Genomic DNA, 118,777 nt, shown 5'->3' on the forward strand with positions numbered 1-118,777 from the left:
GCCTGGGGCCAGGCAGTCCCTTTCGCTTATGGAGCCACTGTGAGAGGGAAGGTGTCCTTAGAGGAGCCACAGAGCACCTCCTTGGCCCCAGTGAGATCAGACACGGAGGCAGGCAAGTGTTTTCTGGAATGCTGAAGGCTTCCTTGGTTTGTGTCAGGCCCAAGGCAGGTCGGTTGTGGTTGTAAGCTCTGCCCCAAAGAAAGTCTATAATGGAAAGTTTAAATTTAGAGGATCCAGTTGGCTCTATACATGGGAGGCCCATGAACACAAGTCCCATACTGGTATACTCCTGTTGCAGACACTCCTGATGTTCAGGGAGAAGAGCTAAGCCTCAAACTTTGTCTTCATCACAAAATTAGAGGTTGTTTAGAGGAGAAGGAAAGGTAAAACCCACAAACATGAAGCCAGCATGAGTTTGAACCACCCAAACTCATGAGACTAAGCACAACAAATTATCTTGTGCCAGAGGAAACATTTTTATTTGAGCAGCTGTAATGCACAGGACAGCTATATTTTCTCACTACATTTGGAAAGCACAGGCCTGAGGAAAGGCTTATTGTGCATGGCTAATTTACCTGCTTAATGAAAAACACAGCCTAATGAAAAATGTTCAAGGAAAGATGATCCAACAGAAACCCTAGGCTGGAAGAAGGGTGTTGGCAGAGAGCTGCAGAGTGATTTAGCCTGAATGGTTCCTCTGCAGATTTCCATTCTGAGCACCCAAGATGCACTGTGAGAAGGATTAAATTATTCATGGTCTCTTGGTTATGAAATCTGTCAAGCTACAGTGTCTGTAGTAAAACACGTGCCTCTGTGAAAAGCATTTCTGCCAACTGCTATTGAACAGCTTGGAAATGGTGTCTCCTCCAAAGCAGGGAAAATTCATAAACCGGGAGGGCTGTATCCTGGACAGTGTTTGCACCAAGCATCCCTATGGAGCAGTGCAGCATGCTAGAAATCCAGAGAACCTCTCCTGCCTGGGCCAAGCAGCCACCCATGGCAGGCATGGGAAGATGCTAGAAGGGGAGGGACTGTGCCTTTTCCAAGGCTTAATGGCAGGGAAATGTGACTGTAAGACAGCTATCAAACTGACAGAGCCATCTCCACAATTAAGAAACTTTAGTGCTTTGTTGATGCATCTGTCACAACTTATCAAAAGCTACAAATCTCTGCCATCACCTAAAAGCAAGTATTGCCCTTGATGCATGGCATCCGTACATTCATTACCAGAGCAGTGTTTCACACCTGCTGGGCACAGGGAAAGAGTTGGCTGCAAGGTCCTCTAGGCTGCCTTGCAAAGGCCACAAGTTCTGTTGGGAACAGAGCAGGCATGAGTGACAGAGCAGAGCGATCAGAGAAGCCAATTCTGCAGTAAGGGTGGATGGCACAAGATGAACACAAATGGTAATGGGGGTGGAAGGGTCAGATACAGAATCCTGTAAGTGTAGGGCTGGAAAGAGAAGGAGAGAGATGTGACAGAAAGGTTAGTTGAAGGGCAAAGGGGTGGAAGACGAAGGAAGGGGAAGAGGCAAGAGTGGTGGAACAGAGAAGTACTGCCTTAATCCAATAACCACCAATTAAATTACAACAGAAAAAGCCAGTGTCAAATTAGGCTAAGAAACACGATCACACAAAGTAGACTAAAAACCCAAGAGATCAATGAATTTATCTGCAAGCAAACAAGATATCAGAAAGCAACAGCAAGAGAAACCAGCATCAGCACTAAGCACAGCTTGGCGCCAGCCTGCCTTGTGTTTCTGTTCTTGGCTTCACCACTAAGCACAGAGCAGTGTTTCTCCACAAACAGTCAGGTCCTTTTGGTGTCAGCTCGTGCCTGTTTATGTGGCTGTCTTGCCATACACAGATCCAGGCAGAAATACTCTCTCTAGATAGTTTATAATACCAAGAAGGTGGAACTAAGTGGTTCAGGTAAAGAGCAGAAATAGCCATCGGTGACACTAAACTGGGAGGGTGGGAGGGGTGGCTGCCATCACAAATAGCAGAAGTTCTTCCCAGAGGGGCCTCAGTCAACTTGAGAAGTAGCACCAGTGACATTCAAGGAGATGAGCAGAGCTGTGTGCATGGGGTGACACAGACCTGAGCATTCAGCCAGGCTAGGAGATTTAAGCTGGACAGCAGCCCTGCTGGGAAGAGCTTTGTGTTACAGCAGAGAATGGGCTGACCATTAGCCAGAAGCACATTCCTGCTTCAGGTAAGACAAATGGGCTACACTGGAAGCCACATGGCTAGCAGAGCCAGAAGAGCAATTTTTGCCCCTCTGTTCACATGGGGCAAACAGTTATGAACAGCAGTAAGTTTCAGTCTCTTGAAATAAAAAAAATAGTCTTAAGAGTAAAGTCTCTTACCTTATGCAGGCAAAGCATCTTGTCAGAATCAAGAAAAAAATAACACACCAAAATAAAGAAAGAAAGAAAACAACAAACCCCAAACAAAACAAATCTCAGAAACACTACTAATCGTATCTCTGCACTAATCACAGCAGTGGAACAGAATGCATGAGTCCACTCCAGCTTGCCAAGTTGCAAATGCTTGTCCAAAATAACATTTGAAAGTAATCTGCAGTCATTAGAGACTCTCTCTCATTAGAATATTTTACAATAAAAGCATCTGAAACACTAGTAGACATCTTCCATCTCTCCTAAAAGCCAAAGAGAAAAGAAGTGCCTTAGGACAGCCAAAGAAAGTGGGGTGAACTAACAAATGGCACAGGCTTCATTTGCATCAGCAGAGTTCCACCAGATCGCTGCCATGCTGCTTTTCAAGTGTAATCAGGATGCAAGTTCACTTTGGCATGGTGCAAGAAAGCTACCAGTTCCCAGCAGCAGAGGTCTTCCTGTACTTGTATATGAAAGCATCTGTCTTTCCAAGGCTAACCCCATAGACACCGTCTGGCACCAGAGACCCAAAACGTGTCTGTCGGCTTCTGAGAAGGGATCCTTCAACACCATTCCCCAAGGAGGAATTCCTATCAACATTCAGAGCTTTTGCAGTGGTGGTATAACATGCACCTTCAGAAATGGCACTAGAAGAGTCCTTTTAAGCACACCTGGTAATGCCATCCATGCACTTACGGAGATCTTGACTCAGCAGCAACACAGCAGTGCCTCCAACACTGAGTACTCTGCAGCAAAAAGAAAGGTTAAGTGTTCAGCCTGCCTGGCATTCATTCATCTGTGCAGCACTCAACACTGCTGGCATTTCAGATGTCAGCTGCTTTCAATAAACCACCTAAGCATGTTCAGGGTCATGGCTCAACTCAGTAAGCTATGTCTGTCTCCAAAGGGAATTCAAATTCCCTGCTGTCATAACTCTTCCTAAATGAGAGAACCACAAACCCTGTTTTCGGGTCACAAGCCTCCACCAGTCTGCAAAGCAACACCTTCCCAGGTCAGCAAGAGCTTCTCAGGGAGGTTAGGCAATTCCAAAGCTGGCCTTTCCCTTTGGAAGGTTTAAAAGCTCTGTCCTTTCCGTGTTCCACTGATTCTTAATGGCTTTCAGACTCAGGAAACAGAGGAAAATTAACCACTGTTTGCAATCCACTTTCCTTAGCACATGAGCAAACACTACACGGGGCTTTGAGAGAGCGGAAGAAAAAGACTATCCTGGCTCTGTTCACAGCAGGTGGATTCAGGAGTCTTATTTGTGGGGTTCTCATGGTAATGGTCCCGTCCTTACCTCCACCTCTAAAGGAAATCTTTTGCTTAGGATGGCCCAACAGAGCAGACTAGACCAGAAGACAAGCACAGCCAGTGCAAGCTGACGCAAGATAGCCCTGCCATTCTGCGGAGCTGCCTCACCTTCCTCACCATCTTCCTGCCACACTCCTGCAGTGGGTGAGCGAGGGCAATCACCCATGAAAGACCAGCCCTACAGAAAGAGCTTGTTTTCAGCCAAGAAAGGAAATAAAGGGGCAGATGGTTTGATGGTTTGCCATCATAGAAACGTGGTGGGACAACTCACATGACTGGACCGGTGCAACCGATGGCTACAAGCCCTTCAGAAGGGATAGGCAAGGAAGGAGAGGCAACGGGGTGGCCCTGTGTGTTAGGGAGTGTTGTGAATCCCTAGGACTAAATGGTAGTGACAACAGGGGTGAGTGTCTATGGGTAAGAATCAAAGGAAAGGCCAATAAAGCAGACATCTTGGTGGAAGTCTGTTGTAGACCACCCAACCAGGATAAACAGACAGATTAAATATTCTATACGTGTCAAAGAGAAAACTCTGAATTGCTGCCCTAGTTCTTGTCAGAGAGTTCAAGTTGCTGGATGTCAGCTGGAAACATACTGCAGAAGAGAGGGAACATTCCCGCCAGTTCCTAGATTGTGTGGAGGGTAACTTCCTGACGCAGCCTTCCTGCTGGACCTGCTGTTTGTCAGAGATGGACTTGCAGAGGGTGTGATGGTTGGAGGCCATCTTGGGCATAGCAATCATGAAATGACAGAGTTGTCTATTCTTGGAGAAGGAGGACAATATGCAGAGCTGTCTCCTTGGGCTTCCAGCAGGCAGGCTTTGACCTGTTTCAGAGACTGGTGGACAGAGTCCTTTGGAGCCTGAAGGGCAAAGTAGCCCAGGAAGCCTGGACACTCGTCAAGAAGGAAGTCTTCAAGGTGCAGGAGCAGGCCATCCCCCTGTGCTGAAAGATGAGCCAGCAGGGGAGAAGACTGTGCTGCAACTCAGGGGAAAAAAGGAGCATTTATGGCCTTTGGAAGAAGGGACGGGCCGCTCAGGATGGCTACAAAGATTTTGTGAGTCTGTGCAGGGAGAGAATGAGAAGGGCCAAAGCCCAACTTGAAACCGACCTGGCTGCCGCTGTCCAAGATAACAAGAAATGTTTCTACAAAGATATTAGCAGCAAAAGGACAACTCCAGAGAATCTGTATCCTTTATTGGATGCAGGGGAAAACAGAGTGACCAAGGATGAGGGAAAGGCTGAAGTACTTAATGCTCCTTTGCCTCAGTCTTTAGTAGTAGGACCAGTAGGTACCCAGTCTCCTGAGCAGGAAGTCATGGATGGGGAGCAGTTTGAAGCCCCCACAATCCCCGAGGAGATGGTTAGCAACCTGCTGCACCACTCAAGACATTCACAAGTCTATGGGGCCAGGTGGAATACAGCCAAGGGAGTTAAGGGAGCTGGCAGAAGTGCTCAGTAAGCTACTTTCCATCATTTACCAGCAGTCCTGGCTACTTGAGACTAACAACCAGGTGATCAGGCCACATCAGCATGGATTCATCAAAGACAGGTCCTACTTGACAAACCTAATCTCCTTCTATTACAAAGTGACCTGTTATTGGATGAGGGAAAGGCTGTGGATGTTGTCTATCTAGATTCTAGTAAAGCTTTGAGATGTTTCCCACATCATTCTCCTGAAGAAACTGGCTACATGTGGCTTAAACCGCTGTGCTCTTTGCTGGGTAAAAACTGGATGGCTGGGCCCAGAGACTTGTGGTGAATGGAGTTCAATCCAGCTGGTAGGCAGACATCATAATGGGAGACGTCATAAAGGAAGACCTTGTAGTGTGTCAGGTCATAAAGAGAGACATCATAAAAGAAGTTGTCATAATGGGTGATGTCATAAAGGGAAACATCATAAGAGGAGATACCCTAAAGGGTGATGTTGTACATCATAATGGGAGATGTCGTTAAGAATGACATCATAAAGGGAGACCTCCTAATGTGTGAAGTCATAATGGCAGACGTCAAAAGCGAGACGTCATAAAGGGAGACATGATAAAGGGACACGTCATAAGGGGTGATGTCATAAATGGAGACTTCAGAAAGGTAGTTGTCATAAAAGGAGATGTCTAAAACGGAAAGGTCATAAAGGGAAATGTCACAATGGTCAATGACATAAAGGGAGATGTCAGAAAAGAAGGCGTCATAAAGGGAGACCTCCTAATGTGTGAAGTCATAACGGTCGACATCATAAAGGCAGACATCATAATGGGAGACCTCTTAAAGGCAGAGGGCAGAAAGCAAGATGTCATAAAGGGTGACATCATAATGGGAGATGTCAAAAGTGAGATGTGATAAAGGGATGTGTCATAAAGGGAGACTTCAGAAAGGTAGTTCTCATAAAAGGAGATGTCTAAAAAGCAAGGGTCATAAAGGGAGACATCATCATGGTCAATGACATAAAGGGAGATGTCAGAAGAGAAGACATCACTAAGGGAGATGTCAAAAAAGGAGACATTATAAAGAGAGATGTCTTAAAAGCAGAAGAGATGAAGGGAGGTGTCATAATGAGAGATGTTATAAAGGAAGATAACTTAAAGACAGACACTATCTCCCGCGCCTTGCTGTGAGCTTCTCATCTACTACCACCCCCAAGTCCTTCTCCTCAGGGCTGCTCTCTATCCATTCTCCCATTAGCCTGTATTTTTGCCTGGGGTTGTGCCGACCCAAGTGCAGGACCTCACTCTTGGCCTTGTTGAACTTCATGAGGTTGGCATTGGCCCACCTCTCCAGCCTGTCAGGGTCCCTCTGGATGGCCTTCCTTCCTTCTGGGATGTCATCCACACCACACAGCTTGGTATTATCAAGAAACTGGCTGAGGATATATGCTCAGTCCCACTGTCCATGTCTCTAACAAAGATGTTGAACACCGCCGGTCACTTGCCTCCACTTGGACACTGAACCAGTGACCACAACTCTCGGGGTGTGGCCATCCAGACAGTTACTTATCCACTGAGTGGTCCATCTGTCAAATCCATGTCTTGTCTGTTTGGAGACCCGGATGTTGTGTGGGACAGTGTCAAAGCCCATACACAAATCCAGGTAGGTTACATCAGTTGCTCTGCCATCTCTGTAGCCTTGTCAATGAAGGCCACCAAGGCCTTCTCTGTGACCAGCAGGACTAGGGAAGTGGTTTCCCCACTGTACTTGGCACCAGTGAGGTTGCACCTGGAATACTGTGTTCAGTTTTGGACCCCTCACTAGAAGAAAGATATTGAGGAGCTCGAGTGAGTCCAGAGATGAGCAAGGAGGCTGGTGAAGAGTCCGCAGGACAGGTGCTGTGAGGAGCATCTGAGGAAACTGGGGCTGTTCAGTCTGAAGAAAGGGAGGCTGAGGGGAGAGCTTACTGCTCTCTACAACTACTTGATAAGGGGGCTGTAGCCAGGTGGGTGTTGGTCTCTCCTCCCTAGTAACAAGTGATACAATAAGAGGGCAAGTTGTCGCAGGGCCGGTTTATATTAGATATTAGAAGAAACTTCTTCACTGAAAGGGTCATCAGGCACTGGAACAGGCTTCCCAGGGAGATGTTTAAAAGAGATGTAGGTGTGGTGCTTAGGGATACGGTTTTGCACCAGACTTGCAGAGTTAGGTTAATGGTTGGACTTGATAATACAAGAAGTCTTTTCCAACCAGAACAATTCTGTGATATAGGTGGAACGTGGTAGTTCTCCCTGTTTGTAATGGGAAGATGCCAGGTTGAGTTACTCGTGTGTACTAGACGTAAGTAACTTTAGCTGAAATTTTCCACAATGGCTGTCTGCTGTAGCCAAAAGCTTTTCAGTGATGTAGGCCAAGTGCTTTTGGACTGGGGGTGGGAAGATGTGTGTGGTATTTTCAAGTGAAAAGTTTTGGTACCTGAAAGATTTTCAAAAAGTGTTGCCATCTTTCAAGCAGGAATGTCTGACAGACTTTGACTCTTGTATTTGGAGTGCATCTTTTCCTTCTAAAAATCCTTTAAAATTTGACCATGTTATCTGCTGAAATACAGCATTTTTTTAAACTTTTATTCTAGATCCGTTAGAGCTTGAGAAATCCCAGTTACTGTTGCTTTTCTAGCCACTAGTGTCTGATACGGTGCATGTTTGCATTGCTGCAGATGATCTAACTCATTCTCCCTGGTTTGTTTGGACATTCTTGAGCATTCCTTGGTTTGTTCTGGGGTAAACTGCAACAGGATGCTGAAAGGGCAGGTGCAGGGGTTTCATTGAGAATGACGTCATAAAGGGAGACCTCCTAATGTGTGAAGTCATAATGGTCGATATCATAAGGCAGACATCATAATGGTAGATGTCAAAAGTGAGGCTTCATAAATTGAGACATGATAAAGAGACACATCATAAGGGGTGATGTCATAAATGGAGACTTCAGAAATGTGGTTGTCATAAAAGGAGATGTCTAAAAAGGAAAGGTCATAAAGGGAGACATCACAATGGTCAATGACATAAAGGGAGACATCAGAAAAGAAGACGTCATAATGGGAGACGTCAGAAAAGAAGACATCTTAAAGACAGACATCATAATGGTAGATGTCATTAAGTTACATGTTATAATGGGAGATGTCTTAAAGGCAGAGGGCAGAAAGCAAGACATCACAATGGGAGTCATCATAATGGGAGACATCATAATGGGAGACATCATAAAGGGAGATGTCAGTGGCAGACATAATGGCAGATGTCATAAAGCAACACATCATAACAGGAGATGTCTTAAAGGCAGAGGTCATAAAGGGAGACACCATAATGGGAGAAGTAATAATGGTAGACATCATAAAGTGACGTCAAAAAGGGGGATGCCATAATGGGAGAGATCATAAGGAGAGTCGTCATAATGGGAGGTATCATGAAAGGAAGATGTCTTTTAGGCAGACATCGTAAGGGAGATGACATAATGTGAGACATCATAAAGGGAGACATTATAATAGAAGATGTCATAAAGGGAGATATAACTGGTAACATCATAATGGGAGACTTCATAAAGGGAGATGTGATAATGGTAGAGGTTATGATGGAAGACATCATAATGGAGGACGTCATATATGGAGACGCTATCATGGGAAACGTCATAAAGGAAGATGTTCTAAAGGCAGAGGTCATAAAGTTAGATGTCATAATGGGTGACATCATATATGGAGATGTCATAATGGGCGACATCAAAAAGGGAGATGTCATAAAGGCAGAGATCAAAATGGGAAACGTCATAATGGAAGAAATGATAATGAGAGATATCTTAAAGACAGAGGTCATAAACTGCAATGTCATAATGGATCACGTCATAAAGGGAGACGTCAGAATGGGAGATGGCACTTAGGGAGAGGTCATAATGGGAGAGGTCATAAGTGGAGATGTCATAATGGAAGACGCAATAAAGGAAGTCATCATAATGGAGACATGATAATAGGAGATGTCATAATAAGAAAATTCATGAAGTGAGACTATCTAAAGTGAGATATCATAATGTGAGACATCATTATGGGAGACATCATAATGGTAGACGTGATAAAGCAAAACATCATAAAGGGATACATTATAATGGTAGACGTCAGAAGGGCAGAACATCATAAGATATCTTAAAGGCAAAGCACATAAAAGGGGACCTCATAAACAGAGATGTCATAAATGGAGACCTCATAATATAGACATCATAAAGGGAGCGGTCATAAAGGGAGACGTCATAAACAGAAATTTCATAATGGGATACGTCATAGTCGTGAAGGTCATAGAGCAATGAAGGGTCATGAAGCGGAAACATCATGAAGGCAGAGATCATAGAGGGAGACGTCATAACGGGAAATGTGTTATATGCAGAGGTCATAAAGGGGAATGTCATAAAGGGAGTTACCATAATGGGAGACTTCTTAAAGGCAGAGGTCAGAAAGGGAGATGTCATAATGCACCACATCATAACGGCAGACGTCATAAATGGAGACGTCACTTAGGAGAGGTCATAATGGGAGAGGACGTCATAAATGGGAGACGTGATAAAGGAAATCCTCATAATTGGAGATGTCAGAATGGAAGGCATCATACAGGAAGATGCCGTAAAGAAAGACGTCAAAATAGGAGATGTCATAATGCAATATGTCATAAAGGGAGATGCCATCATGGTAGACGTCACAATGGGTGGCATAATAAAAGGAGACATCATAAATGGAGACTTCATAATGGGAGACATCAGCTTGGGCAACATCATAGAGGGAGACATCATAATGGGACATGTTATAAAGAAAAATATCATAAACAGAGATGTGAAAATGGGACACTTCATAAAGGCAGATGACATAATAGGAGACATCATAATTGCAAATGTCATAGTTGAGGACATCATAATGGGAGACGTCATTATGGGAGAAGTCATAAAGTGCAACGTCATAAAGGGAGACATCATAATTGTTAATGTCAAAATGGAAAATGTTAAAAAGGGAGATGTCATAAATAGATAATTTATTATGGGAGACATCATAAAGGGAGACATCATCATGGAAGACGTCACAGTTGGCGATGTCACAACTAGATATGTCATAATGGGAGAAAAACATTGGAGTTTGGGAACATAAAAAAAAAAAGTCCCAGAGCTCATTCTCAGTGCTCCCTACTCACTCCCACAATATTTCCTCAACTATGTAAATATTTGTGTGTGTTACTTCTGAGATTCAGCATGTTTCAAGAATCTCCATTTATGACATCACCCATTATGATGTCTCCCTTTATCCTGTCTCCATTTATGACGTCTCCCTTGGTGACGAATCCCTTTATTTCATCTTTCATTGTGGAGTCATACATCTTGATGTCTCCCTTTATTAGGTTTTCCATTATGACTTCTCCCATTCTGACATCTCCCTTTATCACGTCGCCCATTATGTCGTCTCCTTTTATGATATATTACTCTGTGATGTCACTGATTATGACATCTCCTTTTGTGATATCACCCATCATGACGTATTTCATTATGATGTCACCCATTATCATGTCTGCCTTTATGCTGTCGCCCATTTTTATGTCACCCAATATGATGGCCCCCTTTTAAATATCGCCCATTATGACGCCTCACATTATGAAGTCTCTGTTTATTACATTTCCCTGTATGACGTTGCCCATTATGATGTCTCCCATTAAGAAGTCTCCCTTTATGATGTCACCAATAATGACATCTCCCTTTATGACGTTGGCCATTATGATGTCTTCCTTTATGATCTCTCCCTTTATAGAATCATAGAATTATCATCAAGGTTGGATAAGACCTTCAAGATCTTCAAGTCCAACTGTCAGCCCTACAACCTCTAACCACTAAACCATTTCCTGAAACACCATGTCTACCCATTTTTTTAACACCTCCAGGGATGGTACTTCCACCACCTCCCTGTTCCAGTGCCTCACCACTCTTCCTGTGAAGCAATTTTTCCTAATATCCAACCTGAACCTCCCCTGGCACGCCTTGACCCATTTCCTCTTGTCCTGTCACTAGTCACTAGAGAAAAGAGGCCCACACCCACCTCACTACAACCTCCTCTCGGGTAGTTGTAGAGAGCAATGAGGTCTCCCCTCAGCCCCCTCTTCTCCAGGCTGAACAGCCCCAGCTCCCTCAGCCTCTCCTCTTAAGACCTGTTCTCCAGACCACCCCTAATCAGCCCAGTTGCCCTTCTCTGCACCCTCTCCAGCACTTCAATGTCCTTCCTATACTGCAGTGACCAAATCTGCACATAGGGGCAGGATCACCTCCCTGGTCCTGCTAGTCACACTGTTCTGATGCAGGCCAGGATGCCATTGGCCTTCTAGGCCACCTGGGCACACTGCTGGCTCATGTTCATCCAGCTGTCAATCAGCACCCCCAGGTCCCTCTCTGCTGGGCAGCTCTCCAGCCACTCCTCCCCAAGCCTGTAGCACTGCAGGGGGTTGTTGTGGCCAAAGTGCAGGACCCAACATTTGGCCTTATTGAAACTCATACCAACTGACTTCCTCACATTGCCCATTATGATGTCTCCCTTGATGGCGTATCCCTTTATTTTGTCTTCCATTGTGACGTCACCCATTTTGATGTCTCCCTTTATTTCATCTTCTATTATGACTTCTCCTATTCTGATGTCTCCTATTATGATGTCTTTCATTACGAGGAAAAAAGCCTCAGTGAGATGAGGTCATCTGAGGCACTGTCTGCAGATGTTGTGTATAGAGCATGTGTAGGCATGTGTGTATCTATATGCTTGAAAGCCACATATTTAGATGTAGGTCTGTATGTCCATCCTCACATATTCTGTTTACACTTTCTGTGTGTATCCTGTGTATATTCTATATGTATAAAGATACCTAGATTGTGTCATAGCTGTGTATATGTATGTCACCCTGAACACAAGTTGTCTCGCCCAGGTAATGCAGGACTTGTTCTGTCTGTAGAATATACATAAGCTATCAAGAATGTAAATGAAATTTGAAAAAGCTTCAGTTAGGCAAAGTGAGGCTCTTGTTTCTATGTAAAGTACATACTTTCTTGTTTATGCCCCATTCACAGATGAAAAAAAACCCTCAGCAAGACTTCTGCATGTGGGCAGTAAATCCCTTGTTGAGCTCCATTCAACCTATACATGGAAAGCAGGGACATAGTCCAAACACTTTTGTCCATCCATTAAGTCTCTGCTGCCTAAATATCTCCTAGCCTGGGGAGCTTGTCTGGGTCTTCTGCATTGACACAGATGTGGACTTTGTGCTATTTGGTTTTTTGTGAAGTCTCAATCCTGGGGCTTTTTTGGAGCCCTCAGTCTCCTGGGTTTTCTGGAACTCTCTGCAGAAGAGGGGTGTCAACAGCTTAGAGCCCTGGCCATTTTGCTATGGTAGCCCTGGTCAGTGCCAGCCTGTTTTGGAGCTGGGTTCCAGTGACGTTGAAGTTCAGGTGGCAGAACAAAGGCAAAGTGTTAGTGTTGCTGGGCTGTGAAGGGCCTGCCAAGAAAAACTGAGAGTGACAACAGCCTTCAGTCCTGTACCTTTAGAGTGGGATCCCTCTCTGGAGGTTGTCTGTTTTGAACCAGGGCCCTGGCTAAGTTGATAGAGTAGGTAAAGCAGAGTGTTAGGTGATAGAGCAAGTGCAGAGAACTAGTGTTGGTGGGGCTGTGAAGGGGCTGCTGAGGGAAAGTTAGGGCTGCCTAAAGCTATCAGTTCTGGCCACTTTTGTGGGAGCCCTTGCTGGAGGCTCTTCTATTTTGGACCTGGGTCTGGTGAGATCAATACAAGTCTGAGCACACAATGCATCAGAGCCTAATTCTGGTCCTCAAGGATTACTTAGTGATATGGTTGTAGTATATGGGTAATCATCTTAACACTGATGCACTTTGTTTTACATTCAGTTATGGCTTGCACAGACTCTTACGCTGCTATTTAAGTGAATGCTCACAGGACATAATTTCTTACATTCACAATTCCTCTAAAAGCTTAAACACCACCAGTATCTTTCAAGCAAATATTCAGTGTTGTTAACACACATTTTTACACTTTTTTCATATGTCATCAGCACTGGAGTTGCATTAATATTTAAATACAGATTTTGTACACAAATGTACACAATGTACCACAACTCAAAGAAACTGCCCTGCATGCACACAAACAACAGCCAACCAATAAACAACCAACCACAACAACAAAAACAACAAAGAAGAAAAAAACATTATTGAAGTAACAAGAAAACAGAAAAAAGCCAACAAGAAACAAACAAGAAACTGAAGTGAACTGAAGTGCTACAAATAAGTAGCCTGAAGTGTCCGTGATACTAAAGCTGCCAAGTTGGCCGCCACACACTCCCACCAAGAAAAGACATGGTCCTAACTCCACCATGAATCCTTCCTAGACATACATGCAAGTATCTGCAGCACAGTGTAAATGCCCTTGATCACCATATTAAGGAAAAGGAGTGGGCAGCAGGCACAGCCAAGTTGTAACCCGAGACACCTTGCTTAGCTACACCCCCATGGATACTCAGCAATAATGAACATTTAGCAGTAAGTGTAAACTTGGCTTATAGCAGCACCTAGGTTTGACAAATCTTGTGCCAGCCACTGCAGTCACACAAGAGACCCAAATAAACTGTAATATGGTGTAAACAGTGGTAACGTTATCAAGGCAACTAAGATCAAAATGTAACTGATCAGTCACAAGGCTGAAATGCACCTAAAGCCACCCTAAAGACTATCTTAGCAGCCACAATTAATTAAACCCCACAAAAGCTAAGACATAAACTGGGATTACATACCCCGCTATGCCTACCTGTAAATCTTTATACCTTACCCAAGTACCTCCCTGAGAACTCTTAAAACTCTAAGGACTCGGCAGTGCCGCAAACCCAGAGAGGAGCTTGTTCTAGACTTGCTAATCCACAGTCCACCAGCCACCCCTCACCAAGACAGACTACATACCACCATCACCAGTTCACATCCCCTTAGAGCACAATGGTGAAAATAATAGCCTCAACCCCACTAACAGATCACCCACCACCCTCCTCACAAACTATAAACCACTATTGCTAATGTGCCCATCAGCTGAAGATAAAAGTAAGCTACAATGGAAGCATACTGGAAGGTGCACTTAGCATACCAAGACATAGCTATAACCTGAAAGCCTTCAGGTTACACCTGAAAGGTACTTCTTACCAACCAGATCCTCTGAAGCCCAACTCTAGCCCAGTCAAACCACAGCTAGAAATGATCACCAAATTAAAACGGTCTTTCTGCTTAGTATAGGCAATAGAAAAGACCCTTGCCACAACAGAGGTTTGTATCGTATGGGAAAAGTGAAATAGTAATGAAAAACCCAAGCAATAAATAGCAAAGATAAACACTTGTTCCTCTCACATCATGATCTAGCAAGAACAATGAAGCAAAATTAATTTAAGAGTGCCATACCAAAACCCAAGTGAGCTACTTACAAGCATCTATTACTGACCAAATGTGTTTCTGCTGCAAAACATTGGGAGGACTTGTTAGTAGTAGGGTGATGGCTGGTTGCCTGTGAAATTTGGCTAAGTTCCCTCTTTTCCTCCACTGACATTCAATCTAGGCCCTATGTAGTAAACCACAAGCAATTGAAAGGGGATACACCTCCTTTAAAAATGAACACAATCTCCCCTAGCAGATATCTACTTAATTCTTATTCCCCACACCGTAGACCTTTAAGCAGTCACCATCAAAGAGTGCTTCAAAGCACCCCACCTAAAACTCTGAAAGTAATGCAACATCCTTATCACCAACAGGCCAACCTATTATAAATAATAGAATCAACACTAAACTGAATAACTAGGGGCCTCCTCCTCTCAAGCACAAGCTTACATCATCACATTATTAACAGATTACCTAAAACTGATAGAACTTTCTCTTCCTTTCCTCCTGGAGCAATCCACAACTTTCTAGATTAATTCTCAATACCTTCTCGATAAAGTATCAGCAGCGTTGTTAGTGTAGCTGGCAATTTGGTGCGGTCAATGTGCAGTTCCATACCTTTCCCAAGGACTGAGGGGAGTGGAAGAAAAGTGGGTGGAAGAAAGGGAGGGTAAAGGAAAAACTTGGAAATAATGGGGAAGAACAGAGAGGGGAAATGGAAGGCAGGCAGAAAAGTGGGCAGGAAGGCAAGAAGGGTTGTAATGATATAGGGAAGTAAATGCTCATCAGGAGTAATGAAGGTAGAAGGGCTAGTATGTAGGGAATAAAAGGGAACTTGGTAATAACACTGCATAACCTTCCCTGCTGACAAAGTCAAGGACAGGACACCTTCCGTAGCCTGGAAAGGACTGTGTAATTTATGTGATCAGTAAATAACCAAATGCGTCATCATCCAATTAGTGATGTGCATGAATGGGTGAATGAGATTCCTGCTCTTCAGTGAAGCCACAACCAAGAGAGCAGGCTTGGCAGAATCTGCAGGGAAAGAAGATCCTTTTGAGCATGACTCTAGCTGGGTGCTGCAGAGATATCAGAGGTGCAGAATGAATGGGAGGCCTCACAGTTGTGCAACTCAGGCCCCGAACCAGTTGCCAGTGATCATTTTTTCTACTTATCCAGTGATGTGTGTGTGGGGCTGAGCCCCAAGATGGCTCTCACTTCTGATGCCAAGTGCGTGGCATAATCTGCTCTGGGGACACGGTTAGCTGAGGAGTTGATGAGTATACCTGTGTCAAACCTTAACACGGGTGTCCAAAGGTGAGCTGAGGGAGAACAGAAAGCAGGACAGAAAATCTTGGTTTTCAGTACAAATATCTTCCAGAAAAGTAGGGCCTCATGATCCTTCTGACTTCTTGGGTTTTAAGCAGGCATCCAGGAGACAGTGGATGAGGAACTCCAGGCATGCATTTCCACATGAGGAACTCGGGCATCTAGGATATTCTGCTCTGTCCCCCAACAACCTGGGGAATTCGTGCTGTTCCTGCAAGGACTGGTCACACTGGGGAAATGAGGCTGTCTGGGCATCCCCACCACATCTCTCCCTCAGGAGCCCTTAGGGCCCACAGAGGTGTTCTGGGGCGAGGAACCCATTTTCCACACAGAGTGAGCAGAGCTAGGACTTCCACTCTGATAGACAATGGGGTTCAGCCAGGAGGACTAGGATCAAGGGACTTGGGGGAAGTTGTGAGAGACCAGCCCTCAAGACCTATACTTGCTCAAATTGGTGTGGAAACCCCATTGTAACGCCTAAACAAAGTCTCCTTTGCATCCCAAAAGGCCTGCCTTGAGAGGATGGAGACTGTACTGATGGTCTGCATACGGCCTGAGGCTGCATGTGCAGTGACTGAGACAAGGATGGAGGGGTGGAGGTCCACTCTAGCTGCTCAGGCTTATGACTCAAACACGCTTGCTCATCTTCGCAAAACAAGGAAACTAGGCCTATAAAACAAGGGCCTACAATGGTGGGCTTGGGGAGCCTCACTGACACCAACTCTCCCCCGTTGGCTGGCCCAACGCCAGATCCAGGACTGGTGACTTTCTATTATCTATCCCTCTGAACTTTTCTTCTCCTACACTATCTCTACCTTCCTAACATCATTAACTCAAGGCCTAACCACGATTTTTTCTCAGATTGTGCAGCTTAAACATATATGTATTGTACTCTTGTGATCTAATTGTCAGCCTTTATGATCGAGCAGCCTAAGATAATAATTGAAGTATCCATATTCCTTCTATAGCTTTAAGTAAACCTAATATTCAAATACAGACCTTGAGTGTCGTTTCACCTTAATCTGATCAAGGGGTATCAGGCAGTCCAGCATTTCCTCAAACTGTGACATTTTAATCACTCCCCCTGGAAGGGCCAGGTCTGAGACCAAGGTTGAATCCAGCTGCACCTGGGCTCCTCTCTGAGAAGAGTTTAGAAAGCAAGGGGGTCTGATCTGAATCTCCCTGGGTTGCCCTACTTGGGTCTTGACAGAAGTGAAAGAAGCATTCTTCTTTCCCTGGTCTGCCCCTGGCAGTGGTCGTCTGCCCAGCATCCCCTTGCGACCCCACATTGCTGCCAGATGATACCCAAGGCCTGAGAAGGGCCTTGTATCTCCAAAGCAAGCCCACAAACCTTCAAATCACCCTTCAAGCCTTGATAGCAGATCCACATCTGCCCTCTGCTGGGCACCAGATATTACCAGTTTGATCAACATGCAGGCATTCTGTCTTGCACCTGCTCCCAGAAACATCAGCCCCATCACCCTGTCTGGTCTGGTCCCCTGCCCTCCTTCCCATCCCTCCTCATACCTCTTACTGTTCCTTGAGCTGTCCAGGAAGGAAAAGCCACTTTGCAGGGCAGACTGTATGGCCTGGGGGAGGATCCCAAACCCACACCAATTTCACAAATAACTCCTGGGATGAGCACATCCCAGGGTCACTTGAGAATGTCCAGCTGTCCCTTCACAACCCTGTTCCACATAGACAACAAGAAGACTTGTGCTAGAAGAAAACTGTTTCTTTTTTAAACAAAACTTTTTTTTAACCCTTCTTCCTCAGGGTTTTCTTTTTTGCAAAATATTACCTGAACAACCTCTACATATATATATATATTTGTGTGTGTGTGCATACATTTAAACCCTTTAAAACAGTCCTGCAAATTTGTGCCACTCATAGCAGCCCATCCCAAGACAACTCCAAGCCAATAGCAAAAAAGCTGTCCCCTTCAGCTAGAGAAATGCACTGAACCACATCCACCTGTAGCTCTGGAATGGAATCCCTCCAGCTCCAGCTGGGAGGCATTGACTTGAGCATAAACACATTGTTTTACAGTATTTCTAGACACTGGCTAGATTGGACAATGCCATGCTAGGACATATGATGTACATATCACCTGTGCCCAGTGCTTGGGAAGAGCACACTCAAGGACACTGACCAGTCCTTTATTGGGCGGCAAGCAGTCTTCACTTTGCAGCTGGACTGTGACTTTCTAACTCAATTAGGTATCTATGGGAAGAAATAGAGACAAGGCAGAAAGGCAAAGAGACATCTTTCTGAGGGAGGTGGCCACAGTAATGCAGCCCATCTGTCCAGAGCATAGTTTCTGCATATTAAAAGACAAAGACTAAGCAAGCAGCCCCCAGAGGAAGTGTCTCTTCATTCTTCCTGAGAGCACCTCGCTGTCTTTGAGGAAAGTTACTAACGCCAACTGGTCAAGACAGAGTAGAGGCAGAGGCCCAGGCTGGCAGGCTTGGTTACAGTCCAATTCTAGCCAAAGACATAATCATCATCATAGGAGGAGGAGTCACAATCGACGTTATCAGACTCATCATCGAACAGAAAGTTGTCTTCATCAAGGTCATCATCATTATCATAGTTTTCCTGCCACTGCGGTTCATAGTCCTCATCTTCAACCTCTTTGTGACCTTCATCTGTGCTGGGGGAGCCACAGAAGATATGTTTTGACCTATTGAGAAGGAAAGCATCAGAGCAGAGCCCCAGCTGTGAAGAGCAACCACAAACCAGCCCCACATCACCCTCATCCTCACCACTACCATCACCTCAGCATACTGAACCAAAGCCATGCCTCAGGCACACAGCAGCTGTGCAGGTGCACCCAGGAGCAGGTGATTAACTGGCCTTATCCATGCATGCAGTACAGGGCTGTGTCAGAGAGCCACCTGTGACTGGGCTAAGAAGCTGCAGTCTGCCACCAGCTCTGGTGTCTCAGCTTCATTCCAATGAAACCATAACCCCTGCTCTGAAACAGTGTCTCTTGACTCAGCTGTCATTCTTTTCTTGCAACACTTAGCACCCTTTTCAGCTTCTGGAAACCCAGCAGCCTTCAGAGGGGACTGGTCCTACTAGGACAGCAGATGCCAGTTGTGTTTCTTGGTTTACACAGAAGTGGACTTTGTTTTGAACTCATCACCTTCCAATCATACTTAACACCTGTCAGTTCAGTACTCTAGGGCAGGAAAACAAGAATCCGTCCATTTTACCTCTCAACACACTATTTTAGAGCTGTCTCACCTCTTCCCCATTCCTTTCTTAAAATAAATGTCAAGCCCTTCCATCTCCCCCCATGTTTGTGCTTGCCTCTCTCATCTAGACACCTCCTAGATCTCTGATACACCTCTGTAGAAAGACTGTGACTCTCCACAGAAACTCAAGAGCATCCAGGGAGAGCAACTTCTGTAACTGGGTCTTATCAGTGATGGAACTTTCTTGACCATAGCTGCATACCAAGCAGAGGTTTTGCTGGTTTCCCTATACCACTATGTCACTAACATTGTTATCTCTAGCCACAACACAGGATGCAAGTAGCCAGTATCTGTTACTAATTCCTTTGTATGTCAGAAAGCACAGAAGAAAATTCTGGTTACCTTCTTTTTGTCTGGACTTACCCACCTTTCCTTGTTACCCTGCTAAGGAAACTTACCCCATACAGGCAGCAGCTGAAGCAGGCACATTTGAGAGTTTCACCTTTCTCTGATCAGGATTTACTGAAGTCTGGAGCCCAATGTGGAAATCCTGCTAGCATGGAAGAACAACCAGGAGAGAGAGACAATATGTGATTTGGGGTGTATTTTGTGCTGCAAACTCCTTCCCTACATACACACAGAATGGACAGTCTATCCTCTCAGTTGACCAAGCCCCTTTCTCCGTTTGAGCAAGGTGAAACTAGATCAGAGTGAGACAAGCCACTAACAGACACATGGACTTCACCTGTGTGGAGTGCCAGAGAATTGCAAAGAGACGCTCCTTGATCCGGTGTACCAACTCCAAACCAGCACGAAAATGCTCTGCTTTCAGCAGCTGAAGAGAACAGGCCAGGTCCTGATACTGTAGCAGTGTTTCCTCTGCAATTCAAAGCCAACAAAGTCATGACGCTTTCCATGCTCTTAAGCAGAGACCAAGTTCCTTGGCTTTGATTATGAAGCCAGTCACAGCCACTTACATCTCCTGTGCCCATAAATTCCTCTTTTAGAAGGGAACATGTTGCTCCTTACTTTATCAGTCTCCACTAGCAGCCAAACTGCTTCAGTGGACTTTCCAGAAATTACACCCAAGGTAGAAATGAGCTGGGAGAAGTCAGAGAGACCAGCCGGGTGCTGGTGTGTATGCTATAGCCCCCCACTACAGAGCTGCTACCCTTTGAACCAGACAGCTAGGAATCCTAGTCTCTACTTTGGAGAGGCTGCAGGACTCACCCAGAAGGATCTGCAGAGCATTAGTGTGCAGCTCCAGGCTCTCAGTCTGCTGTTCCATAATTTCCATGCTCTGAGAGTCCTGGTTATAGTAGCTGTACACACAGGAGTAAGCTAGCACCTGGAACAGTAAAGATCATGCTGTAAGCATCCTCCTTCAGCTTCAGAGTGGGTAAGGAGACAGTAGCATCAAACCCTTGCAGACTTCATTACATATCAGTGGCTGGCAGTGCTTCTGGTCTGCAGCCACAGCCTAGTGAACCATTACACCAAGTGACAGCAGTGCCAGGCTACCCAGAGTTACTTGCAGGATTGAAAATGAATGTGTAATTATTTTGTGCTGAAGTCTAAAATAATTGTTCCCAGCTGCAAACCACCACAAGAACACGGAATTCAAATGCAGAACAAGTGTGAGTGACCAGAAGGCAGAGTATCAAAACAACAAGCACACAGAATCTACACATTGCTGGGCAGCCCAGGTTGAACTCAAAACTGGCAATAAACAGAGAGAAGTGAGCCCAAAAGACAGTCAGATACCCTTGTTCCATATTCATCTCTCAAAATCAAGTCTGCTTTTACAAGCAAGGTATATATTGCAAAGGCAGTACTGCAAGAGCAATTCCAGCCTCCTTCCTATGTTTCAGAGGACAGAAGACCTTGCAGGCCTGTGCTGCTGCAGGCTTACTGCACACATCCAGTGGCTGCAATGCAAAGCTGTCATAATGTTGCTATCAGAGCACACAGTAAGTGCTTCCAAAACACATACAGCTCATGAAATGAAGAAAGGAAAACCATAACATGAGGGACTTCCTAGCTGTAACACAGCATCAGGAGAGCTTTACAAAGATAGTACCAACACTGAGGCATTTCAAAGTGGAATGGACTAGACCCAGCATATGAAAACCCTAAATATAGATCTTTGTGCTGATTCCATGGTGTCAGCCTGAGATAAACTCCAAATCCTGTCACCTCACTGTGAGGAACACTGCAAAAAGCCCAACTTGGAGTGAAAGCAGGGGAAGGCAGATATGAGCTCTTCACCTGTCCTAATGCTGTTCTTCCCCTAAAGTTTTTTTTTCCTGTCTTCTCTTGTTTGGAGTAAAATGAGGTTGGATCTCCTTGCTTTAAGAAAGGTGTGAAACACACCAGTGGAATTAGGCCTAAACCTCAAGAAGCCTGTTACACATCCTTACCTTCCGTGCCTGTTCTAGCACTTTACAGGCATGAAGAACAAAGGTCAAATTCCTAATCTTTGGCATTTCACTGATGGAAGAAACTCTGTTCCTCAGACTCATGGCAAATTCCTGCAATAACCACAGGAGTGAAAAAAACTTTCAATGTCAAGCTCCACAAGATCAAAAAAATAGCCCCTTCCACACAGGTAATTCCTAAGCTTCCTGAAGTGCCATCCCAGAAGATGCAGGTAGCAGAAGAGCATTTACTGCACCCTATTATGACACCTCCACTGTGTTGTTCCTTCAAACTTTTTACAGCCTTAAGTTGCCGTTGCTTCCAAGTTCTGTACCAGTTTGAGCCTACTTCTCAGCTTCAGGTGAAACATATTGAGACATAACAGAAACTGTCCTGCTTCCCTGGGCTAAGGCAACAGTCAACATCTGCAAAGGGAGGAAGAGGCCTTACCCTTGCATGATGATGAAAAGTGCATCTCTCATTGTAATCCTGAAAACGCTTCTCCTGCCAAGCTGCTTTACTCACCTGAAAGGAAAGGTAGAAGTAACCTGTAGCAATTTCCCTCAAGTACCATGGCTGTCTTGGGAATACTACCACACATAGAGATTTTGACAACGCTATCGATATTACTGGCAAGTGCACAAAGTGCAGAGTAAAGGGCACAAGTGGAGATCCTCATCCTCTCTCTGAGAGGCCAGGTGCATCTGAACACAAGCACGAGCCAGTGGGATATAGCAAACCACTCACCATCGCAGAGCAGTTGTAATAATCCTTATGAGTTGGTCTCCAGGGCTTGAGGCAACGCCAACAGAAGCCGTGATTACACTTTGCACACGTCATACTGCATAGCAGGAGAAGAACAATGAGAATCACTCAGTCCTAACAGCCACCTGCAGACAGCTCCTCCCAGTGCTCCCTTACATCACAGGGCCAGAGTATGCGACCGAGTCACTCCCATTCACTCTGTACTATGCATTTCCCTGTGTGTATTTTTTTAAAGCCTTTGCTGGAAGCAGATGATGCTTAAAAACAGTCATTGTGTCTCCAAAAACGAACTGGGTGAACTGGCAGCACAACTTCCCAGTATCAACTTACCAAGAACTCGATGGCCGAACTAAGCATTCCACAGTTTGAAGCAAGACCCACATGAGCACCTCACCTCTTCCCTCAGTAATGCAGCACTCCACAGTAAAAAAAGGGACTGCACAGCCCTAGGGCCACACATATGTGGGAATGAACCACAGCAGGGCACCAAGGACTGTGCCAGGGCAAGAAAGAAACAAATGGCAACTCCTAAGCCCTGGCTTCGAAGCAGGAAGTAACTCCCCTGTCATGTAAAAAACTGTCAGAGATCCAAGCCAATTAAAGAGAGGCAGTTAAAAGAAACCTGTTACAGGTTACAGGAATAGGTGATTATGAAAGAAAAAGGTGCTGAGCTATCCACTCCCCTATTCTGCACCTCTGTATGTCTACAGTGGATTCTGAGAGCAGACAAGAGTGCACTGTAAAAAAATACTGCAAAATGAGATTTTGTTCTACCACAGAGCTACCAATAGATCTAATTCTGAATGCTGGGGAACATTTTGCTAGGAATTAAAAACACTCATTCCTCTAAAACTAGAAAACAGACCTGCAAAAACTCTTATTTCACAGCCAAAAAAAAAAAAAAAAAAGCACAGTGGACCCAACTCCATGTCTTTGCTGTCTCTAGTCTCCAGTAGCAAACAGAAATGGATACTCACTGCAGGCACCCCTCATTTTTCTCTATCTGAGCCTGGCAGCTTGGGCAATGCTTTGAAATGAGCTTAGCCAGATGTTTACTTTGGGCTTCACTTGTCATTCCCTCATAGTACCCGTCATCGTCCACCCACTGAGACATGTGGCTGCAGCTAGCAGGATAATGGGCCTGAAAAAGAGAGCCAGTCAACCCCAAAAAAGCAGTATGGAACGTGCAAAACCTGAGACAGCATTGCCCATGATTCAGCTCAGCCTCACCTCTGGGAAGTTGCAGTTGAAGCAGGACACCCAGGAGCACTTTGAACAGGCTGCCCCATAGCCAAGTCCATCCTTAAGGAGAATCTGATCACAGCCCTGAGGGTTGGTGCACCATGTCAAGTTGGAGCAACACTCAACATAGCCTCTGAGGAGGGCTTTTTCATACTGTAATAAGAAGCCAGGAAGAAGAGTTAAGGCAGAGAAGCTGTATGGTCAGGCCTTACAACTAGGGTCTGGTGCCTGTGGGCTCTGCATCTGACTGAACAACAAAACAGCACTAAGTTTGTTTACTCTTTCATTCCCTTTGTGTAAATTCCCCACCCCTCGAGTCATATCTAGAGGCTGTTTCATATAATCACAGAATAGCTGAGGTTGGAAGGCATTTTTGGAGATAAAAAATAATCCAACCCCTCCAGCTCAAAGCAGCACTGCTCAGGACCATATGCAGTTGGGTTTTGAGCACAACCAAGGGCAGAGACTACAAACCTTTCTGCCCAACCTGTTCCAGTGTCCTGTTACTGTTTAAATTAAAAAAAAAAAAAAACTTTTCTCATTAATTCCTTGTATTTAAATTATGCCCACTGCCTCTTATCCTTTCACTGGATATCAGCCAGAAAAATCTGGCTCCTTAATCCCATTAGTGTAGATAACATTCACCCTGAGTCTCATCTTCTCCAGGCTAAACAAACTCAGCTCTCTCAGCCTCTCCTAGAGATGTTCCAAAAGCTAAATAATCTTTGTGTCCTTTTGCTGGATTCTCCCCAGTATGTCCTTATCTGTCTCGTATTCACAAGCCCAGAAATGGACATAGTACTCCCAACGTGGTCTCACTAGCACTGGGTAGAGGGGAAGGATCACCTTCCTCAGCCTGCTGTCAATGCTCTTCCTAGTTCATCCTAAGATGCTAGTGGACCTTCTTAGTCACCATGGCACACTGTGGGCCTATGTTCAACTTGTTGTCCTCCATGATCACTTTCTTTTTCTTTCTCAGGGCTGTTTTCCAGATGGTTGGCCCCAGGCATATGTTGTTGCATCAAGTTATTCTATCCCAGGAGAAGGACTTGACATTTCCTTTTGTTGAACTTAATGATATTCTTGTATTCAAAGCTTTCGAGTCTGTTGAGGTCCCTCTGAATGGTAGCACAACCCTTTGGAACACCAAACAGTCCTCCCAGCTGTTTATCATCTATACATTTGCTGAGGGTATACTTGGTCCCATCATCCATGTCAGGAATGAAGTTGTTAAATAATGTTAACCTTAATATCAACCTCTGGGTTACACTAGTGAGTGGCTTTCATCTCAACTTTCTGCCATTTTGACCTTTTGAGCTCAGCAGGGCATCTCACCGTCCACTCATTCACCTTGCACTTTATCAGGTTTTTTTGTATGAGGATGTTGTGGATTATGGGACAGAAAGCCTTACTAAAGCTGAGATAAACAACATCTCCCTTCACCCACCAAGCCAATCATCTTACGACGACAGAAAGCTATCAGGTGCTCTTTTTAACTTTTTCTGATTTCAAGTTCCTTTGCACATCATATAACTAAGCAAAAGTCTGCCAAGGGGAAGGAGTCTCACTTTGCCAACAGCCTCTAGACATTACTGCAGAGGCAGTATGGGTTATCAATAAGGAGCTGTTACAGGTAGGGACCCAGGGATGCAACTATACTGCACATAGTAACTTCATTTTCTATGATCAGTTACTGAAGTGTAAGGATGGTGCAGACACACACAAATCTAGGGGAAGTGCAGAAGAAGGCATGGAAAAGACAACAGAGGTCACAACAAATGCTAGAAAGAAAAGGTACAAGCCCTGAGCACTGAAGGACTCAGATATGACTCTCACGAATTTCCCTCTCGTTCATTCCTTCTTGTTCACTCTCTCTCCTGGGCAACCTAAACCAGACGGTGTGAACTGACTGGCTGCAAGGATGTCAGCCTGTGCCATGGCAAAATGCTTGGTGGATGCAAAGTCTCAACAAAGCCACTTCATTCTACTCAGAGAGTCAACATCTGTGTCTGTTGCCATCCTGTTGATAGGTGATGGGATCATTTCTGCCCAGACACCAGTACCCAGAAAGATAAATGAGCACTTGAGTCAGCAGACAGCACCAAATCACAGCCTTCACAGAGGCTGAATTTCAGAATGCCTGATGTCTGGAGTTTTGCTCCATCCTGTTTTTTGGTGAGTAGGAGAAAGAGATGCAACTGCTGAAGCAGATCTAGGATTCTTGCTGGAACTATAAAACAAAGAGCTGCTCTCAGAAAGCCTAAAAGCAGAGAGAACATCTGTTCAATGAAGGTCTGGGCAGAAAACCAGCCACGTACAATCAAGAAGTTGCCAAGTACCGCATGACGCTGGCCATCAGATCTTAAGAGGAATCTTTGCACACACTGGAGTTAATCAAGCCTACAGCATAAATCTCAGCAAAGAATCCCTGGGGTCAGAATGGAAGACCACAGCTGAACAAAAGACACCCAAGGAACTTGAGGAAAACATGGTTGAGAGAAAACTTCTTTCAGAAACATGACATGGTTTATGTTTTGTAGAAATACAAGCATTAAAAGTTTAAACTCAAATATTCTTGTTTTAGCAGCCAGCAGGCAAGGGATTACTCTGGCACTGGTGACACAAATGGATACTGGGAAGAGGTTAAGCTCCCAACAGACTAGAGAAAATGTCACCCACAGGCCACCAAGGCAGTCAGGGGCTGGAGCACAGAATGTAGGAGGGGAGGTTGAGAGAGCTGGGTTTGTTCAGCATGGGAAGAAGGCAGCAGACGGGGATCTTACTGCTGCCTAGAGCTACTTAAATGTAAGATGCAAAGAAGACAACCTGGATCAGCATGTTTTAATTTCAGTGTTGAGATTTTCACTCAATAATCTCACTATTTTGAGGACAGGGTTGGATCAGAGATCTCCATAGATTGTTGCAACCTAAATTATTCTGTGCCTGTAGGTGTGACTCCTCATGAGACATAAACATTCCAGCCATACCACTTACTGAGCAATAAGGGAAACCAGTAACATAGAATCATAGAATGGTGTGGGTTGTACGGGACCTTAAAGAACATCTAGTTCCAACCCCACTCCATGGGCAGGGACACCTCCCACTAGACCAGGTTGCTCAGAACCCCATCTAATCTAGCCTGGAACACTTTGACTGGGTAACCTGTTACAGTGTCTCACCACCTTCATACTACAGAACTTCTTCCTAAAGTCTAACTAAATCTCTCTTCTCCAATTTCAAAACATTACTCCAAGCCCTTGGAAAAAGTCCCTCCGCGGCTTTCTTGTAGGCTCCCTTCAGATACTGAAAGGCTGCTACAAGGTCTCCCCAGAGCCTTATCTTCTCCAGCCTGAAAAACCACAACTCCCTCAGCCTGTCTTCATCTCATTTCAGTGAGAGCATCAGAGTAACTTGTTAAAATTGGCTGCAAATTATGCCGACCTGCAATAATTATTTTTTATAAAATATCTATTTTTTATAAAATATTTCTTATAAAATATAGCAACATAACTCTCTTGCTGATGTTATGGTTTCCTGAATAGCCAGTATGGACCATGATCAGACACCACTGGGCAGAAACCTGGTCTGCCTCAATTATCACACTGTCAGTCTTCAAAATGGGAAAGAGAAAAAGCAGCAGCAAGATTATCTGCTAATGCTGACCAAAATGAAACAGAGCTTAGACATCAAGTAACCACCAATCCTACCTCACCTTAGCTATAATCTCTTCAGAGGAAACAATGGAACAAATGAAGGCCGTAGTTGGCTGCGCACGGCACTCGGATATGGGACAGGTGCAGCTGACAACCATGTTCTGTTCAATGCGAGTTGTGAGATATTCACTCCAACAGGGCTGTGAAGGCAGAAGAGGAAAGATCAGAGCTATAATGGAGCGGCATCACCTGGATCATGTGACCCTGGAAGCCAAATCCACCTAGCAGACGGTGCACAAAACCACCACAAACCATGGATATGTACTCAAAAGCACAAACATGGGAACAAACTAACCAGAAGCTGAATGATCACAACAAAGGAGCTGAGAAAAGAGTTTGCATGAGCTCTGTGAAAATCACCTGATAACAGCTTCAGACAAGGCCAAACAACTGCCATCAACTAGGCAGCAGCAATGCCCTACCAAGTCACAGAAGCCAAAGACTCCAGGACCTTCACCTTGCAGCAGTAGTGCATGCAGCAGAGGGTTGGTGGCTTCTCAGTGGGACACAGCTGATTCACACAGACTGGGCAGTGGGTTCCTGGACTTGGGGGGGGCTGGACATCCTGCACTTGCAAGCCTGAGGAGATGAGCAGGGCCTCACGACTCTCCACATAGCACTGGATCAGGAAATCCACATTCCACCTGCAGTGCATAAGGAGGTGCTGAGCAACATCACTTGGGATGCTCAGAGTATCCTGAACTTGCTGTACTGTCTGCTTCATAAGCAGCTTCGCCTCCTCTGGGCTAAGCGTGTGCCCCATTGGCACCTGTAGCACGGCCATGAGAAACTCCTCCGACCTGTTATGGAGAAAAGTGTCATGTTCATGTAGGTAGGAGATGCACACCCCTCCATACCTAGTGACATGCATACCTACCAGTACAGGCAGTCTATGCTCTCCTCATCTGGACATGCCTCTGGTGGCCTGCTCTGGAAAACCATCTGTGCCTGCCCCCCCAGAGGTGCTGTGGGTTCAGCAGGGACATATTCCAAGACATGGGGCCTCTCCTCCTGGCGCCGGAGATAGCCCTGCTTCAGCAGGTGCAGGACACAGGACAGCACATCCACGCTGTGGCAGCAGAAGCTCAGAAACTGCAGCCCTGGCCCCGACTCACCCTTCTGACAGGCATCAATCACCTACAGCAGCAAAGGAGCCCCATGTTGCAGTGTGCTGCAGCACTCAGGCAGCCCCCCCCTCAGCCCTTCAAACCCTCCATACCCTAAACACCAGGTTGTCAATGTGGAGCTGCTTCTCCACCTTGAGGATGCGGGTGATGAGGCAGTAAAGGATGTTCCTCTTCCTTTCCAGGGCACTGACCTCAGCCCTCTCTGCCTGCAGGTACCTCTGCTGGGGCAGCAGCCTCAGGTGGCCAGAGGCACAGGCCAGGGCTGCCTGGTTCAGCCGTAGCACACCTGGAGCTAGTACCCAGCCCAGGGTCAGCCAAGCCCTGAGCTGGGCCTGGAAGAACCCCAGAACACATGTGCCTGTTGGACCCAACCCTGGGCCTCCCATTGCTCTCTTCATAGGTCCATCCCTATCCCCAACACGTGGCTCTGAGCAACAGCCACACACACAACCCCTGGCCTCAGTCCCCAACCCCACCCCCAGACCTGAGACCCAAACACTCCATACACCTCCCCAGGTGCCAGCCCCACACACCACCCTCAGTCCTACACACAGCCTCAGGTCCCAACTTGAACACACTGACCTGCACCCCAAGCACCAACAACCTCTCTCACTCGTCGCTTCCCCTACAAGCTCAGGCACCTCTGCCCTAGCACCCACCTGGGGCTCGGACCAGCACCTCCCCAGGCAAGCCCCAGCCCCAGCCCCACACTCACCTCCCAGCACGCAGCTCTGCACCAGGACACCCTCACCCTGGGTCAGTGGTGTCAGTGCATGGTGCACCAGGTCAGCAGGGAGCCCCGTAGCCTGCAGCAAGGCCTCCACAGCCACCTCCTGCAAGAGGCCATGGGAAGGGAACAGCCAGCCAAGACCCACCAGCCACAGGCCCGGCCAAACAAGGCGGGTCCTGTGCCACAGCCACCGCTAGAGTCCCCACCAGAAGGGAGGACACGGCCCTGCTACGTTCCAGCACGGAACGCTGCCTCCCTCACCCCACCACAGCCCTGGCGCCTACCTCGGCGCTGTTGAAGCACAGCAGGATGTACATCTGCAGCGTGGACACGTGGAGGACGCAGTCTCCAAACTGCAGCTCAGCACGGCCCAGCCACGTCCACTGCAGCCGTGGGGGCTTCCTGCATGCCCAGCCCAGCTGGCTCTGGCCTGCAGAGACAGCATCAGTGCCGGGGCCAGGGCCAGCCCTGCCGGGCACTGCCAGCACACCCGGCACACCCCTCTGCTGAGCTGCTGCTGCAGAGCCTGGCCCCGGCCAGACCCCACACACGCACCCGCTGCAGCCACACTCACTCTGCCTGCAGAAGGTGGCAAATTCGTCCAGGGGGGAGCTCAGGGCCGCTGAGAAAAACCTGCCAGGTTCATCCATGTAGCAGAACGGGGAGATGGGCCAGCAGCGCGGGGACAGGGCCAGCACCTTCACCTCCGGCACATGCGCTGCCGGGGCCGGCCCCGGTGCCTGGACGCGTGGACACAAGGGCACCTCAGGATAGGCCCCAGGATCCCTGTGAGGAATGACGGCCCCAGACCCCCCACCCCAGCAACACACTCACCTCATCCAGGCCCGTGTCCAGCTCGAGCAGCCGCTTGTCCTGCTCCTGCAGCTGGAAGAGGTAAAACTGCTGCTGGAGCTCCTCTGACTCAGCCAAGTTGCTCAGCATCTCCTGGGGGAAGCGGCTGGGGAAGCACAGCCCGATCTGCTCCACGATGGCTCCTTCCAGCCAAGACGGCCCTTGTGCCAGGAGCCGGTCCCCCAGGTAGTGCCTGCCACAGCCACCAGCATCAGGTCAGGGACCGTCCCGAGCCCCTGCCAGGAGACAGAGAGAGCCCCGGCCCTGGCCTCACCCCAAGGCACAAGGGCCTGGCAGCACCTGCGTCCCTCCCCTCCCTGTCGCCAGCAGGGAACGTGTCTCCGCAGACCCGCAGCACCCATGGGCCCTCACAGCCTTTCCCTCCATGCACAAGAGCCAGGAAAAGCAAGGCAGGAGCACCAGTGCCACACCAGGCCGGGCTCAGACACGGCCTCAGTACCACCTGCATCTCCCCACCACACCGCACCAGGCCCTCTGGTCCCGTGGAGACACGACACCCCTCACCGGTAGAAGTGCTCGAAGCTGTGGGCGAGCTCCAGGCCACTGAAGATGACGAAGGGCTCCAGGATCTGCTGCAGCTGCCGGGGCAGCTCCGCACTGCCCGCAGCCCCGTGGAGCTCCTGGATCTGCCTGTCAAGGTAGCGGGCAAACTGCTCACTCACCTGCAGAGGGACAGGGCTGGCTTTGGAGGGTGCTCGCCAGGTGCCTGCAGGGCAGACGTTCCTGGGGGGAGCAGCTGGGAAACCCTGGGGCTCTCGGGCAGCGGCCGAGGCTCCGGGGGCCGAGACAGAAGCGCACCCGGGCTGGGGCTGCGCCCTGAGAAGCACCGAGCACCCGCAGCTGGGCACCACCCAGGGCCACCCCAGGGCAGGGTTCCATGGCTCGGCGGGGGCCAGGACACCACCCACACAGAGCTCACTGGAAGCTCTGGGCCAGGACAACCTCCCGGGCCATTGGGGCCCCACCACTGATGGTCCCACGCTCCCCTGACTCACGTGCAGGCTGGTAAGGAAGGAGAGCTGCAGCAAAGCCCCCGCGAAGCCCTGGCCCAGGGCCAGCAGGAAGGCAGCCTGCTGCCCAAAGAGCTGCTCTGTGGCGCTGCGCAGGCGCTGGTACAGCATGCAGTATCGCTCCACAAGGTCCGGCGCCTGCCCGGCCGTTTCCAGGAACCGCTGCACCTGCAGGACCCAGAACCAGAGGGGTGAGCCCCACACTGGGATGTGCCGGCAGCTCGTGGGAACATCCACAGCTCCAGGCTCGCTCTGCCGAGACCAACTGCCCAGGCCCCAGCCAGGGGCCACCTGGAGGCCCTGGTGCTGCCGCAGGCTCCCAGCAGCTCGCGGCGAGGTGGCAGCGCAGCCTCGAGGGCTGGGCAGGGGCTGCACGGGCAGGACAGAAGCACAGCAGCGGGAAAGAAGGAGCCTGACGCTCTACCTGCTTCCCAGCCTGCAGCACCAGCCTGGCTGCAGGGCCAGGCCCACATCTGAGCCCTGCCAAGGGGGCAAGCATGGCAGGACTGTCCACACATCCCTCCGGGCCTCACAGAGACCAGGTACAACCCCGCACCCTTCCCGTGCTCCCAGGACACTGCCAGGCACCGCCCGCTGCGACTGGGGTCCAACCACCCTCTCTGGCCCCATGGCCGGCCTTCCAAGCTCTACCTGCTGCTGCACCACACCACGCCAGCACTGCGAGATGCTCCACAGGCTGCTCGACTTCTCCACCACTGCCTTCGCAGCCCTGGCTGGCATCTCCTTGTTCTTCCCCTCCTTCTGGCCTGCCAAGGGACAAGCCCAGGCTCAGCGTGGCTCTACAGGCAGGCCCTGCACACTGACCCCCAGCAGCCTCCCCCTCTCTCTGGGGGCCACTGGGAGAGCACGGCCACCAGCCTTCCCCAGCTCACGAGCCTCCTGTGACACCGTGCCCTCTCCAGAGCTCCCCACGGCCACAGTCTGGCACTCTGGACCACCGCCCTCGCAGCCCCACAGGAGGGCAGCCCCTCGCTCACCAGCTACTCTTGCCTCCTCTGGCTCTGGGCCACCGGGGTCCACGTGCACCAGGAGCTGGGTCAGGCGCCGCACACGGGAACCAAAGGCAGCGCTGTGGCTCGCGGCACGGCAGGGGGGCTCCACGCGCTCCAGATACTCGCTCAGCAGCCAGGCCAGGGGGCTGATGCCACGGGGGTCTGCGAGGCCAAACAGGCTCAGAGTGGGATGCCTCCGTCTGGGGCGCAGCCTGGTTGGGCCTCGGAGGACGAAGGGTACCTGGGCTGGTGATACTCTGCACCAAGGGGTTCACCAGGGCCTCCCAGCAGGTCCTGCCCAATGCCTGGGCCACCTCGGCGTCAGGAAGGAAGCGATCGGCAAAGTCCTGCTCGTGCCGCAGTGCCCGGTTCAGCCTGCATCAGCAACCAGGGAGCACACGGTGCTGCTGGGCACCTGCTGGTGGTGGGGAGGACTCCCCCAGGGGAGCAGAGCGTGGCAGTTGCTCCCTGCCCCTCACCAGGCACAACAGCCCAGGTGGGACACCCAGCTGCTCCTCTCCTGGCCCTTGCAGGCTGCCAGCACCGTCCTCCCAGGCCCTGGGACACCAGGGACACGATGCTGCAGCCAGAGAACAACTCACCTGCCAAAGAGCTGCAGCAGTTGGCTACGGTCCTGGCAGATCTCCTGGCACCAGGCATGAGCCCGGGCAGTGCAGGACAGGTACGTCCGCCAGCACAGCTGCTCCTTGAAGATGGGCCAGAAAGTGGGCTTGGGACCCAGCACCTCGATGCCACGCACACGTGTGTCAATGCCTCCCTGTGGGACAGCGTGACCCTCAGCTCCTCAGGCATGGCCCTGACACCCCACACTGCCAGCTCCCTGGCCTGGCCCCCTGCTCCCCTACCTGCTGGCACCGCTTCACCTGGATCTGGATGACAGGCCAGAAGCGGGTCATGTTCTCCAGCAGGATCACTTTGCTGTCTGAGGGCAGGACGGTCACCTACAGGCAGACAGTGAGTCCTCAGCACACCAAGCAGCAAGCTCCAGCCACCCTCCATGCTCTGCTGGCCACCCCCCACTAGTGCTATGGCCTCTGTCCCTCCCAGCAGCTCCTATGCAGCCACAAGGCACCTCCCACCAGGACCCCACATCTGGCTCACAACCCCAGTGCACCAGCCAGCTGCAGACTGGGCTGCAGGGCTGCCCATGCCCAAGCCTCCCCTACAGCCAGGAGGAGGCTCCCACAGCACGGCTCCTGACATCCCCACCTCCCTGTGGGGCACCTCCCAGGGCACCAGGGTGAGACCTTCTCAGGGCACAGCAAGCACCAGCCCACCACTCCCGTGGGGCCTGCGCAGCCCATGTGAGCCTCACCGTGTTGAGCTCAGTCCTGATGGCGGCAGGGCTGTCTCCCCCCAGCACCACAACACGGGCTGGCATGTAGCTGGAGTCCTCGCTGGCCACCAGCATGCTCATCTCCCTGCAGCACAACAGACACGGTGCTGCCCAGCAGTCCCCACCTCCCTGCCCTGGCCCCTGCCAGCCCCACGCACGGCTGCCCACATCCAACAACCTCCAGGATGAGGACCAGTGGGGCAGGGCTCACGCAGATTCCCAAAGTCCTCTGCTCCCTGCGCGGCTACCGGTCCTCCTGGCCCCAAGGCCCCCCTGGGCTCCCAGCCCAGCCCCACCTGACCACCACACCATGCTGCATGTGGACAGTGATGAAATGGGAGCCAGTGCTGCCATTTGATTCCCAGTACGTCTTGGGGTTCCTGTCTGTGAGCCTGCTGGCCCGGTGGGGGTTGGAGGAGACCTGCACCTTCTCCCAACACTTGTTCTCCTTCACCTCCACGCTGGAGCCTGTGGGGAGAGCACGTGGCTCCCAGCCACCTGGCCAGCACGTGCCAGGCACGGGGCTCCAGCTCCCGCTTCCCTGCACCCACCTTGGCAAAGGTTGCGCAGAAAGACACCAAAGAAGGGGATGCTGATGGGCTGCTGGCTTCGGCGGTGCTCCTCAATCTGCCCCAGGACCAGCTACGGGATGGGCCACGCTCTTACCAGGGGCCCTGGGGCCTCCTCCCCTCGCCCACCACAGGGCTGCGGCAGGCAGGGAGCAGAAGGCTGCTCCTTGGGTGCCAGGGACAGCTGGACGGCCCCAGGACCCAGAGCCCCAGTGCAGCCAGGTCTGCCCAGGCCCACCTACCTGGATGCAGCCAGCCAAGATGCTGGTCATCAGCTTCTTGCAGAGGCTGACATACTTCTCGCAGTCAACCACCAGGTCAAGCAGGGCCGGTGCCAGCAGCGGGGCCGTGCTGTGCTTGTCTAGAGCTTTGGACAGAGCCTCGCGGGTGCCCGCATGGCACATCACCACCGCACAGTCCTTGCTGGCGGTGGCCAGGCGGTGGAGGAAGCCAACGACCTCTTGCACCACCTGCAGAGCAGGCAGCCATGAGCGGCCAGGCCCCAGCAGCCGGGTGCTGCAGTGCTCCAGCCCCTCCACCCCAACACTGCAGCAGGGCCCCAGAGCCTGGCCAGGTGCTGGGCACGCCAGGCCACCACAGGGCCAGGCTGCTGCAGGTGGGGCCCTCGCTTCACCAACGCCAGGCTTGGCTGATGCACAGCACAGCCTGCAGAGCTGCCCCTGCCTGCCAGGAGTCCCGGGGCCTCCTCACCTCCAGGTCGCTGCTGTGGGCAGTCAGAGAGGACAAACAGGGCTCCACAGACTCGTTCCAAGGTAGCACATCCTCCTGGTAACCGTCCAGGAACTTGTTCAGGATCCTGAGTGACACAGGGGGCCCGCTTAGGCTGGGATGCATGGACTGCAGTGCCAGAGGCAGCCCGGTGCTTCCCTGCCTCACCCGGAAGGCCAGCATCCCACAGGGACTGGGAGCCAAGGCTTCCCAGGCACCCTGGACACCCCACCAGCACCCAGGCACGTGCTGCTCTGTCCCCACATGGCCACTTGTCCCCACAGGACACCCCAGTCGGCACCCACGCGTGCGCAGGGGTGCACCTGCCACTGGTGAAGAGGAACAGCCCCACCAGGTCTCACAAACATGCCCCCCCAGCATCACCACCAGCATTCACACAGGTGCTGCAGAGGCCCCAGACCTCCTCCAAACCCCCCTGGCCCACCTGAGGATGCTGAGGCTCACGGCCTTCTCCGCCCCCAGCAGCTCCAAGCTCTGCAGCAACAGCCTGAAGCACCTCTGGTCCTGCAGCAGCTGGGCCGCCTTGGCAGAGGGGACCCCGGGGCCCTGGCTGCAGAGCTGCCGCTCCAGGGCCACCACCACGTCCTTGGACAAGACGCCGTCCTCCAGGCTGCCCAGAAGCACCCGCACGTCCCTCAGGTCCAGCGGGGCCTCGCTGCCTGCCACGACAAGGACACATGGGCCCTGCCCAGGCACTTGCTTGAGCTGTGCCCGCACAGGGAGCTCTGCCCCGGCTGGCCAGACAGCCCTGCCCGCCGCCCCCGCGGGGCCACGGCAGGGCAGGGGCTGCGGGCGGCGCTACCTGCCGTCTCGGGGCCCAGGGGCAGCCGGTGCTCTGCCAGCCGGTTGGTCACGCCGAGGGCCAGCACGGCCTGAGGGCAGCCCGGGCTCTGCCCGTCCCCCCAGCAGCTCCGCAGCGCGGCGCACAGACCGCAGCTCACCAGCTGCTCTGCCAGGCCGCGGTGGCCGTCGATCAGCACGCTCACCACCAGCAAGCCGTTCCGCACGCCCGAGCCGCCCCTGCAGGGACACAGCCGTGCGGGCGCCTTCCTCCCCAGGCACAAACCTCCCTGCACCACAGCCCGGACGGCCCTCCCCACGCGGAGGGTCCGTCCCGGCCCCGCCGCTGCCCTCGCTCTGCCCCTACCCTGGCACCCTCTGCATGCTGCTAATGGCAGCAGGGATGGCACTCAGCAGGCTGGCCGAGCTCTTGCTGGAGGCAGAGCCGATGCTGGCAAAGATCTCCCGCATCATCTGCGCGTCGACGCGGCTCAGGAGCGGGGGCTTCCCACCGGCACCCCCTGGCTTGCCGGCCACGGCTCCCAACAGCACCTTCAGGGCCTGCAACAGCAGGAGCAGCCGGGAGGGCAGCGCCCATCCCTGCCTCGCCTGGGCCAGCCGGCACCCCGGCCCACCCCCTGCAGCCTCCCCCTGCCGCACTCACCACCAGGCCAGCCTGCTGCACCAGGGCGGAGGAGCCGTGCTGCCGCATGCCGGCCAGCACAGCCCGCACGCCGCCCTCCGTGGCAAACAGCACGCGCCAGTCGTACTTGGCCATGAGCAGGGCCAGCAGCCGCAGCACCAGCACCACCAGGGCCTTCTCTGCCACCTCAGTGCTCAGCAGCTCCACTGTCACCTTCACCAGCTTCTCCCTGCGTGGGAAACACCTCAGGAGGAGCCTCCTGGCGCTGCTGCTGCCACGCCAGCACCCCAGGCCTTGCCAGGCCCTGTCTCCCTGCCCACACGGCTCTACCCCGCCTGGGTCAGCCCCAGGAACGAGACTGCCCGGGACAAGGGGACACAACATCCACCCTCTTCTTGACAAGCACGCAAGGACGTACACACTTCACACTTCCACTGCCGCCTCCTGCACTCCCACCCCCGGTACTGTCCCCCGCCCTGCCCACATGGCCCTCCCCAGGCAGCAGGGGAGGTGCACGCCGTCCCAGGCTCACCTGGCACTCCAGGAACCCAGCCTGCCCTGGGCTTTGTTGACTTGCTGCTCGAGCTCAGGCTCCTCCTCCAGGATCCTCACGATCTGCCTGAGCCCAGCTAACTGCAGCCCCACCTCTGAGGTGCTGCTCTGGATCGTGTCCGCTATGGCTGCGATCCTGGCCAGCGAGCCCCTCTCTCTCACCCCCTCGGAGCTGCCCAACACTGGTGGGAGGGAGGCAGGGGCACAGGCGTCAAAGGCAGCAGCAACACCCACAGCAGCTCCCAGGGAGCCACACACCCCCAGACCCAGCACCCACAGCCCTCCCGATGCCTCCCATGCCCTGCCCACGGCCTCCCTCAGTCGAGGCAGCGGCCCCGTGTTTCCCAGCACGTAGCAGGCACCTACCCTTGATCTGCTCCTCCGTCACCTCTGGGAACAACAGCCCTTCCCTCTCAAGGAGCTCACTGAACAGCTGGGAATCTGACTTGGCTGCCCCACCGGGGGCTCCGGGTGGCACTGTGCTTGCCGAGAGCTCTTCCTTGGCTGACTTGGCTGCCGTGGCTGCAGGGCCAGTGCTCCTGCAGCTGGCACCCTCCGAGGGCACCGCAGCGCTCCCCCCGCCATCCCGCGCCGCCCCCCTCCCGAGGAGGTATTTGGTGTAGATCTGGGAGCCACGCAGGTCACGCTGAGCGCTGCCCTGACACCGCCTCTCCAACACCTGCAGCACTTTCTGGGCCCGCTCCACGGGCACTGACAGCTGGATCAGGGCTTCTTCATCCACCTCCGACGGCTGCACAGATGGGGTCAAGCCAAGCCTCACCGACTCGCCACGGCCCTCACGCCCCTTGTGGCAGCCAGTGACAGCAAGGGCGGAAAGGCTGCCCCGCCAGAGGCCCCCAGGGCCACCCCCCAGTGCCACCCTCCTCCGCCTGTCCCCAGCCCAACTACCCCCAGCCCAGGCTTTCCACCTGCCCTCACCACACAGCCACAACTGGCAGAACCGCCCCACGGACCTGCCTCGCCGACCCAACCCGCGCTGGACACAGCCTCTCTTCCAGGGCCACGGGGTCTGTGCTTCCCCTCCTTTCTCCTCACCTCCTTGCTGGGCCCAGCTCCCCACGCTTCCAACATCCCCCCACGCTCCCGTCTCAGACCCATTTCTGCACCGTTCAGGCTGTCCCTGCACAGTTCACACTCGCCATCTTCTCCTCGCCCGAGGCCCTTCCCTAACTTCTCCCTCGCTCCCTCCCTCCCGTTTCGCCGCTGCAGGCTCTGGCCCGTACCTGCTCTCCCTGGTCCTGTTGGATGAGACAGGTGATCTCTTTCTGCTCCCGCGCTTCCAGCTTCTGCACAAAGAAGAGCAGCTCCCACCACTCGGCACGACTCAGGGCCTCTGCAGCCTCGGGGGGCTGCTCCCCCAGGTAAGGCAGGGAGTACAGCCCGCCAAAGGGCTTGCGGAAAAGCGGCTGAGCAACTGTAGGACAGCAGAGCAAGGGAAGTCACTGTCGGCTCTGCCAGTTCCCCCGTCCTCTGCTCTACAGCCCACACTCCCCAGGGAAAGAGCTCGCGCGCGCTGCCTGGGCAGGGAAGACCCCCACTCTCCCACAGGCTGCTGTGGAAAAGGGAGATGACAGGAGGGCAGTGAGAGAGGGGGAACACGCTGGCAGGAGACCCCACAAGCTGTAGAGATGGGATTACCACCTTCACTTGCACCTCTGGGTGGTAGAACAGAGAAAGCACACACTCAGAACGGGCACCTCTTGCTCACTGCTCCCCCAGCCCGTTCCCACAGTGTCTGGACCGGCCAGGGAACGCACTGGGACACCCAGCAGCACCAGCAGCAGAATCCACAGCGCCAGCGTGCAGCTGCACGAGGGGAAACAGCGGGGGCCCAAGACGCTACGGGGAGGAGTCAAGGGATAGGAAGCTACCAGGAGCTTCTCCCTTTTCCAAACGCCTCCTGCTGGCTAGCAGGACAGACACTCGCGGGCAAAAGTAAAACCAGACTCCAGAGTCCTCACGCTCCTTTTAGCTGATGCATCCAAAAGGGAGGGAGATAAAATCCATTATGTAGGTTAGATATTCCCTACCTAATCTAGAAGGAAGAGCTGGATCAACGCTTGCTGATATCTGCTAAGCAACAACTGGCAGCACTCTCTGCAAATGCACCCTGGGAGACCAGTCACCACCTCAAGACTTCCCAGAAAAGGGCCAAAATCACCCCGAGGGGCCCAAGCGCGCTACCAGCAACTCCACACACGGTGAATGCCAACAGCCAGTCACCAGGAGCTGACTGCTCCAACTGGCAAGATCCAAAGCAGAAAGCATCTACCTTTTTCATTCAGCTCCTATGTGGGATATGACGGCTGGAAAGAGTTTTACGCTGCAGTGAAACAGAGCCCACACTTCCACCAAAATGAGAGAGACAGAGAAACAAGGCAAAGTCCAACCACGTGTGTTTTCACTCAGCCACTTCAACCCGACACGCAGTTAAGTCTTTAGCTACAAGAGGCAGAAGCCATTAAAGAAGCCACCTTTTCAACCGCCCAGAAAGCTGTTTTTGAAGTGGAGAATTAGCTGCTGATCTGATGTACATTCTGTGTCTTGCAGCAGTTACATCCTCATCACTCTACCCAAAAGATGTCCTGCGAGATCATGGGTGTGGTAAGAGTTAATCTAGCAGGTCTCCCTGGCCAGAGGCATGTCAGACACCAAACAAGAAAAGGATTTCTGTCTGGATTTCCCCTTCTACCTTCTCCCAGTACAAGGGCAATGCCAAAGTATTCCAGGAGATTCTGCAGATGTCCTCTGAAAAGAGTGCATTTCATGCTCACCTTGCCCCAAACTGAGCAGTATGAAATGACACAAATTGTTGGCATGTTGTTTGTTCCTTATCTTGTCTAAGGGGATTGGAGGATGCCTCAATCAGCTTCATCTCAGAGAGATTCTGTGTTCTTATTTTGGCAGTTTGGTCAGTTGATTCAAACACACATTTTTCACAGTCACAGTTTAAGTCAAACGTTATGCTTTTTATATTATGACTTTCACTGTAACATGACAGAAGTCTAGGATTCAAAAATACTCCATACAACCAAAAGCCAAGTAAGTACTTAACCCGTTCTACATGGCCATACATGCAGCACATAATCTCACCTGTGTCTACATTAAGGCTCTTTATCAGACTATACTCTTTTTTCTGAGCAGCAGGATCTTCCCCCTGGTCTCCAAAGCCAATAATCTCCAACATGTGCCAACGTATCCAGTCGGTCCGACCTGCTGACTGCCATAAAACCTGTGGGTGAAACAGATCGAGAGGATCAGATTTGCTCATTCACTCAGTCCTCACACTGCATTAGTCCTCCCACTTCCCAAGTGCACGGAGACAGCAAGCACTCTTCAAGCAGGAGACCACCTAATTCATATTTCAATATGAAAGATTTCAATACACACTCTGTCTAATTTTGAAGTCTACCAGCTTTAGTCACTTGCTCCCCTGGTCAATTGCAAACTTCAGTAGAGCACAGGGCATCCAATGGTAAATTATCAAACCAGAGAAGAACGTGATTAAGTAGAAGAACTGTGGGCAAGAAATCTGCTCAACAGAACCCAAGAACTTATGAGTAGGAAGGGGAAAGAATGAAACCAGAAGAAAGTGCAAATAAGGTGGGCAAGCCAGATTTGCCCAGCACATGCAGGTTAATGCCCACCACCAAACAAGCAGAGAAGGCTGGAAGCATTGTCTTGCACGTGCCCACTTCAGAGCACTTTAAGCTGCTGGTTTAAGTTACATCTGCAAGTGCTCCAGAACCAGAAGGCAGTTAAGGAGTCAGGACCAGAGCAAAGTGAAGTCAGTCCCCAGTGACTGGAAAAAGGGACACACTGCACCCATCTTAAAAGGGGCAGAAAGGAGGGCCCTGGGAACTACCACCCTGTCAGTCTCTCTGCGCCTGGAAAGAGTCCTCCCCCTCCTCAAATGCTGAGGCCTTTTCCTTCATCTTGAGCACAAACTTAGCAACTCAGCTGCAAATGCGCAGCTCTAACTGCCCTCTTGAACACAAACTCTCTTTTAAGGTCTACTCACCCAAAGGGCACCTTTAAAGGGAAACAGATCCCAGCACACACTCTCAGATCAAAAGAGACAGCCACGTAGGCTGTGTCCAACGCAGTGCCAACAACAGGATGCCACAAGTTGTCCCTCACAGACCAAGGCTTCAAACACCTTTTGCTGTGCTTGTCGTTTGTGCCATCCAGCCTGTTCCCAAGGCCAAACCAGAGCTTGGGACTGTTCCTGGGAAGCAGGATATAGCCTCCTGGACTAGAGGCTAAGCAAGCCTAGCAGGACAGCCCCTACTAAACCAGACTGGCTTTCCTTAGGACCCACACTTCCAGCTCTGAAAGGTGACTTCTTTGCTAGGACAGACGCAGACAGTGTCCTGACTATGAAAAGCCTATTGTCCAACTTCCTGCGCACAAAGACATGGTCAGGAAACCACCAGTCACCCCTGTCCCTCCCTTCTGCCCTCCCAGCCACTGGTGACCTACCTGCACTGTGTACCTGCTACCAGTGCTCTGCAGAACCTCGCCTTCCTCCCCAGCTCTAACATCACCATAGTCCTCCAGCAAGCACACCCTCATGCCGCACACCAGGGTCGCCTGCAGGTACTCCACGTAGCCACTGCAGTCGGCGAAGTCTGAGCGGGTCAGGAAGGCACGACCCTGCTTTTTGGGAGGACCACGACTGGAAGGGAGCGCAGGCACCGCGGCAGCAGGGAAGGGCGGGGGCTTGGGCTGGAAGATGGAGCGGCTGGGGCGAGGCTGCAGCTCCTGCTGGGGCAGCAGCTCTGGCTTCTGGCTGTGGTCCCAGCCCATCACATGCACCAGCTCCAAGATGAGGTTTGCCAGAGCCATGCTGAACTCAAACTCCTGCTTCACACAGCTCCTCTCCCCAGCGCCGAGGCTCGGCACAGCGCGGTCCTGCTGCTCCCCTCCCTGCTCCGCGCCACTGCCGAGCTTCTCCAGGAGGGAAGTGACGCACAGGTAGTGCTTCACCAGGACAAACAGCAGCTTCCCGGGGACCTGCAACAAGCACGGCTGTCAGGCTCTAGCCTGCAGAGCACCTCCAGCCCCCACCTCTCTCCAAGCCACCAGTTCATCTGCAGGCAGGCTCCCGTGGTAGCTCCGGACCAGCAGGCAGTAGCAGAGACCTCTCAGCCCACCCTTGTCTCCCTGCTCACAGACAAGGCTCTCCACACGCCTCTCCACCTCCCCAGCCTCCAGCCAGGCCCAGATCCTGTGCCAACTCTCCCGATTCCCAGTCCCGCTCAGCTGCCCGCTGCCAATTACCCTCCTGCGCCCATCAAGGACACCATCTCTGGCCCCCCACTCTCACCCCTCCTGACCCCTAAAGCCCAGGCAGGGCCTGTTGCTACCTGGGGAAGGTGAATCCCCTCAAAGGACATGCAGTGCTCTTCAGAGGACATGGTCTCAGCAAAAAGCTCCAGCAAGGTGTAGCGACTCTCAAAGTCCATGTGCTCCTCAATGCCATCCTGCTGGCTCAGGGACAGCAGGACATAGGCTCTGCTCCCTGCAACAACAGAAACCTCATCAAGATAATCCTCACCCCCACACCCACCTTCCCTCCCTGGCAAGGAACAGCTTTGCTGCTCTGTGTCACCCAGGACCACAGTCTGTCCTTCAATCTGTATTGGCAACGTTTTGCTCCAACTGCATTTTTCCACCCCTAAAGCTGAAAGTTTCCCCCAAAGCAGCAACTCCAACAACTGAACAGGATTCCAGGGAAGAAAAAAACTAAGTTTTAACCTGAATCAGCGCCCCCCTCCACCCCACTGGACAGCCATTTGAAATCTGGGACAGGGAACGCCAGATCTCCTGTGGGACACAGCACCACTAGCAACCTTCCAAGTGCTCCTAAGCCTCATCAGACACTTCTGAGCCCTGGCAGCTCCCGTCAAATGAGAGGACTGGGTGAGGACCAGGCCTCTACACTCCAGGGCCTGAGGAAAGGCTCCTTGCCAAGAACAGCCCAGAGCCTTTCCATCTGACAGCATCCAGAAACACCTCAACACTCTTGCCAAGTCTCTTGGCACAAGTCCTCCAAACAGTTTATCAGATCCCAGCTCAGGAACCTGTCAGGGGACAGACCTCCCAAGTCACCCAGACAACTACGACCAAGGAGCCACCTGGCAGCTCAAGCCTGACTCTTCTTCCCCTTTTGCCAGCAAGCCCTGACACGCACGGCTCCCCAGGCACCCCACAGGACCGCCAGGCCTCAGCGGCACCTCCTCAGGGGCACCAGCAGCAGCAGCACCCACCTGCGTCGTGCGAAGCCAAGGCCCTCAGCATCTTGCCAGCGCTGTGGTGGATTTGCTTCTCCCGGTGGCACAGCATCTTCATCAGCAGCAGGAGGGCCCCCGTCTCCCGGAAGGCACCCGCCAGCGCGCCGATGCCGGCATAGGCGCTCAGCACGTGGATGGTGCTGAGGACGGAGGACTTGGGGGCCCCGCGCTCAGCCAGCTGCCGGCCGGCCCGCTGCACCAGGCTCCTGACATCAGCCTTCAGCTCCAGCAGCGAGGCTGCATCCAGCGGGACCTCTGCAGCACATGGGCCGCCTGCCTGCTGCTCTGCCTCCCGCTGCCCTGCCAGCTTCCTCCTGCCCAGCAGCGCCGGGCAGCTGGCACAGACCTCTTCTGCAGACATCCACATCAAGACGCTCTCCGGCCTCGCCGTGGCAGAGCGGGCGCTGCTGCCTCCCGCGGCTCGCTCCTCCAGGCTGACCACACGCCACCGGACCAGGTACTCGGGCTGCCCGCCACGGCCTGGCCGCTGCCGGAGCAGCTCCTCCGGGCAGGCCTGCAGCTTGGGTCCCAGGGGCACCAGCAGGCTGCCATCATGCCCCTCCTTCACCATGACAGGAAACGTGCCTGCAGAGACAGAGGGGACGCAGGAGCTGGGGAAAGGTGGCTGAGGCATGGGCTTCGCTATGGCTAGAAATCTGATTCTGTGTGGGTCACAGCACCTCTGGTCACCCCTACAGAATCACACAGAATGCTCAGGGTTAGAAAAGACCTCTGAACACTCTCTAGCCCAACCCCCGGCTAGAGCAGGATCACCTACAGTAAATCACACCAGAACACATCTGGGTTTGGAGTGCCTCCTGAGGAGACTCGGCAGCCTCTCTGGGCAGCCTGTTCCAGTGCTCTGGTACCCTCACAGTAAAGAAGTATATTTAAGTTAAACCTCCTGTGCCCCAGGTTGTGTCCATTTTCCCTTGTCCAGTCATTGGACACTATTGAGAACAGAACGGACCCATCCTCCTGACCCCCACCCTTGAGATATTTACAAGTGTGTATGCTCCTCCAGGCTGAACAGCCCCAGCTCCCTCAGCCTTTGCTCACAGGGCAGATGCTCCATTCCCCTAATCATCTTCGTGGCCCCCTGCTGGACTCTTTCCAGTAATTCCCTATCCTTCATGAACTGGGGAGCCCAGAATTGGATGCACTATTCCAGATGGGGCCTCACCAGGGCAGAGCAGGGCAGGGCAGAGCAGCAGGATTACCTTCTTTCAATCCAATAAATAAAACGTGCTGTTTCACTAGCTGTACTCCAGCTCAGTGCCACAAGCCTCTAACACAAGACTACCGAAGTATGAGATGTAGCTCACTTTCTCCCTGGAAACCAGCATCCATGCAGCAATCAGCTAACAGGGCAGGACATGGTGACGTCTGGACTGTTAACGGGATGTGGGCACAGAGGAAACGTGGACAGAAGTGCCCACGGGGGGCAGTTTTTCCTATGAAGCTCAGTTGTGGAGCCTGGCTGCGTGCTGGCAGGACTCCCCAGGCCAGGTGCAGCAGAAACGCCGGCCCTGAGCACAGCGCAGGCCTGTGCTGCCTCCACTCACATCACCCGCCGGGGCTGGAAGCAGAGTCCAGCAACAGCCCGATGCTGCCCCGGCCACCCCGGTTCCCCGGACACAGGCGCTCAAGGAGGGCGTCACCGATTACCGGGGAGCGGGCTGGCGCGGACAGATCCCGCTGGAATAAAGTTCCTTCCACGTGTGGGCCAAGCGAGAGCTCCAGGGGCAAGGAGAAGCGCCTGGCCCGGCCCGGCCCGGCCCGGCCCGGCCCGGCCAGCGGGGCTGCCTCCCCGGGGCTGCCCGGAAAAGAAGCCCCGGGAGTACTGCAGGATCCCTCCGGTGGAGACGCTCGCCCAGCCGGGCCCAAGACGTGCCCGCCCGCTCCCGCCGCCCGTCACCGCGGGGCAGGCCGGGCCGGGCCGCCTCACCTGCAGCACCGCTCCCGCGCCGCTCCCGCACCGCTCCCGCGCCGCTCCCGGGCCGGCCGCTCCGCATGCGCAGGCACCGCCCCCGACGGCGGCCGCGCGGGGCCGGGCTCGGCCGAACGGCGGCCCAAGCCCGGGCGGCTGTGCGGGGCGGGGGGGGGCCGGGACTGCGGTTCGGTTCCGGGACTGCGGTTCGGTTCCGGGTGGGGAGCAGCGGGAGTCGCAGGGGGCTGGGAGCGCGGGGACAGCTGGGGCTGTGCGGGACAGGCGGGCGGCGCGGCGCTTGGGAGGGCAGAGCGGAGAGGGCAGCAAGGGCACCAGCCGGACTGGCGGGTACCGCGGCGCCCCAGCTGCCCGGCAGGCGGGCCTGGTGGCTGGCAGCCTCCTTCCTGCCTCACCCCCGGGCTGCCCGCTTGCCCTGACGGCTCCACAAGCTGAGGCTGAGGGAGAAGCCTGGCTGCCCAGCAGTCAGGCTCGACCAGCTGTGCAAGAGCTCTGTTTGACGGCAGCAAGACCCCCCACCCACCTCAAGCCAAGGCAGCCCACAAACCCGCTCATTCTCCTGCCAGTCCCACTCCCACCAAGGGCTGAACACAGCCGAAGGTGTCCCGTGGCAAAAGCACCTGTGCAGAGAAGGCAGCAGTAACACAAGGGCGGTGGTGTGGAGAACACTTTATTGGCCCTCAACATCACTCCTGGGCTCCAATCCGTGGCAGGTTGACATAGCTCTTCATGGGGGGGAGGGGCTTGATCTTGCGCCCAGCCCAGCCCCCCTTGCGGTGCCACAAGCCGGTGTGCGGGCGCTTGCCCAGCCAGCGGTTCCGACCCGCCTTCCCGATCACCCGCTTGTTGTGGTCGACGTTGGACACGCGGCCCACCGTGGCCACGCAGGTCTCCAGCACCTTGGGGACAGAGAAGGAGTTTCAGGCCTCCCTGGAAACGCACAGCTACAGGCCCAGGTGGGCAGGTCAGGGTCAGCATGGCTCCGCTACCTGCATGTGTCTCTTGGAGGGCAGCTGCACGATGGCCGTCCCGTTCACTTTCCTCAGCAGCACCCCACAGGTCCCTGAAGCAGGCAAAAACAGGAGGGAGCTACCCTGAGGAGTAATACAAAGTATCCCTCCCTATGGCAAGCACATCCTCCTTCTAGGAACTCCCCAAAGCCCCACACCATTGCTCTTCATGCCCTTCTTCCTGGAGACAGGGCCTCAAGGCATCACCAGGCCGTGATGGGATAGATCTGCCCCCACCTCCCTGGAGGGCTGTTTTGCACCCTGACACAGGGAAAGGGGGACAGGAACTCCCTGTCACTGGCCACCCGGCGTGGTGCCCTCCCTCCTCTCCCACCCTGCCTGCAGCCAGCCCTGCCCTGCCCTGCCCAGCGCCGCACCAGCCGCTCGGATGTACTGCGCTCCCTTCCCGGGGTGGCTCTCCAGGTTGCAGATCAGGGTGCCGACAGGCAGAGCTCCCAGCGGGTAGGCGTCCCCTTCGTTGGCCGACACTGGAAGACAGAGGCTGAGGAGTCGGGGCAGGAAAACCGCCGAGGTGCCCCCCCGGCGGGGCCGGCCCGGCAGCCCTGGCACGCACCCGCCATCCTGCCGATGTGCGAGGAGTTGGTAATGATGTCCCCCGGCTGCATGTTCTCCGTGGCGATGATCCAGCGCTTGCGGTTGCCGCCGGCCACCAGGGCGATGTCAGCCGACCTGCGCGGGGAACCCACGGTGGGCGGAGGGGAGCTCAGCCCCCGCGCCGCCGCCCGCCGCCCGGCCCGCGCACTCGCCTGCAAGGGTCGTAGCGGACACTGATGACCTTCTCGGTGAAGGGCTCCGGAGGGGCGCCCTTCTCGTAGCGCAGCCGCTGGAAGTCGATCATGCGGTACCGCCGCTTGTGTCCCCCGCCGATCCCCCGCACGCGGACGCGGCCTGCGGGACACGGGAGCGGCTGCAGGCGGGACAATCCCCCCCCCACCCCGCCCCGACCGCGGGGCCAGGCCAGCCAGCCCCCGCCCGCCCGCCTACCCTACCCGTGTGGTCGCGGCCGCCCGTCTTCTTCATGCCCACGGGCCGCACCGTGTACTTGACCCGGCACTTCCACAGCGGGTCGGTGGTGCAGCGCGCCGCCGAGCCGCCCAAGCCGCGGCGGGCAGCCGCCAGCGCTCCTCCCGGCAGGCAGGGCGGCGGGGCCGGGGGCCGGGCGGCGAGCCGCGGGCAGCGCGGCGCCGCCGACAGCAGCAGCGCCCCGAAGGCGCGGCACAGCCCCGCCGCCATCCCCGCCGCCATGCCCGGGGGCGGAGGCTCTGCCGGAAGGGGGGGGGGGCCAAGGAGGCCATGTTGGATTTAAAGGGGCGGTGCGGGGCTAGGTTCCCGCCCCGCACGGACTGCGGCCGGGACAGCGATTGCGAGTGCGGCGGCCATCGAGAGTTCGCGCCGAGCAGGTTGGACGGGCAGAGGTGCCGGGTGGGGCGGACCGGCCGGGCGGGCGCGGCGCGGGGGTCCGTGTGGAGGGCGGCCCCGGCCCGGCCGCGGGGAGCAGGGCCCCGGCCCCGCAGTGCTGCGCGGCCTCCCCGGGGCGGTGTCCCGCCGCAGGCAGCGGGAGCGGGGCGGGGCCCTGCCGCGGGGAGCCCGGCCGGCGTGAGTCGGTAGCCGCAGCCGTGGCCACCGCGGGAGTGCGGGTGCGGGGCAGCGGCCGGGCCGGCACCGTCGTGCCGCGGTGGCGCTGCCGTCCGGGCTTTAGGGCCGGCGGGGTGTGCCCCGCGGCCGGCACGGCACGGCCCCCGCCGGCAGCCGGGCCAGCCCCCGTCCTCAGGCCGCTCCGGTTGCCCGTCGCCTGCGGCCGCAGGCTCGCTGCGGGCAGGGCCAGCCGCATCGCTGCCCGAGCTCCTGCCCGCCCCCACGCACGGCCCGGAGCCCCCACGGGAGGCGTGTGGTTATGGCAACGGTGGCACAGCCTGGGGTCCCAGTCATGGCTGCTGGGAGGCAGACCGCGGGATTCACTGCTCTATAATTAGGCTGTGTCTTCTTTGCCAGGAATGGCTTTCACTGTAAGATAAATAGTACGTGTTTACACTCCTACTGTATAACTCACGTGATAAATATATTTTTTTTTTTTAATTTTATTTATTTTTTTTTAATCGTGCTGTAGCCGTGAGTACCCCATAGCCAGCCCAGTTTGGCCTCCAGAACTAGGGAAGGGCGCACAGTAGGAGGCCTTCGTGAAGATTGTGTGTGTTGTGAGCTGAAGCAAGAGAAAGCCTACTTGTCAACGTGGCTGGGCTCCCTACTGGAATATCTGAAGCCCTTTCCCCTCTGGGGGAACCTGTGGTGAGGGACAAGAATCCTGACTTGGGCAGATGTAGGTGGTTGGGTCATCGTGCCCCCAGAGGCTCGTGAAACGTAGAGAGAGCGCTGAGAACGTTGCATGTTACTGTGGATGGGATGGTTGTAGCAACAGTCCACTGGCTAAGTTGGATGCTACTGATGTTCTGGCATTTGTCCTCTCTCTGCGTAAAGCATCTACAGATCAAACAGGCTTCCATGCAGTGGAAGGCCCAGCTCTGCACTGCGCAGTGTTGATACATGAGGACTCCCAGCGGTCTTGTCCTGTGTCTGGCTGCTTCTGTGGGCGCTGCAATAGCAACCACAGAGCTGGAGGGTTCTCTGCAGTCCCACCTGCTTGGCTTGAGGGGCTAGGATGGAGTCAGCAGTGGGGACACAGCTGAGGGTGATACCAAATAGGATGTAAAACCTTTAGCCACAAAGACTGAGTGTAGAATGGAGCAACCCTAGCTGGGTGTAGGACAGGGGTGACTTTGGCCATCCAAGCTGCAGCCTGATGGTGGGGCAGAGTCCCCTCGGTCAGGCTGTGGGAGCAGCTCGGGGCTCTGTTCGTTGGTTGCCTAGGAGGGATCCCAGGGCTTGGTGTGCGTGGCACTCTCTGCGCTCCCAGGAGAGCGACAGATCGTCCTGCTTCTGGAGCCTGGCCGCATCTCCTCCCCTCCCCCTGCTGCAGTGTGGTTGGCTGCCGAGCGCCGGGTGCCTGCGCTGCTGCTGGAACCGGAGGGCAGCGCGGCAGACGCCGTAGGAGCTGCGTGGATCACGGAGGCCGCTGCTCTGCGGCACCGGGGCCTCCGGGAGTGGCCGCGCCGGACAAGCCGCTGCAGGCAGCCAGGTACCGCTCCTCTGCAGTGCGGGGCGGGGGAGGATTCCCATCCGGTGACTGAGACGGGCAGGGTGCCCAGCCGTCTTGTAACAAAGGGCGGCTTTGAAATACAGTTTCAGGCAGAGCTGATGAAAACTTTTCTGCTTGGGAACCTTACGATTAGCCAGGTAGGCATGAAATTTCTCTGTGGTGGATACTGAGGAGGGGTGAAGGGGTTTCTCTGGCTCCCTTGTCCCAGGGCTCTACAGCAGGTGTGCCTGCTGCTGCCAGACAAAGCCAGAGGAATGACGACAGAGCCAGGTCTTAGCATGCAGCAATGGCTCTCAAACTTCCACAGCCTTGTTTCCCCCCAGCCTTACTCTTATTAATTAACTTCTTACCAAGCTGCTCCGAAGGGGAGGTGCACCATACCAAAGGTGGGGGGGCTAAGGGGGAACAATTGCTCTTAAGCTTACAGGAGGGAGAGGGTGCAGCTGGGAGGGATTGTCTGAAGAAGGGCTGGGGGCTGGTGTTGCAGCAGAATGCCAGGCAGCCGGCAGAAGTTTGCACAATGAGGGGAGGCAATGACACGTTATAAGCAACCGCAGGCTTCCCTGTGTCTTGCGTAGCTGGCATCTGGCGCTCTCTTGCAGCTCCGTGCTAAGGTCTCCTCTAGTGCCCTTGGTCTCCTATCTCCCATGCCTCCTTGGAGACGTGGAAGGCACCCGCCTCTTTGTGAGGGAAAGGAGGGGTGGTGTTTAGCACACACTGGGTCAAAGATCTGGCCAGCTCAGACACAGGATAAATAAACATGGCTGAGCTTTGCTGTAATTGCCATAAGGAGCCCGAAGCTTATGTTCTCTCATCTGCTGTTTTGAAGGAATGGTTCAGGTAGGATCAACAGCATTAACCTGAAATACCAAAATGGCTCGCAGGACACAAAGGACATTTGGCAAGATTTTGACCTTGGCAGAGTTGCTGGAGAAAGGTTTGATGAGCTAGGAAAAAGCCATGTAGCTCCTCAAAGAACTCCGGCTGATCAGGGTAGAGAGAGGTAAAACAGATCTGTTACTTCTTATGCAGGTAGAGCTTGGTGTATTTTGCTGCCTTATACAGTTTACAAGACCTGTTTGCTTCTGGCAATAATAGTCTTGCAGCCTGCAGTCAGCTGGTCTTTGCAGTTGTCCCACGTACACCACAGCAGGAGTGTGGGCACTCCAGAGCCTTTTAGGGTATAGAGAGTGGCTCCAGGGCAATTACTGGCCCCATCTGCATCCTGGCCATCTTCTGTACTCCTGAGGTGCACCCAATGCATAGCTCTCACATTAGGCAGGTGCCTGCAGAGGCACTGGCTCCTAGGAATTATTCTGCCTGCTTTAATACTACTTCATGCTGTCAGGGCAAGGTAATAGTTCCCAGTTTTTATAGAGTGAGACTCTCAATCAGATTCTGAAGCTAGGAAGAGATGATTGTCTTGGCTTTGTTCCAGCTGCTTAGCTCTTGTCTCTGATAGCCTGGAAACAGATTTTAATGGTGTTCCACTGTAGTCCCAGGCACAGCAGATGCAGAATGGATTTGGTGAGCTGCTGCAGACATGAGCAAGAGTTTAAAAACAAGGTCTTATCAGCTGATCCGGAGGTGCTAGCACAAACTCGATGGTGGGCGTGGTGAAGACTGTTGTTCTTGTTCAATGGCCTGCTGAAAGGTGCGTGTTTCCCTGGCCAGCTGGGGTTGCAAACAAAATGAACTGCACAAGGAGCGAGAAGGCTTTCTGCTAATAGTATATGTTGGTGCTGGTTTGGGATGGGGGTTTTTTAAGCGGTTAGTTGCTTTGTTGTTTGGGTTTTTAACCCTTTTACCTCCAATGTCTGTATTCTTTAATCACTAATGAATGAAAGAAAAGACCTTTCTCGTCTTGACAGACATGAGTGACCTGATACAAAGCCAACCAGAGATCTCCTGTGTCTTCCTCAGAGCACATATGTGTATTGGAATTGAATCATGCTTTTGTAACACGGGAATTGCTTGCTGTGATCAATCAGAACAAATCCTAGTAGCTTTTGATTTGCTGTTTCCATCTGTGGGCTGGAAAGTGGATGGGAGGCTCCCAGGTCCTTTCTGTCATGACCCTGAATCACTGTGGCCAAGTCCCTGTAAAGCCAGCATGCCTTGCCTGAGGTTTCTGGAAGATTATGCTATGGTGCATTTTCTCATTGGGACTGTAGGTGGTGGGGAGCTGAAGCTTCTGGGGCAGAGAGGAGTGCTTGGTGCTGAACAGAAAAAACCTGAAAAGAGTCTCCTTTCTCCTTGCAGGAGGGCCCTTCCACTTGAGCTGCAAATCTAGTTCCTTAGTCCTAGTTAAAAGCCTGTGTGGGTCTTGCAGCCTGCTGGTTAGCACAGACTTTCCCAACACAGGCCTTTTGGTAGCTAGAAAAATGCCTGGAGCTTCACACTCGGCTAGGGCTGGCATGTGTCAACTGCTGATGAAAGGAACAATCCTGGCCTTGATTCCTGTCCAGGGGATAGAGAGGGTTGGGCTGTTTCCAACAGCACAATCAACTTGTACTGAGTTATATATGACTCTAAAGCTTGGGGAAGCTGGTTGGGTGAATCTTTCGGGGCTTGGAGGCTGGCTTTAAAAATAGCTGCCTGGGTCCTAAGGAGAATCCTTCTTGGGTGTGGGAGAATGTGGGTAAGACAGCTTCTTTCCTCTATTCCCTGCTCTGCTACTGGAGGTGGATTGCATTGTCTCTCTTGCTTGGGGACAGAGGGACCCTGTCCCCATGGGATGCTGTTGAAAGGAGGCATGTGCTGCATTCTCTTCCTCTGGGCTTAGGGTCAGTTTCTAGTGTTTGCCTAACCCATTTGTCTCGAAGTGGCATTCAGCAAAGGCAATTGTAATAAGTTTATCTAAGGAATTCAGGTGAGAATTTTTTTTTTCCCCTCCCATGTGAGGATGGTTAAGCCATCCTTCAGACAAGGAGTCTGAAGAGCTTGTGGGATCTCATTTCTGGGAGATATTCAACCCTTGACTAGACACAGATACCTGGTTGTATACCTGCTTGGAGTGTGGGGATGGACCTGAGACTTCTAAAAGACCTATAGGCATGCATACAGAGTAATACAACAGCCAGACTCTTTTATTAGGGATGAAGTTGCAATGCAACAGTCTCTCTGAGGTACTTGAATTTATCTCTGTGTTGGTTTAACTCTCTAGACTGCTTGTAGTGAAAGAAGCATCCAGGCTGGGGATGGGAAAGAACTTTGAGCAAAAGTTTGAGCTCTAGGTGCTCCCTCTTTTGGCAGTAGGGTGGAGAAACTCATGAGCCAGAGACAGATGGTGGTAGAGGACCTCATGTGTGTCAGAGTTTGATTGACACCTATTTAGCTTTGGGATTGCAGCTCAGACATGTGCTGGGGCTGAACTCCTGGGGTGCTGACCCCTGACTGATGTCCTCTTTGTGTGTTCTTAGTGGTTCTAAGGGAGCATGAGATGCACCAGGCATTTCTAGCAGTGGTAACTAGCATCACAGAGCACCATTCCTGCTCTGTGTGTCACTTGAACCTCAGCAGGCACATACCCCAGGATGGAGCCATATGCTGCAATTATTCCACTGGTTCTTAATTTTAGGAGTCCAGCATTTGCCTTCTACTTTCTGGCTCTTATTCATGTTGTAGTTCTTAACGTTACCCTGAAGCTTACTGCACCTTCATCTGTCCCGTCATTTGCTAAACACCCTTCTCTTGCCTTTGTTCCTAAAACCTTAACACGTGTGCATGCAGTGGTTTTTAGCTATGAAGTTCTTGGGCACCATACAGAGTTGATTATATTGGAGCAGCTCAGGAAATGTTTGCTGTCGGATGTGCAGCGCAGCAGCACCAGTTTGTCCTTTTTCTGTGGCTCTATTGCAGATGGCCTGGGGTCATGACCCTGAGTACGGTGGCTCTTCTGGCAGTGTGTAAGTTTCCTGTAAGTGTCAATATGTCCTGGCTGTGCAGTGGAAGCCTCAGAGGCTCTGCACATCTGACTGTAGTCTCCTACAGTCTCTGCTTTCTGATGCTGTGGTATCAAAATAGGAGAAAACTTGTGCTTATGACACAGCTTCTGCAATGGTTGCAACCTTGGCACTCTGCTTTTTACTGCTTTTGTTTTATTTTTAAGCTTCTAAGGTATTAGGTCTAGATTTTGTTGCAGTATCCCTTGGGAGTGGAGACTCAGCTGTTATTGGTGATCTCACTTCTAGCTTCATTGGAGGTCAACCAGTCTTTCCAGAGACCCTTTATTCAGTTGTTTAACAGTAAGGAAGTGGCAGAGGTCCATAGGAGTGGGTGGGCAGGGAGTCCTCCCTGCTTTTATCAAGTTGGTTTGCTTCCCACATACTTAATCTTGCTGTTTCTCCAGGTAGCAAAAGTGTGTCTCTCAGCCTGAAACTGGGGTAATTATTATGAAGCTACGACTTCAGGCCGATTTCCATCTCTAAATACTACCATTGCTATCCATCTTCCAAACGTGGCCACTCATTCTTGCTACGTGTCAGACTTAGGTTTTCCACATGAAGCTTTTTTCCAGAGTGCAGCTGTTTTTCTGCACCTACCATATCCTATTTCCTTCTACTATAGAAAAGTTTGCTACTAAAAATCTCTGCCTGCTTCTATACAAAAAGTACTGGCAAGGCCGTCTAGAGTTTGAAGGAAGCTACAATTACTGTCTTGACAAGAGCAAGTTGTGACAGTATCCTGTGTCTCACATATACTTGGTCTAGGGATGTGGGGGGGAAACAGTGAAGTGAATTAGTTGAGGCATGTGTAGACCTAAAGTCTCTGTCCTACTATAGTTGACTCTCAATTTCCTTGGGGCTTCTTTTTTTTTGATGTTGGTAGTTTTCTGGCTTTAGGCATCATAATTTAAGCTTTAAGATTCGCTTGGACCCGGTAAGTCTGGCATCCTTGTTTCTGTTGTGGCAGCTGTTGTGGGTTTAAGATATAAGCAGTGAACCTTCCAGATCTTTCCTCTTAAAGCTCTTGCATGCGGGAGCACTTTTCAGAGGCAGAAAAGTGGGCTGATGAAATTGCTGATTCTCAGTGGTTTCCCGGTTATGCACTTGAATACACAAGGAAGGTTTCTGCCTGGCAGGATGTGCTAGCTGGTGGATTCCCATCTGATTGCTGCAAATGCCACAAAGCTCAGTGCACGCATGTGCCATCCGCATCTTCCTGCAGCACTCCTCCAAATAGGAGCACGGGAGGGTAGAGGAGATGGGTGTTGCCGGGAAGCCAGGCTGTTCTAACAGCTTGCTGTAAACAGGGGAGACATGCCAACTAGAGCAGAAATGTGCTGGTGGAGACCTGGGTTGTGACACCTGCAGGACCGTGAGGAATGCAGCAGGATTAACTGGGAGCTGGGCACTCCAGCTCCTGAGGAACTCGTTGGAAAAATGTTCGTTCTGCCTACTCCAGGCTGAATCTCTCCCTGCCAAAGGCAAACAATGGTGTCTTCCCTCCTCTCTGCAGGAACCTCTGAGCACATTTTCTGCCTGGATAAAGGACACTCGGTGCCCTTTACTGAGTGTGTGGGAGTAGGAAGAGTGCTTATACAGCAGCAGCAGCAGCTTGCCTGACTTTCCTGTCACCATAGAGCATGTTTCCTCTCTGCAGATCTGGGCATTGAGTGTAGACCTGCCAGCACTGGGGAGAGCTAGAAATAAGGCTCTGTTGGGAAGAACTGTCACTTTGGAGGGATAATAAGCCATCTCCCATCAGTTTTTATTGGTTTTCTTTGCTGTGCAAAAGGAAGCAGCATTTCAGTGACTTCTCTACAGTCTTCTCTTTGCTTTCTTGTTGGTACTTGGGAGTGAACAGCCTGTGTGCAGATCTCAGATTTTGCACCCTGTGTCCAGCCTGGACAATCCCCTATCCACCCTTGAACACAGGAAGCATGTTGGTACCTAGCAGAGCTGTGCTTCTAGCGTGTTGTCCTAGGTGAGAAGGACTGGAGTTGGGTAGAGATGTTTGCACAGCCAGTGAGAGGAGAAAAGTGAAGCCTGTTTTGTTATGTCTTGAGGATCCGAGGATAAAGTTGCAGGGTAGGAAGAGTCTGATGTGCTGTAGGTCAGGACAATTTGATTATTTTCTCTTCTCAGTCTGAAATCTATACAGTTATGAAAAACAAGTTGATCATGGGGACTGAAATGCTCAGAGCTTTTTCTGCTGGAAGGGCTGAAGAAAGACGGGATGTTGCTGGACAAGAGGCAATGGTGTTTTAACACACAGCTCAGCAATGTCTTAGTTGAGGAGCAGTTCTCTGCACAGTGGAATTAATAAGACTGATTGTCTATGGATCTGGGTCTTGTTTGTCTGTTACCTAGCAAGGAGCAAGCTCTGGTGGCTTTTTATCATGATTTGTAACATGTTTCTCTTCCCACTGTGTTTGTATTGTACTTTTTAAAGATGGCAGCAAGATTTCTGGATGTAAGAAATGCTACCACAAAAACTGTCAGCAATTCACAGCTGACCCAGTACACAGAGGGACAGATGAAGACACACTTGTGCTGCTCAGCTGTGTGAGCATTAGGGAAGAGCTATAGTTTTGTTATATGCTGGGTATGAGGCTCCTCCTGGGGATCTCCTTGTGTTCCAAGCATTGCCTGTGCTCCAGATGATTTCCACCTCCTGATTTCCATATCGAGTCTGGAGCAGTTTTCTTATGAGCCAAAACCAGTGATGGTGCTGTGTCACCCTTTAGCAGTTACCACCTTGGCTTCTGTGGAAGCAGGTAAGTGTCTGAGCATTCCTGGGAGGTGTCAGAGCAGGACAGCAGTGTTTTGCCAGATGAAGGCTTACCCCATCCTTTAGGCTACCAGCCTCTTTCTCTAGAGCTGGGAATCCTTGCACGTCTTCCTGAATTGTGCTTGCCTGCAGAAGTCTGCCTAAGGTGGGGCTTCTTTTGTTGCTTTAGCACTCAATCACTGCCCCAGATGTGGTACAAAGGTAGGAAAAAAGAATAACCAGGGGAATTATGGACCAGAATCCTTAGCTGCAAGTTACTGGCGAATCAGTTTTAGAAGACTGGATGTGAGCAGCAGCAAACTCTCAATAGACCTGTTCTTTGAAACAGTAGTCTGTGCCCTCTGTCATGATCATAGTGATCATAGTGATGGCTTTCGTGCCATTATTATCATATGGTCCTCTCAGGGTTGGTGCTGATGCTGGATCATGAGGTGACTGTGAAGTCAGCATTGTGATTCTGGGGTAAGTGGAGGAGGACTTGGCTCAGGAACAGGAACCCAGTCTTCAAGAGACATGAAGTATTTCTGCCCTGCTGAGGTTCAGTAAGGTCTTTGTTTTGTGTCGATAGTTTGCTGTCATTCCTGAGGGATGGATGTGCATCACTGGAACAGAAACCAAAGAGGAGCTGAGAGAAGAGCTCAGGTCTATAGTATAACTGAAGGAACTTCTGGAAGAGTGAGGCTAAAAAGGAAGAAATTGGTGGATATAGTGGGATGTGTGTACTTACAGCAGCTGCCCCACCACTGTTCACTATCTTCACTTTCAGTGCTGCAGTGGTGAAGAAACTGAACTGCTCTATTGCTCAAGGCCCACTCCCAGGCAGAGATAGTGGTAGTTGAGCTGGGGGATTGCCCTGAGCCCTCCTGGGCAGAGAGCACAGCTGGGAAGGATGGGAGTCCTGCCTAGGAGCTCTTCTCTCTCTTTTCTTGTACCTGGGGCAGCATTTCTGCTCGCTCAGTAAACCGGGCACGAGGTTGCTGCCAAAGAAAGAGTTCAAACCATGTAGAGGTGAATCCTGCAGGAGGACAAAGACAAATCTGTTGGCAGCTCTTCAGCTAACTCCTGGGCAGTTGGCCAGCTACCTGCCAGGAGGGCTATGGGTGCTCTGGTTGCAGTGGCTCCTGACAGCACTGGACAGCTGGGAGGAGTGGCTGGGCAGGTGTTGCCTTTGCAGGGCTTTGCAGCCAGCTGCCTTCAGCCCTGCAGGAGGCAAGCCTCAGAGTGAGCCATAGCAAGGGGAGTGGTGTCTTTCCTGCTGGTGCTGAGTAAGGTGAAGAGGCTGCTGGGGTGGCCCAGTAGGAAGGACATCTTATGGGGAGGCTGAGAGAGGATTAGGTGAGTGAGTCCTGTAGCAGCCAGGACTGTTACAAGGGGTCTTGCCTGCTTCTAATGTCTCTTTCCCTCTGGCCTGCTGTGTTTCCCTAACTCCTGGATTTTCTATGTAGGAATCTTGCAACTGTGCTAACATTGTGGGTTGTGGCACTTGGTGTTCCTGTGCAGAGGCAGTAGCTTTGGTACTCTCCTGTTGTATGTTGGGCAGAACAGGCCAGGGAAGGAGTAGAGAGTCCGTATGTCATTGTGAAGGAGTTCTTGGGCTGGCAGCCGGGCAAGTGAAGCTGGAAGAGCTGTTACTGTTTCAAGTTGACACACATACAAGGGTTAGATTAGTGTAACTGTAGCATTTACTGTTTGTAAGCTTTCCCACACAGGCTGACTCCATTCATGCTGGCAGTGTTATGTCCCTGGTCACCACAATGTCCATTCTGTGCTGGGGCTGGGATTGTCAGGGTGTACTCTTCTGATCAGGGAGTTTTTTGTTTGGCCCAGTAAGGCCACTGATGCCTCCCTGTCTGAGAGATGCTCCTCCAGGAGATTTTCCATTGAGGAAGCAGAAAGCTTTGAGCTGGCATCCCTCCACTTTGTATTTGTTTTTCTCTGGAGCTGGAAGAGGTGTTGAGCTCTGACAGCCTCCTTGCACCACTGGTCTGTGGGCAGGAGGTGTATGCATTGCAACCCCACCTGCCAACTACAAATCTCTGCTCTTAAATGGAAGCTAAATCAGCTGGAAGCATGGGGGTGTTGGAGGTCAGCACTGATTCTATTTTTTTTTTGTCTGCTGTCCACATGCCGCCTGCACTGGTTGCCAGTGCTTCATGCCACAAAAGTGGAGACGCAGGCCCTGACAGATACCTGTTGCCAAAGGGAGAGCAGAAGATGAAGAGGAAGGGCTTAGTGTTGGCAGCCAGTTGAACACGGTCTCTTGCTGCTTGAAGGAGGCTGTGAGGCTTGTGTCTGTGGCTCTGAAACAGCACTGAGATGCTCAGGTTCTGTCCCTTTTTCTGTGTAAGGCTGCAGGAGCAGGACTATGTCCACCATGGTGTATCCAAGGGAGGAGAAACTGGATAAGCTGAGCCAAGAGGAGATAATTTCCAACACCAAGCTGGTGATGCAAGGGCTGGAGGCACTCAAGAATGAGCACAACTCCATCCTACACAGCTTGCTGGAGACCATCAAGTGCCTGAAGAAGGATGAAGAAGCCAATCTCGTGCATGAGAAATCCAACCTGCTCCGCAAGTCAGTGGAGATGATTGAACTGGGTCTTGGAGAAGCTCAGGTGAGAGTGGTGGGTGCACCCCTATGTGTTACCCAAAACAAACAAGGGGAGGCAGGCCTGTGGCCATTTCCCATAAGCTGTGGGGGCAACAAGGGGCTGAGTGAAGGCCAGCATGACCCTGAGGGTGGGCTCTAAACGTGCATGTGAGGGAGATAAAAGATTGTGGTAGTTACTGACTCAGGTTCTTGACAAGGTGATGATGGCATTGTCCAACCATCTGAATGCTGTGGAGTCAGAGAAGCAGAAGCTGCGTGCTCAAGTGCGGAGATTGTGCCAGGAGAACCAGTGGCTGCGTGATGAGCTTGCCAACACCCAGCAGAAGCTGCAGCGCAGTGAGCAAACCGTGGCTCAGCTGGAGGAGGAGAAAAAACACCTTGAGTTCATGAACCAGCTGAAGAAGTATGATGAGGATGTCTCACCTTCGGTATGCCCTTGTCTTGTCAAGCAGCCAGCTTTGGGGATGGGAAGGGTTGGACCAGCAGGATTGCCTAGATGTGATAGCATTGCCCTGGATATTTCCCCTTCCCTGCTATCATGCATAGCAATGCCTGTTACAAAAGGGAGTGTGCATGGGGCAGGGTCTCTGGAAGAACGTGGAGTAGCATGCCAGGATGTACTGGGGAATTCTGGCTTTTTTAGTTTTGTTGAATGGTAGGAGGATAGTGGCAGAGACAACAGGGGAAGTTGAGGGTGTTGGTGGGCTGCAGCAGGGAGCAGAGGTTGGCAGCTGACTCAGCCCAGGCTGTTGCTGTCTTCTATGAGAACCAACAGTATTGTGATTCCCATCCTCTCAGGAGGAGAAGGAGGGTGACTCCACCAAGGACTCTCTGGATGATCTGTTCCCAAATGAGGAGGAAGAGCACGGTCCTGGATGTAAGTGTTTGCTCCTGCTTGGTTGCTGACTGTCTCTGTTCGAGCCTGCTGTGCCAACTGTGTCCCTCTTTATTCCTCCGTGCCTGCAGTGCCCCACCAGCACAGCAGCGCAGTGGCAGCTGCCCAGCAGGGGGGCTATGAGATTCCTGCCCGCCTGCGCACCCTCCACAACCTTGTCATCCAGTACGCCTCACAGGGGCGCTATGAGGTGGCTGTGCCGCTATGCAAGCAGGCGCTGGAGGACCTGGAGAAGACATCAGGCCATGATCACCCTGATGTGGCCACCATGCTCAACATCCTGGCACTAGTATACAGGTGAGCGTGGTGGGGAGGGCAGGACTGGGCCAGGAGAATTTTCTGCCTTTCCTATCATCACATGTGATGTGGTGATGTGGAGCTCCCCTAGCATTACAGTGGTTTGCTTTATGAAAAGGTTTCAGCACAGATGAGGTATTTGGACTGCCAAACTCCCTGATGTAACTAGGGACTGGCTAAGTTAGGGAGGAATGGAGAAATGAGAGGGCTGTGGGGGTTGGATCTATGTGGAAGGAGGACTGTTGTTTGCAGCTCTGCTTGCCATTGGCTGTGGTGTCCAGATCCTGAATAACTGGTTGACTTTGTGCTGTAGGGATCAGAATAAATACAAAGAGGCAGCACACCTCTTGAATGATGCTCTCTCCATCCGTGAGAAGACTCTGGGCAAAGACCACCCAGCAGTGAGTATCTCCCTCCTCATTCAGTCACTTCCCTTGACCTGTGGGTGTTGCTGGGGGTAGAATGGTGCCCTTTTGGTGTGTCTGCAGATGGACTGCCAAGGCCAGCAGTGTGCTCTGTGATGTGAAGGGTGCTGTTTATATGTGGGGCTCTGTTTCACTGCTTCAGTATTTCCTGCTCTCTTGTTTAGCTTGACCTGTCAGGAGCTGGCTTATCCTGGATCCTGCAGTGTAGGCAGGGTTGCCTTCTGCCTCTGGACCTCCTTCTCTTCAGAAGCAGCTGTTCTGCAGGCATGAAGGAAATGGGGCAGTCACTGTTAATGTTGTTTGCGCACCTTGTTTGGTCCCACTGGATTCTGCTTTGTTTCATGGACAAGTTTATGTCTCTGCAGGTGGCAGCAACTCTGAACAATCTGGCCGTTCTCTATGGCAAGAGAGGGAAGTACAAAGAAGCGGAGCCACTGTGCAAGCGAGCCCTGGAGATCCGTGAGAAGGTATTGGTCTCCCATGCTTGCCTTCCTTCCAGATCTCCCTGAGGGTTTTCCTCTTATTGCACCCAGGAGATCCAGAACTTACCTTGTCTCTTTGGCTGCTGCTTCTGCCACCACCTTTCCTCTCTCTCCAGTGTTTGCAGACTTGGAGAGGCCTGGCAGGAGGTAGAAGCTGGGATTTCTCCTCTTTACCTCCCTAGTCCTGACATAGGCATGTGCTGGAGGGACTACAGCATCTACTAACCCAAAGAGTTCACTGCAGTGTTGACTTTTTATTGCTTTTCTTCTTTTGTTTACCCAGGTCCTAGGCAAAGATCATCCTGATGTGGCCAAGCAGCTGAACAATCTAGCCCTGCTGTGCCAGAACCAGGGCAAGTATGATGAGGTGGAGTACTATTACTGCCGGGCCCTGGAGATCTATGAGAGCTGCCTGGGTCCTGATGACCCCAATGTGGCCAAGACCAAGAACAACCTGGTGAGACTCTGGGGAAAGGTCACGTGGGGATGGTGAGCATTGCCTGGTGCTTGAAGAAGCAAAGAGGTAGCTGCAAGAGGGGCTCAGAGTTAATCTGTGTTGTTCACTGAGGCTGGAGCTGTTGTCTTTGTTGCAGGCCTCCTGTTACCTGAAGCAAGGCAAATACAAAGATGCAGAGGTGCTGTATAAGGAGATCCTTACCCGTGCTCATGTGAAGGAGTTTGGCTCTGTGGATGGTTTGTATAGCAGAAGCTGTTAAGGCTAGGGAAGGGTAAGAGGTTTTGTCTCCTGGCTCTTGGCCTAGGCTTGGCTGCTTCTGGTATCCCCCTGGCAGAGGCATGGGATGTCTTGCAGGGCCCATGCTTTGGGCAGCCCCTGAGACACTGCTATTCTACTGTGTTGCCCTGCTCCACCCCTTCTCTCAGAAGGGGTCTTGGAGCACTGTGGCTGTCAGTCTTTACTGAGTTGGGAATAGTTGTGGCTAAAAGGGAGAATAGCAAGTGGCACAATCATTCCCAGGCGTAGGCTGCAGTTTCTCCTGTACACCGTGCACAGGTGTTCCCTCATGGGAGGACTTGTTCCTTCCTTTTGCTGTCCTGCCCTTGCAATGTTGGTTGCCTTTCCTATGGGGATTGGGACCAAGGGGATCTGGAAGCCTTGTCTCTTCCCTTTGGTGAGCTGCTCAGTCTGGGGATGGAGTGCTGGGCTGTGCAGAAGGCAGAGCCCCAGTGGAAGTGGCAGAGCAACAGGGGGACATGGTGAGCAGAGCTGTCTTGCATTCTTCCCCACACAGATGAACACAAGCCAATCTGGATGCATGCGGAAGAGAGAGAGGAGATGAGCAAGGTGAGTCTGAGCTGGTGGTGCTGCCTGTTGATAGCAGCAACAGCACTGGCAGGGGAAGGAAGTTCAGGGGTTTTAATCCTTTCCTACAACAGCCATACCCTCCTTCCTGCAGTCTGAAGAGCTGCCTTGGCCACTGATGAAGGCCAGGATGGGTCTGGAGAGTGGGGAGAGAGCATGACTGCTCTGTGGGGCAGCAGGATGGAAGGCCCATCAGAGACCTTGATGCTTTTCCTGGGGCAGGGAATTGTTCAGCCCTTCAGCCACAGCTGCATGCTCTCTCTTTTTGCTTTAGTGATCCCTCTAGGGCATGCAGATGATGGAAGATGGCGGATGGCAGAGAGCTGTGCTGCAGAGCCTTGGCACTCTGTTCCAAAGAGCTCTTAGTACCCAGAGCACAATGTGCTTCTGAAGCAGCCCAAAGGCTGTCTGGGGAAAAATGGAGTTCAAGAAGAAACTGCTGCTGTCACCTTGCTTAGGAAATGGAGCCAAACCTCCTGAAAACGATCTCTGCACAGTCTGGGCCCTAGCTGTTCTGGGCCCTAGCTGGCATCTGAAAGAGGATAGACATGGGTTGTGCTTGCCTCGGACGAGGCTGAGAGGCAAAAAAACCTGTTACTCGTGTTGCCCAGACTCTGCTCTGTGCTCAGCTGATGAATGCAACAGAGTCCTGTTTCTGTTTTTTTCCAGTCCTGAGACCTACCTGTGTTTTGGCAGGTGGGTGAAGCAGCAAAATGAAGGGCTATAGCTGTTTGCCCTCAGAGAAAGACCCATCCCTGCATGGGCTCAGCCAGCAGGCTGGTAGGCTTGGCTTAGTGAGTTATCATTCCTATCCTGTGAGTCTTAAGAGTAGGGCACTAGCAGCTGCCTTCCACCAGCATGCTGTGTCTTCCCACTGAGCCAGTCTGTGTGGTCCTCAGTGCAGGGCAGTGCAGCTCAGCTCCACCTTGCACTGCTGTGGTTGCTGCCCTGTGAAGGCTCTGCTGCAAACAAATGCTGTGTGGCTGTGGCACAATCCTATGCAGGAGAAATCCAAGTTGGAGTAGAGACCTGACTCCTTTTGCCCCTCTGGGATTTGAATACTTCTGATGGTATCTTAGGAGGTCAAAAGTAGGTAGTTAGTAGGTACTTGCAGTGTGGAGCTGTGCTCCAGATAGCACAACCTTTGCTACTGGGCAGGAGAACAGGCTCAGGGACCTACAGTTGGAGTGAGATTCGTTTTACAGCCTGGGACAAGGGCTGAGCCTCTTTCCCTGCCCCTGGGCCTTCTGTTCCCAGGGTAGCTGTGCCCATGCCCCATGGCATGGCATGGTTGGCATGGCTTTCCTGGTCAGGCAGCAGTAACGACAGACCTGCTGTTCTACTGGCCCAGGGGCTGGGGATGCTGTGCTCTGCTTTGTGCTGTGTTTCCACGTGTCCTATTAAAAAGCATCAAACCCTTCTTGCAGAGCTTCACTTCTTTTTTTTCCCCTCACCCCTCTTTCCCTCTGCTCTCAGTGGCAGCAGGAGTAGGCTAGTTTGTGCCAGAAGGAGGGTCCTGGGCACAGCTGGGACCCCTGGCCTGCGAGGCTGTTTCTGCCCCAAGGGATTCAATACCTTTTCTCTCCAAGTTCAGCCAGCCTCTTAGGGCTGCCTCTACACAAGCTTCAGAGGTGTTTTGAGTCCTGAGCTCTCCTGTCCCTGAGGCCTGCCCAGGCTATGCAGGCTCTAGAGCAAGGAAACCCAGATGTGCCTGTGGCTCTGTAAGGCTCCAGCACATGGGGTAAACATCTGAGAAGTGCTGTGGGACTGAGCAAGAAAAATGGTCCCTATGAGGACAGTTTCTTATGGGCTAGAAGGGAAACTCCTGCTGTGGAGCAGTGACCCCTTGCTCCTGTTTGGTGAAAGCAGCCCTGCTGAGCTTGGGGCTGAGCTGGATGTCTCCTGCCCAGCCCATATGTCCTATGAGTACAGAGCCAGGGACATGGCACAGCCTCAAGTGCTTGCCAAGCACCAGGGTGCACAATGTGTGGACAGGCAGCCCTGCTACTGCAGTAGTGCCTATTCCTGCCTGCAGGTGCCATGGTCCCTACTGACCCAGGGCAATGCTGGCTACCAGCTAGTGCCCTGAAGAGTGTGTTGTCCTGGCCCTAGATCTTTTTCCTTGAGCATCGTGCTCTGTCCCCTCTCCTGTTGCTCTGGCCAGCAGCCTTTTTGCTCTTGGCTGTGGGAGGGCTGGCCAGCCAGCCAGCTTTGGGGTGCAAAGGCTGGGCATGGCAAGGAGACAGATATCTGGGCTGAGCTGCTGTGGGGCATGCCTGACCTTGCAGGCAGGAGACTTGGATGTGGCTGGTTCATTCCTTTGCTAGCCATGGCTGAGGGTTTTCATGCCCGTACTGCCTGGTATGCCTATGGGGTTTTTGCTTGGTTGGGTTGTGGGGTTTTTTGTCTCCCTTTTGCATGCTGAGGGGAGTGGGGTCTCATTCCTCCAGAGTCCCATGAAGGTGGGCTGTGTTGTCTGTACTGCCTTTGGTACTGTGGAAGGGGCAAGAAGATAGGATTATGCTCCTTGCTGGGGTGGGGACATCACCTCTGCTTGAGGCCCAAATCTGTTCCAGCAAATGGGCTTTCAGCTTTTCCCTTCAGGAACCTGCTGGGCTCCTTCACTGCATTTGCACATTGTGTTTCCAAAGGCTGGGCTGGGCCCTGACCCTAGCACCCAGTGGGAGAGCACAAGCCAGAGAACAGCAGTGGGTGTCAGGCTAACAGCTCTCGTCTCTCTTCACCCTGTAGAGCAAGCACAGAGATAGTGCTCCCTATGCTGAGTATGGCGGCTGGTACAAGGCCTGTAAGGTTAGCAGGTAAGAGGTGGTTTGTGGGCAGATACGGGCTCTAGAGGGGATGGCCCCAGGGCTCCTGCTCACCTTCCATTTGTTACTACAGCCCGACTGTGAACACCACTCTGAGGAACCTGGGTGCGCTGTACCGACGCCAGGGCAAGCTAGAGGCAGCTGAGACCTTGGAGGAGTGTGCAGTTCGTTCTCGGCGGCAGGTAACGTGAGAGGGACACTTCCTGATGAAGGGGGCATCGTGGGGCTTGGGATGGCAGGTCATGGCACAGCACTTGGCTTGGGGTGTGGTGAGAGGCTTTCCTTGGCCTTACAGTCTCTGGTATCCTTGGTTCATGCTCCCGTGACACCAGAGCACCTTGCATTTGTGGAGGGGTACACATGGGGATACATGTATGGGGTTGTGCATGTGCATGCATGGATGGAGCAGGTGTCAGTGTGTGTAAATGTGGGGAAGAAGATGTGGCTCTTTGAGTGCAGAAATACTGCATCTGGGTTAGGACAGGTTTGGGTTTTGTCAGATACTGAGGAGATTGGCACTCACTAGGATGTTTTCTTCTCACTAATTTCTTGTCCAGGGAACACACTAGGGGTTTCTTAGCATTGTCTCTCACCCTAAACTCCTCTAAATCCTCAAATAACAAAGCAGGAGCTGTAAGCAGCTAGCAGGAAGACAGAAGGACAGCAGAAACTTTCACACACCAAAGCATGGAGAAAAAAAGCAGTCAGTTTTGGGGTAGCAAGCCCTTGTTCCCCAGGGTGGGTTATGACTTGGTGGGAGGCTTACTAAGCTGTCCCAAACAGGGACTACTAAGTGCAGGATGGCACTTGACTCCATCCTTCTTGTGCTGGAGAGTTTTGGCTGCGATGAGGCGACGGCCAAGAGAAGGGGCAAGACCAAGCACAGTGATGGCACAGCAGGTCACTAGAGGGAAAGGACACACAAGGGCAAAACCTGGTGCTTCCTTTGATCCCTTTTTGCTTGCAGGGTATTGACCCGATCAACCAGACGAAGGTGGTAGAGATCCTGAAGGAGGGCGATGGCACAGAGAGGCGTCGGAGCCTGGGGGGCAGCGTCAAGTACGAGAATGCCACAGACGGTAGCGAGGAAGTGAGTATGGGCGTGGAATGGAGCGGGGTAAGTACAAGACACCATCAAGAATGGCCTCAGCCGGCTACCAGAGGGAAGGGAACAGCCTGGCTCAGGGCTGTCCCCGTGTGGCCTGTTGTGGCATCCTTGTCTACCTCCATTTGTTTCCTGCACACTTCCTTCCCTTCTCTCTTGGCATGAGCCAGTCAGCCCGCATGTCTGGGCTTGTCTTTGGGTGTACAGGCCAGATACCCCCATCTGAGGACTCCTGTTTCCAGGGAGCTGCCTGGAATGCACAGCATGAGCTAGTCCTGGTCTGCCCTTAATCTTAGCCTTGCAACCTTATTAACATCTCTCCTTGCTGCTCGCCTCTTGAGGCCCTGGCTGAGAGCATCAGCCCCATCTAAGGCCCACACAGCCTCTGTGAGCAATTTGGCTGTCTGTCCTGCACTGTGCCACAGGTGATGTTGAGCCTGGGGAGGGTTATGTGTGTGTGCCTGGTGTGTCTGTGACTGAGTGACTGCAGGGCACGGGAATAGTCTGCAGCAAGCACCTTTGTTGTGCCCATCTCCTGGTCTCATGCCCTCTCTGGGCTCTGGCCAAGCAGAGGTGATAAAAGGTCCTTGTGGGATGCCAGGCAGGGCTGACCAGTGGTGGCAAAAAGCTCGTGTTAGGTGAGGCACAGATAGGGTGACCTGAGCCTCTCTGTGGTTGCTTTGAGACTGAGGGGCACTTTGGTCACTAGTGCTGAGTTTGGAGGAAGCTAGTGGTCCAGGTCTGGGATAGGTGCCTTTTGTCTTCTGCAAGAAGGATGGAGAAGAGGGGCAGGTGAGCATGGGGCTGGTGGGTGCTTGGCTCAAGGGCTGCCAGAACTGTTAACGCTTCTTATTCCTCCTGCAAACACTAGTTGAGGCTGTAGTGTAACTGGGTACCGAGGAGGTGTTGCAGCCTGGCACAGGCCACACACTGAGCACACAGAGGTCTTTGCTTCCCCCTCACATCTGCTGTAACTAACCCTTCCCTACCTGGCTCGGCTCCATTCCCACCCATGTGAGCTCCTGCCCTTCCTCCTTCCTCTTCCTTGTTGCCATGACAGCCCCTCAAGACCCAAGCCTGAAGCCTGCTGGCTCTCTTGATTGTGGATTGTACCCAGGAGGTAGCTGGAGGGGATGTAGGGAGCAGAGCTTCAAGAGAAGCTGGCAGCATTGCCAGATGCAGGCTGTTCTCTGTCCCAGCTCTGGGCATCACCAACCCCGGGCCTTTGCACTCCCCATTAGTAGATGGGCTACAGCAAACACAGGGGGAGGGTTGCAGCTTTGGATAAGGATCACCCAGTCCCTGTTCTGGCTGGTGTCTCTCTGCAGTTCTTCCTGGCTCTGGTTGGTGTTGGGTGATCCCTTTGCACTGGTGATGGTCTGGAAGACCTTGCTGATGGTCTCTGAGCTGATCATCCCAAGGCAAGCACAATGCCACCCTTATTCCCCAGCCTGACCCAGCCAACAGAGATTTATATGACCTTTCCCCAGCAGGATTGGCAGGTCTTCCCAGGCCCAGACAGTTGTACGTAGAGGGTTTGAAGGCTAGCCCAGCACCCTGGGGACATGGCTGTTGCCACATGATGTGTGGTGCCTTTTCCAGCCAGCTGAACACATTGCCAGCCTCCTCTCCGCAGCCAGCAGCCCAGGACTGTGCTGCAGCATCCTCAAAAAGAAGGCTGAGGCAGCTTCTGCTGCTTCTGTCTGTCACAGCCCATTGTTCTCTGTGCTGGTCTAGAGGCCATGGACTTGCAGCCTCAGGACAGTCTCTGCTGTCATCCCCTGTGTGTCAGCTGCTGCAAACTGGGCCATGGGAACACCTAGGGTGCCAGCAACCTCTGAGCCCTGCTGCCAAGGGCAGCTCTGGAAGCACCCCAGAGTCTTGACCAGCTGCTTCCTGCCCAGGTCATGGCCACGAGAGCAGGGATGGCACCAGCTCAGTGGTGCCGAGGCCTTGACAAGCACCCTGTGGGTGCACGAGGTGCCAGGAGCCCTCAGAGCAGGAGGCCCTGGCCGTTCCTCCCTGAGCTAGCTGTTCCTGCCAGCCTGCTAGAGCACACTGGCAAGGAGGTGCACCTGCTGTTTCAGCCTCACAAGACTTCTTCCCTTTTTTGGACATGGCCCATTGTCTCTGCATGCAGCCTGGGCCCTGCCCCACCTGCTCCCTGGGTGACCTTACAACCTCATGGCCTTGTAAATTGTGTCTTTCTCCTCTCTGTGCACTAGGCTTAAATGCCTCCCGAGACTCCCTCTTTCCCTTCCACCGCAATCACCTGGATGTTTGTGTTGTATCTTCTGACTTTTCCTCCACACCATCCCTCCTTCCTCGGCAAGAACTCCACGCCAGCCCCCCAACCCTCCCGGTGTACGAGGGCACCGCAACGCCTGCAGAGGAGCGAGTGCCCGGCCACCTGGCCCAGCTCCAGTCCCGTGGCCAGCAAGAGCAGGAAGAATCTGCGAGGAGCTGCCCACTCCCCCAGGCCAGGGCGACGTGCCGCCGTCCCCTGGTGTCCCCATCCCCAGCCTGCCCTCGCACATCGCGGGGGACCAGGCCTGCAGGAGATTGTCTTCACTCCAGGCGTGCTGACTCCACCATCGTTAGGCATCCCCAGCCCTCCTAGCTTGTTCCCTCCATCTCTGCAGAGGCCAGGACAGAGACACGAAGATGGGGGCTGCTTTGGGACAGAGAGGCCTGGCCTTGGCAGGGCTGTCATCTTCCCAGTTGCTTTCTTTTCTGTAGGCTTGGCTGATGTTAGTGCCCTGTAGGAAGCCTGTGCTGGCCATTGATGAGCTAGGCTCTCCCTGCAGCACAGGGCAGTCCCTGTCTTGCTATCCTCGTCCCTGCTGAACTGTACAGCCCAGGGGCAGCATGTGGGTGTTTCTGCAGGGGCACAGAAGTGTAAGGTACCCATAGCTATTATACAGCCAAGATGAGGTAGGGGGGTGACAGCCAAGGGTCATGCATGGAACAAGGACCTGCCAGGACAAGCATGTTTTGTTGCAACCTCCTGACTTGATTCTGTAGCTGAGTTCCTCACCTAATGGCATTAAGGGGTGAAGCATCTTCCCGTTGCTCCAGGGTCTCCAGGTGTAGCTGCTGGGAGAGGAGGAGGCAGGGGTGAAGCCGTTCACTGTTACTTGGAGGCAGAGAGAAGGGTAGGAGGAAAGCAGAATTTTTCTTCAAGGGGTCAGGCTCCAGGCTATTAGAAGTGGCTGAGATGGGAAATGGAGCAGAGTGGTTGGGAATGGATGGGGTTTAGAGCAGAGTGATTGGGAGACAAAGCAGGTGCAAGGAAAGGAAGAGGTAGGTCTTGGGGTGCTCTGAGCATGAGGGGACAGATGGGATGGCTGGAGGAAGGTTTCCATAGGAGAAGGGACCAGGTTGTTCATGGAGGAGGGCAGTCCTTGAATACAGGACCTGGCTTGCCAGGCATGGTCCCTGGGGCTGGGACTTGCTGTCTGGCTGTTTCTAGCCAAGTAGGTGGGAAATCTATAGCCCTATCAATGCTAGGGAGACAGTGGCACATGTCTAGGTGGCTTAATGCCTCTGATGGGACCCCAGGCCTGCATAGGGTCTGGTGCTGTTGTTCACTGCTAGGAAAGGAGGTATTTCCCAGGGCCAGACTACCACTGCATTGAGCCTTGCACCCTTGGGTGCACACCCTCATCCCACCTCCTATAGGAAGTGAACCTCTCTGGCTCTCCTACATGGGAAGGCTGCAGCCATCAGGACAGAGGCCGGGGCAGAACCTTCCCTTATTTATTTAGCTAGTTTCTCTTACTCTAGTAATCTGACAGGTTGTGATACTTAATGTGCTTGTGTCTGTCTCTCCTGTGGTGGTGCAGAGTTGTTGGGGCACGTGCATGCTGCTTTTCTGGGAGCTTGTACTTGCTAAAAGGAGGTTTGTCCTCAGGACAGTGGGGTGTGGAGCCTAAGGCTAAGTGCTCTAGGCTGCACCTTCCCTGCCCCTCTCTCCCAGCGCTGCTCCATGCTCCTGGAGAGTGGTGACTCTCCAGGGCACAGTCAGGCCTCAGTGCCTTCTCTCCCTGTGCTTTGCCAAGTCCTGGACCTGGTGCTGTAACAACTGTACCTCTGATTAAAGGTAGACAGACCCGAACCGCTGCCCTGTGCTTCTTTCCATTTTCTGTAGGCCAGTGTCTGTCTGTCAGCCCTGGCATGGCGGGTGCAAGTGTTGCTGGAGCAGGTGTGGGGGTGCTTGGTGTCTGTGTGTGTGTGCAGGGGGATGTGCTGCCCCCCAGGGCACCTCTGCTAGGCTGAGCATTGGAGATGAGGGGCCTAACTCCACTGCGCCTCTCGCTAACCTCCGAACTGAGGTTGCTTCTAATTCAGCTTTGTAGCCATGTGTGACAGGGCTGCCCTGGGATGTCTGAGATTTGGCCTTCCCCTACAGTTTCCATTAGCCAGATAAATACCCCATTGCATCCCTCAGTGCTGAGCTCTGTGTGCTGCCAAATCCTGCCCAAGTCCTCTGCCTCTATGCAGCAGGCAGGGTGGGAGCGTGCAGTGGAGAGGGGCTCGGTGGCTGAGTTGCTTCTTTTTCTTGGAGTGTTCCTATCCTGGTGGGTGCAGTGGGGTGGGGGCTCTGTGGTAAACCAAGCCCCGTAAATGTTCTGCGTTAAAAATAACTCTGCAGAAAAGGGAGTGGGGAGAATAGGGAGGCTATTTTTAACCCAGCACGCAGCAGCATTTGGTTCTGGTGTTGGACTGCAGTCAGCCTGCATCACTGCAGCTGGGGAAATGTGGCTCTTTCCTCGCCCCCCTTGACTGCAGGGCATGCTTCCTAGCTGGATCCTGCTGCCCTTGAATCGTGGTCCCACTTCCCTGCTCCAGCTGCCTTCTCTTCTGCTTCCCTGGCTTCTGTGCCTGGTAAAAGGAGCAGTGCCTGGTGTGGCAATACCCTGCAGGGGGGGTGGTGACCCAGCGCAGGTCTGATGGAGCGGCAAAAGATTCCCCACCCCTGCCTTTGCTAATGCTGTATGCTGCTAGCCAGCTCCTCCAAAACTGATCCAGAATGCTTGGTGCAGGAGTCGGATTCTTTGCCTTGCTAATACTTTTGGTGCTCTCTGCGTTCCTGGTGAGTGGGATCCCTGCAGCAACAGCATACGGCTCCCTGTTTGGAAACCCTCTAACCTGATGAGAAACTGAAGAGATTCAATGCACTTGGCTTATCCAAGAAGGGATGAGATGTATACAAGGAGAAAGGTTTGCTAGTAGGAAAAGTCCTGGTCAGCTGTTGGAGCACAGGGCATTTTGTTCATGTGGTGTGGTACAAAGGGGTTCCCACACATGCTTATAAGGAGCACAGGGATTGCCTTATCTCCGTTTCTTCTCCCCTGAGGTACCAGGGGCCACTGGGATCAGGAGTGGGGAGGACAGCTATCAGACCATCAGAGCAAAAGCAACTCCACATAAGCAGTGGTGCCACCACCTTGTGTAATGAGCCTGCCTGGCCACAGGGAATGAACTTGGTGCCATGATGTGACACTGGCATGAAGTGGTGTCATGCTGGCAGCCTGTGTCTTGCATGCATGTGGATCTAAATACAGGAGGTGGGCTAGAGCATGTCATGGTATGAGAGTGCCTTTCTGAGTACTGGGAACTTTTGGGAGCATATGGGAGGTAACAGGTTGGAGAACCAGATTTATGGCTGATTTTGGTCTTTTGAAAAAGCAGACAGCCCTAAAGAAACCTTTGCAAAGTGCCACACTTGGGGCAACTAGCAGAGCTAGACGCAGCTAAAGTTGGGTGACCAAGGAGAGTGGTAACTCCTTGACAAGACAGTGTTGGTGCAGCCAACTGAGTGCATCTGAGATGGAGCTGCCTGGATTGCTCAGCAGGCTCAAAGCTAATAGTCTTGAGGGCATTAGAAGTGGGACAAGGCTGTGTGTGCATGGGGACTGGACTTGTCTGACAGTGAGTGAGCCTGCAGACCTGACATGCAGGACCAAGAAGTGCATCAGGACGAGTGCTGGATGGAGAGAAGGAATAGCAATGGCACGGTGAGGAAGGGTAAAGGGAGGGGGAGGATAGTCTCCTGCCAGCAGCAAATGAGAAGGGGATCCTTGAAATGGATGTCCTGGCAGCATGTCCTAGCCTGACAATGCTTGGGGCTCCCATCAGGTCTTGGTGCTTCCCTGGCCACTGGGACCTCCTTGGTAGCTGCTGCCGGAGCTGTTGCAGGTGATGGAGCTATACCATGTTCGAGCAGGGCTGTGGGGATGCCAGTGCTAATGGCTTTGTGCAGGTCAGCAGCCTGGCTGGGTGTTGGACTTGCACTAGGCAGGGGGGAGGATCTATCTGGATGAGTCAGGCTGTGGTGGTGGTCCCTAGCTGCATGGTCATCATGTCCCATGAAGAACCAGGGTGAGACATGTAGTGAGTAGTGAACCTGCTTTGGTCCAGGGCTAAAATCCTCAGTGCAAGCAAGCAAGAGGGTATTTGGAACCAAGACCAGCCCTGGCCACTTGTCTGCAGCGTGCTAGAGCCTGTTTGGTGCCACTCAGCCATTCCCCTGGCTTGTGTTTCTGTGTCCAGGATGGCAGTGGCACCCTTCAGCGCAGCAGCTCCCTGGGGAAAATCCGAGATGTCATACGGAGGAGCAGTGAGATGTTGGTCAAGAAACTGCAGGGCAATGGACCCCTGGAGCCCAGAAACACCAGGTAGGGACCCGGACTGTGAAGGCCAGAGTGGGTGGGGGCCCTGCCACCTTGGGGGTTTGGGTCTGGCCAGGTATAACAAGATCACACCTGCTCTCCTCTGTTTTCTTGTAGCATGAAACGAGCTGCATCATTAAATTACCTGCACAAGTCTAGTGATGCTTCATTTGAGGTAAGCAGTGGGCAGGTGATGGGGCTGGTGCAGGAATGGGCCCTGGGGTATGGGCAGTGTGGCTACAGGGGCTGCAGCCAGCTACAGAGCTGGTGGGGAGCACAGCAGGCCGTGTGTGTGATGCCTGAGATGCTACTGGATGTGTCCATCCATGCAGATGTGCTTTGCTGCTGTGTAGGGCTGGAGCGACTGCCTTCCCAAGGGGTGGGCTGGGTTGGTCTCCCCACTGCACCCTCTAGGCAAGCTGCACAGCCCCCCTTCTGAGATCATAGCTCCAAAGCTGAAGGTGCTGCCTCCAAGTAATTACTTCCCACTCTGCTTGAGCTCAACAAACCCTCCAGCCATGGAATGGGAGCAGGTAGGGCAGAGGTGGCACCTGATGTTGCTGATAAAGGTACTGAGGGAGTCCTGGCTTGCAAGACAAGGGGTGCAGGATACAGGCTGGCAGTTTTGGGGTGTGGTTTGCAGGTACTGGTCCTCACCAGTGATGTATTTTTCAGGGCACCCAGGGCCTCCGTGCAGAGAGTAGAGGCCTCAGCGCCAGCAGCATGGACCTGTCCTCCCACAGCTCTCTGCTCTCCTCCAATTGACCCGCCCTGCGCCTGGCTGCTCCGCTGCCGCTGCAGCACAGATCAGCGCTGCGCTGGGCAGCACTTGCACCCTCCCCACCTCCCCCGCTCTGTCTTCCCCGTCACCGCCTCTCGTGCCACTTCTCTGCCTGCCCACCCTGCGGCCCCGGGTGGGCCCACGGGCGCCGGGAGACCCTAGGTAGTTTGGGCATCCCCGCCTGCACGCATGCTCCTCTGCTGCACACCCAGGGCCAGCAGCTCGGGTGGCAGCACGCTCGGCACCGCTCGCACACGCTAGCCAGGTAGAAATGCCAGCCCGGCGGGAGCGAGGCGGCCTGGTGTGGCCCGGGGGGACGCACCCCCGGCCGGGGGGCAGGGGCGGCCGTGCCCCGGGGGGGCGGCCCAGCCCAGCCCTGCCCGCTCGCGTGTCCCCGCGGGGGCGAGGGAGGAGCGGGACGCTGGGGAGCAGGGGCGGGGGGGCCGCACCGCGCTTCACCCCGCGCTGATTGATTGCTGTACTTTATGAAATAAAACTGACCCTCGACTCCACCGCGGCTCGGCCCGTCGGGGCGGGGGGGGGGGGGGGAAGGGGGGGGGGGGTGCGGGTGCCACCTGCCGGGGGAGCCGCGGCCACGCGCAGGCGCGGGGCGGGCCCGGGGCGGGCCCGGGACCCGCAGCCGTGACGCCGTGGGGTGCGGGGTGGGGTGCGGGGTGGGGCCCGGCGGACCGCTCGGTTCCGGGTGCTGGGCGGAGCGGGCGATGGAGCGCATCAGGCTGGAGGACCTGGACGGGCTGAGCGAGGAAGCTGCAGCTGGCGGCGAGCAGGAGGAAGAGGAGGAGGAGGAGGAGCGGGGCCGGTTGTTTGCCCACTGGGAAACCATCGCCAACACGCACCGAGTGAGCCTGCCGCGGGGTGAGCGCTGAGCGGCGGGGCGGGGGCGGCCGGGGGGGTCCCCGAGCTGGGCCGCGGCGGTGCCGGCTCGGAGGGAAGCGCCCGGTGCCGCCGGCAAGAGCGGGGCAGCCTTTCCGGGGCTGACAGCGCCCTGCCAGCCGCCTGCGGGGCCGGCGTCGCGCAGCGGGGTTGCTGACTCCCGCTGCTCTCCAGCCCGGGCGAGCCGAGCCTCTCCTGTGCTTTGCCTTGCAGACATGGCAGGCCCGATCCTCCAGATGACCCGGCACAGCCAGGCCCGTGAGCCCGTGCCGTACGTGACCCTCTCGCAGCATCAGGAGGTGAGGCCTGTCCCTCCCTGCCCACCCGGGTTTCCATCTGCTGCCTGCCCGTGGTGAGGCTGGTGTGTGTGCTGCTGCCAGCCTGGGAAGCAGGAGGGGCATCTTCCTCGGCTTCCAGCTGCCTCTTTTGCCAACCTGTCCTCTGCTGGGGTGAGCGCATCCCAGAGAGTGAATTTTCAGCCCCAAGCCTGCTCTGAAATGTCCTGTTGCATAGCTTGAAGTCCTGCTGTGTTTTTGTTCGTGCTGGTTAGGCAGCTACTGGTGGAGCTGGAGATCTCGGCTGGTGCGAGACAAGGATGCTTCTGTGGGGAACACGGGGCCTGCAGCCCTGGCTGTCAGACCTGAGCATTTGTTGTTTGTCATGACTGCCAGTCTAAAAGTGGCGGCTTCTGCCTGAAGATCTCCTGGTTTTGCTGGCTAAGTTGCACATCTCCTCTCTTTCACAAAAGAGTTCTTCTGAGCTTTGAGAAATTACTGTGAAGAAGTACTTGTCAGACTGGTTCTTGCGTCCCTGTAGGCTTGGTTGAGCCTGTTACCAAGAAGACATCTGTCAATTGTCCTTTATATGAGGAGAGCTTAACCAATTTCTTTTGGGCTGAGGTACAGCACTCCTGCCTGTAAAACATGTCTGAGCACGTGGGTTGTGCAGCTCTGAACTGGAACTTCACTACACTCCCTCTTCCCCTGTTCTTTTGGGCCTAGGGAGGTAGTCTGGGTTCTTCTTTACCTGTGCCAGTCCCAGGCAGGAATGGGGCTCCAGGACTGTGTGGAGCTTGAAGATCTTTTATTGCTATTGGCATCCCCTCTGTGCCTGAGGAGGATTCTTGGGAGTTTGACTCCGGGGCTGGGTGAGGAGATAGGAGCCACTTTCTGGCATTAATTCTCAGTGGACTCTGGAGCTGGGGCCCTTAAGGACATGTTTTCCGGGCTTAGGCACATCAGTAGTATTTGGTTGCTCCTCCTGAGCTGTTAGTGCTACAAGCCTTCATCCTCCTGGAGGCAAGTGAATTATTATGCCACCTACAGAGCCTTGCTCTGTCAGTACTCAGTCAAATTCCCCAGCTTGGGTCGCAGGGACCCGTTGCCACTGGGTCTGTGTGGAGCATCTTTATTCTTTCTCATAGTCAAGCCTCATCTTCTAGAGTGGTTGTAGTTAATAAAAGGATCAGGCTGTGGAAGAACCAGATACTGTGCCTTGCTGGGGTGGCAGTCTTAGTGGCAGGTGAGAGTTGCCAATAGCCTAGAGAGACTGGTGGCTTCCTTACTTGGAAAATGCTCTTCCTTTGCTTTGCTTGGTGGGACAATAGCAGGTATGGCCCCATCTAGAACACAAATGCTGGCTGGCCTGCAGTGTTTTGAAGGACTCTTCCTGGTACCCTACTGACCGACACAAGCAGCCCAGATGCGTTCCTTCTGCCTTCAGTTCAGCTTTGTGAGTACCGACCTGATTTGAGTGGAGGCACAGGGAATCTTCACTCAGTGTTGAGGCCAGTCATAACTTCCAGGCCTGCTCACTGCCAGAACAGCTGTTGAGCACAGAAGTTTGGACAGGTTCCCTGAGCTCCGTGGAACAAGGTTGTCTCATGATTGCTTTAATCTGGTTGAAGAACAAGCTGAGAGCAGGAAGATAGGTGCTGGCTACAACTTCCCAGCCCCTCTTTATGAGGTACCTCTGCTTATAAATATACCATGAGCTGAACTATGAGCAGGTCCAGATGCAGTTTTCCCACCCCTCTTCTGTGTTGGCTTTGTGCAGAAGACTGGGAATCTGTGCTGGAAACAGTGAGTCTGATACATCCCACAAAGCTGTCCCCTCTGCACCAGCTGCGTTCCTGTCTCGTCTTCCTGCTGTCAATCCTTGGTATGGGAGAAGGGTCTGAGAAGAGTTTTGTTCCAGCCTTCACAGCTCTTCTGGATGCTAGAGCTCTTCTGCCAGACTTTGCTTTCTACTTGGGCAGGAGGCTTTTTGCTTGCTGTCCTCCATGCATGCAGTGCTTCAGGGAAAAGGCTGTGCACCTGAGAATCATGTCAGCCTTACTCGAGGCCTTTGGGTGCTGGAAACACAAACAACCTTGTGAATAGGCAGGACAGTGACTGGAGAAGAGCAGAAAGTCCTGTGCCATCTGCTAAGGATGTGCTGCATTTTTTTGTGCATGCCAGGAGCCTCCAAGCCTCCCTGCAGCCTGTCCCCTGTCTGTGCCTTTCCTTTTGCTGACTTTTGCCCAGTGCTGTTAAGTGTCCTTGTCCGAGGTGCGTGTGACGTCCCTTACTCTTGCCTTCTCCAGCCTCCCCTGCCAATCACAGAATCTCACTTCGGCAGGGTCCTGTCTCCCCACTTCCTGCCTGTCAGTGTTGGTTTTGCCACACGAGTGCTGCAGTGTTGTCAGTGTGCTTAACTCTCACCTGACTTGTCTGTGGCCTGTTTCAGTGCGAGGAAGCAGCCTACGAGGAGCGGTGGTACCCAGCTGGGAAGTGGGCCTGTGTCACCAAGGGGGAGCCCATGTATGAGCAGAGCATCTCCATGAGCTTCATGAAGCTCATGCGCTACATCTGCAAGGAAAACTCTGTAGGTGTGTGCAGGCAGGGGCTGGAGGGGGCTGCAGGCTGCTCAGAGGGAAGGCTCTGCCACAGTTCATCTGGAGTGGGGAGGAGGGCTGCCACCATGGACCCAGCAGTCTCACTGTGCCCACTGCTTTCCTGCCTCCTTCCAGGTTGTTATTTGGGCATGACAGTCCCAGTGCTCAACGAAATCCACCTGATCAAGGAGGGGACTGGGCTGGAGCGTGAGGTCGTAACTGCCTATTATCTCCCAGGAGAGTTCCAGCAAAATCCCCCTGTTCCCACAGACCCTGAAATCCACATCACTGAGAGGGCTCCACTCCGGGTTATAACCAGGTGACCCCAGCACCAGAGAAGTTTTCTCAGCTCAGCAGAGGTGTATAAACTCCCTGCATAGCTGCTGTGGTTCCTTGGGCAAGGGGATGGGAGCACTGGCTGTGGGAAGGGGGAATGTACTGGCTCTGTTCCTTACATTGTTCCCTTTGCTGCAGGGTTTTCTATGGGATGACCACTGAGGAGACAATTCTGCGAGAGATCAGTCTCTTCTGGGAGCTCTTGGGGTCCACAGACATGGTGTTCCAGGAAACCTACATTGTGGCTGTTTACGAAAATCCCAGCGTCCCTCAGCGCCGCAATGAGATCTGGTTCATCTGCCGGGCAGAGGGACTCCTGTAACTGCTGACTGCTGCAACTGGACCTGGCGCGGTGGCACTTCTGACCAACCCTTCACCTGCAAAATGACGGACAGACTGCGGGGTGGGCTTGCCCTCTGCCAGGGAAAACTTGCCTGGTCTGCACTCCACCTGCCCCTGCAGGAGCCAGCTGAGGCTGGAGCTGGCACCAAGGAGAGCCTCTGCAACTAGCTGCGGGTGGGAAGCACGCAGTGGGGGCTCATGGAAGGTGGTAGCTGTGTGGGCTTGTGCCTGACCTGGACTTCCCTTAGCTCTGAGCTGGGGTTGCAGAGCTGTGCCAGGCATGCTAGTGGGGCTTGTGTTTGGCAAAGTCACGAGCTGATGGTGTCTAGAAGGCAAATGACTGTGTACAAGGTGTGGAGCTCTGTCTGGGCTCTGGCCTTCTTCCTATGAGAATGGCTACCTGTCCCCAGTGGAGCCACTGAAATGCCGCTACAGGGAAAGCGGGGTCCAAAGTGGGAAAGGGCTCACCACAAGCAAGATGTAGATTCTGTATGTTTCCTGCTGGGGTGGTTCTCTTTGGACTGCTGGATGCTTCCCAGACTGTCAGTCACCATCCTTTAGACAGGACCAGGGTGCTGGCACTCCTTGTCTATCAGTTGTGGGTGCTACTTTTCAGACCTGCTGCAAGCTGAGAGAGACAGGTCCTGACAGCAGCAGCGGTGGCACGACTGTGCGTTGTGTTGTGCATTGATCAGTGAGTTTCACATCCATTAATACCATCATGCTCTCCTGGGGGAAGCTGGTGGTGCCAACAGTAAATGAAACCAGCTCAAACCACTGCAGCTGCAAATTACTGATGGTGGGGATGGGGGGTGCCCAGGTTGGCTTGGGGAAAGCCTTGGTATCTCCCTCTTTAGGATGTGCCAGGCTGCAAAACTAACTAAAAGAGCTCTAGTGTTTGCCCAGGTTATGGCCTCGTGTTCAGCCAGACACATCCCCTGCTTTACTGCCCAAGCTGCTTATATTGCTACTACAGACTGTGGCCATACTTCTCTGCAGGTAAGGTGGTTTTCTGTTAGATGCGGTCTGCTCTAGCCTAATTTTTCCCCTGTGCAAAACGTTGGCTCCTTTGTACTGCACGTGGGTACCCAATCTTGGGGACTGAGAATTTCAATGTAGTCACAGTGTAGCACGTCATGCTGGTTGGCTGCAGGAACTGGTGTATTTTTGTAGGGATATGCTTAACTGGCTTGGTGTGGAGGGACTCCTGGGTGCTTCTGACCCATTTCCTAAGGAGTTTCCTCCTACTGCAACTGAAGATGGGCTGTGTGCCTTGCCTCTTGCTGATGCTGCTGCTCGAATCTGGTTCTGGCCCACTGGCCCTATGATGCAGCTGGAGGGGGGAAAGGTGGGGAAGGCCAGCTCCATGGTCTCATTGCCCTACCCATGCAAGTGGCTTCTGCCACTCCATTTCCCAGTCAGATGCTGTTCACTGTCCAGGCTGACTTGCCCACTGGCAGCAAAGGAGCGTGGCTGCCCAGCCTGTGGCTGTGAGAAGAGCAGGGCCAAGCTCCCTTGTTGAGGGAGCAAAGTAGCTTCAGGCAGAGTCTGGGCAAGCACAACAAGAGCAGCCAGCAGTTTCCTGGGCATCTTGTGTTGCAGTTCTGGTCCCTGGGGCACTACAGGCAGGTAGGTGTGGGGAGGCTGTGTGACAGCTTGCAACTCTGAGGGCTGATGTGGCAAGTGCTCCTCAGATAAGAGTGGCAATACCTGGATCAACAGTGCAGTGCTCACTTCCCCTCTGGGGAAGGAGAAACAATTCCCATATGTGAGGCTGGGGTCAAGTGGCTCAGTGTCAGCAGGAGGGCCAAGTCAGCTGGCATGTGTGGTACAGAGACCCTTCCACTTACTGCACATCAGCGGTTTTGCTTGCTTGCCCTGGGCTTGCAGCTGGAAGTAATACTTGCCTTCTACAGACTGCCGAATAGGCAACCACTTCCTCTGAGGCTGCTTGGTCCCCAACCACAACCAGGACACCTTTAGGTGACAGGAAGTGGTGGCTTCCCTCTGAGGGAGGACAGGTCTGCGGCTACTGGCAAAACCGCACAGCCACACGCCCCGTCGGGGCAGCTGGCTCGTCTCCCGGCTCCTGCTAGAGGTGGTCATGGCTTCTTGTGCGGCTCCAGGCTGGCACCACCGCAAGGGACAGCAGCCGTGCTCCAGTCCTGTGCCACAGGCTTGGCTGGGGGAAGGCTTCAGTGTCCTCTGTGACTGATCCAGCAGTGCTCTCAGGGATGCTGAGGGTGCCTGATGGCGACTCTTCCACACAATGCCGAAAGCAGCCAGCGTTCGGGAGGCTCAACAAACTGGCTGGAAATCCGGCGTTCAGAGCTGCGGCTGCCCGAGCTGGAGGCACAGGACTACAGCAGGAGGCGTTTGCTGGGCCAGGGAGGCGTCCTGCCCGTGTCACGCAGGTGGCCGGGCCAGCTTGCACGGCTGTGCCCCGACCTGGAGGGATGCGGGGGAACAGCAAGGGGCGGGTGACGTGTCGTGCAGCTGGCACTGTGTGCCCAGCCCTCCACCCGCAGCAGGGTGTATGTAGAGCTCCTGGCTCCCAGGTGCCCTGTGCACGGAGACTGTCCACAACGGTACAGACGGGGAGCTTCTAAGATTAAGAGTCAGTCTGAGGAACCCCTTGGCGGGAGGGGAGCTCCCTTGCCTGCTCCGGACACCCGACGCTGCGCACAGAAGCGGGGGGCACCCGACGCCCCGTGGCACCAGCACAGCCGGCCCCGGGGGCCCCCGGCGCGCCCCTCGGCTCCCGGCCCGGTGAGGCCGGTGAGGTTGGGCGGCCGCCGCGTCTCCCCGCCGGCCCCTCGGGCCTCTGACCCTGCGGGCACGCCCTGCGCCCCGGCCACCGCGGGGGGATGCCGGGGGGGATGCCGAGCGGGACGCCAGTCCCGCCGCGCCGCCCCGCTGCCCCCCGGCCCGCCGCCGGGGCCCCGCCCGGTTTCCGGTGTCCGCTCCGCCCCCGGAAGCCCCTCCCGGCCGCGGCGGCAGGCGGGGCGGCGGCATGGTCATGGGCTGGGGAGAGCAGTGACCGGCGGCCGGGATGGCGGCGGTGCGGGCGCTGCTGGTGCTGGGTGAGTCTGGCTGGGGCCGGCGCCGCGGCCCCCCCGCTGCCCCGGGGCTGCGGGTGTCGGGGCCCGCCCGGGGCGGTTCGCGCCCGCAGCCGGTCCGCGCTGGGGCGGGGGCGTCCGCAGCCCCTCTGGGGTGGGGGCGGCGGCCTGCTGCGCCGAGTTCGTCGGTGGTGCGGGCTGCCTGGCCGTGATGGAGCCTCGGGACGGGCTCCTGGCGCTCCGGCGCGGAGCCGGGAATTGGCTTCGACCCTGGCGGGCTGCCGCGCCCCCGCCCCGCAGAGCCCCGCCGAGCCCCGCCGCCTTGCGGGATCGCCGCGCTCCGGCTCGCCTTGCCCGGCGTGCGCCGGCTCGCCCTGTCTCGCCCGCCCGCTCCCAAGAGGGAGCGTCGCGCTGAAATGGACTGGGATGCAAATGCGCCAGACAGATGCCGTCTGGGAAATGGCGAACGGGCGCTGCGGGAGCAGCGGCGCTGCGGGAAGGCGGCTCTCGGAGCCCCCTCTCGCTGGGCTCGGCTCGGCTCGGCTCTGCCTCGCAGCCCCTCCGGGCCCCGCGGGGAGGGCCGGCACCGGGGAGGCTGCTTGTGTCCGGCAGCGGATGAGTCTCCCATGAAATCTGAGCAGATCAAAGCTCAAATGAAAACCAGCAGGCGCGCAGTGGGCTCCTACCCGTAGAAACTGGCCTCCCAGCTGCTGAGGGGATTTTTTTTTTCCCTTGCTAGGCACGCCTGGAGGAGCCATCCCCCTTCATGCCACCCTCTGTGTTGTGCAGCGTGTGAGCCAGCCTCCCGGCCTGTTCCTAGCTCTGCCGTCTTCATCCGTGGCACAGAGGCTTGGGGCAGCTGCTTGGTTTTCCTGGCTGTTGCTTTTCACGGTGTTCAACTCGACCTTCATGGCTCAAACCCACCTCCCCTCCCTCTGCTCCATGTTTTTTCTCCTTACTGGCCTCCTCTAGTGCTGTTTTCCTTGCCTGAGGAGCCCGGGGTTTTGGCTGTGGTGCAGGAGCCACAGGGGCTGAGAGCTGGTTTCCAGCCTGGCTTGGAAGGACCCTGACTCTGCCTCCTGCCACACCGCCTTGTTTCTCACCCCCTTCAGTTGGGAAGTCTGCAGGCAGGGTCCTGCATCTTGCCGGTACCCACTTGTAGTCTCTTCTGTGTCACCCTGTGCAGTTGCATAGCTTTCTTTGAGGTTTCTGCTGCAGAATCAGCAGTAACCTCGATCTAGCACCTGGGGATGGAGGAGAGAATTCTGCCTCAGAGGGAAAGGTATTTATTCTGCTGCTGCTGCTTTTTACATCTCTCCAGCTGTGGCCGAGCCCTGCTGCCAGGCTGCAAGTCACGTCCAATTTGCAGCTGATCAGCGCAAAAAGTAGCTTGTATTTAGCTGATAAGCACCGTAATGGCTAATTGCCCTGGCAGGCTTATGGGAAGGCTGTTTTTGGAGGGGGAATGCGTGCTTTGATTGGGCTCTGGTTTCGAGCCATGAGGAGCTGTGGACTTGCTGCAGTGTTTGCCTACCTGCCAGGGTTAGCAGTGGGGATGTGCAGGCCTGCCTGTGAGGGTTGCCTGCCACTTTTTCTGCCAGCATGCTCCCCTCTGCAGTTGCTGGAGTTTTTGTGCTGCTCCAAGTGCATACTCTCCCCCATATTTCTCCTGCTCAGCAGGACCATGTCCTCCAGCAGTGGGAGGAACATGCTGCTGGCCGGCTCATGGACACTGTAAAAAAAAAAATCTGTGGTGCCAGGAATGTGGCTGAAATGTACAGTTTGATGTTTAAGTTTTCTGGGCTACTGAGAAGGTTTGTGGATTGCAGGGCAGTGTCTCCCTTTGCCTGTGAATGCTGTTCGGAGAGAGTGGTGGGGTAAGACTTGTGGGTTATCTGTGGCTCGTACAGGTCGTTGCTGCGATCCTCCTTTGCCACGTATGTGTTCCAGGAGTGCTCAGTGCCTGGACTGCTTGGTCCTTATCCCTCCATTTCCGTTGCTCAGCAAAGCTGTGATCTTTCTGACAATGACACTACAGCGCGCTAGCGTGCGCTGGTTTCTGCTGGAACATGTGGTTGAAATGCTACCAGAGGAAGTATTTGCCGAGTCAACTTTTCTTTAAAGCTAAAAAAACCTCAGAAGGTCTGTTTTGTTTTGGAAGTGTCTCCATATCCTGTGTTGAGTTGTATGTTCCTGAATGGCAGTGTTTTTTCTTGTGCTCGCTAGCAAACTTGTTCCTAAAGAAGAAAATCTCTGAAAACAGGAATGATCAGATGAGATGTAAGAATTTCTGTTGGGTTTAAGGGGTCCAGAATAAATTTCCAACTGTACAGCTTGGGTGACTTTCTCTCTTCGAGCCAAAGCTGCCATCTGTTTTTCAGTGGCCCAAAGTCCTCTGCAGCCAGACTGAGTACTATGATAGATGATCTGATCAAGCATCCCTTCAGCAGCCAGAAAGCTGTGCTGCTCAGCACATTTTGTGGCTGTTCTGGGGCAAAGCAGTGACAAGCCAATGCCATTCTTACAAAGCATGTGGTTCTCCTTGGGACTTGGCTGTGCTCAGGCTGTAACCCCCTTGTGGCAGGAGCTTCAAAGGCATGACAATTACATAGTTATGGCTGTAGGCACTTCTTTGTCTGCACAGCAGGTCCCGGACCACTGAGAACTTGCACCAACCAGAGTGTTATCATGTTCTGCATCCTTTAAATATGTCCTCTGATCTCTTGGTTGATCTGCAGTGAGACTCTTCTAAAGGCAGACGGACAGATGGTTAAATGCAGCAAGCATCTGTATTTAGTTGCATGCCAGGTAATGAATGCTTTTGTTGCTGGAAGCACGTTTTCTCCCAGTCTGCTGGAGCTGTCTTGCTTAAGAGAGGTGGGTGGATAGCACTGCACACCTGTGTGTTGCTCACCTTGTTGGACCAAAAGCTGGTCCGTGTTGCATCCAAGCAGATAGGCATACGTGTCCTGGGAGGGCAGGCTGTGCTTTTTTCAAAGGTTGTGCAGCCCAAGGGGAATGTATAGAAGAAGACTGGAGAGCAGTGGGAAGAGAAGAACCTGGCCTTGAGGCATTGGGCAAGAACGCAAGGGCCAGTCTGGCTGCAAGTGATAAGGCACTTTGAAAAGATTTGAAGGCTGTGAGGCTTGATTACAGGTATCTACTAGGGGAACTTTAATATTTTTCTTCCCTTTGTTGCAATTAATATGCTATTTGAGCTGCAAAGATCAAAGCTGTTTTCCAGCGAGCACACGTGGACTGAAGTAAATAGCTGGACCTATACCTCTCTCCAGTGAATAAACACTCTTTCCTCTCTGAACATTTTCAAGCATAGCTCTCAGGCCTGGAATGCGAAATATTTCACATTAGCAGTGGGTGTTTCCACTGCTTTCAATATTTGGGAACTTGGAACAAATGCTTATTTAGCTGCAGACAGACTTGGGTACAAACATGCTCTTTGTGAGGGCAGTTGTTGCTGTGGTGTTTGCAGGAAAACTCCCCTGACATTGGAGGACATGCAATTGTTTGTCCAGACCCCAAGGAACCAGGTCTCATTCTCCTAACATGAGGGGCGATCTCATGGGCTGGGAGAGGCAGCTCTTTGGAGGCCTGGAGGGCCGCAAGGCTGACAAGATGCTTGGCAGATGCACAGGAACGCTTCTCCTTTGTGAGGATTCAAGTTGTGAGGGCTGTTAATCTTGGATTTGGGGGGTTTGCAGAAGCTGTGAGCTAGCACAGTGGATTTTGTTGTGTAAGTGAAAGAGGCAGTTGTATCAATTCACCTCTCCAGTGCCTCAGGTGAACACATCTGACGTGGTGATATCTCCTGGAGAAGGTTGGACATGGCTGAGGTGAGTGAAAGGCAAGTGTAGTGTCTTTTACCTGTATAAGAAATTAACTGTTTCTTGGGGAAAGAGAGATGAAGAAATGATGATTTGACAATGGGTAACATGTTGGTTCTTGGGCATCAGTGTGCATTTCAGTGTGGCAGAGGTGCTGTGCTTGATGGCCTGTTTGCATGTTCTGCTGCTTGTAAATGCCATTGGTCTGTTAGAAAAGCAGCCATTATGTGGCACAGTGAGCTTAAAGGGCTGCACTGTGAATGTAACATACCTTCTCTGCTGGCTTGCCTGGAAGAAGCAATCCCACTGCTCATGAGTGTCTGCAGTCCCAAGGAGTGCCTGACTGGAAGAACAGTTAGTTGTCTGATTTTTCTTCTGGGTATTCTTCTCCATGGGAGTTGGGTGCAGGCTGGTTGTAGTGAAGTTCTTGTGGGCTCTTGAGATTGGAGGCATGTTCAGTGCATTAAACAGCTGCAGCTCTCCAAGTCCAGGCTGTGGGTCTGGGTGCTGCCTGAATTCAGGTTGAATGGAGTCCTGCCCAAAGGTTTGCCCAGTGTTTCCTCTTGTTTCTACCTGCTTTGGCACATTGCAGCACAGTGAGGATGAACCCATGCCACCCTGTCGAGGTAGGGACTCCATTTTGAGTCATTCCTTTGTTCTGGGGAAATACTTGGCAGCAAGTGCTGTTCTCCTGTGTTTACTCGTGTCTCCTTTTAATCTGTGCAGCCCCTGCCGAGTAGCTGTGGAAGATCTTCAAGCTAAACACAAGTGGTCTTTGTTTCAAAGCATCAATTTGTGTTGGCAGCCAGGTCTGCAGCGCATGTGCTTTTTATTGACTGCTGCTCCAGCTTCGTTCCTAACTCTTGCCAGCTTTTTTTTTAATTTAATGCAAAAATGTTTTTCCTGAGCTTTAAAGGAACTTAAAAGTACCATATAGTACTTACAGTCTTAATTTAAACCTTGCCTTTTTTGGGGAAGCAATCTATGGCTGTGCACAGAACAAACTGTTTTCCCCTCTCCTCTGAGAGGTAACTAATACATGCTGTCTGATCAGCAAAGAGAGAGGCGAGGGGAACTTCAGAGTGGTTTGCAAGCTTTTGAAAGCCTGGTCTGTGTGCCTGGGAGGAGGAGTTTCAGTGTGCCGGCCCAGCTTGGCTGCTCCAGAGCCTGCTTGTCTTAAAGCACTTTGGGAAGGTCGATGGGTAGTGCTTTTGTTGATACTCTTTGCAGACTGTTAACTGCCCAGGGCTGCTCTTTTGGTCAGCTTTCAAAAATCATGCTCCATTCTCCAATTTTGACCCTCTGAAGTACTTCTTCAAGGACTTTTCGTGAAAACACATTTTAATCCTTAGAAGTATTAGGCGACATACTTAAAACATTCCTGTTGATAGTGAACAGATGGATGCTTGGGCTGTCCAGGTGCCCCAGAGAGCAGAAGTAAAAACTAGCCAGATCCAACTACAGAATTCAGACTAGAACTTGGCAGCACAGAATGTCACAATGATGAGTCCTTACGAACTCCCTGTCCCCTTGCATAGTGGGTGCACACAAAGTTTGTGTCTGGAGATGAGACATGGCTGTTTTTAACTGATAATTCCTTGTGTGAGATGGAGCTTGCCAGTCGGATACCAGTGCCCTGTCTTCTCCTGGTCAGATTAAGCTCTGATTCGAATGGAACAGGTAGGAAACTTGGCATTTGTAGACTGTGGTGTGCACAGGGACCCTGAGTATGTGTGGGTTGAATCCACCACTGTAAGATGGTCTGAATCTCTGTGAGTCTGGGGTATCTTGGACCAGTGTTCATATTACGCAGTATGATGAATGAGGAAAACTGATACAAGCAGAATCCTGTCTGGAAAGTGGGATGACACGTTGGATTTCAGGTATGTGAACCCTCCCGCTCTGGAAAGGGAGATGTTTCAGGCTGGGAGAACGTGATGACACACACAGGGCTCCTGCCTTTACTGGGAGCTGGTGTGGGAAGGGACTGGGGTTTCAGTGAGTGACTATTAGAAGTGCTTTTGTATTTCAGCCTCTGGCTGACATACGTACAATTCCTACATGACTTCCTTCCTGGAGAACAGGAGTGTCTGTGAGCACTTTGCACTCGGACCTCGGCGTTAATGACACACTTGTTTTCAGGGTAGCTTTAAGGTGACAGGCTTTATAACTTTTCCTCTCTGCAATGCTGTTGTGAGATGAAATTTGTTTACACCTGGGTACAGCTTGGTCTGCTCCAGAAAGCAGCCAAGACAGCACTCTTCTGCAGTTGATATGGACATGCAAGCGAGTTGGTTCTGTCTTCTCCCACCCCAAGCCAGAGGGCTCAGGGAGCCATGATACAGGGAGGCCAAGCCCCATTCTGGCTGCAGCAAGGAGGCTTATGTGCCTCTGAGCAGCTGAGTGTTGTCCTCGCTGTAGAGCGTGATGTGGGCTCAAGATAGGCATGGTATTGCTTAAGGCCAACTATAAACACTCTCCTCGTTACGGTTGCTTGTTGGCCTCTTTAGGAGCACAAAGAAAGCCTTTGATTCCAAAACGTGCAGTGACCTTCCAAATGGTTAAAGTCAGGACAAGCTGTAGGTTGCAAGTGTTGCCCTCCATGCAGCGTGCTTTGGTGTGTGCCCTGGCTCTGCTGGGAAGACCCATCACTTAGGTGGTATAGGGTGCTGCTTCATGGTGTTGGTGCAGTTGAAGTCACTGACAATGCCTGTGTCAGTGGGAAGCTTTCACGGGAGAAAAGGATATGGTTTTTGCCTTTCCCAGCAAAGACAAGTTAAGACAAGATAAAACCAGATGATTTTGTAAGGTTCCACACAGGGCAGTGTATCCAGCTCTCCCAAGCCATCCATGGGAGCATAGATAGGTTTGTGCTGCTGAGGATGGGTTGTTCAGTTGCCTCTGCAGCTGCCCTGGAGAATGGCCAACATTGAGCCGCCTCCAGGATTTGAGGAATTGTAAAAATAGTCTTGAACCAAAGAAATCAGAGCTTCCTGTGAGTTACTTTGCGTTCTTTGTTCCTGTCCCTCCATCCTGCCTGCTGTGAACACTGGGATCCTGGGAGACATCTAAGAGCACCTGGCAGGTGCTATGGGAGTGGCCAGTTCCTGGGCTCAGCCTCCTTCTGTAGTAGTAGGATGGCTGGATGTGAGCCAATTGTCTTGAGATCACCCTTTCCTGCAGCCTGGTTTGAGCAGAGGTTTATCCACCATATTCCAAACAAAAGCTGAGCTGTGGTGGTGATGTGTTTTTTCTCTTCTGGATCAACTCCTGATGGCTCTCTCTGCATGTTGTGTGTGCTTTCAGCCTTCAGCTGCTTGCTGGGGCCTAGTCTGATACACCAGTATTGACCCTTCTGCTCAGAACCTGCCTCTGTATTGCTGCAGTGTTGCTCTGGCCCGGGTGCAGCTGTTGCTTTTCCAGTTGTACTTCCTGTCTCCCCTGGTTCCTCTTCTGTTTTCAGCCCTCTCCATGGCATGCCATGTGTCTCTTTCTTGGACTTGCCTGTTGCTCAGCTTCTGTCTGATGCCTGGCTGTGAGCACTGCTGTTTTGCCAGGTGTGGCTTTGGCTTCCTCATCCCATCTTGAGATTGCTGGTCTCCTTGAGCCAGATCCCCAGTTCACAACAGGTGGTCCCCACAACAGAGCTGGGGCAGGGCTGCTGAGATGTTCGGTTGGTTACTGGAAATTAGAGACTTCTTTGATAAGAATTCTTCCACTCAGCTAAGGAAAAAAAAATCCATTTTACCTGGATTATTGAGCAGGCACCTGCAGATATCTCGACACAACTTCTTACTCTCCAGGACCTGGTTGTTTGGTGTCTTGTTGCCACTGGTCCTGTGCTTCCTTGGCATTTGCTTGCTTAGGATGTCCTGGTGCTCCTTCCACTGGTGGGTTGATGAAGGTCCAATAAAAATTATTTGTTCTCCAGATACATTGGGAATCAGCCATCCTGCCACTATGGAGAAAAGCACTTGTTTTTCAAGAAGATTTGGTTACTTTGAGTTTCTTTCTCTGGAAGTCAGTTATACCTGAGCTGTTCTTTAATTTGTCACTGGGGCTTTGCATTAGATCTGTCTGTAGCAAGCATTCTGCCTAGTTATTGATTTATTGATTTGTAAAAGTATTCCAGAAAGTGCCCTGCTTGCATATTCTTCCCACTCAGTGACTCTTCTCTATTTTTAGCTGAGAAGTAATGTAGTAATGTCTCATAGAGAAGCTACCTTTTAATATTGTATGAGCAGAGGAAATACTGGCTTCTCCATCTGCTTTCCTATTTTTGTGGCTTTTAATATAGATTCATAAAGAGCTCTAACAAAAATAAACTAGGAACTGTTCTTTTCTGCACCCTCTTTGCTTTCAGAGGTGATATTACTAGTCCAGCCTCTCCCTGGTGATGTTTCCCCCACGAGGCAGGTCCTAGGCTATAGCTGGACAGCAGTGCTGCCCTGCACAGCCATAAATGGTGATTGTGAAGTGAGGCTGGTCTGAAGCTTTCCAGCGATGCAAAGCGAAGGAGCATTCTGTGTGATGAAATCTGTAGACCTGGAGTAGTTGGAGACAGATACAGGAAGTTGTGGATGATGCTTTGCAGCCAGGAGGAAGGCAGTGCCATGTAGACTGAAAATGAATGTGCAGTGCACAGCAGTGTAGGATTGACTGCTGTCCCTGAAACGCTTCTGAGAAGTGACACAGAAATTATACAAACCCAGAGGGAAGCCCTGGGCAACAAGTACCTTCCTGCAAGCTTCAGTTGCAGGCAGAGGTCAAAACCCAGCAGTGCAGAACCCATATGGATAGAAGAGGCACCAGCGCAGCCAGTAGCGTGAGACCTAGTTCAGGTGACTCCTCAATGCCTTTTGGCAGCTCCACTTGTCTCTGGCACTGCTGGATGCATGGGGGAATTTTTAGCTTGCGGCAAGATGGTGGCTGCTACGAAAAGCTGGTGTGTGTTGTTGGGATTGCCTTTCCTGGGAGCTCCTTCCTATGGGAGGGGAGCAAACAGGTCAAACCTGCAGTAAACCAAGTGGCAAAGCAGGATGCTCCAAAGACTCGCTCACCTTGTGCTTGACCCGCGGCACAGCCTTGTCCTGGAGGGAGTACATCTGCAGAATTGCCCCCAATGTAGTGCTGTGTATGTGGCATCCCCAGCCTCTGCCATCCCCTTGCTCCTGGGAAGGCAGAGTGGCTGGATGCCTGTTCATGTGTGGGCTATGTAGAGGCATCTGCATGCAGGGGTGCACGACTGAATCCATGCAGCAGTTGCCACAGCATGGGTGTAATTTTCAAGACTGTGGCACTGAATGAACCAGTTCTCCCATGAGCTTGGCCAGCTGGATCTTTCTAGATTCATAGCAAATCCATTTGAGTCTCTAAAGGCAGATGGCTAAGGGAAACTTAGCTGTAAATATACTGTCATGACCTGCATAGAGATTTAAAATATTTATCCCAGAGCAGGGCTTTGGAGATAAATAAGCTCCTTGTCTGCTTCTTTGCACATAAGGCTCAGGCGTGCAGCTGTCCCTCTGTCCCCAGATCTCAGAGCCCTCCTTGGGGCTAGGGAGTTGTTTATGTGTGGGCTTGAAATCCCTGTAGATCATGTAAACATATAGCTGTTGGCAAAACAGAGAGGGGGACACCAAGGGTACTTGCACTGGTGTAGTTGCAAGTTCTTGTCTGCACCCTAACTCCCCTCAGCCACCTCCCCGGCTGCTGTCCCTGCTCTGTTGCTCTTGGGGTGTTTGTGGAGCTTACTAGTGAGCCTTGTCTGGCTTGTGCTCTGCTGGGTAAGGTTGTAACCCACATGATGCCCTCAGAAAGCAAAATCTGCAGGATATCCCGACCAAGCACATCTGAAAGCCAGTGAGGGTTTGGGTGGTACTGGGGAGCCATTTTCCTTCTTCCAGTCTGTTTGGCGGCAGCATGCAGAGAAGCAGCTCACTTAAGCAGCTTCAGTAACAAATCTGCTTCATTCTCCAACGAACAGGCCTGGGAGAGCATGGAATGCAAAGACTTGCTGGGAGGAATGCCCAGCACAGCCTTGGCTTGAGAGCTGACCTGACGGCCTTGCTGCTTGGAGAGGAACAGGCTCTAAGCAGCAGTCTTGTCTTCTCTGATGGTGTGTTGATGAAGCAGCTGGCTTTGCTTGGAGGCTTTATGTACATGTTTCTCTTTGCACTGCTTTCCTTACCCTGGCCTCCTCCTCCCCCACTCTGCATCCCTCTCTTGTCTCTGCAGCCTGAGTTTCCATTCTCTGTGAAAGTATTCCAGAAAGTGCCCTGTTTGCATATTCTTCCCTGGCTGGCTGGGGCTCCTGTTTGCTGAAGAGAAGCTCCAGGCAGCTTTATAGAACTAATTTCTGTTTTTTCCCAATCATCTCTTGGAACAGCATTTCAGCTGGAACAGGAGAAATGTGAAGCCCTGGGCAGGGGCTCCCTCCACACAGACAGCGCTGTTGTGGCTGGGCTAGGGATGACAGGAACAACATCAGCCTGCAGCCTGAGTGAAGGAGTGTGAGGATGTAGCAGTGAGCACTCGTGTGATACTTGGAGATGCTGGCTCCAGCTACCATAGGATGAGTTCTCACCCACACCTTGTGGGTGAAGCAACCAAAGTAGCCTCCTTGCCACAGGGTCTCACCTCCAGCCCCAGGGCAGGGAGTGCTGAGCCCTGAGCCAACTCTGTTGCAGCTTTTTTCTACTGGCAGGACCTACCTGGCTGTTCAACACCACCTGGGCTCTCCTCTACCACCAGAGGGGTTTTGCTTGCTAAACACCTTCGCATTCTCATAAACCCCTAGCTAGCACCCTAGCTTGGGGTAACCATCATCCTTCAAGGCCACTGCACCGGGAGCACACAGCTCATCGTGGCTGCACTTGGTGTCTGTCTGCCATGTTTTCTTTTGTGGGAGAAAAGTGCAATATATTCACGTGCTGGCCAGAGAGCTTGGCTTCCAGATCATCTTTGTCTCCAGCCCGCCACGTGCTGCCAGCTGCATATGTTGGCTATAAGTCAATGTTTCCAAAGAAGCCAGGGAATCGCTCAAGGACTTGGAGCAAGCCTGGGAGAGTCAGTTGGCAGGACTGGTAGGTGCAGCAAGCCTGTTGCTGGTGCTGAGTCACCCTTGAATCGTTTGTGTTTCTCACTGGGACTTGGCAATGCAGCTGGGGATGCCTACTTGGGAGTCTTTGACTGATGCACCATTAAAGATGGTTTAATAGAGCCGGCAGGATTCCCAGCTTCTGCGCTGGGCTTGTGGCCTTCTTGTCTCACTTGTTCCTCTGTCTCTTTTTCTGCCAACAAGATACTGTCCTGTCCATCCGGGGGATCCCATGGCCACTGCTGCCTGATGTGCTCAGCAAGTGGACACAGGTCCACCTGCCCAACCAAAGCAAGCTTTCTTCTCTACAAGCCAGAGGCCAAGTGGTACACATAGCTGCCAGCATGCATCTGTGCCCGTAGTGTTCAGGCAGGAGAATCTTGGTCTGGCTGCTAACTCTGCCCTGTCCCCCTCCTAGCTGCACCACCCTGGCACTGTGCTCACAGCTTGGGTTGTTTCTCTGAGGTGGGGGCTTAAGATGAGTACCTGGGCTTCTCTTGGGGCTTGGGACAAGCCAGTTGCCTCAGTGATCCCTTTCTTTGGCAGCCAGGCATGTCCCCCCAGAGATGCCCATGCCTCTTCTTGCAGCGAATGTCAGAATCCCTGTTGTTGTGTCAGCCTTCCCCCCAGGACAGACGGGGGTCTCCTGTGAAGCCAAGGCCAGTTGTTCTAGTTCAGCAGACCCAATTGTTGCGGGGAGCCAAGGAGCTTGGCTACCACTGGGACTTCACTGATGTGCTCCAGTTTTCCCCTGTTTGAGCAAGATGCTGAGATGTTGGAAGAGTGTAGGGCAAAGGCACAGCTAGCAGTTCAGCCCAGACATACCCTCCATACCCTAAGGACCACTAGCACATCCCTCTGCCTTGGAGATGAACTGCACAGCATGATGGCTGTCTCAGCAGCCCAAGGAAGCCTTCGGTGAAGTGGATATTGGTTGTCAGCAGCCCTGCTCTGCTTGGGGAGGAGGAACCTCCTGTAGTGTTCCCATTGCTCTGTGGCTGCAGAATAGCACCCTTGTAGCTGTTCATTGCAAGTCCAACAGCTAGATCATGCAGGGGGAAATGTCCTGGGCCTTGCCCCCTGCCCCCCACCACCCTGTCCCTGGCTGCAGAGGTTATTATGTCGTGTTGTTTTGGTGTGGCTCTTCTCTTATCCTGCTGCCTGGCTTTGAGCACACAGGAAAGCAGTCTCTGCTCGCTGCTGGTGCAAGGATGGAGGCAGGGAGCTGTGGAGGATAGAGGCTGCAGAGCTGTTATGGCAGAGTTGTGAAACTGAGCTTGGGATGGTCTTGGAGGAAGAGAGCCTGAGGCGTGTGTGGCTGGAGGGGACACACACGCTGGGATTCACAGGGTCTGTGTGAGGATGATGGAACAGAGGCCAGGAAGCCTACTCTGGCTTCCTGGTGGGTGGGTGAGCGAGGTGCCATGCTGTGTCAGCAGCCATGGGGAGTCTGCAGCTGGGTACCTGAGCTCACTGTCCTTGTGCTGAGCCTTTTTCTTGGTTATACTGGTCTTTTCTCCTATGGCACATGTGTGAGCAGTTCCTACCTGTTTTGGGACTGGGGCTGTGTGCAACTGAGGCTGCAGGCACCTTCCCACTGTTAGTGGCAGCGAGCTCTTCCCATGGCCAGCTGCACCCTAGTGTGTTACTGTGAGCACTGCATGTGCATTTGCTCCAGTATTTGATTTACAGTGTTCAAAGCCCAGTGGCTTTGTTCTGGTTTCTTATGATAATTGCTCAGAAATTTGGCTTGGCCATTCCCAAGTGTGGGATCCTGGGCCTGGAAGAGCAGGGAGGGTTGCTAGCCACAGGGGAGAAAATCCCTCACAGCTTGCAGCCTCTTGGAAGAGTTCTGGGGAGGCCAGTGGGAATTGTACTAAACATTTGTGGCTTTTTTTTTTTTTTTAATCTAAAGCTTGGTTTGAAGGGCAGAGTTGACTTAACAGTTGCTTGGAGCCTGTATTTGAAAGCACTCCTCCATGCAGAGGGCAGTGGAGAGAGGTGCTGTGGGCCACCAGGGATGAGCTCAGGCTGCGGTCCCATTGCAGAGCAATTATCACTGGCTGGTAAGCCAGCAGCCAAGATGTTTCCAAATAAGGGCTTGCATCTGCCATATGTCATAGGGCTCCTGGTGGGGTCTGTGAGTGTGGCCAGAGTCTGAGCAGATGTAATTTTGCATTGGCACACAAGGGATGGAGGCAAGGAAACAGTGGACCAGCTCTGCAGTTTCCATTTGGGACCGAAGTGAAACAGCCGAGTACTGTGGGATGTTGTGGTAGGTGTCCCAAGCTGTTACAGGATAGGGATGCCTCTGTGCCTGCTTTCATCTTGGGTTGCTTCTCCTCTGGATTATTAAATCCCACCTGGAAGCTTGCATATCTGGGTGCTTTGCAGTTGAAACTTTGCTCATGGATACACATGACTGTGCTACAAGCTGACTTGTATGACCATGCTGTGTTTACCCCAGACCTGGAGGTCCTAGGTGCTGGAGCAGTTCCTCCTGGCTCATCAAGCAAAAGCTATTCTAGCTGAGCATTTCTTGGAAAGCTGTGTTATGCCCATCCAGTTATGCTGGGGACTTGAATAGGAGTGATTTATTTTTTTTCCTGTTTGCGGAGTTTTTGTTTTCACTTTAACTAGAATGGAAAATGATGTGGTTTTAAAAAACTTATATGATGGGTGCCCAAAGACGTTCCAGGTGTTGGGCATGATCAGACAAAGCCTGCTGTATTAACAGCTCCTTGCCTGCATCAAGCCGTTGCCATCTGGCCTTGTGGGTAAGAGTGGTTCATTACAGCTCTGCCTCTCTGAGAGGCTTTCTCAACTGGGCCCTCTTGCACAGAGGAACATGCTGGCTGGAATGCCTGCATTTGGAGATGCGAGTCTCTCTGGGTGTTTGTTTGGCTTGGCTGCTGTTCTCATGGTATCTGGTAACCAGTGGAATAAGCTGTGTGTGGAGCAGGATGCTCCGAGCTGCTGCTTTATGTGGCTATAGGGACTGACCCATGGGACAGGGTGGTTGCTTGTGTTATTAAGCATTCATTGTTTTTCTTGCCTGCTGCTACAGCTTCAAATGGCACAAATGAGCCTTCTGGCTCTGCGTTTGTGACCAGGTGGGGAGGAAAAGCTGACCTGTGTGTTGTTCCTGGTCCTGGCATGGCAAAAATCTGCTTTTATATGAGCATCTTCGTAATGAAATGTGCCAGGCAATATATTGAGCCCCGTGTAAGAGGTCTGTGCAGAGCTCTGTGCTCACTGAGAGACTTGCAAGAACAAAGAGCAGATGCTGGCATGCATGACTTGCTCTGCAGCAGCCTGTGTCCCCTGGGCTGCAGCAGGAGGTGAGATCAAGGTACTAAGTGCTTGGCTGGTCCAGTGACGGCAGAGGGGGCAGGACTAGAGGCCAATGAGTGGTTTTATGCCATGCTACTCTTTGTGCCTCCCTTGGCCTGGGAAGGGCTGGGTTGCTTCTCTGCAGATGTGGGTGTTTGCAGTGGAAGCTGGGTTGGAGGGAGCCTGGGCACTGCAGGCAAGCAAAGAAGTGCTGCTGACAGCTTGGGATGATGATTGTGGTTGGGGAAGAGAAAGGAAAGGAAGGATGTGTGGAGTCCATTGGGGCCCAGATGTCCTAGGGACAATGGAGCTGTGCATGCTGTGCCTGACTGCAGCAGGAAGGAAAGGCTGTCAGGCAAGAGTTGCAGTGCTTTGGTGTCTGGAACGTGGCTCCTTGAAGGAATTGCTGTCAAGTCTGCATGGGTTAAGCTGCTGGCAAGGAGTGTGCAGCCAGCACGTGAGGAGCGAAACCTGCCTGTGATGCCTGAAGCCTTGTCACGGAGGGCTCAGTGCTTCCTCTGGAACTGGCAAGCTTGGGATGCTCCAGTCCAATGGTTTTGATTGTCCAGCCTTCAGAAGTAAGCCAGGGCTTGAACCCGGAGTCTGCTGCTCTTTGATCCAAGAGCAGCTAAAAGCAAAGCCCCAGTATTGGAGCCATTCCCGAGGACTTTGCAACAGAAGGAACTGCTGCCTGCAGACAGTGGTGTTTAATAAATTGCTCCTAAAAACAAGACCTGTTTGATAATGCTTTCTGGGAATGTGTTATTGAAACCTGTCAATGGACTTATTGAAGTCCAGGACCAAAGCCTAACATGATCCCTGCTGTGCCTTTGTGACCTTGGGATGGAGTACAGATTCTGGTATTTTCTTAAAATATGCCTATGGTTGCCTTTGATACCAGACTTCTGCCAAGGCCTGATGGCTTCCCCAGAGAACATGGTGGTAAATCAGTCCCGTTTGATACTTGTAAGCTAGCTGTGCATCCCTAGAGAGCACTGGCTCCACAGTGGAACTGGGGCAGCTGTGAGCTCTCCTGCTTTGGCTTTGGAGCATTTGAGGTCCCCTCTGCTTTCAGAGGCCAGAACAGGTGCTGGCTGGCCATGTCCTCTGCCAGAAGAACTTCTGGGATGAGCTGGCTGTACTAGTTTTCGCAGCTAGCTCCTTCTGTGTCATCCTAGTACCTATGAGTCTTTGTTTTATTTGTTTCCTGTAAGCCAGCTGTCACTCTCCACAACTGGGGCAGATCCAAGGCCTTCTGCTGGCTGGGGAGAAGATGAGGAGGATGGTTCCCCTTTGGGGAGAAAGGATGCAGTTTGTCTCCTGTGGGCTTTGCTGCCCTGGGCACTGCAGATGAGTTGCAACTCCTCTAATCTGCTGTTTCAGATGCAGAATATTGTACATCTGGCTCAGCTGAGTCAGGGTGAACTTCACTGAAGTGCCCCTGGAGGCAAGCCTGCAGACTAATGCTCCTGTGGCCTGGCTGGAGATTGGAACTGGGCTACCAGCTGCAGAAGCCGCAGTGCTGAGTTTGCTTTCCAAACCAGGATACCTTAAGCTTGCACAAAGCCCTCTCCTAAATCCCATTCCCATGCTTTTAATTCACTCTTTGGTTTCAAGCAGCTCATATTCTTGCATCAGCTGTGGAGTCTGAAGAGGTTGGTAATGTAGGCTCTTTTGGATACAAAGCAAAATTAATCTTTCCTTTTCTCATTCATTCCTCTGTCCAGAGCTCTCTTAGCTCAGTGAGGAGGTACCCAGGGGTGTGCCTGGGGGTGGGCAGCCAGGGTTGAAGGGTACATGGATCTCCCATGAGGCTGGAGATGTGGAGCACTGCAGTGTGCTTCTGGCTCTGCTGGCACTGCAGTCATAGCAAAAACCTGTCGAGGCTGGCCAGTGCCTGCTGAGATCTGTGCCAGCTTGCTTTCCCCCACAGCTGTCACTTGGTGCAAGTACCCCGGGCAGGGGGCTGCTGTGGGGCAGCACACGCCACTGTCAGCCTGGTTGCCTGTTGCTTCCCCAGCACGACTGTAGGTGAGCGAGATGGCTGCAGAGAGAGCTGGGACTGGGGGTTGTGCAGCAGCTGGAGGCCTTGTGGTTGAGGCTGCATTCCCAAGTGATGTCGTTAGGCAAGGAGACAATGATTTTTTGATTGCTTCAAGATGTAGGCAACTCAGCCGGTCAGGCTGGGCAGGCTGTGTGCTGCCTGGTCTCCCCAGCTTGCACAGTTGCTCTGCAGTGCTCAGATGGGGTTGGGCTACTGGGGTGTCCCCAGGCAAGTCTGTGGGACTGGTGTGTGGAGTGACAGATGGAAGGTCCAGCTCAGGTTGAGGCCTGGCCCATAGTGCTGCCCCATGCCCTTGCAGCCTGAAAGATGAGCATGAAGGTGTGAGCTTGCTGCCATGGCTGGGATTCACCAGGCAGCACCCAGGGTGCTCTAAGGCCTCTTGGTATGGTGCAGGAGGTGGGCTGGGTGCTTTCACTGCCAGTCCTGGCCAGGCTGTGCCAGTTGGCTGTAGTCCTAAATATAGACTTAGAGATGTCTGATTCCCCAGGGGTGAGTCCTGCTACCCCACACATTTTCTGCTGTGTCTCCCTGATTACAAAGCCCAGCACCCCACTAAGCATCTGCAATCCATGAGGTTTGTTGCCTGTTGCCCAGCTATCTCCATGGCATTGTGTGGGAGGACAGTGTCCAGGCTCAGAGGTGAGCACTTGAGACACATGGCTGGGCTGCCACCTCCTTTCCCAGGAGCCCTGCAGTGTCGCCTGGGAAGCACCTAACGTGGTGCTGCCCATGTGGAGACAGGGATGTAGGATACCCTAAGACTTCAGCCCCAGTTTCCTAGTGCTAGCCCCTAGCTCTGCCATGACTCCCTCTGATCATAATTACTCTTTTGGTGCATTTTCTTACAGCTCTGCCTGACAAAAACAGCAACAGTGACATCTCTTACTTTTCTGTGTCTGGAGAACAGCCCCAAACCAAAGCCATTCCCAGGCTGTGCTGCTGTCTGCTGCCAAATTTCTGCAGTAATGCTGTGGCAGCACTCAGGGTTGGTTGGGTCTCTTTTGCCAGAGGTGTTTTGCTCCTTGCTCTCTGACAAGCTCATGGGATTGAAAACTTGCTCTGCAGATTCAGGAGGCAGTGACTGATTTCATAGTGTTGCTCACAAAATCTATCCTGGACGCGGCTTCCTGGTTTGTCACCCTGAAATGCTCTGCATATGCTCAGGCCACTGTGGTCTTTGGAGGAGGCTGCAGTGGCTGGATTCTGGGGACATCCCAAGCCCAAAAAGTGAATTGAGATACTCTTGGTAGAAATCCAGACTGGCAATGCAGCTGTTAGTGTGAGTGTTTTCCCTAGGTAGCTGCTATTTGCCTCCTTTAATTTTGAGCAGGATGCTGCATGAATGGTGCTATGTACGTGCATTCATACCTTTGCTGTGAGAATGTTCTCAGAGCCAGGATGTGATCTGAGCCTCCTCTGGTCTTTGTGCATCCTGTTCCTCCTTGTGCCTGTCTCCTCCCTGCATATTATTTGCTCTGTGATGTGTAGGAATGATACCGTGGGGACCCATAGGGACCAGGGCGACCTCCCTACACAATTCACTTCATCTATTACCTTAACAGGAGGGTTTTGAATTTCAATTAAATATCCTTTGGGTAAGACACCACTGGGTGTTTTCAAGCATACTGCATTTCAAGTGTCAGTGTGTTTATCTAATTTGGCTAAAGTTTTTCCTGAAAGCTTTCTGTAGCCACAGTTGAGATAGTTTTAGGCCAGAAACTTATTGAGGGTTTCTCTTTCTCCCAGCCTGGGGTGGCTTGTTTCACATACATGTGCAGAAAGCAGCTGTTTGCCAGTGCACACATTTGGGATGGCTGCTTGGTGTTGACTTTGAACTGTGGCTGGACCAGCTGTGTTACCAGGGGAGAGCTGAGCACTGATTTGGGCTTGCTAAGCTGAGTTCCAACAAATTAGGTGTTGCTGGCTGGTTTTTTTGGGTGGCTTTTGCTAAGGGAAGAGAAAGTAATTTTACTTGTTTCAGTAGCTCCTAGCAATACAGCCCAGCAGGAACCACAGCAGAAACTTGCTGTTGTGAAGGTGTCCAGTCAGACTGAGCAGGAGTCACCTTTGCTCTCCACGAGATGCTCAATGACCTCTCTCATCTGCCAGGTCAGGCAGTTCTAGAAGCCTCCAATGGCTAAGCCATGCATGACCATGGCTTTGCCACGCAGTGGTGCTGGGAGGTCTTCTAGGAAGGCTAGTGGAACAAGCAGAGACATCTTCAGAGAATCATAGAATGCCAGGTTGGAAGGGACCTCAAGGGTCATCTGCTCCAACCTTTTTCAGTAATACTATAGTTGATATGAGATGGCTCAGCACCCTGTCAAGCTGAGACTTAAAACTGTACAATGTGGGGGAATCTACCACTTCCCTTGGGAGACTTCCAATGTTTGACTGTCCTCATGGTTAAAAATTTACCTCTTGTGTCCAATCGGAATCTCCCCAGGATCAACTTGTGCCCAGTACCCCTTGTCTTTTCCATGTGACTCCTTGTAAACAGGGAGTCTCCATCTTCTTGGTAGCCATCCTTTATGTTCTGGTGCCTGGTAGTAAGGTCTCCTCAGAGCCTTCTCTTCTCAAGGCTGAACAAACCCAGTTTTCTCAGCCTTTCCTCATACGGCAGGTTCCCCAGTGCTTTGATCATCCTTGTGGCTCTTCTCTGGACCCTCTCCAGCCTGTCCACATCCTTTTTGTAGAGCAGGGACCACAACTGAACACAATACTCCAGGTGTGGTCTGACTAGTGCTGAGTACAGGGGGATGATGACTTCCTTATCTCTGCTGGTGATGCCCTTGTTGATGCAGCCCAGCATCCTGCTGGCTTCCTTTGCCACTGCAGTGCACTGTTCACCCCAGTTTATAGCATCTATCATGATCCTCCAGTTGTGTGAATCATCCCACCATGTGTCAGTTATTCCTATGATATCATAACTATCTGACTGAGCACGGAGCTCCTGTTCTTCCTGTTTATTTCCTAGACTGCATGTGTTTGTATACATACGCTTCAGGTGGCTGATCGTTTGGTTCTCATTTCAGGAGACAGCTCAGGCACAATTTACGCTTCTCTGGTTGGCCTGATTTATTGCCCAATCAGTTGAAGTGGTGATGAGGATGTGATCACTGCCATTTTGGATCCCTCCCCCTGGCAGTGGGGTGCCACTCCAAGGCTCCTCTCTAGTAAGCCCAGTTTTACCCCTGTCCCCCTTTGAGTCTAGTTTAAAGACCTTTCTATGAGTGCAGATAGCTCCTGACCCAGGATCAGGAGAGGTGAACCCCATCTTTTGCCAGCAGCCCCGGTGTCTTGTAAAGCAGCCAGTGGTCATAGAACCCAAAGTCCTGCCAATGACACCAGTCACATAGCCAGGCATTGATCTATAGGCTTCTCGTGTTTATCCCCTCATCAGTCTTTGCAACAGGAAGGATAGAGGCAAACACCACTTGTGCTCCCAACTCCCTAACCAGCCATCCCTGGTCTCTGAAGACTCTATTCATTGCCCTTGGACTTCTTGTAGCAATCTCATTACTGACTACCTGAAAAACCACTAATGGGTAGTAGTCTGAAGGTAGTAGTCTTGATGCTTCATTCCATAAAGGTGGTGATGTCTTTTGGCTTTATACAGGTTTTACCCAAACTCTGGCCTAAGAGCATCCCACACAGATAGCCCTCTGCTTGGACAGCTTTCTTGAGCCTCTGTCCCAAAAGCCCACATGATGTGGAAGGGATGCATGAACCCTGCTGTCTGCAGCAATTTCCTGCACCAGGTCTATACAACTTCTATGGACAAGTGCAGCACTTTCTATCTCCAAACACTGACCCTTGTGATCCCTCAGATTTATACCAAATATGATGTGTATGGGATGGAATACTTTGGTCGATTTTGGTCACCTGTCTGGTGTGCTCCTCCCTACAGGAGGGTCTCAGGTGTGTCCCCTTTCCTCCCTTCTGGTTCTGGAGCATAAGATGTTTAGCAGAACCAAACAGTGGCCTTGGTTCTGCATACTACTCTCCAGCCATAACTATAGACATCAAATGATATCAAGCCTAGAGGCAGGCACTGACTGGAAAACATGCTGTTCCTTTCAGCAGTGCGGTTACTTACAAGAGACTTCACTGAAAAGTAAAATTGCTAAAAGAAAATTGGTTTCATCCTGGCTCAAACCAGGACAACCAAGGATATGGATCCTGGTGTTTCCTGACACCTTGTAAAATCCCTGTTTCCCATGTGGAGCTTGTGCCAAGCCTTCATCATGTCCCCTGTTCACAGAGCCATGTACTTGTGCCTGGGCATGGGGGATGCTGAGGCAGAAGGATACATGTGATGAGGCTGCTGAAGCTCTCAGCTGGCCAACATTGAGTGAAGCACAGTTTTGCTGCTGGTGATGGGATGAAAGCAGTTCTGCTGCCCTTGGGTTGCACTTCTAATGCTCTCTGTTTAGTACTAGAAGCACACCTAATTTAAAGTATCATGTCTTAATATCCTAATGGCCTACACCTTCAGAGAGTGGTACCTCATCACTAACTCCAGCACTAACGTAACTAGTAGACTGTGAAAGGTTTTGGGATGCTGAGACCCCAAGAGGAGAACTGATCCGTCTCCTTCATTAGCTGTCCTAATGCACATTGCCACCTTGCACGTCTTTTATACCGTACAGGTATGGTTTGATGGCCTTGGTGCCCTGAAGCATATCTGTGGAAAAAGGACAGACTCGGCTCATGGTAGGTACATGGTGGGTGATGGTGGAAACTTCTCTGGGCATGCTGACTCTTGGTGCACAGCATGCTGATGGGGATTACCTAGCTCAATGTGAGACCCAGGAGACAGTACTTCAGGCACAGCCTGGAGCTCTGTCATTCAGGCCATAGGGGCCAGTCTGTGGATGCTCCAGGTGGCCTTAAATGCTCTGAATGCAGCTGACAAATGATGTCCACCCAGGAGTTGCGGGGCAGAACCAGGCTGGGGACAGTCGTCCCCTAGGGATGTTGTCTGCACACGAAGGTCATTGGCACAATTGAGTGCTGAAGGTAGAAAACCAGGCTGCAACATGGTCCATGTCGTAGACCCTGCAGTATATGTTTTTTGCACTGCCATTCCTGTGACATCTCAATTAATTTCTGCCCCTTCCTGGTGGCTTCTTCAGAGTGACTGGGAATTAGGATTGAACCCACAGTCCCATCTTGCAAAGGCTGCAGGCAGGAAAGACTTCTGGACTACTGTGTCCTCTGCCCCAATGTCTTTGGGAAAAGGCTTCTGTGGTTTTTGCAATGGGAGGACTTTATTGCTCTCTCTGTCTGGTCTGTGGGGAAAGGGTGGTAGTAGATAATAGACTGAGGTGCCCCGGCTCCTGCCTGACATGTGCAGGGAGCTGGGAGACTGGAGCCTCATCCTGGGGAGCAGCAGTGAGGGATGAAAGCCTGTATCTACACCTCGCTGTTAACTGTGAGCAGGAGAGCTTGATCTGGAAATGCATGGCTGGCACTGGGCTATGCATGAGTGGCTGCAGGCAGGAAAGGCTTTGCTTGGTGCTCACCCTGTGCTGCAGGCTCCAAAGGCTTCCCAGCATGGAGGGGACTTTTGAGGCTTTCTCCAATGCAGTGATGTAGATACCCCCTTCGGTACATCCCATTCAGAAACAGGGTACTTACCCTTAGCTCTTGGTGGCTGAGCCATCCTGTCAAATTGTGTCCCTTTATCAGGCTTTTATACAAGCACTAGACAGGAGAATGTGGCTGAGCCTCCAAAGAGGAACTGCCCTTCTCCTGCTCTTGGATCCTATTCATGTAACTCATCCAGGCAACCACTTTCTGAAGCCATTTTCCTTGCAGAGGTGGGAAGCCACCGTTTTGACCACTTTCTTCTTTGCTTTCATGAAAGATTGCTTCTAAGATGCTCCAAAACTGCCTGGCTTGGCCTCTTTCCCTACAGAGCATGGTGCTGGGAACAGAGTTCAGCAACAACCAGCATTGCTGAATTGTCTTTTGTCCACTTTCCTTTATGTGGCCAGCTGGTACCAGGAGCAGATTGCCTGCGTGGCTGGCTGTGGCCAGGCAGCAGCTGGTTTTATGAACATGCTAGTGCAGTCCCTTGACAGGCACATCAGGCAATGCGTAGGGAGGTACTGGCTGCTCTGTCTTCAGGGCCCTGGGCTCTTGGGTGGGGTTTAGTGTGTGGAGGAGCATTCTGGGCTTTTCTACCACTGTGGAGATACTTCCAGCCCCCCAGAACCACTCCACAGCTGCTATCAGACCCTGGGGTCAACCATTGCAATGTCTTGTTTCTGCTTTCAATTGGGCTGAGAACCCAGCACAAGTTTGAGGTGTCACTGTTGCATCCTCTGGTGATGTGCTCCAGCAGCTGCTGTGCTTATTCCCATGGCCAATACTTGCTCCAAACCAGTTTTTCTCTGGGCAGTGTGGGTATGTGAATGTGAGACGGAGACATGATCCCAAGGAGAAAAGCTTTGAGGAAAGCCTAGGAACAGTCAATGGGTCCTTCTGACCTGGGGCAATCTGGATTAACGGCTGGGACTTAAGAGAGATCCCAAAGAAACATCTGAACTGCCCAGGAAGCTGCTTGCTCTCCAGTGTTTTGGTGACTTGACTTCCTGGCTCATACACTGCAAGACACCTCCCTGTTCAGGCTGGAAGTGCAACACTTGGCAGTGGGTCACGGGAGCTCCCTCCTAACACCCCTGACCCCAGGGAGCAGATGGCTCTCCTTTGGCTTGTGGCAAGCTCAGGCAGCCCTGTTCCAGTGGCTACTGTAGTCACAGCCTTAAAGTGGCTGTGCTGAAATCTGAGCACAGATCTGTCTGAACCCCCCCATCGGGGATTGTTTTTGGCAGATGTGCTTTGAGGGACGTTTCTCCTAACATGAAGATTTTGGCTGTCTGGAGACCATTAAGAATAGCACGTGCTTACCTGCTCCCTCCTCCCCATCTCCATACTCTAAACTTGCCCTCGTTTCGATGTTTTGCAGCTGTGGGGACTCGGGCAACAATCCTTTTCACCAAGGAGCCGTACTCCCAGGATGCCCTGCACGGCCGCAGTGCCATCCTGCGCTGTGAGGTGGAGGAACCAGCAGATGTGGAGTTTGAGTGGCTGCAGAATGGGCTCCCCATTCAGGACACAGAGCAGCGCTTCAAGGAAGGCAGCAACCTCCAGTTTGCTGCTGTTGATCGGCACCGGGATGCTGGGAGCTTCCAGTGTGTAGCCAGGAACTTGGTCACAGGGGAGGAGGCTCGCACAGCCAATGCATCTTTCAATATCAAGTGTGAGTGTAGAGGCAAGGGCAGCCAGGCACATGCCACAGCCTGGTGCTACCCACTGTGGCCAGGGCAAAGCACTCTCCTGGGGGGGCCTGAGTCTGGAAACAGCTTTGTCAGGCTGCCTGCTAATGTGTGGGTGGGTGGTAGTCAGACAGGAATTTGGACAGCATGGATTGTGCAAGTAGGATTCCTCTCCAGCTATCATGTCCTTGGTGCCCTCTTCTCCCCAAGGCTGTCAGAGATGCTTTTTCCTGCTGCCTTCCCCATTTCTGTATATGAAATGGAGATATTACTGCCCCAAGTGTCTCCTGAGCACTGCAAATACTTTCAGAGCCCCTCTTACCCCTCAGAGAATAGCTACACAGGGGAAAGTGGGACATGTGTGGGGTGGGTGTCCCGTTTCTCTATGCTGACTTGGGGGTTTATGTGTCTCTGAGCATGATTGTGCCCTCACTGCCTGCTGTGGTTACTACTGGCTCAGCTTCCACCTAGGCTCTGTAGGTTTGGAGAGCCAGCTGTATTGATATCCTTTGATCCCACAGGGATTGAAACGGGCAATGTGGTGCTGAAGCAGCCAGCTGACGAAGCTGAGATCCAGCCCTCCTCCACAGTGGTGCTGCGGTGTCACATCGACGGCCACCCGCGGTAAGGGCTGCCTCCCAAAGAGCGGACCCTGCCAGGGGTCCCCCTGCACCTTTGCTGCATGCCCCTCCTCTCTCTTTCTCTCTGTCTCTCTCTCCTCTCCTCTGCGAGGATTCAGTAGAGTCTAGGGAAGGCGAAAGGCAGGATTGAGCCTGTGGCTGAGCACCGGGGGAGAAGGCAAATGGCTTCCTCGGAGCTGCGTAGCGAGGAGCACAGTAAGGACAGGCCATCACAGTCCGGTCACTGAGCTACTTCATGTGCTGTGGTCACTCTCTGTTGCTTTCCAGTTGTGTCCCGTCCACTTGGCTGCATGTCTCATGGCTTCATGTGTGTGTTGGGGCCAGCACTGGGGATGGAGAGCCAGGGAAACGGGGCCATTTCTGAGCTGCCTCCTCCACACATGTGCTCTCTGGGGAGCCCTGTTGGTGCCCTGCATCCAGTCACCCTCTTGCTCCTGTCTTGCAGCCCCACGTGGCAGTGGTTCCGGGACGGCAGCCCCCTCCCCGATGGCCGCAGTGCCTATGCTGTCAGCAACAAGGAGCGAACGCTGACCTTGCAGAGCACCAGCCCCGATGACAATGGTCTCTACTACTGCTGTGCCCGCAATGCTGTTGGCTTTGTCTGCAGCCAGAACAACTTCACACTGAATATCATCGGTGAGTTATATCCCAGCTGCTCAGGGCTGGGAGCTCAGCTGGTTTACTGCTCTGCTAGCAGCCTCCTCTTTGCTGCAGGGAAAGTGTCAGGCTGGTGTGACTTTTTCTGTGTCAAGCCCCTGGCCATCTGACACACTGGCCAGGTTTAAACCTTACCCTGTCTACAGGTGTTAATTTACCACTATACCTTTCTGGAGCAGGTTTGTGCTGTTGTCTCTGGTGCTGGAACACCAGGGTCCGTTCTTCTTCAGCAGGTTTGGTTCCTGGAAGCTATAGGTGCTGCTGGTTTTGCTAATACCAGTGCCACTGTGCTGCCATGTGGGTGAGACACCCCATTAACAAGACCCAGAGAGGGCAGGAGATGTTGATCTTAGAAAAGTATTTGAATTGGACAATGGAATTCGCAGTCCAGTTACAGGTTTGATCTGTTTGCTAGGAGCCCAGGGTGCTCAGGGACTAGCAGGAAGCAGAAGTGGCTTTCTCCAGGGCAGCTGTCCCTTGCAGTCCTGGGCTCCGGCTGCGTAACTACAGCTGTGCTGACATGTCTGCCTCCTTTGCGCCCACGCTGTGCTCACAGGGTGCACCCAGCTCTTTTTTGAGTTTCCCCCAGAGCACTGGTGAAGGGACACCATAGCCACTCTGGTCTTTTCACCCTCCTGTGGTCTCTGCCCTTGCAGATGAGAGCTTTCCTCAGCCGGTGATCGTCCCGCAGGACCTCATCGTGACCAAGAATGAAGAGGCCATGTTTGACTGCCAGTTTGCAGCCATGCCCCCTCCCACGCAGGAGTGGCTCTTTGAAGACAGCCCCATCACCAACAGATCCAAGTAACAGGGACCCCAGTGATGTGGGCAGGGCTGGGAGGAGAGGGGGCACAGTATTCCAGAAGCAAGAGGGAGAGGCCAAACCCTGGCTGTGCCCAACACCCAGTATTCAACATCAAGCTGGCCATTTGGTTTGGTTTCTCACCTTGGCTGGCTTGGGTTTAGCAGGGCTTTGGTACTTGTGCATGGCTTTTATCTGCACAGGACTCGGCAAGCTGTTTGTCCTTGAATGAGTCTGTAGGACTGTCATTCCTAGATGCCCACACATTATGATTCCAGAGGTGGGGATGTCTCCCAGCCCTGGGTGTTCACGAGTGGCAATTTTGTGGAGCCAGGGACAGCTCAAGCCCCAGTTACAGATTTAGGATGATTCCCGGTGTCAGACGTGTGTCTTGGTGCCAGATGCCCACAGGTGGTGATCTCGACTCAGAGACACCTCCTAGCCCTCAACATCTGCTCAATGATCACTGGGCCCATGGTTGTCCTGCATCTCCAGATTCCAGTGCATGGTGATCCTCAGAGCCAGGAATGTTTCTGAGTCCCAGACAGCTACACCTAGGGTAATCCCCAGAGCTGGGGATATCTCCCAGCCCAGGCTGCCCGTGGATGGTGATCCTGGAGCTCAGACCGTGCAAGGCAAGTGGTGCTGTCTGGGTGCCAGATGCCCAGTGGCCTGGTAGCTCCCGGGCGCCACCTTGTGCCCTCTACGTCCTTCCCTGGCTGTGCCAGCTTTCAGAGCTGGCCGTGTTTGGTGATGCGACTTTTGGTGGGAACCAACTCCTCTCCAAGAAAGAGGCTTCCATTAGCTCATTTCCTTCATGAAGCGTGTGTCCCAACGTCTTCTTTTCTATGTGTACTGCTTCCCCCCATGCTGGGAAGCTTTGGCTTGACACAAATCTCCCTTTCGGTTCCGCGGGCTCATGTAGGACATCACAGGGCTGTGGCTCTGGCCCAGCTCCTGCAGAGGTGTCCACTGAGCCCTTCCTCTCCCCACGTGCTCAGGACCACCGTGTTTGCCAACGGCTCCCTGCTGATCACCCAGGTGAGGGCTCGCAGCACCGGTGTCTATAAGTGCATTGGCCATGGGCAGAGGGGGAAAGCTCTTGTGCTGAAGGCGACTCTGCGGCTAGCAGGTGAGGTCCTGGGGCAGGTGGCAGGGTGGGCAGTGGGTCCCAGAATTGCATCGTCACTCTGGAGCTATGTGACAGTACAGTGATGGGTTAGTACCTGGAGAACTGCTTGGCTCATCCTTGCTGCCTGCTTGAGGGGAGCAAACACAGTTTATGTGCTTTCTCCCTCAGCTGGTGCCTCCCATGGGAATGATGGTGCTAGTAGGTTGGCTACATGTTCCTGCCCTGTTTTTTGAGCCCTGCTGTCTATTGCTTCTCTCAGAGATCGAAGAAATGGCACCCTTCTCCCCAAAAGTGCTGACAGCGAACCAGGGGCACCGCGTGGCCTGCACTGCCCCACGAGGCGTACCGACTCCTGAAGTCTGGTGGGAAAGGAACCAAGAACGAGTTCCCACTGCTGGCAGGGTGCACCAAGATGCAGGGCAACTCATTTTCACCAGTATCAGCGAGACGGACTCGGGGACGTACATTTGCCATGCTGCCAACAAGGCTGGAGAGAAGAAACAGGAGCTGAGCATCACTGTGGCTAGTAGGCAGCTTTCAGAGAAGGGCTGGGAGCAGAGAAAGGGCTGGATGGCGGGGTTGGGGTGAGCTGGGGTGGGATGGTGCATCACCTCAGTGATACAGAGAGGTACTTCTCATGACTGGGCTGCGGGGCCTTGTGGTTGGCTGCACACTGCCTGGCTGGTCTGCGCTGGTGCTGGCTAGAGGGGTGGTGAGTGGCCCTGTGTAACCCCTTGCATCTGTGCCCAGCGGTACCCAAGTGGGTGGAGATGCCCAAGGACAGCCAGCTGGAGGAGAGCAAGCCAGGATACCTGCACTGCCTCAGCAAGGCCTCCCTGAAGCCCACCGTCACCTGGTACCGCAACGGCGTCTCCATCTCTGAGGTGAGGCGATGGGGGAGGCCCTTGCTGCTCATGGGCGCTTCTGCCAGGTGCCTGCTCAGCTTCTTCCTCTGCTGCTGCTGTTTCTTGTCCTGCTCCTAAGTCCAGCTTCCCTGTCATCCCCACTCTGGTCATGTTCCTGATACCATTCTTATCCTACTGCTGTAGGGGTGTACAGCTGGCTGTCTCAAGCATCTTGGCTGGCAGTCAATCCTGTGCTTTTGGGGCAGTGACAAGAGTGTTGTCCCTCAGAGATGTCGCTGCAGCTTGTCTCAGTCCTCCATGTGGGTCTCAGCAGGGCTGCGGGCACAGTGGTCTCAGCATTGTGTGGGCGTGTGGAGTGTCAGGCATGCCACGAGCCAGGTCTGAGCCCAGGGCTGGTGACTGTAATTTCTGCTCCGTTCCCTCACTCCCTCTGGGCAGGACTCACGGTTTGAGATCTCAGAGAATGGGACGCTGCGCATCAACAACGTGGAGGTTTATGATGGGACCATGTACAAGTGTGTGAGCAGCACGCCGGCAGGCAGTATCGAGGGATACGCGCGGGTGCACGTGCTAGGTAAGCTGAGAAGCACCCCACACCCTCCCCGCGTGGGGAGCTCTTTTGCCAGGCGAGCTGCAGGCATTGTTCCCCCCAGCTCTGTTGTCTCCTGCAGCTGGGGGTGGCCTTAACAGTACAGGTGTCTCTTGCAGAGAAGCTGAAGTTCACCCCTCCGCCCCAGCCGCTGCAGTGCATGGAGTTTGATAAGGAGGTTACAGTGTCCTGCTCAGCCACGGGCCGGGAAAAGCCCACCATCCAATGGACTAAAACAGGTAAAGGGGACTTGGATACGGGATGTCTGTCTGACCCTGGGGCCCCAGAAATTTTGGGTTGGCACACCTCCAACACGGGTGAAGCCCTGGCACTGTGGCTGCCTGGGAAGCAGGCACAGTGCATCCCTCTTCTTGCGTCCTGCAGATGGGAGCAGTCTGCCATCCCACGTCAGCCACAATGCTGGCATCTTGTCCTTCCACAAGGTGAGCAGGAGCGACTCGGGGAACTACACGTGCATCGCCTCCAACAGCCCGCAGGGCGAGATCCGTGCTACTGTGCAGCTCATGGTAGCAGGTGAGGGCTCTGCACCAGGCAAGTGGGTCCCCTGCTGTGCTGCCCATGCAGTGGGTTTGCCTGGGTGGCACCCAACTGGTGTGCTTCTGCAGGGGGAGAAACGTGTCTGGCCTGACCCCAAGCTCTGCCCCATGGCACTTGAGTGTCTTGTTTGTCAGTGCTTTGCGTACAGCCTGAGAGGGCATGTGCCACCATGCCAGTACTGACCCTGCTCTCTTGTGGGAGCTCAGCACTGTTCCCAGGAGCTGACACTGTTCCTGTTGGCTCCTCTGCCTTCAGTTTACGTCACCTTCAAGCTCGAGCCAGAGCCCACAACAGTGTACCAGGGGCATACAGCCATGTTCCAGTGCCAGGCAGAGGGAGACCCAGTGCCGCACATCCAGTGGAAAGGGAAGGACAAGATTTTGGATCCCGGCAAGCTCCTGCCCAGGTACACAGCCTCTGTTCCAAACTGAAATGTGGCACAGCATGGCTCTCCCCACGCCTACCCAGCATATGGGTCTCGGGTTCCCATCTTGGTGGGCACAGAGTTGGTTGTCTCCGCATCCCAGGGCCTGGATGCTCCTGTCCCTAGGGTTACCCTTTCTGCCACATCCTGCCAAGCTGCAGTTGAGCTGCAACCATTTGTTCCTGAGCGTTGCACAGCCTGAGATTCAAGTTGATGGCACTGGGGACACGGGGCTGAGGCATCCTGGGGAGATGGGGCTACAGATGCCCCAAGCCTGCCTCTACCCTCTGGTACTTGCAAAGGGCTCTATGTGGTTGGCAGGATTCAGATCATGCCCAATGGCTCCTTGGTGATTTACGACGTCACCACTGAGGACTCTGGAAAATACACCTGTATCGCCGGCAACAGCTGCAACATCAAGCACCGTGAGGCCTTCCTATATGTTGTAGGTAAGGGAGGTGTCCAATGTTGGGGTATGGCCTTCTGGTATCCCTGGCAGCGTTAGGTCCTGCTTCTGTCCCCTCTGGTGGGTGCTGCGTATTGGGTTGTGCCTGCTAGAGTCACAGCAGCATCCCTGTTGGGATGCAGCACAGTGTGCTGTGGCTAGATGAGTAGGTTGCCGCAGCAGCTGGGGGGTGGTTTTCCTCATTCCTCCAGCTCATTCCTGAGTAGGATTTGGGAAATCCCTCCGCACCCTCATGGGTTCGGTGCTGTCTGCCCCACAGACAAGCCAGCAGTGGAAGAGGATGAGGGACCTGGCAGCCACACACCCTACAAGATGATCCAGACCATTGGGCTTTCGGTGGGGGCAGCTGTTGCCTACATCATTATCGTGCTGGGGCTGATGTTCTACTGTAAGAAGCGGAGAAAAGCCAAGAGGCTGAAGAAGCACCCAGAGGGCGAGGAGCCAGAAATGGAGTGTCTGAATGGTGAGGCCAGCATCCCTGGCAGTGGGGGTTTCACTGCTGGCCCCTTATCCTTGGGCTGAGGGGCAAGGAGCTCCCAGGGAGCAGGGGATTTCTGCTTAGCCTTGGAGTCTCTTGCTCTTGGTTTTGGCTGTGGTGGGTGGCAGAGACCTGCTACCAGTTGAAAAATGGACAAGTGTGAGACCTGCATCCCAGCCCCATATTGTGGCCATCTCTGTCTGCTGAATTATGTATGGCTTCAGCTTTCCACAACCTTTACATGGCATCATATGCACACTTGGCCGGCCTGTTCACATCACAATTCTAGCAGCTCCTGGTGCTGGAGGGAAGACTTTGAACAGCCCTGTACTCTGCTGGGAGCCATGAGCTTTAAGCATCTACAGTACCCTCCAACAAGGACTTCTGAAGCATAACAGGTTATCTAAAAACTTTTTTTTTTTTTCCAAGCTTATAACCTGTCAGCTCTGCACTGGAACACACAGCTCTTCTGTATGTCTGATTGTTCCTGCAAGTGCCTTTTCTGTTTGCACTATTGCCTTCTGAGATGTGGAGCCCCAGACAGGACTTGGTGCCTCCAGCTTTGCAGCTTGACACAGCTGTGCCACTGACTTCAGTTCCCTCTCCACAGAACTTGCTCTGGAGGGAGTGCAGGCAGCTCAGGGCTGAGTCTGCCACTGTGGATGGGATGTCAGGGTGTCAGGGTTGCTTTCCCCAGGCTTCATGTTGTATCTCTGGCTGCACCTCCTAGTGCTCCATGTCCCTCTGCAGCTGGCTACAGCTGCTCTAAACCTTTGCTGCTAGCTAAATTGGCATCTTCGGCAAACAGCTGCCAGAAGCACCCCTTCCATGTTGGCAACATGTACTGCCCTGGTTCCTACCTTGTATGTGTCCATTGGAGGATGTTCCCTCCTGCCCTGTGACAGCTGAGCTGCTTTTTAACAGCTGTTTCCATGAGACTCTGCAAAATCCCTTGAAACAGACTAAACTGGGTCCTCATTGTGCATGAGCTACATGACTCCTCTAGTGAAACCAAGGCATCTCTGGGGCATCATTTTATTTTCCTAAAGCTGTTTCAGCACTTTCTCTTGACATCATGGTTGACCTTGCATCACTGATACCAGTGAGGGCTTGTGAAATGATGGGGTTCATTTGAGTTTGCTGCCCTCATAATTCCCTGGATCTCTCCCTGCCCTGTCTCCCCCCCGAGCCCTTCCATAAATTCTCCCCCATCCCATTTCTCCAGCACACAGCTGCATCCTCATCATGTGGGGGTTGCTGTAAGGTCCTGACAAAACTGCTGGGTTCATTTCCTGTATTTCCTCTTGTATTGGTACTTTGAACAGAGCCAGCCCTCCAGAAGAGAAGTATGGCTGTCAGGAACCTCCTGGGAGCAGAGATGCAGGAGCATCTGCTCTGCTACGGTCACCACTGTGAGCTCTTCTTGTGGACAAGTCCCAGGCAGCTCACCTATGCCAACAGTCTCTGGCCAGAATTCTCTTCCTGGGAAAGGATTTGTCTTAATTTATTTTTTTTTTTGAGGTGGTCTCAGATTTTTATTTTGGTCTATCTTTATTATATTTTTATTTTTATTCTGCCGGCATTTGCCTTTTCTTTTTCCCTTCATCTAGAACCAGTCTAGCTGTCAGAAATGCATCCTTACTGCTACAAGCAGATCCAGCTGCTTACACTTCTTTTTGGTACTTCCATAGCCTCTCTGGAGAAGTGGTTTGTGTTTGCTGTCAGCTCCGGTGGAGTCACCCCCTTCACCATCATCTTCAAAGATTTGGCTCTTTTCCTCCTTTTGATGTGGCTCCTCTTTAGCTGGGTGACCTGAAGTATCTCAGCACCTACCTGATGACAAGTACTCCCTGTCTGGCCACCAGCTGACTTTTCCAGTGCCCTTAGGATCCAGACAGATTTGACCTTCCTATGGATTTGCAGTGGATCTTTCCTATGGATCACCTGTGGATCAATGCACTCCTAACAAGTCAGTCACCTTCCAAGGTCACGTCCTTGGTGTGCTGCATCCTCTGTAACAAGGGGGCTTGCTCTCAGTGTCCCTTTGTCTGACTGTGCTGCTTTGTTGGGGTGAAAACAGATAGCATTTTGGGGAGGTTAACAGCTGGGGGGAGCTGATTTCTGAAGGGAGAGCTTGATTTCTGTGTTGGCATGTGCTGATTTCACCAGGGCAGCGTGTCTGTGTCTCTTTCTCCAGGAGATGCTCAGGTGTTGCAGGCAGGTGGGCAAAGCAGGCAGCTTCTCTATGCTTGGGTCCCCTCTGGACTGCTAGATACATAAATTAAACTCGCTATTCATATTGCAGGCCCTTTGTTATTGACTGTCTTGTCAAAGCTCTGTGAAACATGGCGATATCTGTTCTCACAAGTGCCTGTCCTTGCTGTGTGCTGGTGCTGTCTCTCAGTGGCAGCGTACTCACTCTGCAGACTTGGAGATTTTCTTGGCACAGTTGCAGTGCTCATCTGGTATTATCCTCTTGGCTTCAAGCTTGTAGTCTTGAGACACTATCAGTCATGAGTGTAGACAGCACAATCTTATTAATAATTAGCAGAAACCCAGTGAGGCTTAAGTAGTGTCAAGCTTTGGTTTATGGGGTAGATGTTGGTTTTTTACTATGGTCTTCTGCAAATGTTACTCCAGCAGGAGAGAGAGGACAGCTTTCAGTAGCCATGGCTCTTAAGTTAACATAGCTCAGTCTTCACAGCTCCAAGCCTACCTGTGACAAAGCCATGGTCCCTGTCATGGTTGCCAGACCTGCTCAAGAGGTGCTGGTGCCTCTCTTGTATGCATGCATTGTAAGCATGTGTGTACACATAATGCTGTACAATACACCTTGATGGAAATCATGGGCAGTGGGATTCCTGTTGTGGTTACCTCATGTTGAGTCAGGTCTTAATTTTGTGATTAAATCCTTTTGCATGGTCAGGTGTTTCCCTAGTGCTTGCTCCTGGACTAGCCGAAACAGGTTGTGTGCACAGCAATAGAGAGTGATGCTGCACGTGTGTCAGCCACCTTAGCTTGGTGCTGTGCCCTGCTTTACATTCAAATTCCTGCCTCCAGCTTATGGAAAGTACTGCTTCCTAGTGCCAAGTGTGATCCAAGCAGTAAATGCATTCAAAATCAAGATTTGCTATCTATCTATACAGTCTTTCTCCTGCAAGCTGCCTGTAAAATGCAGGGTTCCCTACTGAAGGTAATGATGTTTTGTCCTGGTCACTGGCTTCTGTTTGTGCCAGGCAACTTTCTAGTGGAGTTCCTGAGCAGAAAGCTTGCTGGGGTTGACTGCAAGGACAGTGTTTCCTAGCGCTGCTTCGACCCAGGCAGTAAACTCCAGGCTGATGCGATCTGAGAGTTTGAGGTTACCCAGGACATGAGCATTGCTGGCTTGCTGGGGAGTGAGCAGGAGCAGGGGAGTCAGGCTGCAGCAGCCTATGCCAGATAGACTTGAGAGTCTTTTGGGCATCAAAAGACTGTGGTTATAGTGATCAGGGTCCTCTCTGCTCTGTCTCTGCCTCACACATCCAAGCTCTTGCTGCTGTTCTGCAGAGTTGTCAATGGTAGTTTGGATGTAGCCACACCTTTGGAATGGCTGAGTGGCATGGGATGGACAAGGCCAGATGGGGTTGGTTGGCTCTGGGACCAAAGCAGTTGCTCAGCATCCGATTTCAAAGGTGGCTGCGGGGCTGGCAGAGACAGACATAAGCCTAGAGGGAACAACTGTGTGGAGGCCACTCTGTTGCCTGGGGCTAGAAATCAAGCTGGGGTGCTTGGAGGAAATTGGGCGTGCTTGGAGTGTCAGTCCTTGAAGAAAGGGACTGATCATGACATATACTGCACAGCCTGGCAGGATGCTGAAGCCATTTGTGCTTTCCTTGTAGGTGGTGCTTTGCTGCAGAATGGGCAGATGACAGCAGAGATCCAGGAAGAAGTAGCCTTGACCAACCTGGGCAGCAGCTCTGGGGCCAGCAAGCGGCACAGTGCTGCCGACAAGATGCACTTTCCACGTTCCAATCTGCAGACAATCACAACTCTGGGTATGCTGGGTCACCCTGGCCCTGGCAGAATGCCAGCAGGAAACCTGTGGCTGAAACCCTAGCATGTCCTAGCCAGAAAACTGGATGTGCTGGGGTACTCTGCTGGGGTCCTGCAGCTGCTGGGCTTTCAAATACATGTGCTGTCCTAGTGTGTGCTGTTTTCCCACGTGCTGCTCTACACTTTCAGGCAGGGGGGAGTTTGGTGAAGTGTTCCTGGCCAAGGCAAAAGGTGCAGAGGATGGTGAGGGTGAAGCACTGGTCCTGGTGAAGAGCCTGCAGACAAGGGATGAGCAGCTGCAACTGGACTTCCGGCGAGAGGCAGAGATGTTTGGCAAGCTGAACCACTCCAACGTGGTGCGGCTGCTGGGGCTGTGCCGTGAGGCAGAGCCACACTACATGGTCCTGGAGTATGTGGACTTGGTAAGGGCTCTGCCAACAGTGCCTGCAGTGAGGAGGAGGAGGGGTGGATGGTGGGCATGGGGCCTGTGGTGTGATGTGGGCCAGGCTGGCAGCACAGGCAAGCAAGAGGGAGACCAGACTGAGCTTAACCACTGTTCTCAGCATGTGGAGGAGTCTCAAGGGGAATGGGGGTCGTGCAAGACGTGGAGGTGACTTTGTCCTCTTCCACATCCTCTTGATTTTGGTTTTATGTCCAGGGTTCAGCTAACAAGTTAAGCTGTGGGACTGGATGCTGCAGAATGGCTGTGAATGCTAAGGGCTACTATGGGGAGCCCAGAGTTCATGGGAAATAAGTCAATTTGGGCCATGAAAAACCTCCTGGAAGCATCAGACCTGCTTGTTCTGATCTTAGTCAGTTGAGGCATAGAAGTGAGATACTGGCTTGCCATGAGGGCAGGGATGTAGAGAACAGGCAGGGACTTACGGCTCAGGAGATGAGGATCTGTGGGGCTCCCAATGAGCCTGCCACATCCAGGCACTGCAGGGACTGATGCAGCTGGCAGCATGCAGAGCTGCTGCCTCTAAGTTACCCCCTCTGTCTCCTAGGGGGACCTAAAGCAGTTCTTGAGGATCTCCAAGAGCAAAGATGAGTCTCTGAAGCCGCAGCCCCTCACTACCAAGCATAAGGTGATAGTGCAGCTTTGACAGAGCTGTGGAGCTGGGGACCCTGCAGAGGGCAGCCGGTGCTGACATCTTTCTGGGGTCAGGTGTCTCTCTGCACACAGGTTGCCCTGGGCATGGAACATCTCTCCAACGGCAGGTTTGTGCACCGGGACTTGGCAGCCAGGAACTGTCTGGTCAGTGCCCAGCGGCAGGTCAAGGTTTCATCCCTGAGCCTCAGCAAGGACGTGTACAGCAGGTCAGCTGGGAGCCAGGCATGGGAATGGGAGGGGGCAGGATGGTGCCAGCCTCATTGCTTGTCTGTTCTGCCTGCAGCGAGTACTACCACTTCCGCCAGGCCCGGATCCCGCTACGCTGGATGCCACCTGAAGCTGTGCTGGAGGATGAGTTCTCCACCAAGTCAGACGTGTGGTCCTTTGGGGTGCTCATGTGGGAGGTCTTCATGCATGGCGAGATGCCCTACACCCCACTGGCAGATGATGAGGTCCTAGCAGGTATGTGGAGTACCTCGTGTGCTGTCCCTGGCACTGTAGCCTACTTCCTTCTCTTGTGTGAGAAGGGGGCCAGGGGGCCTGTGTGATAACCCCCCTTTTGACATGATGCTGGTCTGGCTGTGGAGGCTGTTCCAGCCCATGTGGAGGGATGCTGCCCTCCTTGTGCCCCAAGGAGACAATCGCATCTCTTTCCAATGGCCCTTCGGACTTTGCTTTCATGCCAGGTCTGCAGTCAGGAAAGATGAAGCTCCCGCACCCTGAGGGCTGCCCTTCCCGCCTCGTCAAGCTGATGCAGCGCTGCTGGGCCCCCAGCCCTAAGGATCGACCCTCCTTCAGCGAGCTTGCCACCGCCCTTGGGGACAGCCCAGCTGACAGCAAAGTCTGAATATCCCAGCCCTCGCTGGGGAAGGATACAGTGGGGTGGACAGGGGTCTGTCTGTAGGTGCCTGGGAAGCCCCTGGCACTCCTGTGGCCCCTTGCTGTGAGCCTGACCTTGATGTGCCAGCAAGCAGCTCAGTACCAGCAGCTGCTGAACTGAAAGCACAAGCCGTTGTACCCCATCCTCCCTGTCCCTCCTCCACAGGTTCCAAAAGACAGCCCCTGCTGCCTCTTGCTCTCCACCTGCCCAGCCTGGCACTCTTTGGCTGCTGGCGTGGATGGAGCGCAGCTCCCCCTCGCTCTGAGAGAGCTGAGCTCCAGCACCAGGCTCTCAGTCCCTGCTTGCCATGTGCATATCTGCCGGCCTGGCCCGGCCTCTCTCTCCATCCATCTGTGCTAGGCATGCCTGCCTGCCTCCCCCGTGCCCCACAGGTACAGGCCAGCCTTGAGGAACACAAAGTGCCTGGCATATGAAGGAGCTCACTACCTTTCCCAACTGCCCTGTGCCTTTTTTTTGTACACAACTCTGGGACTTGCCCCCTTTCTCCCTCTTCCCCTTCCAGAGCGCCTACTCCTCCCTACCGACTCCTTCCTACCATAGTATTTCTGTTACTGGAATGCAGCCTAGAGTGGGTTAGTTTGTTTGCTTGAGCAGAGGGTACTGCAGCCAAGAAAGGTTGGGTTTTGTTGGGGTTTTATGTGCTGCTCTCAATAAAGAAGGCGCTTTTTTTGTTGGTTTTTTTGGACTTTGTAATATGCTGCTGTCAGATGGCTGTTACACTGATTTCCTCCATGTGGTTCCTGGGAAGGTTTAGGGGCTGGTTCCTCAGGGAGCTGTATCGTGTCTTTAACCCTTTTTGCCTCCTTCCCAGCTGGATCTGAGAAGCCATTCCCAGTCTATCATGCCCTGAGAGAGCACTTTGCCTTAGTGCTTACTGTGTCTCTGAGTAGTCTTGGGTTGCTTTCCAAGAGAGACAAGTCTCAAGAGAAAATGTCCCTCATATTCTTTGCAAGCAAGCTCTTATGGTTATGTTGACAGTCTCCTCCTTTGTTCAGGTAGCCAAGCTTTTTAGCATTTTTTCTCCTTCATAATTGGGCTTGTTCATTCACCCCTGTGGGCTGGGGACAGCTTTCCAGCCAGCACTGGGTTGTGTTTTCAAACATGAGGTTTCAGCTGCCGCCTTACAGGACTGAGGAGCTAGCAGGGCCAGGCCTGGGTGGGGATACCGGGGAGACTCCTGCTCTCACATGAGGACTGCAGCCCTCTCTCCTGTGCCAATGGCTCTGAGCAATGGCAGGGTCCTGGGCAGTCTCTTATTGGGGAGGGAGGGGTGGGCAGATGATAAATATGAAGCCCTGGTCCTCACAGCATAAGCCAGCGCAGGGTAGGTCTTTTTCCCTGGGAGCCAGAGCAGGACCCTGGGTTTGGATAAACTGCAGATCAGTAGTTTTGCTTGCTGTACAGCTTTGGGTTGGGGCATTCTAGAGAAAGATGTGAGCTCGTACTGGGACTGGACTTGAGTCAATGGGCACAAGCTGCACAAGGGCAATTCAGATTGGATATTGGGAAAAATGCTTCACCCCAAAGTGTGGCAGAAATCTGTGACAGTCCCAGAGAAGCCTTGGGATCTCCATCATCTGCTCTGAACCAGGCAAGCCCTGAACAACCCAATCTGGTTGGCTCTATTTCCAGCAGGGATGGACCAGAAATGTCCAGGATCCCCCTCCTACCTCTGCTCTCCAGAGAGGCTGTGGAGATGCTGGAGG

At 53.0% G+C, this 118,777-nt stretch overlaps 5 protein-coding genes across 10 annotated transcripts; 3 read left to right on the forward strand and 2 right to left on the reverse strand.

Moving 5' to 3' along the window:
* Positions 1 to 17,655: 17,655 nt before the first annotated feature.
* On the reverse strand, positions 17,656 to 44,989 carry LOC127382354 (cullin-9-like). Its single transcript, XM_051613833.1, is given in 42 exon segments — positions 17,656 to 18,618; positions 19,594 to 19,688; positions 19,881 to 20,014; positions 20,366 to 20,483; positions 21,556 to 21,666; positions 22,004 to 22,078; positions 22,301 to 22,394; positions 23,296 to 23,459; positions 23,549 to 23,713; positions 27,273 to 27,413; positions 27,731 to 28,073; positions 28,151 to 28,410; positions 28,493 to 28,693; positions 28,695 to 28,732; positions 29,116 to 29,233; positions 29,415 to 29,560; positions 29,705 to 29,870; positions 29,965 to 30,175; positions 30,508 to 30,665; positions 30,999 to 31,181; positions 31,665 to 31,780; positions 32,012 to 32,188; positions 32,268 to 32,401; positions 32,629 to 32,804; positions 32,893 to 32,988; positions 33,363 to 33,468; positions 33,680 to 33,851; positions 33,935 to 34,025; positions 34,195 to 34,422; positions 34,664 to 34,769; positions 35,127 to 35,361; positions 35,505 to 35,722; positions 35,850 to 36,043; positions 36,147 to 36,354; positions 36,658 to 36,859; positions 37,044 to 37,428; positions 37,922 to 38,112; positions 39,792 to 39,930; positions 41,181 to 41,714; positions 42,068 to 42,222; positions 42,971 to 43,579; positions 44,943 to 44,989. Coding segments are annotated over 41 exon segments (7,578 nt in total). The 5' UTR covers positions 43,566 to 43,579; positions 44,943 to 44,989; the 3' UTR covers positions 17,656 to 18,419.
* Positions 44,990 to 45,594: 605 nt separating this feature from the next.
* On the reverse strand, positions 45,595 to 47,232 carry MRPL2 (mitochondrial ribosomal protein L2). The gene is made up of 6 exons (XM_051613464.1): positions 46,963 to 47,232; positions 46,720 to 46,861; positions 46,527 to 46,642; positions 46,330 to 46,440; positions 45,932 to 46,005; positions 45,595 to 45,841 (listed from the first exon to the last, which is right to left on the reverse strand). The coding sequence occupies exons 1-6, from the start codon at positions 47,216 to 47,218 to the stop codon at positions 45,629 to 45,631; spliced, it is 912 nt and encodes a 303-aa protein (XP_051469424.1). The 5' UTR covers positions 47,219 to 47,232; the 3' UTR covers positions 45,595 to 45,628.
* Positions 47,233 to 47,291: 59 nt separating this feature from the next.
* On the forward strand, positions 47,292 to 73,698 carry KLC4 (kinesin light chain 4). 6 transcript variants are annotated; one of them, XM_051613457.1, is made up of 16 exons: positions 47,292 to 47,373; positions 58,218 to 58,476; positions 58,670 to 58,900; positions 59,271 to 59,349; positions 59,439 to 59,664; positions 59,978 to 60,065; positions 60,455 to 60,556; positions 60,855 to 61,028; positions 61,165 to 61,264; positions 61,822 to 61,874; positions 64,644 to 64,711; positions 64,794 to 64,902; positions 65,688 to 65,837; positions 72,381 to 72,505; positions 72,617 to 72,674; positions 73,175 to 73,698. In XM_051613457.1, the coding sequence occupies exons 2-16, from the start codon at positions 58,228 to 58,230 to the stop codon at positions 73,262 to 73,264; spliced, it is 1,902 nt and encodes a 633-aa protein (XP_051469417.1). In that variant the 5' UTR covers positions 47,292 to 47,373; positions 58,218 to 58,227; the 3' UTR covers positions 73,265 to 73,698. The 6 variants fall into 6 exon arrangements, with proteins under 6 accessions (XP_051469417.1, XP_051469418.1, XP_051469420.1 ...); XM_051613458.1 differs by having other exon boundaries at positions 65,688 to 65,810; XM_051613459.1 differs by having other exon boundaries at positions 47,295 to 47,373; positions 58,211 to 58,476.
* Positions 73,699 to 73,966: 268 nt separating this feature from the next.
* Positions 73,967 to 79,758, forward strand: LOC127382238 (heme-binding protein 1-like). Its single transcript, XM_051613573.1, has 5 exons — positions 73,967 to 74,156; positions 74,388 to 74,473; positions 76,902 to 77,043; positions 77,185 to 77,368; positions 77,524 to 79,758. Exons 1-5 carry the CDS (start codon positions 74,003 to 74,005, stop codon positions 77,705 to 77,707), a joined length of 750 nt encoding a protein of 249 aa, XP_051469533.1. The 5' UTR covers positions 73,967 to 74,002; the 3' UTR covers positions 77,708 to 79,758.
* A 962-nt stretch (positions 79,759 to 80,720) lies between these two features.
* On the forward strand, positions 80,721 to 117,764 carry PTK7 (protein tyrosine kinase 7 (inactive)). Its single transcript, XM_051613572.1, has 20 exons — positions 80,721 to 80,810; positions 104,102 to 104,395; positions 104,933 to 105,035; positions 105,498 to 105,688; positions 106,366 to 106,513; positions 107,513 to 107,643; positions 107,903 to 108,169; positions 108,394 to 108,527; positions 108,948 to 109,083; positions 109,218 to 109,337; positions 109,483 to 109,632; positions 109,912 to 110,062; positions 110,402 to 110,529; positions 110,806 to 111,009; positions 114,903 to 115,058; positions 115,246 to 115,478; positions 116,064 to 116,144; positions 116,225 to 116,376; positions 116,454 to 116,632; positions 116,857 to 117,764. Exons 1-20 carry the CDS (start codon positions 80,780 to 80,782, stop codon positions 117,015 to 117,017), a joined length of 3,150 nt encoding a protein of 1,049 aa, XP_051469532.1. The 5' UTR covers positions 80,721 to 80,779; the 3' UTR covers positions 117,018 to 117,764.
* Positions 117,765 to 118,777: the final 1,013 nt, after the last annotated feature.

This window comes from Apus apus, chromosome 3, assembly GCF_020740795.1.
Source record: "Apus apus isolate bApuApu2 chromosome 3, bApuApu2.pri.cur, whole genome shotgun sequence".
Taxonomy (NCBI): domain Eukaryota; kingdom Metazoa; phylum Chordata; class Aves; order Apodiformes; family Apodidae; genus Apus; species Apus apus.

Bases quoted from the DNA above. Each gene is read 5' to 3' on its own strand.
- MRPL2 (XM_051613464.1), bottom strand. From the start codon at position 47,218: ATGGCGGCGGGGATGGCGGCGGGGCTGTGCCGCGCCTTCGGGGCGCTG. The intron at 46,006-46,329 runs GTGCGGCGCTGG...TGCCTGCTTCAG, and splicing joins GCAGTACATCCGAGCGGCTG to GGACCTGTGGGGTGCTGCTG. The intron at 45,842-45,931 runs GTAGCGGAGCCA...TCTGTCCCCAAG, and splicing joins CCTCCAAGAGACACATGCAG to GTGCTGGAGACCTGCGTGGC.
- KLC4 (XM_051613457.1), top strand. From the start codon at position 58,228: ATGTCCACCATGGTGTATCCAAGGGAGGAGAAACTGGATAAGCTGAGC. The intron at 58,477-58,669 runs GTGAGAGTGGTG...GTTCTTGACAAG, and splicing joins TGGGTCTTGGAGAAGCTCAG to GTGATGATGGCATTGTCCAA. The intron at 59,350-59,438 runs GTAAGTGTTTGC...CCGTGCCTGCAG, and splicing joins GGAAGAGCACGGTCCTGGAT to TGCCCCACCAGCACAGCAGC.
- LOC127382238 (XM_051613573.1), top strand. From the start codon at position 74,003: ATGGAGCGCATCAGGCTGGAGGACCTGGACGGGCTGAGCGAGGAAGCT. The intron at 74,157-74,387 runs GTGAGCGCTGAG...TTTGCCTTGCAG, and splicing joins CCGAGTGAGCCTGCCGCGGG to ACATGGCAGGCCCGATCCTC. The intron at 77,044-77,184 runs GTGTGTGCAGGC...GCCTCCTTCCAG, and splicing joins CTGCAAGGAAAACTCTGTAG to GTTGTTATTTGGGCATGACA.
- PTK7 (XM_051613572.1), top strand. From the start codon at position 80,780: ATGGCGGCGGTGCGGGCGCTGCTGGTGCTGG. The intron at 111,010-114,902 runs GTGAGGCCAGCA...CTTTCCTTGTAG, and splicing joins AGAAATGGAGTGTCTGAATG to GTGGTGCTTTGCTGCAGAAT. The intron at 115,479-116,063 runs GTAAGGGCTCTG...TCTGTCTCCTAG, and splicing joins TCCTGGAGTATGTGGACTTG to GGGGACCTAAAGCAGTTCTT.